This window comes from Lepeophtheirus salmonis, chromosome 11 (genome assembly GCF_016086655.4).
Source record: "Lepeophtheirus salmonis chromosome 11, UVic_Lsal_1.4, whole genome shotgun sequence".
Taxonomy (NCBI): domain Eukaryota; kingdom Metazoa; phylum Arthropoda; class Copepoda; order Siphonostomatoida; family Caligidae; genus Lepeophtheirus; species Lepeophtheirus salmonis.
In genome coordinates this window covers 1617605-1761783 of record NC_052141.2, presented here as the reverse complement: position 1 = coordinate 1761783, position 144179 = coordinate 1617605, and the positions used below count along the sequence as shown (strand labels likewise).

The window sequence follows — 144179 nt, the reverse complement described above, 5'->3', positions numbered from 1 at the left end:
CAAGTAAACTTCAAGTAGTTTGAGGGTTAGAGGTAGTGGGGGTCTTTGATAATAAAAATAAAAATATTAAGCGGTGAAAAAACAACAAAATGTTTTTAAATTGTTTTTTTTTCTGTGTTTTTATCCATATCAGGTGATTGTTGAGGTAAACAAATATTTCTGGGTCATGGTGTTTTAAGTTAAGGGCAATGAAGTTGTAGATATCATATTAAGGCCCATAACAGACTTGGAGCACGATAATATAGATACATCGTTATAATTAATCTTAGGATTTGTGAGCAATCACTCAATCACTCAAAAAATTGCTCACTTAGACTTTTTTTTGGTAAAATCAGCTCACTTCTCTAAACTGCAATGAAATAAATAGACAAAATTTAGGTTGTAGTTAGATTAAACAACAGCTTTTGATGATCCTTTAAGGATATTTTTCAAAGGGGAAACCTCCATTATAAAGCTCTCTTTTTGGAGGTAAAAATATGAAGTTTATGATTACATGATCAATATGTGATTGAGCCTGATTGGGACAAAAGCTAATTATAGGGAGGAAAAATTTGGCGCAAAATTAAATATTGTGAATAATCCCCTTGAATCTTGCGCCAAATTGCGAAATCCTGATCTTCCATTTATGCAAAAGGTAGAGGGTATAGTAATCAGTGACAGTAATTGTTTGATGCCTATATCTAACTCCTGAAGATATCATGAACTTCAAATTTACTCTTATACAAATGTTGAAGGAAAGTATTTTAATATCTTTAAAACTACAAATACTAATAGAAGGCTAAAATTAGGGCAAGAAAATTTTTCTTAAATTTTGATTGGTAATATAATATGGCAAAATTTAAGAATAAATTATGATAAGTATAAGATAATACTAATTACTTTAAATGATCCCTATAAAACTATATTTTTCTTTAATTATAAATTGCTCAATTTATATATTTTTCAAAATATTACCACTCTTTTTGTTCAAAAAGAGGGTTCCAAAATCCTCCGCCTATTTATGATTTTCTTTAAAAAAGTAAAATGTGATTAATCCTAAATTTAAATATATATTTGTCATGATGAATTGTCCTGATTTCGGACCCTTCAACAGAAAAACAAGCTAGAATGATCTTTTCTCAAATTAAGTTATATTTGATTTCTTCGACAAAGTATCTTCAATTTCTATCAATAAATTTTTCTTATTAACCTTTTGGGTGCACTGCAAAATGGAATTTGAGAGGCCAGAAATTGATCGTCACTATAACAGAGTGTGAAATTGATATATTTTATAGGCAAGGGGCCATATTGGCCCAATATAAGTATTTTCAATCATATCAATGCTTTGAACTATAGATAAACCTCAAGGGTAAATCAATACAACCCACAAGTTTGAATACAAGACCTATGATTGACTCAATTATATCTATCAAATTTTGGGTTGTATGTACAGATTGGTGAGCCAAAGCTTTAAGTAACATGATGTAATTACGAAAAAGGGGATTTTTATGGAATCAAGAAATTACAGCTCAAAAAAAATTATGATATGTTTAAATACTATGAATCAATATATTTTTTTAAATATTTCCTTCCTTCACAAGCAATAGCTGTTTTGAAACGCGGGTAAACAGATTAGCAGCTCTTGACGATGAGAGCAGTGTACATAGCGGTCAAACCAGTGCTTACATGGGGGGTCGCACTTGACAAATTCCATAATTTATCCAAATTATCGAGAATTGGCCTTTCATTGTACACCTTGGACATCCAAATTACTGGAATGGAATCGACGAAGCCTCGAGATTGGTTGTTACAGTATCAAATTTTACTGGCTTGAGTTTTACCCATATTCGATGAAAAACTGTAAAATAAGTTGTATTTTCTCTTTGCGTGTTTTCCATTTTTGACACACGCACGCTCAAGCAATGACAAAACAGTCTAATAAGTTTTTTTATTGCAAAATCTGATCTTTTTGACGCCATCCTGCAAAAAATTGATCCCATTTATAGAACGTGAGATACACATCACTAAAGCCATAGAGTTATCTTTACTATCCTTATTTGGCTTACTACCAACTGATTTTAGGTCTTTTATTTTTTTTATTTTTGGGGAAAAGGATACGTGACATTATATAGTTAACGAACGTGGAAAATACAATGTTAATTTCAGTTTACAAATAATAAATATATTAAATAATGTAATCATTCAGAGCGTTGTATTATTTCACCGCAAGAGGGTACCACTCTTGATCGTTTTGTAAATAACCTAATATAATGCAACAGTGTTCAAGCCCCATTGTATTGAATGACATTTTTCACATATATAATTATTTAAACGTCAATTTTCTACTTTGTCTCCTCGGATTTCCCAAGGAAAAATATCACGGAAATGTGTAAGGGTGAAAAAACTTGAAAATCCCCCAAAGGGAGATGATCTATATTCACCTACTTGAAGATATAAATAGATGCATGGCATATTTATAATATAAATGTATATAAGATCACTTACATTCAAGCCATATAGTCGCCACACATGTTATATTTATTTAACCGCAGGGGGAAATTGAAAAGTTATGTCTAATAGAAAAAAAAAACTCTATAGAACAATTGGGAAAATATTCATTATGAGTTCATTCAGTGGATCCTATGTACTCATATATTATACATTTCAAACACCCTTCTGCAAGTAACAGATGTGATCATAACGCATCTAAACAACAACAGGTGTAGTTCATTAACGTATTTCATTATTTGCTTCTTATTTAAATTGACAAGTTTGATTTTCTCTTTATCCTTATTTGGAGGGAGGGAATCATTTTTTGGAAAGGAGTCAAAGCAATTTGTAAAATGGCTTAGGAAATAACAGATGTAATTGAATATATCTATATTTGCTACTAAAAAAACTGCCCTCCTGAAAATTGCATGTGGAAGATTCCCTTGGATACAATTGCCCATATTTTGTTCAAACTGCTTAATGAAAAATAACACATTATAAATTCGCTTATTATTACTTATGACAAATATCTATGGATATTTGTTTGTTCCATACCCCAAGGATGTACTTTCAAATGTGAGTAATAGTATTGCAATACAATTTCCATTTTAAATTCAATCCAATCTTTTAAGAAATTGATCGCAAGGATTGGGAAGGAGGTGTGGGCGAATAAATAGCTTAGGGCCACCTAAAATATGGTTGAAGGAACCCCTCTATCACCAAAAAATAGTTTAAGCCTACGGTATGCAAATTGGGAACTGCATTTTCTGTCTTTTTACGCCATTGAACTATTTTTCTTATGGATACTAGGTTACATACAAAATACATAAATTGTGTTTCAATAGTCATATGAATAATTGTTTTTTCTTTAATTTTACTCAATTTCAAACTACTTTTTGTTATTTGAAAGGTTAGAGTATCTAATTTTTCTGTTCGAAATCATTTATCTAATCCTGTAAGTAAATGGTAAATAAAATAAAATTTTAAATTCCTACATAAAATAATGTAATAAATTTCTTAAAATAATTTTTAAATACCTAAAATAGATGCAAATTATATGAGAAATCTTTTAGAAATATGTAAATAATATTAAGGAAATTTATCATTTGAACAAAATACGGGGAATTTTCCTCACTGGCAATTTTCTTCCATGGCTATATTCCAAGGACAATTTTCTCCAAGGCAGTTTTCTACGCAAGTTATATTTTTATGACAATGTGACGTTTGACCCATTTACATACATAAGTCACAATGAGATATACAAACTATAGGCATTTCGCAGCCTTACCTTCAACCTTTTAATAAATTAAGTCTGAAATTAATATGTAAATGTTGGTCAATAGGACATGAGAAAAATAAAAAAAACAAATATTATCTGGAAAATTGTGATACAATATTTATTCAGTTGTAAAAAAAAAACTGGGGCATACCTGGAAGACTTTTCTCTGCCACTTATATGTGAGTAACATCCACCTATATTTTATCGAGTGGAAACTTGAAACTTACACACTTTTATTATATTGACTTGATAGGTTTTATATGAGGAAATTAGAACTGTCATTGCAGCGAGCTTCAATACTTAGGACATCTACTCTTCCTCTTAAGGGTCAAAACCCTAACAGAGGTGGTCAAGCTGAAAGGAATGGCTCGTAAGACCATCTACAATGTAAAGAAGAGGTTTGACCACAACAAAGTCATACAGAAGAAGGAGAGCTCCGGCAAAATCCGATCATTAACACATATGCTTCTAGGACGCCCTTGATCTGGTTTTCGGGGATTACCAGGCTCAAAGTAGCCATGCACATTGTAAATCATATCAATTTTTTTATTCTTCTTAAATCGATTTATAAAAATGGACAAAGTTGAGTTTATAGCCAGAGGGCTAGTTTATGAATAGCCTTTTTAAGGACAACCTGCTCCCCTGGGTCCAGACAAATATCCCGACGTCTTTCAGTAGATAGGGTATTTTACATATAGAAAAACTACTGCTAAACTACTCTATTGTTTTTTATTCTTTGAACCCATTAGAAAAATTATTATGATTTATATAAAATATACAAGTTTAAAAAATAATAAAATACATTAAGAGGGATTCTGATAAAAATAATTATAAATAAACATTTTAGTATAAAATTAAACATTACAATTAATGCTTAATACTTTAATAATTAATGCTATGCTTTACAATCTATATTTTTCATTACAAACTCATATTCAAAATATTTAAGGACCACATATTAAAAGATCAAATGCCCATAACTTGCAATAGCGTGACTAAATTACGAAAAACGGGATTTTTATGGATTCTAGAAAAGACAACTAAAAACCGATTTGGGATATGTCTAAATACTATATTATTTATTCAATATCTCATCCTACACATGTAATAACAGACTGTAAAATCCTATACTCAGATTGGCACCTCTTGACGATGAATTCTGTATCTATAGCAAACGACACTGTCATGACAGGAACTTGGAGCGAATCCAAATTTTGGATGAAAAGTGCAGTATGAATTCATTTCCAAGACACTTCAAACTGCAAAGCTCAGGGGTTTGAGGTCAGGGCTAAAGGAGGGCTACATGGAGGCAGGCCAAATTTCAGCCATAGTGTTGTTACAGAAGTTATTGTTCTTCTAGATTGTATGACTGCCGTACCTCGCTATCACAAAAATAGCCCATGGAATTAGATGTCAGCTATCGATTCCCTCGTTTTGATACTTTATGGCTATTTTATAGTTTATTATGTTTGAAAAATGATCAATTAAATAAGATATTCTATACTTTTGCTCCGTTTCCAAAAGGACAGGAATACAATTTCTTGTTAACCCATTGTCGTATATAATATATATATATATCCTGGAACAAATTTTGGCTATTATACACAAATATATAAAGCAACGCTTTTAATAAAATATTACTAAGCAATATTGTAATACAGTATCGAATAAAATACTATTCGATTTGAAAATTATCAGGTGGATATATGTAATTAATTTTAAAAGTTGAGGAGAAATAATATGATTTTCGCGCCCTTTTCCGGTTTCTTTTGTGGCCCTACTCTACAAAGATTGTCTTTTGCCCACATTAAATAACTCGGAACTAACTCCAGCTAGTTTTTCAATAAAGGGAAAAACATTCAGAAGCGTGGGTCACCATGAATCATTAATTAAAGTCATAAATATTTTGCAGAGGGAAGTTTTGTTATCAAAGGAATAAAGTGGTAGGGTGGGATGAGTATAAGTATAACATTTAGTTTTAAGGGCCACCCTAATATCCATACGTAAAAGCTATTGTTAAGTAAGATTTTGACACTATGTCCTATAATTGGCTTATTTGTATACTTGTAAACTTACATATATTATATGTAAAAGGGTGAAATTTATCTATATATGTAATCCATTTTCTAAAACAATTGTATTATGGGATTATAACAAGAAAGGTGGGGGGAGGGGGAGTGAAAAATAGAAGAAGGTAGAAAAAATAACAAAATGCTAATTGACAGGTGTAAAAAGTTTTTTGTTATGTAGCTGTTAGAAAAAATAAATCAGAGCAGTGGTTAAAGATCCATCAATCTAACGAGGATTTGCAGCTGACATAAGTCGTGCAACCCTAGGGTCAAACGCTAATGGTGAAAAAAATCAATTAGGGATTTAGTTAACCCCTGTGTTGTGTCATAGGTAGGCATGTAAATCCTAAGCATTTTTGTTATATAAGAAAAAAAACCTCTGTAAATTCATTTCAAGGCTACAAATCCGTGACTGATAAGTTTCCCTCGAGCATTTTCGCCGCTGGAAATTTTGTCTCGAGGAGATTTTGTTGCGTGACATATTTGCCGCCTATTTATATTACCAGTTCAAACTTTACTGTTGTGTCTCGATCAGATTAAATATAACGGCATTAGCTGGCTAACACAAAAAATAAACTATTTATTTTGTTGTCTGCTGACGACTCACACATTTTACTTCATACGTCATGTCTATTTCATAGTTAGTTCCTTTAAAGAAATAAACAAAGAAATAAGTTATGCAATACTTATGCTTCGTTTCCAAAAGGAGAGGAATAAAATTTTTGTGTTGATCCATCGTCGTATATGTATACATATATATATATTAGCCCTTGATATAATTGGTCTGAATATAGAAATACAAATGTTTAGCTACGTTTTTAGTATAATATTACTGAGTAATAAAAAAATAAAAAGGCAGTGAATGTGTCAAGTAGCAAAATCTGCTCGAAGGAAAATTAATTAAAACCCTATAAAACATTTGGGACATAAGCATTGGCTACTTTGATTAGTTGGCAAACAAAACAACAGAGTGTGGTGCTATCTTGTGCCCAAATATTACAACTAATTATCATGTAAGTTATTTTTACATAGGTTGTCACATAGAGCGCACTGTTCAAATTATTCTGTACTTCCTAGGGTGCTGTGTGCGCCATGAACATTACTGTATATAGTAGTGATGTAAAATTAAAATATTTTTGGTTTTTATTAAAAAAGAAACCGAAAAATCATGCCAAATTTATAAACTAATTGGCGTAACGATGACGACTTGCTTAATTTTAATAAAATTGAGTTGGCTACAGAATTATTTTTGGTAGATAGGGGCTGAGTACAGCAAGAATATTTATCTATAATTATGGTTGTAAATCGTAAGCATTTTTGCTATACAAAAAAACAAAAAAAAAAAAACGAACATTAATGTCATAGCTATTAAGCAATTGGTGAAACGTTGGGCATGTCATCAATTTGATCTATATTAGGTTGGCTATTATGTGATTTTTTTTCTGCGTACGAAAACTGAAATCGAAAATTAATATGGTCATCCTGACAATTTGAAGAATGTTTGATAAGAGATTATCTTTGCTGTTACAATGTTTCATTGATTTAGCTGGAAACAGCTCTGTGATAAAGGAAGTAAACACAAATTTAATTCCGCATTAGGCAAGGACATATGTAGGCAGGAATTACTCCATTTTCATTAATCACTTTTACTTTGAGTCCAACATTGACTAACACATATAACTTCTCACCATTACTCTCTGTCATTCATGAGTACACTCCTTATTACATTTAATATTTATAATTTCGAGAATAAAAAATAAAAATTTTATAACAAAAAAAAACAGATTGCCAACAACCACAACACTCGCACGCTCAAAAATGCTTAGGATATACAACTCTATTTATAGCCAGTTCACCTTGATTCTTTAATAGCTTAAAAATATGCAAACGAAAGGTTGTTTTTCCAACCTTAAAAACAATGCACAAAAAATTCATAGAGACATCACCAGGGATTATTGAATAAATTCACGAAACCTTTTAAAATGTGAAATATAAACACATGTTCTTTGTTTGTGATAATATAACATAAGATATTAGGCGGGCTTTTGATTTTATATATAATTGTACAATGTATATGTATGGGCCAATACACTCAATTTGTACTACTTTTAAATGTATATATATATTTATATATTATATTCTTTCAAATCACATAATTTTAACTTTTTCTTTTTTGCAATCAAATTCCACATTACGTGATAGGAATTATCTGTTTTTGTTCTTGTTTTAAATTAAGGATTATTTTTATTATTATTGAGTCAAGGACATAATTAGTCGTCCCCATGGGACACTGTACCCTTATTTTTGCATTATGGTGGCTCATCAAAGGTCTCATTTTGATCAGAAATAGCTCTTTTTTAAACCAGGTCATCCGATATTATTCACCCATTTTATTCCACAAAGTATTGAAGTCCATGAAAGGGCCCTGGGTGAATTAAAAAATATATTTATTAACTATCAACTATTAATTGAAACCCAAAGAACATGTATTAGTCCATGTTTCCGCCCTCATAATTGATGGTGAGCTCCAGGCCGTAGGGTAAGCTTCAGCAGAACCTCTGGATGTACTCAGCGCTCATAGAGGTCAGGACTTGTTGACAGACCGGTAAGGTTTCTTGCCTGCTCCTGGAGAGTATTTGAGGTCTTCCCCAACCTTTAATCGCATGGATAAATAGTAAATCGTCTTCCTCAATTGCCCAGTCTGCTCCCAGATGGCCTTCTTGGACAATCCCGCACGGAGGAGTGGTGAAATCTCAATCCTCTTATCATGATTCATGATGGCAACTGGGACGATGTTTTCCTTAGAAATCGACAGCTAATTATGTGTTCTACACCGGTGTTCATCGGAACATAGTCAAAAAATACTCTTAACCTCGGAAAATTTGCATAAAATAGATTTGCAAATAATAAGTTTGGCCCAGTATATATATACGACAGACTATATAACTACTTTTAACTCTTAACTGTTCCCTTAGATTTAGTTTTAACAGAAGTTTAAAATATTGGACGTTAACAGAAAAACTCTAAAAATAATAAAAATAAAAGGTCAATTTTGCTGGAATAACAGGTAAATCCGTATTGAGCCTTCGGCACACTGTATCACTGTCCTTAAGTAAGACAAGTAGTACAGCTATGTAGTCTAAAAGTAGGAAAAAGCTTGAAATCAAGGATAGAAGAAGTTTAATGGGCTATGGGAAGCAGTTCTAATTCTTCAAATGATTTCAAAGTTGAAGGGATTTTCATCAAAATTGAAGAAAATAATTTACTCTACCAGATTATGATTCCAATACTTATAAAGAAAAGTTGTAAACTATCTGAATCTGATGACTCCTAGCAGAGTAAATCCCTTTTTATCCTTCGATATCGGCTCTTCCTATCATTGCCAAGCATGATTCGTCAAGTGTGGGACGGTCAAATTGGCAAATTTTAGCAGAAATTGAAAATAAATTGCTTGTTAGATATTAATGACTACTCTTGGAATATTTATTTATTATCAATTTAAAAATATCAAGTTTATTATATTAAGTTTTCACATGTTTTTTTCAAATTCATATTTTTTTGTTAAAAAAACATTTTTGTGTTCCCATAAAAGATGGGGTGTAACCCTGAGGATTTGTTGCGGAGTTTTAATTGTAAGTCCTTGTTGGACTCCAAGTAGAATGGAGTATCGACATTGGAGTAATTCTTGCCAATGCCCTTGTATATTTCGTTCTCCCCTTCCCTCTCGTCACAACTCCTGATTGTAGTTGATCTAATAAAACGTCATGACAGCTTGACTGCTCTCCTCAAAAATATTCTTCAAATTGTCAGGGTTACCATAATGATTTTTTCAAATTTTAATTGCTCAAATGAAGTTGCAATGAATCCGGATCAGTAAACATTATAGTATTACAATGACTCTATTTGACCTAGGAATCTTCTTTGAAGTCCATATACACAATGTATATTTCCTTATCTAGGAACAACCGTGGCGCGAACCTACGCAGATTGAGTTCAGGAATTATTTCTCCCGAGCGTGTTATTCATTGAGCTAAGGTCTTCCATAACTTGTTGGACTATGATTAATTATTATTTGAGTAATTATTGTCTATGACGTGTTTATTTAATTCTTCTGTTTCTCCCTTGTCACAGCTGCTTGTAGCTGATGTAATGAAACGTCGAGACAGCTAAGCTACTCTCCTCAAAAACATTGTTGAAATTGTAAGGGTGACGATGATGACTTTGGGGTTTTTCCTATGTGTTATTTTGAGAGTGCCCATGCAATAAAGAAAAAAAAACTATCTTCCAATTACAAACACCACTTGCTAATATCATAACAATCTATTTGGCCTTTAGGGGTTTTAAAATGACTATTATGAGGAATGACATTCATGTTTCTGATATTTAATTGACCTTCTATAATATGGGGTTCAAAAGGGTATTCGGCAAAGTAGCATCCGTCCATAAAGTATTCGTCAAAGCGTCCTAGATCCCTTATATCCAGTCCAATTCATCGAGGCCAAGTAGAGTTGTGAATTGTAGCTTCAAGTCAAGTCTTAAAAATATAGAATCCAGAACAAGTCCCCACCTAAATAGTCTATATATATATATATACATAAAATATTAAAGAATGATGGATATACTTATGATAAGTCATCTGTTAATGTCCAGTAAAGTGTAGTATATATTTTCAAATTGATCCATAGACAAAATGTTTAAAGTAAAATATATCTAGTAACAAATTGAGGACATTTTGTTGAGTATGTAGATGAAGATAATTTATAATTATGATGAATTTCACACCATCACTTCACTCCATCATTTTTTGCAATGCAAAAATATACATACCTACTTTAGTATTTACATAATACATATTTGCATTAATATTATGAGGGAGAAAAAAACAACATTGAAAAATTATTATATTATAATTTTGTTCATACATACAGTTATAAAAGTTGGAATTCAATGATTAATTTGTTCAATAAAAGAATAACAATTATTTATATATTTTGTAAAAAAAATATAATTTTTTTTTTCATAAACTTACACATCTCATTAATATATACAAACAAAATTCATATAAATGTTTTTGATTGTTAAACAATCATCAATGGTTAAAAATAATGGTAACAACAAGAAAATATTTGTTTATTGAAAAGCATTAATTATAGCTAATGTACAAACCATATTTGTGGTGTGTGAACATGGAAACAGTCTTGAAAAGAAAAGGGGGAAAATCCGCCATTTTTTTTCGATTTTAAATATAGCATGCAACCATTGTTTAACAACAAATATTGAGTGCATGTACAGATAGGAAGTTGTTGGTTGTTTTGACGACTAGGCAGGATTGTTGGGCGACAATAAATAAAAAGGGTATCAATGAACAAAGTATTTATTCCACAATCGCGGACTTTGTTGCAATCTGCACCGGACGAGAGAATATTCAGAGTGCAAACTTCTTCTTAAACCTGGGCTCGTCCTTTAACTGGCAAAAAAAAACCCTGCTCCATACCGCACTGTAAAAAAGAAAAAAATCATAGCCACCGTTGTCATAATTTTTTTGACTTTGTTTGACTCAGACTTTAGTCTCCAAACTCACGGGACTTCAACTCCATGGACATATTTGTGAGAGGAACAGCTGAGCAATACATTGATATATCTTCTTGCATCATACAATCTGTGCTGATGTCAAGAACCCGGGAGGAATTCCGGAATCTATCACAGAAGACTGTCATCAAGACTTACTCCCATTTTTAAGGTCGAATCGAGGCCGATATAGACGCCAAAGGAGATTATATGGAGTAATAGTTTCATATTATGTCTCTCACGTGTAAAAAACCTGCCATTTAAATTAGCAATGGTGTTTTACATTGTCTGTGGGTCAAATTACAAAATCGGTGAGGATGAAATGCTTATTCTCTCCACTGTACACATACAATGCAATATTTCATAGACAATCAAAGGCTATTTATTCAAATTTGTGGGTTGAGCTGAGATACCAAATAGCCTTAGACATAGTTGAAATACAATCATTATTTAATTTAAGAGACTTATATTCGACCCAATATGGCCCTTCCATATAAAACATTTCCACACCGCATTCTTTTATTGTGACAATTAAATTTGGCTACAATTTGCAACGCGTCTAAAGGGTTAATAACAAATTCGTTGATTTAATTTGATGATAATTATTCGTACATGAATATATTTGTAATCCACCCACAATTTTGAGTAAAATCATTCTGGCTTGCTTTTGAGCTGACGGCGACATTTGTACAAGTTATATGTACAGATTGTTTAGCAAACACAAAAAGTTGAAACAAACATGAATATGTAAAATCTTATATCTTAGAAAAAGTTGCAAAATTGTAAACATATTCTTTTTAAGAAATTGTAATATTTTTTTGTTAATATTCGGAGCGGATTTTATAAATAATAGATGGATTTTAATAAAAGTTGGGAATGCATATATAAATTCTTTAATATATTCTTTATGAAAATGTATTAGATATATTTTTTCAAAAATATCTTCCGGGAAGAAGGATTTTATTATTATCGAATAATTATAATTTGTTTAAAAGGTTTTTTTTTTTTTGCAGGATGTAAAGGGGGAATTTCACAAGAGGTAACACAACTCATGGGATTCTACTATGTGCATCATAGCGGACAAAATTAACAAAATCATCAAGAACTGAAACGTGATGAAGGCGAAATAAGTTAACCAATGAAAAAAAACCCATCTTCCTTCCTTTAAATTCAACATGTCCACCCTTGAATTCTATTGTAGCCTCTACAAGAGGTCAGAAAGCCCCACACACTCTGATGACCTTTTTTTAAACATGGGCATCCCCTCCCGCTCAATGAAGGCCTTTACCTCAATAGCATTAACGTAGGCGGCAGCACAGGGCTTGGCTTCAATGGCACCCCAAATTCCAAAGTCAATTTGGTTAAGATCTGGTGAGTAAGGAAGTGCACATGCCCAGAAATTCGCCTTTCATCCTATTTATAAAGTTTTTTGACCGTGGTACAAATAGTAGGCCTTACCATTGCCATTATGAACTGTCGTTTTTGAGTGGTCGTAGCTCTTGATGCCCTTGTCTTTTACGGCATTCCTGATCCTCCCTTCAATAGTGTTGATTGTGATTTTTTTTTGTTTTTTTTTTGCAACCTTGCACATCAAGTTTGAGGATTTGTCTCCATACTATCTCCCATAAAATTCATGAACTCATCCAATCACTTTATGTTGTGACCTTCAATCCCAGGCTTCTGTTCATAGCTGCCAACAACCTTAGATGGCTTCACTTCTACAAGCCTGACCGCCTCACAAATAGGAACTCCTGCGTTGAGCAAATCAAGCACTCTACGTTTCTTCGACGACATCACGAAACTAACATTGGTTACAAAAATATGTATATATATATATATATATGTATATGACGTAAAAAGAAAGGTCTTAAGACTGTTCTTTTAAATAATCCATATTTCATCAATCTAACTTAAATTGTTTGGAATTTATTGAAGTTTTAATACATGATCCAATTTTGCTTACTCGCAATGTAAATACCTAGACTGAAGACAACATTTTGTTTTCTTTGAATAATTAAAGATGAGCCGATACGCACATTTGATCCGAGTCAGATACCATCTTTAAGAACAATTACGATTCTTTATAAATATTAAGCAACAAGGAATTCAATACACAATTAACAAAATGATTTACTTATTATTAATTAGGGATTGACAAGAAAAGACAATAATTAAATAACTTAAAAATTTCGTTCCTCTCTGTACTTAGGAGTCAATTTATTCCTGGTTGGCTCATATATATTGTTTGCACTACCGAATAGACTTTCATTTACAATGGATGGACCTGAATTTTATTATGTAGGTCTATTAGTATTGCACTTATTATTTGAAAAAATAAAAATTAAAGAGAAAATAGTTTATACCGGGTCTCTACGGGGGAGAGCTCCTAGTTTTAAACATTTGTTAGTCTATACTTTGATCCTTACTCTTTTTTATTGGTTGACCATTTGAAATAATGAAATCATAATTTTTTTTTGCTTAATAATGTATATAAATAAGTAAACAGAGGTATTGGTGGAATCGGTATTATTGAGCAGTTTCCGATAACAGATTCCAAAAAAGTTGATTCTAGGGGATTCTGATGCATTGGTACACCCCTACCAATAATATATCACAGTAAAATAAGGTCTAATTATATTGTTGACCTAAAATTTTAAATGTCAAACTACAAATTTCAACAATGATTCGTCCTTTTCACATTTTTGTTAACATATATTTTAATCTAACAATTATTTTTGACAAAAATATTTGACTTTTTACTACTTAAAATTGTAAATAAACTCATTACTTGGCCCGAATATAGGCGTATTTCTGATATAGCTCTGGATGTTCCTAATTTCCCCTTTCCTAATCAGTGTTCTGCACATTTATTGGTTTAATTAGAATAAGCTATTATGACGTAGTGAGCAATTCCTACCAATGATTGAATAATATTATTGGAGAATTGGGAATAAAGAAACTCTATTGAAAGTGGCGGGAAATATATGATTAGAAAATAATTATCAACTTCAATTCTGATAGGTTTAAAATTGCCTATTGTGAAATGTTCATCTTTTAAATAATTTAATTGTAAGGAATGGGATATTTGTAAGGAAACGTAGCAGTTTATTTCCCCTCACTCTCTCAACAAGTACAATCTTTACTCATTTTTTGATCGAGGGTGTGTAAAAGGAGTAAATATAATTTAAAATCATGCTTTTTTACATCATTATTTAACATTAGATTTAACTGGGTTGAACTGATTTAGAACTATTTTGTGGGTTCTTTCTTGAGAAAAAGTTGTGAAATACAATAAATGTAACGACCAGTAACACGGATTGACATCGTAGTATTTCTTCCTAATCTCCTTGTTTATTTCCGTCACCGCCCTTCCCTTTCCTCTCATCAAAACTACTTGATATAATGCAACGTCATTGCAGCTAAAATAATCTACCCCAATATGTTCTTAAAATTATCCGGGTTACCATCTAAATATGCAGTTTCTTTTTTTAACACCCCCAAAATGCTACCAAATAGGATCACTGTTTATATGTTCTCTCTTGAATAATGACAATAAATTCGCACGCTAAAAATACTAAAGATTTACAACCCTATCTCTAAGCTTTTTCAAAAAATGTAGCTTAATGTCACGTTTGGGAATTCATTTAACTATAAAGATGAATCCTTTTATGTCAATTGACGTCCTTTCTCCTCGAAACACGTAGGAAAATATGTTAATTTATACACCTAAAAAAAATTAGGAATTATTTCGTTTTGCTTTTTATAAATACAAAAAGCTGTATTATTATTATGACGTATTCTGCTTTAATAAAAAAAGTTCTCACGCTCAAAAAAGGTATTTTTTATTTTATTTATTTCTTTGAACTATACTTTGTCTTATTTTTTTCACTATGAAAAAAAAGACAATCTTGTATTTGTAGAAGGGAAAGAGAAAATTAATTAATTAAATTTTAAAACAATTTAAAAATCTTCAGTTGGAATTGAATATGCATTGTACCCTTATACAGTCTTTCTTCCATAAAAGAGCAAGTAACAACCCCAATTTATAACGTGGTATTCAGCCAATGACGTCACACAATCCAATTGTTGATTTATACATTTATTTAAGTTGAAAAGAGTAGTTCTTTGAAACACTTTCAATTTTCTCTGGCCTCATCTCATTTCCCAACAAACCGGTTCTTATACAAATACACACTAATGGAGAGTTAATCCGGTACGAATGTCACTCTACTACGTCAGTTGCCCGTTATGCTTCATCACAAAAAAGATTTTTTCGTCTGTTTTTAATCAGGAAAAAAACGATGTGCATTTTTATGACTGATCCATACCATTTTTTTCTTCGGACTAAAACGGTGTTACATTGCTAACACAAAAATATAAAGTGTATTTTCTCGTCAACTGTCAATGTTTCAGCATCTTTTTTCATAGCCAGTGTTTTGAACGTTGATTGCGTAAATTGGAATTATATCCTTTTAAGCTGATAACAAGTATCAACAACTTTTGAAAAATAATTCCATAAATTGGAAGAATTAGTTAACTACTAGTGTTGGTTTCGGTCTGAAAATCCTAGACCGGTCTGCTACCGTTATATTTTTTGATGGACCAACAAAAAAGCTCAGTTTGGACCAGTTTCATATATAAATTCGGTCTAATTTGGTACAAAAGAAAATTTTCATCTAGATCGGTCCATAGAAATAGTTCGGTCCAGTTTAGTCCCAAAAAAAATCAGTAATGACCTATTTTATAGATAAATTGTTTATACATGACGTCATATGTTTTTTTTCAATTACAATGACGTTATATGAAGTTTAAACAGAAATAGCTCGCATTAATTTTGATCCCTTCGGCTCTTTTATGTATTTTCTTTAGAACTTATCGTGTATTTTTGAGATTTTTTGAAAAAAAAAAAAAAATGAATGACAGTCGATCTAGAAATAAATAATTTATCTCTCATTATATTTATGGACCGAAAAAATCGGTCCATAAGTAGAGATGGGAAAAAAATCGGTCCATAAAGTGAGACCAAATCAAAATTTTGGGCCTTTTTTAAGTTTCTTTTTGAAGGAAAGGTTGTGTGATACAATAAAGGTAACGACGTTGTCTAGAACAAATTTTTGTATCAGACCGGTCCAGGATTTTCTGACTGAATCACAATACTTGTAATACTAACTACAGCGTAACTTATTCAAAGGACCGAATAGAGCATGAGTCTGATTTATTATCATTATTTTATTTACCTACCAGAGGATAGCAGTGCCATTTTGAAGATATTCATGCTTTTTTTTTTAGTTTAAAGTATTTTCATTTTCCCTTACAAATAAATCATTTCTGATTCTATAGGATTTCTATGACCACGCTATAGAATAGGCTGGTTTGATTGTCAACTTTATTTGAATTTTTGATTACGGGTTAGTGTGGGAAATTTGTTATAGGATATGAAATCTATTATGTCATCTTTAGGTCAATGATTAAAAAAGGAGGAAACTCTTTAATTAATGAATATAGATACTAAGAAAATATTATTAATCATTATTTTGTAGTAAATAGTTTTGATGGACCTTTTTATAACCTATAAAAAGTATTTTATTAGTTTTTTTCCCCCAAATGGTGTTATGGAGCCAAAAAAATAGAAAAAGTGGTGCGCATTTTTTTCCTTTTTCTCTTTTTTACATTTTCGGCATTAATGCTATTCAAGAAATGAATAACTTTTGTCTCCTTTCTAACTTTCAGCAAGATGTGCTACTTGACGATGACATCGTAGGAAAATGAAACTTTGCATTGGTTATTTCCTCACCAAAACCCAACTTTTCCAAAACACCCATAATCGAAATTCGAAATAAGTTGAAAAAAGAACCGGTCTACTCTATAAGTCTATCACATCATTGCAAACCTCTTTTTCTTTAATTACTACCTGAAAAATAACTTAATTAAAGGACTTAAAGGTGCAGTTGTTTACTTTATATTAGTTTGTTTACATAGCCGAGGATAGTAGCACCATCTTGCAGAACAATTTTTTATTTATAGTTTTTTCTAGGTTCATTTTCCCTAAAAAGTAAATCATTTCTGATTCTTTAACATGTCTATGAATACCCCATATAAGTATGTATATAACATCATTTCAAACCCTTTTTTGGAACAAGAGTGATAGAATCACCTAGGAAGGGGGTGAGGGGAAGGGGGGTTGGAAGTGTTAGAATAGTTTCAAACCTATAGCATAATGAGAAGCTAGCTTCAAGACACACGTTTCCAAGACGTTTTTTTCTTTTTCTTTCTAACTTTTCTCACATAACACAATGACAGAAGAAGACGACAACAAAAAATGTCTTGACATAAAATTCATCATACACCCTGCTGAGGTATAGAAAGAAAGAGAGAGATAAAATAAAATACAATAATAGAACCTTATAATGATAATGGTGGTCGACTGTCTCAAGGAGGAGGTCATTGATGTTGGGGGAGAATTGGGTATATATGTATAGTCAAGTCCATTGCACATAATCAGCCCATAAAAGAGTAGAGCTATTCGTTATTTTCTAATTCTAAATTCGATTCTTTTTCGACCATCAAGGTCCAATATAAACTTTTCCTTAATAAATTATTAAACCAAGGATACCCAACCTTTTAATGTAATGGGTTGCATTGCCCCTTGAAGTATTTTAATGGGCCATAGCCCCTATTGAATAAAATTTCATAAAAAGGTTTCATAAAACAAAACTATGAAATGCATATTTATTTCATAGTTAGGACAAATATTACAAAAAGTGCCAATCTGGCAACCCTGTACTGGGGTTTCCGCATGATTATATTTTTGGGTGGCTTGGTTATTTTGAACTCTTTTTTAAATAAAAATTCTTTCTCCAATGCATAATTTGATCGAATGACCCTTTTTTTAGCAAATAAATCCTTCAAAAAAAATTTGTTTTTGTCTGTTTTCTCATTAAAAATGTATCTCCTAAAAGGATAATATTTCAAAAAAAAGGTGATACATTTTTCAATATTTGTACGTATTATGGACTTTCTACTCGTTTTGATGATCTTGTGACAATTTTATTAACAAAAATAGAGCTTTTAGTGAGAATTAGGAGTGGGGTGTTCTTAAACATTAAGCAAGCTGTTCTGCGGCAGATGGATTACTGTTTGGAAATCCTGCCCTAAGGTCTCCTTAGGGTTACTCTTTGTCTTTCATACTCTTGTGATTATTCTAAATATATATACTCTCTGCTCAAGAATAAAATAATAATGAAAACACTATTTAGGTGCCAATTACTACAAGTATCACACTTGTCCAATGTCAAATTTTTACACTAAAGTATTACAATGTGAGGGTATATTTATGAATAAGGCAGAGTAGTGCTGAGCATTTGTTGGGGAGTGCTTTAGTTGAAAAAAATATGACCTATGGTATGTTAACAAAAGAAACCTAAAATTTAGGTGGTAAACCTAACAATTTCAAAAAGGTTTGGGGTAGGAGCAGCATAGCTACCATGACGTTTATATAACATCAGCTGCAAACATAAATGAGAGGAAGGAAATAAAAAAAAATCCTACATAATATTTCATTCGATACTTGTTTAGTAATATTTTAGTATATAGCGTGGCTCTACATTAGTATAATATAGAGAAAGCTGTAACAAATAATATGAACTTTTTTCATTCTAAAGAATGGATTTCTTTGAAATATCTTCATAAAGTTTTAATTTTCAAGTTTTCTATCTTACTAGTTAGCTCATTTAATAATTTCTTCCAACTGATTAAAGTTAGAAGTTTAAAATCAAATACTTCCTTAATTATTTGTATATATTAATAATTTCTCTAGTCTTACCCAAAAAAAGTGTATATCCAAGAAACGTATTTTTTAAAACTTTGATTGCAATTTGTGTATTATAGAATTCCCATATAATATATATATTTTTTTTTTTTTGACTTAAAAAAAATCTTAGCACGGGGTTTCATTTTTAAATTGTTTCTTTTTGTAGATAATTAATAGGAAATGGCATATTTTGTAAGGTAGTGCCCTTATCGTCTATCGGTTCAAGTGGCTCAGGTTCTTGAACTGTAAGAACCACTACCGACAATATATTGCTTATTATTCTCGGTTCTTGTGCTCTTGCTCATATTTAGAATATATAATGAAAATATAATATAGTGAATAAATAGACTTGAATAAATATGTCAATTTTCGGATTTTTTTTTTTTCCCTTAAGGACACACTTTGAGAACCATAGTCTTAAGTAACCTTAGCTTTCGGATCCATTTCTGGAACTTGGTGGACTACGTATAAGGTAACTGTGGCCCGAATTTTCTAGTGACGTCCCTTGTTTTAAATGCCTGTTACCAAACTGAGCCTGTATATAAAAGAACAGAGACCGAAGACCGGATTATAGACCCATAAAGCTGAACCAATACCGAAATCGTTGAAATGAAAGAATCGAAACCAGGACCGATAGAACCGCTGAACCTGAATCGGGACACCCCTGATTATTTTTTATATATACTTATGTAACTTTTACAAACCTAACGTTACTTATTGTATTAGGCAACCTTTCCTATCAAAAAGAAACAGAAAAAATACATGAAAACATCTGGTAGCCAGACAAATAAGTCAATCATACCAACTACCCTCTTAAGTACTCCTATACTGTCATTGTCATAATATTTCTCAATCACTTTTAAAATGAATTACATATACATAAATGTATATATTTCATAATATTAAAATCTTAGATTGTATTTTATTCGATATTGTATTATAATATTATTTAGTAATATTTTATTAAAAGTGTAATTATACATTTGAATTTATATATGATAGTCAAAATGTCTTCACTGAAATAATAAAATGGTCAATATATATACTTGCAAGAAAAAGTTCGGAAAAAAATAAATACTTGGTCGTCATTTTCATCAATATTTATGAGTTTATCAATATTTTTTTACTTTAACCATATCAAAATTATTATGAAAAATATTTTTTAACTATTTGTCTGTCAAAATCCAGCTGTTTTGGATGTGAAAATGTGACGATTTGGGGTAGTATTGGGAATTGAAGAGTTGGAAACTTATTTCAATTCCAAGGAATACTAAACCAGAATGGTTATCAGTCTATCCTCAAGACGCAAACCATTCCTTCTGGACAGAGATTAATTCGAAGGAAGTTTGTTTTTCAAAGAGACAACGACCCAAAACATACTTCCAAGCACTACAAAAACTTCTTGTAAAATAAATAAGCCTCTCACATATTATTTATTATGCAAATGGCCACCTCAATCTCATAATTTGAACCCAATAGAGCTTTTTTTGGGAACACCTAGACAGAAAAGCTTGGGGAAAAAGTTCCACAAGTGAGTGAACCATTTTGAAGAATGCTTGGAATTATATCATACTTACCTATCCTGAAAAACTAACAGCAAGAATGGCAAAAGTCTGTAATGCAATATTAGCGGGAAAGGGAGGATTTTTTGATGAAGCTAAAATTTAAACAAAAATACTTTGATTTTTTACAAATAAATGTCTATACCCATATTGAACCTTAATGTATTTACATTTTAATAGCCTAATTACTGAAATTCCATTTTTTCCCAAACTTTTCATGTAATTAGTATCCATTATGTGTATTATACCACGAGGGATCAACAATAAATTGTATTCCTGTACTTTTGAAAACAGAGCAAAAGTAAAGAATAACTCTTTTATAAAAAATAATAAATTTTGAAATAGTCATAACATATTTACCTAAGGTATTTTTGCGTAATCGAGACAACAGCCTACTTCTTCTTTGACGAAATTCAATTTCTCCTCCCTTCAAAAGTATAAAAAAATAGCTAATATTAAGAAAGGTCTTAATTCAGGGGTACCATAAGTCTAGCTTCCGCCTTCTCATTGCGCTCTTATCAAAAACTCATCTCTACATAAGGCATACCAATTAATAAGATAAATACTGCAGGGGTGTGCCTATAGGGTATATGCCCACGCCTGCAATATTTCATAAATACGACTACATTGTCCTTTCTTAGATAAAAATAAGTTCATAAGATACGTAATGGAACATTAAATACAGTCAGGACGTCTGCAGGGAGTAGGCTGGAGGGCTGTAGCCAACCCCAAATATCCAAAAAAATAACTTTTTGTGAATAGTTATTGGTTTTTGAATTTTTATTATTAACTTACTTTTTTCAAAATGAATTTTTTTTTCAAAAAAATTTTATATCAAAATTTCATTTTAAAAATTTTTTTCCAACAAATTTTATTTTGTGTGAATAACTATAGATTTTTGAAAATCATTTAAAAAAAAATATAATACTTAATTTTTATTTTTCAAAAATATGATATTTTGAAAAATTTAATTTTGTCTACATAAGTATAGATTAATTTTTGTTTTTTAAATGTAATTTTTGAAATTAAATAAAGAATGTTTTTTTACAAAAAAACCTCCAAAAAACAAGCCCCTCAACGCCCTTGACACTGGGCCTTGTGGCTTGTCGTCCCATATACAGACATTCATACAAAGAAACATGGCCTTATTAATATAGATATTTAAAATCAGGAAATTTTTCCAAACCTTTGTCAAAACTGTACTTTATGTACATAGTATACCAAATGTACCTTCCATTTTTATGACGTTACATGGATATGATATATTTCAAATACCCACATATTTCATAACAACTCATACCTTCTCCAAAATCTTATCTCTACTCCATATTTTATGATATAGGCAGGTACAAAGACTTTCGTATATTTGAACACACTTTTATATCCGTATGTAAATAACTTTAAGTTATGAACAAAATGATAAAATATTCAAATAAATTACGAGGAAAAGTTTTTTAAACGACTTGCAAAAGTCTTTCTCCAACCCATCCCCCCTCTCTCCCTTTCTTTCTCAGAGTAAGTTACACTTACTCTAATGTGCTGTATATCATTTAAAAATAAGGCGATCACTTTTTGACAATTTTCTTTTAACTTTTTTCCCTTTCAAAATAAATATGTATAGTACGTTATATATAAAATTTAATATACATATTGCCTACAAATTCATGTACAAGTTGTAATTTGTACAAGGCAATTGTACAAGTTGCAATTTATACGTATATTTATGTAATGACGACTCCCGTCATTTTAATGATCAACATTACATTTGGTCGACGCATTTATTTAGGATTTTTAAGTAATATAATTGTGTGCTTTTGAGCAAAGGTTTTTCTCTTGAAATTCCGTTTTCCAGGAATTTCCCAGGGGGTTTTGGATCTATGGGAAATTTTCAAGAAGTTTTGCTTTTAATTATTTCATACTATAAGTTTCAAAAAAGTGACCACGAATCTAACCTAGGCACTTATAGTTCCAGAGAATGACTTCTTCCAAGAGTTTTTTGTCTAGTGAGATATGCCACTCCATGGGATTTATCTGGGTATTACAGCTACGGAAAATTAAGGCCGTAATTATTTCATTATATAGCGAATGGTTCATTAAAATCATAGCAATTTGAGTTTTGAATTTGGACAAGATATCCTTTATTAATTAACAATAGAATATCAACATAAGACATACTATAAAAACATAGGTATCCGAGCTCTTTTAATCATTAATGCAGCCGCCATTAGCGGCAATGATGGATTCTAGGTGGTGGAAGAATGCCTGGCATCTGTTACTGATTTAATACATGTCATGGTGTCCCTGTGCTGACTAACTGTGGCTTTGTGCATATATTAAGTAACTAATGCAACACACAACAAAAAAACAAAGGATTTAGGCTAAAGACAAATTTGACCGAACACTCAAATATTGACCAATGCTACTAATAAACAAAACGTTCTCTGTGAATGCAAATTCGTCACTCAGTAAAATATACTTGAACAAAAGAAATGAATACTTACGCACAATGTAATATAATTTGTTGAATGTACTAGGAATTCACGTTTTTGCAGTACTATAGAAAGGGCCATTTGATTCTGAAGATGATTTATAATTTGGGGGAACTGCAACACTCTAAAAATGGTTATTTTCTATGTATGTTTGAATATAAAAACAATATTTAAATTATAAATTTATATTTTTAATATATCAAAATCATATTTTGTTTATAAAAATATTATTTTTTTTTTAAATAACGTACAAAAAAAAAAGTTTCTCTTAACACTGGCTTTGAAATTTCAATTGTGGAAGGGGTAAATGTTAAGCAAATTTGCTAAAATATTGTATGTGTGTTCAAATTACCTAGCTACAGTACCAAAATTAGTATCTGCTCATTCTGGAGAGGATTCTTAGTTTCTGATCAACAGCATCAACCTAATTTAAATCATCCATGTAATATTCAATTATTGCATTCTCCCCGTCCCAAGTTCTGTAAATCTCTCATTTAAAAATATTCATCCCATATTTTGGTTGCAACTTGTACAAAACGCCACTAGTATAATCATATTGTACATGTTGCAATTTATTCTTCTTACAATGTATGATTTAATTACAACATTCGGCATTCTAATAACCAAACATCATCAGTACTCATCAAAAATGTAATCTTAATCCTGATTTTATTTTATTAATCTGAACTTTGGATAAAATACTTATTAAATTCGAGATAAGTATCTGTCTAATTTTTTATTGTCAGATCTGGATACCAAAAATTTGGGTTCCCTGAATTTTATTGAGTATTTAGATCTTAAGATCCCAACCGATCCGGATTCGAGAAAATGTGTATCTCTCCTTTCATTCTTTCCAAGTACTGTTATTTCTTAAAATAAAATGATTCATCTCATTTTTTTAATCTCAACCTGTACAATTTTCTTGTACAAGTTACAACTTGCATATAAAAGGAACTTTTACAGTATATATATATTTTTTTTAAATATATACAATCCGTGTTTCCATCTTAATACGAACGGATATTTGCTATTGGAATATTTCTATGAATGGATCTGGATGGGCTTATTATATTAGTTGCTTGTTTGCAGATAAATTGAATTATCAAGGGCTCTATATAAGTATATACACCTTCTTAGGTGTTAAAACAACATTCTATTATTCTGCACAGTAAGTAAAAACCATGACTGGAATGTTCACACGGCCCATGGAAAAGAAAAACAATTAAAATCTCAAGGTCGAAATTCTTTTGAAAAAAAAAAAAAATAAATAAACGTCTCTATCCTTTTTTCTTTTAAACACAGGTTAAAAAATACAAAAACCTTAATTGCTATTATTTGTATGGGTAGGTACGGATTTGACAATTTCATTAATAGATTTGGTATTTAAAAAAATACAACGTTTATGAAAGAAATACATAGAATGTACGCATTTCAAATAATTTACGGGTATAGTATTTGGCTATTTTAGTTAATAAATATTACCCTAAATAAATAAAAATAATGCCTGGATACATAAAAAAATTTTCGGAGAAAAAAGAAAAAAATCGACCGTGACAGGACTCGAACCTGCAATCCTCAGATTCGAAGTCTGATGCCTTATCCATTAGGCCACACGGCCGGTTATATGGAAATTAGAAATTAACATTATTATATTCAACAAATCATGAAAAACTATTTGTTTCGTTGATTATAAAGTATTTCTCTATTGTTCTTTGTATATACAAAGTTTAAAAAGTTGCTTTAAATAGCTTTAAATAATAAAAGGAAATGCCTGATACTTTGTATCGCTTACTAAGTTTAATGTTTTTTCCCTTCATTTAAACTTCCTCCTTTGATGAGTATATTCATAATTTCATTTGCATAACTGATTGCAAACCTTAAATAAGATGTTAATGAGACCTGATGAAAGAAGATTGGGAGGGGGGAAATGCCGACAAAAAAGAAGAAGACATCCTATAATTATAATTAGTTATTATTCGTATATGATAAAGTCATAAAACATCTGGCTTATAAGTCAAAATGTGTAACCTAATCATATTCAAACCGTTAAAAAACTGATAATCATGTGTACCTTGTACTATAGTGATGTGTCGGTACTTACTTGTTCGGTCCAGTTCAGTCATAGGAGGGGTCCTATCTGTCCTTGGGATCGTCAATCCTTAGGACTGTCAGTATTTGAAATGATTAAAAATAGAAGAAATAACAGTGAGTGGCGTCATCAAAGATAAACATTATAAGTTTGTATAACTCGAATGGACCGGACCAAGGCACATTTCGACCGGAATAGAGATAGGACAGTCTGTGGATCAGGATTTGAAGTACCCTAGTACGATATTAGTAAACTTGTATAATCAGATAAGGTCAATGATCTTAGACCCGAACTACTCGAACTTTTTTCTGATGTTAAAAGACTTAATTCTCATTAACATACATTAACAAGCAGTATATAATGACAGCATGGAATTGAGTTTTGAATGCGTTAATGATACAAATCTACTTCATCCTAATTTCAATGGTCAACACAAAGTCTGCTCCTAATTAATTTCAAGTCATTTCAAAGGTATAAATAAATCATGGATTGACGTTGTAGGTATAAGGTAAATATTCCTGGTTTTCTTTTCTTTTTTTCAAAATAATTGTATATTACTCCTCTAAAAAATAACCTTCAAACCTGAAAATATAGAGGGGAGTCTGCAGGGGGTGAGCTGGAGGTACTGTAGCCCCCCAAAAAAAAAAAAAATTATGAATATTGCTTGTTAAAAGAAAATTTATAATTTGATTTTTTTATTTTCTAAAAATTTAAAAATTTAGAATTTTTTTCTAAAAATTTAATATTTGAATTTTTTTTCTACAAATTTAATATTTTTTTTTCTAATTTAATTTTAAATTTTACAAATTTTTTTTTCCAAAAAATTAAATAAATTTTTTTTTAAAAATTTAATATTTTTTGAAATATTTTTCTAAAAATTTAATATTTGAAAATTTTTTTCAATAAAAAATATTAATTTTATTTTTGAAATGTTTTTTAAATAACTGTGAATTTTTGAAATTTTTTCAAAAGTGTTGTTTTTTAGAATAAATATTGATTAAAAAATTTTTTTTCTAAAAATTTAATATTTTATAAAAATTTAACATTTTAAATTTAATTATATTTTTCAATTTTTTTTTAAATTTAATTTTCTGTGACCCAAAATGATTTTTTGAAATATTTCTCTAAAAAATTTAATATTTGAAAATTATCAAATTTTCAATAAAATAATATATATGGAATTTTAGTTTTGAAATGTTTTTGTAAATAACTGTGAATTTTTGAAATTTTTTTCCTAAAAGTTTATGTTTTTGAGAATAATCCTTGATTTAAAAACAAATTAAAAAAAAGATATTTGAAATTTTTTAAACTTTTAGATTTAAAAAAAAACAAAAAAAACCCTAAACATTTAATTTTTCAATTTTTTTTTATCTAAACTTTTAGATTAAAAAAAACAATGAATAGTTGGTAATTATAAAGACAAATGTTTTATTTAAATAATGAATTTTAAGACACAGAATTTGAATATGTACAATTTGATTATACTAGTTGCAACTTTTACACGACATATATTTATTGGTCATCTTATTATTTTTATCAAGCAATTTTTGGCTATCATGCACACATCTTAATTCTTTGAAGACTCAGAGAAAAATTGAAGATCGACGTTGCAGTAATTATTGCCAATGGTCTTGTTTACTTCCTTTCCCCCTCGTCTTAGCTGATGTAACGAAACGGCACGACAGCTAAACTGCTCTCCTACAAAACATTCTCAAAACTTTTAAATGCCCAAAATAGATCAATTACCAATAACCAGTTCTACAAACCGACTTTCGGTCCTACGGTCCACTGATTTTGTATACTTTCTTTACTCTTACATAGGCTTGAAGAATATAAAAAGGAAGAAAAGAAAAAATGCTTATATAAATCATATCGCTCAAATAATCTGTCTAGTTACGCCTCAATGTTTTACTTTTGAGCCCATAAAAGTAGATCAGGGCATGCCCTACGCAAACATACCCTCTTTATTTTGTTGTCAACTGTTAATTCTCTTGTCTCACATGATACGTCCCGGCTAAATCATAATTTATTTCTTTTTGATAAATAAACAAAGTAATAAGTTATAAATAATATACTTATACTCTGTTTCTAAGAGGGCAAGCAATTAATGTCATGCGGATCCCTTGTCATATATATTGGCCATTTTATTATTTCTATAAAGAAATGTTGGCTATCATACACAAATACAAAGCTCTGCTTTAATAAAGTAGCAAATAGAATACAGTTTATTCTTATCAAATTCATTTTAAAAGTTGTGCTGAAATAATATGACCAGATGATTTTGTACCTTTATGATGTTTCTTTTTGGATGAAAGGTTTATGTGATACAATGAGGGTAATGATGTGCTCAACTGGACCACCACGTCTTCACCCTTTCGAATGTCCTTGAATTGGTGGCCATTGGCCACAATAATTCCTAAACGTTCACATATTATTTTCAACTCTGCTTTCAACTTACAGCACCTCCATAGTTTGATTTTTCATTCATTCAAACCCCAGATAGTGAAGAAGAAGAAGAAAACTCTTTTTAGTAGTGACCTTGGTATCAAAGCCATTATAATTCAGGGCTTTTTTTTAATCTTCCATTTCTGTACTTACCTACATATCTATATATGTGTGGATATAAGTAGATTCTCTAATCAAATTAACTACCTGTAATAAAAAAAAATGAACAAATTGTCTGATTTTTTCCCCTTCTTTTTTTTTTCACTTCTTCTATGTATAAAAAAAATTTCCCAATTTTTTATTTGAATTAAATTACCTACAACTACATAATAACATATTATTAAAATAATGAGAAATTGATCGTTTGGGAATAAGGAAGAAGGAGAGAAGAATAAAGAAAACGCATAATAGTACAAAATACGGACAACCCCTAATTTACGAACTATGCTTTAAAATATACTTTAGTTATATATGTGAAAACACTAATCGTAAAGACTCTGTCCGCACCGAGTTATTTCCCCGGTTCGATGTTGAGTGGTATTTTGTAAACCAATCACGATCAGATTGTATGCCGTAATTAAATCATACAGAGATCGATTTTCTGACCATACCATCTTAATTTATGAGTTCTACAAATATAATTTATGTATCATATTTAACATTATACTATGTATAGGTCCATAGTCACCATTTTGAAACACAACTGAGGTCATAGATAGAATCGGTCTTAGGAACAGGTATAAACTGAGTTTTTCTTTGAGACGGGAGATTTCAGACTGTAGACGGAAATTAAATCGTTTCCAAATCATAGTCCTATTTTTTCGGTGTCAATCTATGGACCAATTTTCTCTACACTCCGGATTTATGAGTTGTACAAATATAATGTATGCAATACATTCAACTTCATATGACGTTAATGTACAATTTTCATAGATATATGACGTCATCAATAATTTATAGGAACCGTGCAGAGTAAATTTTAAATGAAACCAATTCCTTTCGTTCGGATCGATCTAGACCAATTATTTTTCTTTGATACATGTAGAAAACGAAGTTCTTCAATGAACCAAATTAGTTTGGTCCTCTTAAAATAATAAAGGTCTTAGACTAGTGATGCTAATCACTAAAAAAAACCTAAATCAACACGGTAATCTTGACGATTTTAGTAATGTTTTGGAGGAGAGACGCTTAGCTGTCATGGTGTTTCATTAGATCAACTGTATACCCCATTGTTGACGGAGGAGAAGAGAGAAGGAAATAAACAAGGACTTCGGTAAATAAAATTCATTCTTCAGATTACCAATTCCCCCCAAAAAAAACAGGTCTGCTAAAAAAACCCGTACAATTTACATCGCTAAACATCAGAGAAAAAGAGGTTAACAAGAAAAAACAAAAACAAAAAAAAAATTGCTGAAATTTTTTGGGAAAAAATAGATGAATAGTGAAATTGTTGTTGTTGTTGTTGTTGTACCTACCTGAGAAGATTGAAGGGGGGGGGGCTAATTATAGGGTGAGACAACACATACACACTTTTAAAATTATACATATGTATTATACAAATAATTAAAGGTTTTGAGTTGTGCAAAAAACAAAAAAAAAGTATGTAGGAATTTTCTCACACAGGGAAACCTTCTATTTAGTTATTTCTATACACTCAAGTCAGCTTAAGACTAGAGCAACACGTTCAGGAAAAAGATTGCTCTAAAATATAACAAATTGTGATTTTTTTGATACAAAAAAAGATCTTAGGATCTTATCTGTTAAAATGAACTGGTTTTTCCAACAAACTAATTATACAGTCATGAGATTGTTTCAAATTTGATATATAATATGGTCTGTAAACACAAAAACCAGCTGGAATACTGTTTCTCAAAATTGAAAGTGTATTACATTTGTATTCTACGACGCATCATTGTAATTTTCTATTAGCTAAATGTTCTCCTTTACCCAATGAATGCCCTTCAAATTCTGGCTAAAGTAGCTAAAATTAATCCTCGCAATGATACAATGAATAATTATTGATAGATTTTATTTAAAAGGTGCCATATTGTGGCCAATATTAGCCTTTTATATCAAATAATGGCTCTAAACTATAGCTAAAATTATTGGCTATCTTAAATCATCCCAGAAGTTTGAATGCAAAGCCTATAATTGACTCAAATATGGCTACGAAATATTGGGCTGTTTGTATATATGAAGTAGAAAAATAAATTGGATTTTCCTCCTTTTCTTGATTTTTTTTCCCCAAGATTTATTTATGTTGACGCACCTCATATAAGCTATTATTGTCATAAAAAATGATATAAAGGTTATCCATACGTCGTTGGGACATTGCATATAACCTGTGGCACATAAATATTTATTTAAGAAGTTCAAAATGTAATTTAGTTTAGTTTTTGAAATAAATCATTTTTCTTTATTTTTGGTAATTAAGTTTAGTGTAATATTTTGAGTACTGAAGATACATTTAAGATCTCTAAACCATGGAAGGACCCCAATTCACATGAATCCCCACATCCAGTACCATTATGGTCATTTTTATAATTTAAATGTCAATTATTTTAATTATACTTATTCTACTTCGAAATTAACGAAATCTAAAATATTTTCATGATAAAAGGTTGAAAATCTATATGGTAATATGTATATACACGTATATACATATTACCAAGTCGAGGGTTGTAAGTAAATTGGTTATAACTACATAATTACATAATTTATGGTAAAACAGATTTAAAAAAGATGAATAATATGTATTTATTCTGGGACTTAACGAATTTGGGGTTAAAATGTGTCCCAGTAAATATTTTAGCATACAATATAACTGATCTTGTCAAATTGTTATAGAATATTGGCAATATATTTATATATCTTTTTGAAATTATAATCATTTTTCTCTCAACCCTTTAAGCCATCCCAATTTTTAAGAGTCTATTGTGAATTGATTGTAAATGCTAGACTTAAAAATCCTCTAAAACTTGTATTTGCAGAAAATATCAGAAAACTACTGCACGAATTGGAAAAGTGGAATCCGGAGAGAAAAAGGAATCCATGGCATTGATAATATATTACGACCACATTCTATTCCGTCTCAAGTTGGAGTTTAAAGTATGAATATATGTTAAGAATTTCTAGAATATTTGCATGGATTAGGCTACGAATTACTTTTCCATCCACCATTCCAGATCTAGCCCACGTGATTTGTTCTAGTTTGGAGACCTTAAGAGAATGCTCGCGGTGAAAAAATTCAGAGGTAATTTTCCAAACTGAGGCCTATCTTTAGACTAAAGAGTAATTGTACTATAAAAAGAGCATCGGAAAATTGTATGACCGCTATGATTTTTGCATTAGGCAAATTAGTTAACTGCATTGAATGAATAAATCGAATTCTGCAAATAAATGTGTTTGACTATATTAGCCTATAAAATTTTCAGCCAACCTGTATATACCACTACTAACATTTGTGACAAAAAAAATGAATAAAACTTAAGACAATTCAACTGAATGACGTCATAATTACACACCAAATTGCTGATATTGTTTTCTTAACTACTATATTTAATTATAAAATTTGCAAGCACTTTTAAACTCATGAAAAAAATTCATATATCAATAGGTAGATAATTTGATAAAGAATACAATTATTAATGCAAATCCATTTTTGAAGTTTTTCATTTATGACTGATTTCACGTTGAATCCTCACATAAAAATAATTACACATTACTTCGCAGAGAGATTGTATTTCTCTCTAGCAAATCCTTATTTAAATATATATGATAATTAGCTCACACTAATAACTTCTTGCTCTAATTAATATTCAGCGCCTTGACCATAGCAAAATATCACATTGTATTTGAATAAAACTAACGAGAAGTAATTAGAATAATTTACGAGGATGAATATGTAAATATTGAAGAAGTGAGTTTAGCCCTAAATAAATATGCAATTTTGTATTGAACATACATATACCCATAGACACATATTGAATGTAAAAATGGGTGTGGAAATATGGATCGGCAGGTAGGTATTTTAGTAGACATGAGAGGAAACGTGAGATGGGATTTAAAGTGATGCATGTATGTACTTCATTTTATGATAATATCTTATATATAATAAAATAAAAGACAACTATGAAATTATATGTCATTAAAATTAAAAAAAGTAAACATTTCTTTATGTCAACGAGAGAAAAAATAATTAAAGTTCACGATGATTTCACTCAAAAAATAACCTCTAAAAAGCCTTTTTCTAATTCCTTTAATTACCTTACACAAACGGGAGAAAGGTCTGGGGCTGTGTTTAACCTTTTTTTAGAAACAAGAAGACAATTCATACCCAAATTTGTAATATGATTTAATACTTTAATATTCATTCTTGATATGTCAAATACGTTCCTTTGATATCTTTAGAGTTTAAGCTATGTGAATCAACTTCACTTTATTTTGTGTACTTTTTGGATTTTTTCGTTGGTAATTGCCTTTTTCGGACGTCCACTGTTTGCATCGTTTTCGACATTCATTTTGCCTCGTTTAAATTTAGTAGACTACATATTATTTAACAGTGAATTTCACTGATGCAGAGTCAGAATAATGTTTATGAAGAAAAACCTGAGCTTCAACAGTATTTTGTGACCTAAAACTAATGCTTCATTAAGAAACGAAAAAAAAATATTTATTCTTTTTTTTTCAATAGCAAAAATTGTATATTCACAATGATTTATTTGATGAACCAATTGCCCCATAGCTAACAAACTTGTACACGAATCGTTTGAAGGTTGATACTAACTGACAATCATTTGATATAATTCCAGTGAGGTCCTTTGTCCATCAGCCTACAAAATTTTCAGCTGACTTAATATAGTGTGTTTTCACTAACGTCACAAATCCCTTTTTAAAATGAAAGCTACAATCCAAGTGGGGAAATGCAGCTCTTAGTTTGTGAATATTTCCTTGGCTACACTAAAAAAATCATCACCAGATGTAACTTTTGAGATATCACAGACTGTATCATTTTGCTTCCTCACGTATGCAATTTTTTCTTTCCTTTTTCACTATTTACCTTGTTAATTCTATTAAAAGTGTGAATGTTCTTTTCCTAAGCTCTTGTCATTATAATTTAACTCCTGGGTATTGAACATCCTTTCCTACTACATTCAATTATATTCAAAACCTGATTGAACATTCACGTGTGCTCATAAAAACCCGAGAATAACCTAGATGATTTGTTGAGGAGTCATAAAAGTAGGGGCGGGCATCCTTTATATTTGCACCTATATATTTGATTCTTACTAGAAAATTTAATATTTTAAATTTAATTAAATTTTTCTAATACTTTTCCAAAAAAAAAGTTAGCTGTTTGTGAATAGCTATGGATTTTTGATCCTAATTTTTTCAAAAATAAATATTTTGAAATATAATTTTAGAATTTTTTTTCTACAAAAAAATCCAGTTTTTCTGACCAGTTTTTCTACAAAAAATTTAATAATTGAAATGTCCAGCCCTCTCCCCCAAAGGATATATTTGATTCTTACTAGAAAATTTAATATACAAAAATTAAGTCAAATTTTTCTAATACTTATCCAAAAAAAAAAAAAAAAAAAAAATTAACTGTTTGTGAATTGTAATAAATTTTTTATCCTAATTTAATCAAAAATAATTATTTTGAAATATAATTTTAGATTTTTTTTTCAAAAAAATCCAGTTTTTCTGACCAGTTCCGAAACTTTTTTACGAAAAATTTAACAATTGAAATGTCTTTCCAAAAAATAATATATTTGAAATTTAATTTCTGATTTTTTTTTTTTGCAAAAAGAGTATAGCTACGGGATTTAGAATTTTTTTTTCCAAAAAATTTAATTTTTTGATTTTTTTTTTCCAAAAACAAGCCCTCCCCCCTCCTCAAAAAAAAAATATATATATATAATCCTGCGGACAGCCCTGAATAGTAAGTCCTTGTTGGACTCAGAGTAGAATTGAGGATTGACATCGGGTTAATTTTAGTAAATGTTCTTTTTTTATTCCTTTCTTGTTGTAGCTGATTGTAGCTGATCTAATGGAAAGTCATGACAGCTAAGCTGATCTTCTCCAGAACATTCTTCCAATTGTCGGGGTTGCCATGTTGATTATTATTATTATTATTTTGACATGCTCAAAATATACAAGATTTTCATCACTATTCATAAAATATTACAATTAGCTGAAATATGGACTTGTAGTAAAAAAAAATCAAACTAAAAATCTACATATATTGCTACCCCCAAAAGTTATTAAGTTTATTCGTATATTTTTTGCCAATTTGTATGTTTTGCACTGGGTAGACAAAACATATTCAAAACTCAATTATTCAATCATCATTTCAGATTGTTTTTCTGTTAACAGGACACCTATTATCTTTCGGATAACCAAATACAGGATCTTTATCAGGAGTATTTATTTTATAAATATTTGTTTTACACATTGATTTTGACATTTGTGTTTTTAACACATTTTAAATAGTTAAACTATATAAATTTATATTCATATCAAATTTAGACCATTTTTTATCTATTCCATTCATTTTGCACTCGTAAATATGGGTTTATAAATATAATAAATTTTAAAATAATCTTTAAAACATGGGTTTGGTGTTTCAACACAATATAATTTATTACTAAAATTTGTAAAAATATTATATGGATACTTTGTCATAAAATATTTACTTTATGTGAACTTTAAGGAATCAAATTAATAGCCCTCAGTTTTTGAAGAAGTACTATATAATGTGAAATGATGGCTTCAATATGATAATTTCGTAACTACTGTTATACGCCTCATAATTAAAATAAATACAAGACATGAAAGGAAAACAAAAGAACGACTTATCATTAAAATGGAGTCGTTTTTAATGAAAAAAATATCCTGGGAATAAGAAAAGGAAAAATAGTTGTTACTTTTGCTATTATCTTCTATTTTGTTCAATTTTTAATAAATCGATCGTCGTTACTCACCAAAGTTTCAGGCATGTTTTTGTTAAAATGGTATCAAGTGGTCATTAAATATTTGTTGTCCAAAAGGTGTAAAACTTTGGTAAGTAACTGTTGACATATGCTAGATATATGAGGCTATCTTTTATTTACAAGTGCTTCCATCTTCACGTTTAGGTCGGAAACCTTTCAGACCCCCTCGTACCTCTAAATCCACTTTTTGATGAATTGATTTCTTCAATACAATTTTGAAGTAATATCAATCATAATTTAATTTACTTAGGTAAACAGCTATAAAAGTGGGGAAAAAGCAAGTTCTATGCGCTTTTTGTAACTTTTGGGTCTAATATTAAATTAAAGTCGCTGTTTTACATATTTCGTCAAATAATAAAATCCCCTTATTTCGTTCCAATAAGCTTCTTAAAGAAGAAAAAAACAAACAAACAAAAAGGTTGTAAATTGCATGCAAAGTGCAAAAATAAATAAATATATTGAATATTGTTGTATGAAATGCAAATCCCATTAATGCAGATGTTGCTCAAATAATGGCACTCATAAATATGTAATTACATTTACAAAAATTCACTTCAACATACATAACGTTATAATAATAGAAATAATACAATTAAAAACTTGTTAAATGACTCTACCATTGAAAAATATCCATTAGTTTTTTCGTTTATTTTCATAGGAATTAATTTCATATTATATGAGTAATTTGTAGTTATATTCACATTGTACATGCATAGCTTTTAGCTTATAGGATTAAACGATTATGTTTTGTTCTTGGTAAAATTGAGAAAGATAGAAACTGCCTTAAATTAAATACATTATAGCTTTACCAATATACATATATTCACATATAGTTATGTTATTGTCAAATTGAAGTATAATCCTTATTAATGATTGTGTTGAAAATAGGGATCGACACATTTTGATTTCATTATTAGTAACGCTATTAAAAGGGATTTTAATAAACATTTATATAACTTATTTTAATTGATTGACTCATCTGCCAACTTTTAAATTCTATAAAATTTAGAGCTCATTTAATAAATATCATGTATTTAGATGTACATTTTTAAGAGGTATTTTACTAATAATATATGTAGTGCATCAACATAAAATCAATCTGTAACAAAAATCATGAAAAGGAGAATATCTCTAATTGTTTATTTAGTTCAGATACCGACTATGGTGTAATTAAGTATACCCTTGGTCATAGAGTTGAAATATCGCCAATGATGAACTCAAGAATAATATTAGGGGGAAATTTATTTCGTATAATTTGCAAAAACATAAAAAGTTATAAATTTATTCAATATGACCATTTTGTGCGTTCATCACAGCCTCAACCTTTCTTATGAAATCCTTACGAGTCCTTTCGATCTAGTACTTATCCAATTTTTCCAATGCAGCCTTGATATTGACCTATAAAGATGTTGTTGATAAAGGAGATTTGTTCCAGGATTTTTTTTCAACTTTTGCTTAGATGTAGACGTCCCACAGGTTCAAGTTGGAAGATCTAGGGGCCACATTTCTTAAGTGTAAAACGAATTTATGTTTTTCTTTAAAGATCCTTTTAGTTTTTTTTCTTCCCCTGGGGTAGGAGGGATCCCCATCTTGATAGAAAACATACTGATACTTTTTCTTAATCCATCTAATATATTATATTAGAATATTTTATCTCATATGGGACATCTATAAGGCTCAACTTAGAAATAAAGCTATCACGACGGCTTTTGGAAATACGATTAAACCGAAAAAGCTTACCATTGAAGTAAAGGATAATGATCCTTTTTTGTGCTTGTTGAAAAGAAAGAGGACCCTTATATGTCTTTTCTTCTTAATATTCTTGTAAATGAAGTTATTTTTGCATCTGGCCCTACACTTAACCCCCAGATCCTGCTTTACTCCCCTTCTGATGGCTGTTTTAATCATAATCATTTCTGGATTTTGGTTATAATGGCTTTGGCCGTAGTCCTTGTTGTCTTCTTCGGGCTCTGCTGACAGGCTTTTTTAAATGTCCAACAAGATTCAAACTGGTTTATTTATCATAAACAGCCTTTCTGGAGATGCCCCTGGAAATCTCCTTTAGAGTTTAACCACAAGAGGACATTTCAACTATCAACTTTCTTCCATGTCTTCAATCTACAATTTTTTTTTAAATTATCTTGTTTTTCCCAAAGTTTTATAGCTTAAATATACACTCAACCTGATTTCCGTTGAAATGTGTTTACTAAATCAACAATTAAAAGAAACTTCATAGCTTATTTGAGTTAATTACGTGCATCGTATTTAAATTTGTGGGATTAGTTAAGATAACCAATAATTTTAGCTGTACTTTATAACTTTTATTATATTTAAGATACTTATATTGGTCCCAATATGGGCCCTTTCAAATAAAATACATCATTTTTTGATTGTGACGATCAGCTTCACAATATTTTATTTGGGGATACATTTTGGCTACTTTATGTGCAACTTGTGGCAAAGGATTAATAAATTTGTTTATAGAAATTGTCCATCATTATTCGTCGAAGAATACAAATGTAGTCCACATTTTTGTCCTGACGGGCCATATATTTACCTATTTGATATGTTACAAAAGTGATAAAGGGCCATAAACACTGTTTACTTATTAGTTGGTAAAAAAAAGCGACAGAGTGGCCCATCTTGCCCCAAAATAATATCAATAGCTAAACGATGATATTATTTTATTTAAAATATAGGTGTATGTTATTCAAAAAGATGAGTACTTTGAAAATCATTCTCAGAATGGGTAACTTTTTTAAACAACAAGCTTTAGACTGTCACACCACCTGGTGATTATATTTTATAGTATTTTTTGACCTGAAAATTTAGTTAATAGTTAAAGAAGCTAATTTATAGAATCTATGATAATTTTTTTTGCTATTTCTGTATAGGGAAGATTCAAATCCGGAAGCCAGTCCATAAATGTATATTAGTATGGTGTTAAAAACCAGATCGATTTGATAGGAAGTTCCAATACTTTTAAAGACATCGTCTTAATTATACATTCCGTCAAAATTAGCTTACATATGTATTGAATTCTGTTGTTCAGTATACCGGTACTGTTGAAGGCTTCAAATGCACTTTTAAAAATCTGACCAAGTCCGCGTATTTCCACTAATAACTTCAACTTTTCTTGTATTTAAAAACTCAACTCTACATTAGGATATTAAAGTAATTGTATCAGAAGACGAATACTTTAGTGAGAAATTAATGATATCATTGAAATTCTTTATAAAGGAAGGACATTAGGACTTTGTTTTTTTGTTAAATATTATAGATTAAAACTATACTTTTCAAATCTTATTTAAAAGTGAGATAAGAATATTTAATTTCAACATATTTTAAACGAGTTATTCTTAAGCTGTGTTATGCATAGGTATGTTATTGTTGGAGAGCTCAAAGATAAAGTTGGATCAAGACTTATGGATTATTGAATTAAGACCTTAGTCAACATAAGCTGCCTGTTATATGATTATATTACTTCTATTATTGAAGGGGGGGGGGTGATTTACTGTTTCTACATTAAAAATAGCAATAATGCAGAAAAAAAATAGCATTTAATTACGAAGTCTTATTATGTATTCAAACGATAGAATAAACAAAAATTATAAATTAGTGATGAGACGATTAAAAAAAATCATGATGCCGATTCCGATGTGATTCTAGTAAAAATGGGCATTGCCATTCCGATTTCAATTGTAATTCTTTATAGTTAAAATAAGACCATTTTGCTACTAGGGGCGTCCACCAAATTATATTATTCTAAGGGGGGGGGGATTTTTTGTGAGAAAAAATCCAAAAATTATTTTTAAAAAAATATCAAAAACTTTTCTGCACCGGTTTCAATGCTGAAAAGGATCCAGAGACCGTTGGGATCTCCATCCGGACTGCCTCTAACATCAAGAAGTCCATTACAGTCCCATACGGCGAAAAAGAACAAAAACTTATGCAACAACAATATGACTGACTTGTGGCCTGCCTGCGATGACCTTTCTCCAGCCCATAACTTTACCCCCATGTACTTTAACAATTAGGGGTGTTTTGAAGAAGAACATATGCCTACTTCTCTTCCAAATTTGGATTCGCCGTGAGCTTCCGTCATGACAGCGTGGATTACCATGGGCACGACCTTCAAGAGCTGCTAACCTGTTCGCCGGTGTGTCAAGTTTGTTATTGCTTGTCAAGGAGGACATATTGAATACAAAGTATATTTAAATAGGGTTTTTAATCATTTCACAAATTGGTTTTGAGTTGTTTTTTCTTTATTCCAAAAAAATCCCGTTTTTGTAAATTAGTTATGCTAACACAAATTTTGGGTTACTACCCTGTATATGTCAATCACTAGTGAAACTCAAACTTCCTTATGGGGTACACTTAGACGTAAACAGGAAGGGGGTTGGGGGATATTATAGCCAAAATTATCTTATTATATAAATGAGGACATGTATGAAAAAATATGATCTAAAAGTTATCTTTAATAAAAAATATTCATATAACAATCCGTCAAAAATTGTCAAAGTTTAAAACTTTCAAAAAAAGATTTCTTGATATTTTCTCAAATGATACCCAATGTAAAAAATCTGGTTTCAATCATTAAAAAATATTGATAATATGTTTTAAAATTTATGCACATAAATATATTTCTTGCAAATATCATGCGTTTTATTAACCTAATATATTTGAATAGACAAATTTAAGTTTCCCCCTTTCTCAAAAAAATCATATAAAATTGACAGAAAAGTAAATGAATTAATTCAATCGTAGTTTTCTCAATCTGTTTTGACGACTCATTTTTCAAAAGATCTTATTAATACCCCTTGAGAAAAAATACCCAGTTTTTCTACACCCAAAATGTACATTAAACATATGAATTTATGATGTTTTTTACAGTAGTTAAACACCTGTCTTTTGATTAAGAATGATTTGAATAAGAGTTGGTTTAAAGGAACAAACAAGGACATTCATGATTAATGAAATTCCTTAATGATCCAATACATTTATTCCAAGTTATCTCAATATCAACGCCACCACCCAATATCTCAATAAGTTACAAGGGGCGTATACATCTTCATATACATACATTTCAATTCATTTGTTAATATTATATCTGTCAAAAATCATAAAATATGTACGGAAAAACTATCTTTTTTTTTGTAGAAAAATATTACTTTAATTTGACCCAAAAATAACATATTTTTTAACAAATTATGTCCTTAAAAGAAATATTTTTTGTTCATAATAAGATACAAACGCTTCTAGTTACAAGCCAGGATATTATTCTGCCTATTTATATAGGGGCGGTTAGCACCGAAGGCCAAATTATGCCTCTTTATGTGTTCCCCCAAGTCGTCAGGGTCAACATTGATGCCTACTTGAACGTTCTAGAGACCAAAGTGAAGCCTTAGATCGACAGGGTGGTCAATCTAGCAGTAGGAATTGGCTCCATGCCACAACTCGAAAAAGAGTCCCAGTTGGCTTCAACATAATTTTGACAACTTTATCTCGCCGGAATTTTAGCCTCCAAACTCGTTAGAACTGAATCCAATGTGTTCTTTTGTGGGGCATAATCGTAAGAAACCAACCGAACCCCCTGCAACACCACCGACGAACTTATAAGTCAGATCAAGAAATAATTCCAGGATTTGCCAAGGGACCTAGTGGCGAAGGCCTTATCACGCGTTTGGCCTCGTATAGAGACTTTGATGGAGGTGATTTTAGTAAAAAAAAAAAATTTAGCGGATTTAAGAATCTTGTTTTATTTGTTTAATCTGATTGGAGAAAATTGCGTTTGAAATAAAATACTATTTTCGGTACAGATAGCTTGTGGACCATGTTAATACAGGCTCGTAAAGAGAGAATCACAATGTCATTTTCCACGAAATATTTGACATAAGTAAACAGGAACCAGGTGACTCGCAGTATATGCTGTAATAAGGATGTTACCCAAACTGTTATTCTATAGCATGTCCCAGCAAATCATGAATGACACTTAGGAAAGGTTTCATCAACTTACAAAATAAATGACTGTTTCTTACTCGTTATGTCAATTAGTAGGGCAATAAAAACAAACAGCTTTTTTAAAACAAATTTCTTTATCAGCCCAAATACCGCTTCCTGATGCAGGAATGAATTATGACTAGATTTCCCGCCTCGTCCCCTGCTCCAAGGGTCTCATTACCTAGATATAAAAAGGTATAGGACGATAACTAGAGCTTTGAAAAGAAGCATAAAAGGGATGAGATTGTTGCAGTGTGTACGTGTACCTGGAGATCATGGAGATAGTGGTATTTCCCTCGTTGAGTTCCAAGGCGCAATTATGTTTTCCAGCTAGACAAGTGGTTCCTAAACAACTCGGAGAGACTACAACCCTTCTGAATATGGGATCTGAGGCGCCATCAAGAAGAATATGTGCGCCACCTCCTATGTAAAGGCTACGATGGAAAAGGAGTGGATGACATGGTGGAAGAATACGTGAAGAAGACCTTCAGGGCTAGGATGGAGGCCATGAACGAGGCCAGGTGTGGACACATTGAAATATAATTTTTTATATTGAGTAAAATAAATCTATAAAATCTAATTTTCTTCTAGCTTCTATTTTTTGACAACTTTGATAAAGTTGAGCGTAGTAAAAATTCGTTCTGGATTCGCAGGAGCTCACTGTATTCATAGTTACACAAACCCCTGATTGGTTGGGACATGATTGATTAAATTTTATGACCTTTTAGTAATAAAAACCAACATTTATATAAAATAACATAAAGTATAAGTTCCTACCATTGAGGTTTGAGTCTTATATTGAGCAAAGTCAAACAGGCCCATATATTAACGGAACAAGATTTTTATCAGTTCCTAAAATCGGTCCTATCATGTCCTTGGGACCGTCAGTCCTTAGTACTGTCAGTACTAGAGCGGATAAAAAAAGAATAAATAAATTTGTGTGACGTCATCAACGATCAAAATTTATAAGTTTTCTGGACTAATCTACAGGACTCAACTAAACGGAACGTCAATCTTCTGCCTCATATAACACTACACTAAACCCATTAAACAGACTGTTCCGAGGTTATATTAACGAGAATACTCTTTTAACGAGCCTTTTTCAAGAAAATATTTATAATACACATCAGAATATGTATTCCCCAATAGCTGTTTAGGGCTCAAAGCTTTTACGTCATATTCCTTTACAACGGTTAGTTAGAGGTGGCAAAAAAAAGTTCTTTGTCTATGATGAAACATACGTCAAACAACAACCATTTTGTGAAACAAAAACAAAAAGGGAATGTTGACCGCCTACATCCGTTCAAATATTTGCATGATACTCCTTATTTAAATGAGATTACTCATCAAAACAGTCAACAGAGGAAAGATGGAGAAAAAAAGTAACATGAGGTTTCGTGATGTTATTTTAACAAATTATGTATATATTTTTTTTTGTATTGAAATTACGTTTTAAAAGAGTTTGAAATTATTATAGTATAATTTTTGTATATGAATACCTTTTCAAGTCATTATTTTAATCAGTCTGGTTGATGAAAAAAAAAAAAAAAATGCGGGGCGTTCCCGTCTATAAATCCTCTTTTGCTAATCATAATGAAAAAAACTTATTCCGATGGTTATCTACCTATTATTTTTGAACTTTTTACTCACAAAAAAAAGTGGTGCTACTTTATAAATACTAGTAGATTTAGGTCAATTTTATTGTTTCTATTACATATTTATATTGTATAAGTCTGTAAATTATTACCAAAAGCAGGTAATTTTGAAATAATGAGAGTCTATTTCTAGTCGCTCATGTATAGATACATATATTTATGTATAAAGTTAAAGTCTTTACATATTTAAAATAGTTATTGTAACTGCAGAAACACCCAAGGTTTAGTGATTAGAGAGTGGAGGCAAAAACTTGCAGAAGAATGACTAAATTATGAAATAGGTGATTTGTATGGAATCACAAAAGGAAAACTCAAAACCAATTTGTAAACTGTATAAATACTATATTTAGATACATTTTTTATTGAATACCGAGAGTTCCAATAAAATCTGAAGACTTTGAACTTTAAAATTCAATTAGATATAATTTATTAATTAACAGTAAAATTTCAACAAAAATAATAGTATAAATAGATATACGTAAGACCTCTCATAATTATTAATATAGCCGTCCTTAGAATCAAAGATGTCCGCCAGGCAGTAGCGGTCGACTTGGCACCCACTACGGATGTATTCCTCCATCATGGCGTTCCAGTGACGACTGAAAGTGGCTTTGAGGTCCCCGGTGTTTGGATGATGGATACTACAGGCCTTCAACTCAACATGCACCTAAATGGTTTAGTTGATGAGGTTGGCATCAGGGCCAAAAGTGTCTCCCAATGCTGTCAAAGGACTCTTTCCGCCTTCTTTTTTTAAAGTTCTCGGGGCAGTCTTGTGTGAAAACCTGAGTGTTTGCAATTAGAAGCATAGAAGGATCCTTATATATTTATATATGTTGTTTGAATTTCCAAAACAGGGAGGGGACGATGCCTCTCTCTCTTGCTAGAACGCCCGTCTATGTACTGTGATAACAATGGTAGTAGATCAAAGATAGACTTTCAAAAAATACCCAAGGTTGCGTGAGTAGCATTAAAAACTTACATTAATTTTGACATCAAGAATTAAAGAAAAACCTATTTATTTATTAACTAGCGGTTGTACCCGATATTTCTCGAAGTTATTTGGCGTCGACGAACGGATAAACTTCTCTTCAATCATATAGAATATAATTCCCTTAGAAATCCTCAGTGTTACTCTCACACGTAGTTACTCAATACGTTAATGTTCTCTTCTCAAAAATGAAACAATAATGATTACAGCATGCCAAAATAAACAAAAACAGTCACACGCTCAAAAATGCTTAGGATTTACACCTCTAAATACATGTAGTCTCCTTCTTTTTTTTATATGAAGTACTGAGTAGGGAACACTAAAATGAATATGTTTTCTGTGAGAGCTTAAGTTACACACTTTTGTTGCTTTAATCCTTTTCAAAAATTCAGAGAGACAGACAATTTTTTTATATTAATGAACGTACCGATACTAAATTTTCAGCCGATTCCAATTCTGAAACTATCTTTATGACGATTTCAATTCCATATTATGTATAAAGGAATTTCATAAACATGTAACAAAATTCTTTACTTTTTTTAATGTATAACTTTTTATTAATTACAAATCGGGGAAAAAATACATAAATTTATCAATCATAATTAGTCGTTGCTAAATTTCAAATTTAAAGAGTTAATTACTTTCCGTACTCAGGGGTCTATTAATTTCAAGGTGGCTCATACTAGGGATGTTCTTTGTTACATATTTAAAGTCAACCTCCTCCCCCTCGGTCCCTCATCTAATTTCAACAGCCTCACTAATAGAAAATAAATACTTGCAAGACTGACAAAAGACTATTTGCTTTTATTTTACTGGTTCGGTCCTCATGAGATCAAATGGTATTGAACTGTCTCCAGTTCCTAAGTTAGTTTTATATGCTGCTCTAGGAATTGAAATATTTATAACCCACTACTCGAGTTCGTTCTTCGGAAGTCTTTTTTAATGGATCCAGGACGGATACCAATGACTCGAACTTGACTCAGAAAATATGTATCCGACTTCAGTACTGTTGTAAAAAATACAAAATAGAAATATTTAGTGAAAAATTTACTTAATAAACCGCTCAAACCAACTCATACCCAGATGGACTGTTTGAACAAATTCAAATGCAGTATGGAGTACTAAAAAATGGGTTTTTTCTAAATTGTTACTTTTAAATAAATTTCTTAAAAATCCTTTCTATGCACTTTACTCCTCTTTGTTTTTTTTTTTTTTGAATTTGTCTGAACGACGTCGTTTAGCCAAGTTATTTTATTGATTTTTAATCTTAATTTTGTCTCATAAAATGAGCTCAAATAAGTTATATTATCCATATAAATAATCATACATAGGTATAGGTGGAATTATGGTATATAGTATTGAGGCGATTCTGATACTTTAAAACAGGCCTTTTAATGCCCATATATATAAAATTTAATGACACTGTCGCCACTTTTCAAAGAGTTTTCTATATAATTTACAATAATAAAAAAGTGTTCAAAGTCCTTAAAAATAAATATGTTCAGAAGCTGCGTATCTATTTTTTCCTCAATAAATTACTTATTCATATAATAGTCATTATGAAGTAATCTCCATTAAATATTCTATATTTTTATGTTCCTTATAAAGAACTTTTAACCATTAATTTGTGTTCCAGAATGACCTTGAGGTCAATTCCTTCAGTCAAAAAAGTACATACGTATGTACGTGTATTTAAAATTAAATATTTTTTTTGGATATACTAATGATTTTAGATGGAACTTCATTAACTAAGAAATTAACTTGTTCGTATATTGCATTGGTATACAGTGAAATTTGGATATTATAAAAAATTACTTATAGTTGTATCAGATACTTTTTTTAATGTATATAAATACTTGGCGTAGGAGAAATAAGAAGCCAAAACCACTTATAAGAAATTGGGTTCTAAGAATATTATGCGTTTTCTTCAAAATGAAAAATAAGGAATATATTTTTATATATCATCTGAGAAAATAATGTTTAATGAAACATTTGAAAATCAGCAACATAACCTTAAAATTGACTCTTCTTAATCACTTTACAAATAGAGAATCTTGTTAAAAAAAGTCATTTTCTAATATTTATAGACGTCAAAAAATGCAGATTGAAGACTAAAATTTTAGAAATATAAATTTTTCGTTATAATAAGACAGAATATCGAATTAACAGATCACCCAAAAAATTGGAGCCCCTTGTACGTACATTAGAATAAAATTTTAAGGGAATTGGACCTTTTTTGTGACCTTTGACCTTTTTATGACCTTAAATATGTACTTTAAAAACTTAAAATGTTATATAACTATTGCTTTAAGTATAAAAATACTTTAATGTATAAAAAAAGAGATTTAAAAATACTTCATAAAAAGTAATTTCGAGGGAGGGGGGGTAGAGTACAAAAATGAAAAGTTTGGCAAATAAAATACCTTCCATATAAAAATAAAATACCTTCCATATCAGAAACATGAAGTTGAAAATCCTCCCAAAGTCTAATTTTTCTTCCCTTTTTTTGTATAATCTTCATAATTATTCAAGAGAATGAGGGATGAGGATTTGTTTTTTTAATTGGTTCAAACAGTAGGCTGGCGCAAAAACTTATGTTTTGTATGTTTCTTTTTAAATTCAAATCACATTGCTTTTTAATGTACCGACAGGTCCATTAAAATCTGAGTACTTTGAATTCAAGCTTCAACAAGATATAATTTATTAGTTAACGATATAATTTCAACAAAATTAATAGTATAAATACAGGGTGTCCACGATAAATTAGAACTACTTTAAACTTCATCCAGATCCATAATGTGGATTTTCGGGGTTAAATCATACTAATATAAAAGGTTGCGTGAACAATACACTATAACTTCCACCATCATTGTTTTGACAACAAACAATAGTCATCATGGAACAAGCAAGGAGAGACGCCATCCTCGAATTGGCTCGCGCGGGACACAAGCCCTCTGCTCTCTACAAGCTTCTTAACTACCCCAAGACCATGGTATACCGGGTCTTCCATGCCTGGGAGGTTGAGAGGAAGGACTACCGCAAGTCCCGCAGCATGAGAAGTGACCGAATCCGCACTCCCTGCTTCCTTGAAGGCCTCCAGAAGTCAATCAAGGCTTCGCCGGGGACTTCCTTGTCCAGGTTGGCCAAGAACCGTGGAGTGAGCAAGCAGCTGGTCTCCAAGGCTGTGAATAAGGATCTTGGGTACAGGTAATACCAAATGGCCAAACAACACATCCTCACGGCATCCATGAAGGCCACCGGGCTCACCAACGGTAAGCGTCTCCTCAATGACCTGAAGAGCCATGGAGGAAGAATCATCTTCTTCTCCGACGAGAAGAACTGGACTGTCGACAGAAGCTACAACGTCCAGAATGACAGGTCCCTTGCCAAGGAGAGAGAAGAGGTCTCTTCGGTCTTCACCACAAAGTTCCCAGCCTCCGTGATGACCCTGGGGTCATCTGCAGCACCGGTGAGGTGATGCCTCCTTTCTTCTTCAACCCCAAGGAAAGGGTTAACGCGATAAGGTACTGTGAAGTCATGGAGGAGTTCGTCATCCCCTGGATGAAGGATACAGCCACTGGGAGGGATTTCATATTCCAACAAGACTCAGCGCCCGCACACATCGCCATGAGGACCACTAACCTCTTCAACTCCCACGACATCCCTTTCTGGGATCGCAACACCTGGCCCTCCAACTCACCCGACCTCAATCCGTGTGATTACTACTGGTAGGGAAGTTGGAGAGGGAGGTGTGAAAGGTCAGCCACTAGAGCATAGCGGCCTGGAAGGGCTCCATTATGAGGGAGTGGAATGCTGCCCATTCCGCGAAGTCATCATGGGATGCAAATCCTTTAGGGGCAGGATGGAGAAGATGGTGGCTGCTGAGGGAGGAAATGTTGAATAAATTTATTGTTAAATATCATGTCTAACTTTTTCATTTTAACAAATACACTCCAAATTCCATTTTTATCAAGCAGGTTGAATTTTAAGATAATTTATCGTGGATACCCTGTAGATGTATGTCTGATCTCTCTTACCATTAATATAGCGTCCTCAAGTGGCAACGATTGCTTCCAGGTGGCGGTGCAAATCCTGGCAAACGCTGAAGATGTAGTTCTCTGTCATGGGGTCTCATTGCTGGCTGACAGTGTCTTTGAGAGCCTTGGTAATTGTATGACGGACACTGCAGGTGTTCCCCTCGACATGATTCCAAAAGTTGTAGTCATAACAGGGCTATAAGAAGCCCAAAATTGGGAAGAAAGAGTCCAAAGAATATTACAAAGAAAGAGATGGGGTTCTTTCAACGCTAGAGTCAAAAGTGGCCTCTCCGCCCTCACAAGGCTCCCATACATTTTTGATAGCGTTCTGGATAGTCTGGTGAGTGTCCAGCAATGGTATGAATAGTGGCCTCTGTAACCTCTTTCCGCCTACTTTATATATCTGTAAATAATTCTTATTAATCGGAAGCAAAACAAATTGTACTTAAATTAGTATAAATTGATCGTTGCAATAAAATAATGTACAATTGATTGATTTTACCTTTAATAAGGTCAAATGGCGCCCAACATATGTAAGTCCTTAGATTATATAAATTTTCTTAAATATGGATAACATTCTTGGGCATCGTAATTCATCCCATTAATTTGAATAGAAAGCCTATAATTTTAGGCAAGTGTGCTGATAAACTATTAAGCTATATTTATATATATCGTACAAAAATAAATTTAGATGTTCACCTTTTCATAATTTTTGTAGAAGGTTGTCTTTATATTGACGTACCACATACATTATATTTTTGAACAATGCAAAGGGAAGTAGGCGGGAGATAGTCACACGTCATTGACAAACTCATATTTTGATGATATAATGTCACTCCAAGTGTCAATTCTAATACCAATTAGAATTACCGTTTTAAACACGTCATACCCTCGGCATCAGCAGTTACCGAACAGCCATGTTATATAATAAATAATAATAATTTGCTTATTTAAAAATATTCCAGTGATAATTTGGTTTGCTTGATATTTATTTAGCTAGTGCTTTGTTGAATGGAAGTGTTGGATTCAATTTGCAGGACAAGGAATGGAATTGATTGTGTACAAAATTCTTTGATATAATGACACTTCCAAGTTTATCAATTTAATTATATAGTCTATAATATTGATGCAAGAGCCAATTAGCGTCCGGTGACTACACACGTTCATAGCAATTACCATGTGATAATTATACACTTACTTCTAGGAAGGAAACCCTGAACTCGATTACAATCACTTATCTTACGCGGAGATTAACTTAGTGTATAAACATTCATACCTTAAACTTCACAACAATCCCCTTGCAAATGTTTTGTACAATTTGTTTCTATTTTTAATTTGGAAATGAAAAATGCCCCTATTGGGTTCCTCTTATTTAATAAAACCTTAACCCTTCAAAACCTTTTAGATAATTACATTTGTTCCTGGATGTGGAGGATAACTTTTTTAAATTTCGAAGGTTATTCAACAAAAATCTGCCTAATATGTTTTAGGAAGTATTCATAATTGAATATTCTTAGAGTAAAAAGTAGTAAATGTAACTTGACCTATAACAAAAATGAAGAAACATTATAAAAGTTATCAAGTTGGACAGGACCGGTGCTACAAATTTTCCGTGGAGGGGGAAGGGGGAATATATATTACAGATCTATTTACTGACATTTCATTTTTTCAGACTTGAAGTTACTTCCCTTTTTTGGTCAAGCCAGAAGAGTCCCCTTTTTGATACTGGGTTGATTTTAATGAAGTTTCTAAATGATCCATTTTATAGAAATAAGTGTATTTTATTTTTTCCAAAGGTCTTTTTAAATTTAAAAAAACAAAAACAAAACACAACTTGAATAATACTAAAAAGCACATCTATAGATCTAAATATTCGAGTAAATTTCGGGTACCAAACTTTTAAATAGGGATTTGAAGCCAAACGGATATTTGTTTCGAATTTCATGAGCATTTTATGCGAAGTTCAGACCTATATAAATTAGAATCCGGATTAAAATTATATTTTAATGATAACTAATCATAAAACAAAGAATAATCCAAGGTTATTATAATAATCATTGTAATAATATCATTCGACACGATGCGTCCTGACTTTTATTGTATATCGCAACCTATCTTAAAAAACAACAACAGAAAAAAAGCCACAAATTCATTTGGTGTCTATTATTGATGAGACTCGGTCCAGCACCGATTTTTTTTTCGATTCGGTCTTAAGTAATTTTTTCTAGACTGTCTTACTTTATGGACCAGACCGTGTTTGGTCTCAATTTATGGACCAACTTTTTTCGATCTCATATATATATATATATATGAGAGACCAAATTTATTTTGTTCTAGATCAACAGTCATTGATTTATTCATTATATTTAACAAGAATAAATATCTGGATAACCTTGAAAATCTCAAAAGTATATGATATGTTCTAGAACAAATACTGTATACAAAAGACATAAATTTATTCATGCTAGCTATCTCTGTTGATACTTCGTATGACGTCATTGTATTTGAAAATACATATGATATTATTATGTTATAAATAATTTATCTGTAAAATCAGTCTAGACCTATTTTTTTTGGGGGGGACTCAACTAGATTGAATTTTTCCTCTGGACCGATCTAGACCAAACTTTTCCTTGGACCGATCCAGACTGAACTTTTCTATGAGACCGGTCCATATCGAGATTTTTTGTATAATGGTCTCTGACCGGTCTAGGATTTTCAAACCGAAGCCCAACACTAGTGTTTATTAATTCTTCCAAGTATGGAATTATTATAGCTTAATAAGAACTAATCCGTATCCTACCAATCAATGTTAAAAACACTGATTAGAGGAAATAAAGGATAAACATCCCCAGTTGACCATCAAATATGGTGTACATTTTTGTGTTTGTGAGCTAGTTAACGCCTCGTGGAATAATCAGGCAATACAGCTGTTTATATAGATGTCACGGCAAACACTAAACGAGATAAATAAACATTCGATATATATAATACATATATATATTTTTTAACTAAGATTAACTATTAAGTAATATGCTAAGCTTTTTAAGATCCGGAAAATCCCTCAGATCTTTTTTATGATCTGTAAAAGTTCACAAACCAGAAACCGGTTTGGGTCTAGGATCATATTTTTGGTAATACAATTGTATTTAAAGACTTCAAATTCTAGTCCAAGACCGTGCTATTTCTACCCTAGAGTTTGCCAGAATGTCCATTACTAGGACTACAGTAGTTAGATCCACACACAACCTAACCAAGTACAATTCAGATTTTGTATGTATTTCCATTCGCAACAAGTATTTTCTTTATCAATTTGTGATTACGAGTACTTTTTGAATACAAATTTTACTCATGACCTTTTTTGAATACATTTTCCTAAACTCTGTCGATTTTTAATTTAATGACGCATTGTTTAGCAATTAATATTTTTATTTATTTCATTCTTCAAAAAGCCTTGTTAATTTTCTTTAAATCACTACAAATACATCCTAAAAAATTGAATTCCTTCCATTTTTCCCGAATTGGTCATAGTGTCAACTTCCAAGAGTCCAATGATTAAACCAAGACAACCATATAAGACAAATTTAGCTGTTTGTTACGTAAATCATTGCCATAGAGTTATATACAGAGTCGTGCACTACAATTCGAACAAAATTTGAGCTCAGTGAAATGCTAACAAATATATTGTGACGAATTGTTTACTTACTTTCTTTGCAAAATTTAGAATTAATATTTTCCCAAAAATATAGATGTGTTTATTTTTCTGCAATTTGTACTCATAATCCAAGTTTGTTTTAAAAATAATCTTTTTTTGATTTTTTTAAAGACTTGGTGGAGTACTCGACGTTGCTTGGGATTACTTAGCCGTCAAAAAACTTTTATTTTTCTATATATTATCATTAATATGCATTCATATGAATAAGCATCTCTACACTAAAAAAATATTTGTTGCAAGTTATAATCAGACTTTAGTAAAACATTGGTTTATTGACTATATAAACTCTTGAATTACGCTTATGACCAGAATTCAAATAAGTTAAATTAATTGTTAGACTAATCTGTGGAATATAAATTACATAAAAAAATTTGTGTGGTCATCAGCAACTTATAATTAAATGTATTATAGTCCTTCTAGTAAATTGGTATTATTGTTTTTATAAAATCTTTTTACATATGCATATACAATAAATTCGATTACAAATACAGAGTTCTCTAGAGAACTAGACAAATTTTTAAATAACAAATTAAATAATTAATTAAAAAATATCATTTTTTTGACTGACGAGTTTTTAGGGAGCTTAAAGTGTTAGGACGAGTAGCAAGTATTCAGGCAAGTAACAAGTATTCAAACTAGTAACGAGCATTTAGGTAAGTAACGAGTACAGGAAGCGGGGATCAAATTGTCGCCAAAATATTTTTCTTCAAAAAACAACACAAAATATACATTTTTTAACTTTTTTATTTAAAATCAAAACTATGACGAGCATATAGGTATAGAGTAACCATTCATTCGATATAATCACCGTTGGCATCAATAACGGCCTCAATACGGCTTCTGAACCGGCCGCAGGCTCTTCTGACCATCTCATTGTCCATGTTGCCAAATATCTCCATGATGGAGTCCATCAGGCTGGCCTTGGTGCTATGCACATATTTCGACATAGCCCCAGACAAAATAGTCCAAGGGATTAAGGTCGGGAGAGTTAGTAGGCCACAAATCCTTGGTTACGACGTCATAACAGTTCTCGGTTAACCACAGCATGGAGATTTTGGACACATGGCAGGGTGCTGAGTCCTGTTGCCACACCCAGGGCCTGTTTCCGGCCACCCCTTGGATCCAGGGCAGAACTACCTTCTCCATAACATCCAGGTAGACCTCTGTATTGACCTTTAGACCCATTTCAAACATGTGGGGAGGCATAACATGACCTTCACTGCTGACCACCCCGAACACCATGACCATTGCAGGGAACTTGGTCTTCATTACCTTCCTCACATGGCTGGGGCAGGTGGCTATCCACCTGTTGGTCTGCTTGTTGGCCTTCTGATCTTGACAGAAATTCTTTTTATCAGAGAAAAACCACAGCATCCCGGGCTGCCTTGGGTGCTTGAGCTTGTTGAGCAATTTTGTTGACTTCATCAGCCTGTTGTCCTTTGCCTTCTGGGTCAAGATCTGGCCCACCTGCATCTTGTAGCTCCTGCACCTTAAATCCTCAGATACACAGTCCCTTATTGTTTTCATGGCAGCCCAGATCCCTCGCCATGACCTTCATGGACCTGGTAGGGTCATCCTCAACCATCTTCTTCACCTTGTCGACAAAGTCGGTGTCCCTGACCTTCCTGTCGGAGCCCTCCTCCTTGGGTGCCCTCTTTATGGTGGCATCAACATCCCAGGTGTACTCTAGCTTCTTACGGATACGCTGAACAGTCCGTAAATTCACTCCTAAGGTTGAAGCAATCGTTGAATTGGAGATTTCACCTCCATTATTAACCAATGCCATGACTACGGCGGACCTCGAAAGCTCCTCGTTCCACTTATAGCTCTTTATCTCCTCATATGATGACGGCATGATGCTAACTGAACTACGTATCGTCAGCTGACAAGAATAGCTTTCCTATTTGGTAACCGATTTTTTTATTTGATAATGTCGCCTTCAAGTTATCAAGGTTTAAAGTAGGTGACAATTTGATCCCCGCTCCCTGTATTTAAACGAGTAAAGCTCGTAATTCCTCGAGTATTTTTTTTAGAAACTGGAAAATACTCATTTAGTAAAATTCAGCTCACGGTACATCACTATATATTAATTTTCAATATGACCTCCAAAATTCTCTCACCGAGTAATTTTTTTGCAATGTAAATAAAAATTCAACGATTCCGGAGTTGATAACATTGATTTTGGAGTCAAATTATGATTTTAATATTAGTAAATCTTTTAAATATACAGTGTGCATTTTCTGCCCAGGCTTTACATTTTTCTCTGTGTTGTACTTTTTAAAGGACTATATGCGTAGTGAAGGAATTTCATAATTACAAAACTGTATTAGGCCGTGTGGTACCATTTGAAAGCGTTGGTATTTCTGATATTTTATCCTATACATATCAATATTTGCATTTATATGAATTTATGAACAAAAATGATCGTAGTCCTTTTTCTTCAAAAAAAAAAAAAAAAAAGAAATTAGTCTTTGATAAACTCTCGCGAAGTTGATTCCAATTACATGATATAGACCAGGGTTTCCAAACGTATCGTCTAACTCTTTACCAGTATAATCTATAACTACGTACACTTAAAATATTAAACCTAAAAAAACCATTTAATTTTTATTTGTTCTTTGGAATTTGTGTTTAGTCCTCCAAATTAATTAGATATTTTTAAAATAAAATAAAATGAAGAATAATGTAAAATCAATCTAGATGACATATATTTAAATTATTGTATTGAGATCCATGACATGACTTAGTTTTTGATTTGCAAGTTTATCCATTCGAGGATGAGACTGCACATCGAACATCATTGTTATAGGATTTGACCTGTACTTGTTTTTGATTCCTAACAGCATTGAAAAGCTAAATTCAAATCCAAGTTGGTGAGAAAGAAGAACTACTCGCACAACAGGTCCTGCAATTATACTGTACGATTACAACATTTTAACACAAAATTTATATAATTTTTCTACAGAATAAACATAACGAGCAGTTAACCATACTGAAGTTATATCAGATCATTTTTCTTCTAATATGTGAGATATAGAAGTTCGTCATCACCAAGAGTAGGGAAATCACTTTGCAGTTCGTTGTATAATTTTTCAGTTGGTAAATTATAAAGGTGTGATAGTCTCTATCTCTAGATTTTTATCCTCAAATTCAACAAATTATGTCACTTTACTGAACTTAACAAATGTGGCATTCTAAGTATTTATTTTCCAAAGACGATTTTTTGGCCAAGAAAATATTAAAATTTTGACCCAAAGTCACAGATTGTTGCATCTGCTCTTTGACACTTTTGAAAGCAACATTTAAAAAAATGTAGAGCTTCACATATATTTAATTAGATGATCAAGTTTCAAGAGGAATTTCTTATCTTCCGATAAAGAATGTTACGCTTGAAGATGGTAAAGCGAAATGAAGAATAATGCAAGTCCATACCAAACTAGATTATGTGCAATCCTCATTTGATCAACTCTTTACCATGAGTTCTATCATGACTGATCATTAGGTGTTAAACATTATATGTACAAAATATGACTTTTGAAATTAATATTTAACAAAATTTATATTGATATGTATATTACTTTGAAAAAATAAAGATTATAAACTAAATTTGTTTTATTTTACTAAAACCTTAAATGTAGCCCCAGGTTGGGAAACCGTGATCTAGACCATCTGCACTGATAGGGATCCGATGGGGACAGTTACAACAATATTTAGCAAAATTAGCTCTAAAGTTATTTGTGTTCAAAGAGTTCTGAAAATTTTTAATTAGCAAAACGCTAATTGATGAGTAATCGTGTTTCTCCATCTCGACAACTGAATACAAATGAAAACAAACGGGAAATTTATTAGATTAGTCACCTAATCTCCTATGTGAGCTGGAAAAAACCAGCTGTTATGTACTCATACTGGATCTAGATGAGTTTAAAGTTGTTTTAATTGTAATGCAAAACATGATATATTTATTCGCATATAATTATTTTACATATAATTTGTGATTACGAGGAATTCCTTGTTAGATCTGTTACTCGTAATTCCGAGTATTACTGTATCTATAAAGACATTTTAATGGATTTTTTTTCGCTATTTCCAATTATAGAATATATTTATGTATATACAATATTTTTTTCTCCTCTCTCTCAGTACAATTTATACCATTTAGAAACTTCTCGTAAAAATATTTTAATTATACAGGGTTCTATTTATCTATGTTCAACCATCTTTCTCAATAAAATAACAAGAAAAATACATGTATTTATTATTTTTTATTATTAGAGAACCAGATATAATCACTATCCATCTACTGGAATCTTATTTTTTGAAATTAAAAGATAATTAATTATTACATATGTCTCTGAAAAAACTAAAGTATATATGAATGTAATATCTTATTTATTTATAAATGTTCGTAAATTTATATTTATAAATCAAAAATATATATTTTTCAAGGGTAAATAAGACGTTTCATTATTAGGGTACCCTTGGGAGTCCCTTTGTGTGTGGGGAGTGGTGCTCTGTAGAGAAAATATCATATATATATATTAATTTATTGTTTATTCATTAGAAGAAGAATTTAATGAAATATCATTAATTTATTTGCCAATTATATATTTCCAATTTTTATTATACACTATGCGTTTAAACCATTAGTGTTTACATTTTATGGACATTTAATGCTGCTTAAATCGTTTATATTGATGCATCTTTAATAAATTGGGTAAATAGTTATTTGTTTGTTGGAAAAAGTTGAATGAGTGGTACAATGGCTTATTAAATAATAAATATATTATCACTGACTTTATAAATTAACATGATCAGACTTACCCAAATGGCTTTAAGAATAAAAAAAGACAAAACACTGTATTGAATACTACTTGATGTCAATGATAAATAGTCATATTTGACTATAATCAAACTAATATGTACTGAAAATACCTATGCAATATCTAAATTTGTCCAGTTTTTATTTCGATCGATTATGGAAATGAAAAATAGGACAATTAGATTAAAACGTCGGATCCTTTCCATTGTAACTGTTAATTTTTATCTACACTATGTAAAATTACACAATAACATATTCTTAATACATTTTTGTTGTAAATATACATATATTAAAACTAGCCATTAGAGGAATAGATTTTTGATAGAGATAAAGTTTAAGACCTTTGATTGGGTTGTCCTATTTTGACATCTATTCACTATGTTTCTTATTACAATAAAACTTAGTTTTTATGCATTTTCCAATATGGCCGACCACAAATGAAAACGTTTTATAGCTCAGATTTAAACAGTCAAAAATATCACTGGAACCAATCAATCAGGGACACAGCTAGGAATAATATAGAGGGGCCATTCATTTTTTTGTACTAGATAAAACTTATATAATCTGGAGGGAAAGATGTTGAGGCTTTTTACATAAAATATGATGGGGAAACTCCGGAACCAATTTGGACCTCAATATCTTGGCAACCCTAAGAACTATATTTATCAAAGTGCACTTCTCAGATTCAGCTGAAAAAAATGTAAAAGAAAGAGTACCCAATCTTTGAATTGCCCTTCGAACACGAACGCTATGTAGTCATTATTGTGTGCCTCCGTGTTGGACACAAGCCCAATGATGTAAATAACTCCATAGATAAATATACTAGAGAGTTTAAATTGATGTTATCAGGTCTGGTGTCATCCTATAAGTTCAAATTAGTATGATATGTCCAAATCGGAGAATTGGAGCTTCACAAAAAGACAACACTTTAAGAGCTTTTTGTTTTGGGCAAAGGAAATGTGGCCTCCTGGCTACCAGGATCTGAACCCCATGGACTTTTATATGTGGGGCATCATAGAAAGAGTCAAATAACCGTGGACGTAACACTATTAACTCCTTACAGTCTTCCATTCTAGAGGCAGAGACCAACATGGACAGGGATTTTCTCATCAAGACCTGTTGCCTGGTTTAGGGCCAGGTTGGAGGCTGTGGTTGGCGCTGGGATTGGTTGGTTTGAGTAATTGACTTTGCTTTTGGCCTCTACATGTATGAGCAAAAGATTTGTGAATAACTAAATTAATTTGTACTATACATTTTCTGGATTTACAATCCCTGACCTGTACATTAGATTCCAATAGACAAACTGTGAAGAACCACATTATATCAGTAGATTGTTAAAACCCTAAGATCTATTAATAACGTACAACCTGGATATTCGTTATACTCAATGCATTAAGCATCTTTATGATGACTATTTCACTTTATTGTGTCAAAACTGAAGAATCAATAAAAACTTAACATCATAAAAAAACTACTTTTTTAACTTAAATAACTTTAAATACTTTTTACAACACTAAAATGCATCAATAACAGAAAGCCTAGCTATTCGGTATACTCAATGCATTAAGCGTTTTTATGAATGTTTTCCCTGCCATGGAAGATAATTAAAAAAATTAATTAAGGCGTATTGTACAAAGTTTTATAGACCCCCATCCCTTGCTACATGGTGTTATTAACCATATCTAGTTCAAGTATCTCCAAGAAAGCCAAATTTTTGGTTCCCCGGCCGACGATTGGCTGCGTAAACCATCGGAAGATGAACTGAAAAACTAAAAAAAAAATATTTTGCAACCCTTTCATGGACTCAAAAGAAAAGTGGTTCCGCTACAGGATGGCAACTTCAACCCTTTTTACAAATAAATCGAGAGTCGAAGATACAGAAAGAGACTGCACACTCTGTAAGTCCAGTTTAGAGACTTCAAGACATCTGTTCTGGGATTGCCAAAAAGTGTTTAACATTGTGTACATGACTACTGAACATTTGAGGAAAAACTACAATTCAGAAATAAAGATGGGGGATTTGCTTATAATGCCTAAACATAGCCTCCTCTTAAAAGATCCCACGAATTGTTGGAGAGGCTCAATATGAATGGAAATGAAATTTTTAGTAGATTTTCTTTAAGATGTTATTATCTTTTTTCATTTACCATGCTTATTTTTTTCTTTGAAGAATGCATAACAAATGATTGTCACTATGTAATATCAATTTATTGATATTATTTTGTGATGAAGCTGCTATGTGTTTTTGGAATGTACGTATATGAAATTAATGCACAGAGAATAAAGTCATTATTAATTTAAAAAGGTCGCTTAGGTCCTGAAAATGGCCGACATCCACAATCCTGACGTCATATAAGAAACATTTATATATTTGTAAGACCAACTAAAGGTATTTTTTTTTTTCCTTTTTCTATTAGTAGAATAGTTTTAGAATTAAAATAACATTTTTATGAATTATTGATATGATGACAGAAAATAAATTTTCTTTCTTAAGAATTTTATTCAAATGTTTTTTTTTTTTAAATTCAGTTCCCCCTTTCAACTATTCATAACTATTTTTATATTGTTTAATGACTTTATTTTTACATAAAGTCATTTACGTTGTTGCCACTTTCCATCTCCAAATACATAAGAAAACAATATATGTATCTATATATTTAAGATAGTCATTATAACAGCAGAAACACACAAGGTTTCGTGATGAGAGAGTCTGTACCTCAAACTTACCGAGGCATGACTAAACTACGAAAAATGTGATTTTTATAGAATATAAAAAAAAAGATTGCTGAAAACCAATTTATGTTATTTTAAATACTTTTTTTAGCTAATTTTTTTATTCAATTTGAACTCCTTCACAAGTAATACAATTCTCAAAACGCCGGTGAAAAAATCGGCAGATCTTGACGATGAAGACTGTGTCCATGACGTAGCACGCTCCCACAGCTCGGAGAAAATATGAATTTGAATGAGAGGTTCGACAGACATTTTTCTCTATTACACATTCAACTGCAAAAGAGGCATTGGTAGGGACTGGAGGCAGGCCAGAAGCCAACTATATTGTTGCTTCAGAGCTTCAGAAGTTTTGGCCCTTCCTGGCAGTATGGGGATTTAATAGATTTCTCGATGTAGAGAGAAGTCCGAATGGTGATGCCAATCTTCTCTCCATCCTTCTCAGCACTGATACCGTCGTGGAGGAGATCGCACATACATTGCCTTTTCTATTCTTTATCCTACCTTTTTACACATAGAATCATGTTTCTTTTTGTTTCAGCTGTGGTTTTGCCATTTTGGTTGTATAATGAAACATAGTATTTCAAAAATAACGGGGGGAAAATGCTATTGCAAGTTTTGGATCCTCATTCTGAAAATTAACACCATGATATCTATACAAGTTTTACTTAGAGCTTCCAGTCGGTCAAATCATTTTTAAATACCGACAAAAATATTTTTTTTATATAAAACTGTCGTAAATTATACTAGTTACAACATCTCGACAATAATTGAAATCAATAAATTATTACATGACTACATTTTAAGAAAATTTAAACTTAATTTATATATAAATAAAATTGGTACGATCGGACCATAAAGTGTTATAAATTGTCTATGACATGTTGATAATCGACTTACATGAAGCTGTTTTGTCATCTGTCAATTTATTTTCTTTTTTAATTAGGTATAATGTACAATTTTTGGCCTCCACAAAATTAAAGACAGTTTCAGTGGAATGTTGAAATTCAGTGATCGCATCCATTTAATAACAAAGTAAAATTTCTAAGAGTGAGAGACGAATTTGTAAGTTACGACTCCCGTACAAGGTATTCTGGAATTAATTAGAATCTCTTCGCTCGACTCCGAGTCTCCCTCCTCAACTAAAGGGTCTAATAGAGAAATCCGGAAAAATATAATATCGTATTGTATTGCATATAATATTGTAGGTAAAATTGGAAAAAATTTCAAATGATATGAAATTCGAGCATATGAATATCTTTCTACGCTCTCCAGACAATAAATGATAATTATTGAAGAAAAAGTAAATGATGTTAGAAATTAAGCAAATGTACTTTCATATTGCACAGTTATAAAATTTGAAGGTGCTAATGCCGGATAAAAGTTATGTACTTTGCATAAACAAATTTAATAAAGACTTTACAAGATACTAGATAGTCAAATGTTGCACTATCCATTATATCCTTTATTTGAACCATTGTACTTTATTTGTGATTTTGAAGGCTATCTTGAGAGATGACTTATTTTCCATTAAATGGTTCAGCCGTCACCACGCCCTCGATCCTGTACATGTAGCTGCAACGGGCGTATCTGATATTAGCAGTATCCAGCTTGGCCTAACGTAGAATAGTAACCGTTTAAGACCTTCTTCACAAGGGGAGGGGGGTAACTGATATAAGTCGTCCTCTAACTCAACTTGGGCGTAAAAGTCCAAGGGGTTCATGTCAGTGGAAGTAGGGAACCCTGGTCTTTAGGTCCAAGAAAGCTAATGCGCTAATACAAAGTCCTGATACAACAAATACGTTCACCCTGTTGCTGTGGGCGTCGGCGGTGAAAACTTTATTGTCTGTAGAAATCTCAGAGAAAGAATTTGGCCAATCTTCAACTCCATCATGATCGTAGTGCACCGTTCCAGGGGCTTGGCTATAGGGGTCGAGAGGAAGTGAGACTTGTTCTAGAAATAGAAATAAGGGCAAAGTTTTGGATAAAAGGTTGCGTGTTAAAATAAAGATTACACTGTATAAAAAATAATATATCACTCAAGAGATTTAGAAAATGTGAGCAGAACTGTTCCTACATTATTGATAATGAAAATGGTAATTTCCTTATTCACTATTTTTGACGGATTTAATTAGAAATTAACATTTCTATTATTATTATCTGATCAGTGTCTCTATTTTCTATATTTCTTGCTGGATTATAATTTTTATTGATAAACATCTTTTAATTTGATTTTATTTTTCTAACCATTTCACTATTTTTTACACTTTTTTTTTTGTATAAAACATTTTCCCTAAATAATATTTGTAATATTATTTTGCAGTGAAGGAAGGAATATTTACACTCTATACCAATATTATATACTCGTATCTACGTAGGTATTTGTGATTTAAATAAACAATTAATAGATACAAATCTTGATTTTTTTGTTGTTTTTCGATATGAGGGAGGATGTCAAAACTTTTTTAGGTATGTTATTTTTGATAGGAAAGTGGGCTTAAACAAAAACACATAGAATTATCATTTCTTCGTTATCCGCGTTTATGGAAATATTGAAAGAAATATACACTATTTAAAATGGTCTAAATCTTCTTGAGTGTATCAAAATGCTCACAACTTTGATGGTCGACATATCTGCTAGCAAAAATCAATATAACGACCGCAGTTTTTGCAAAGTTATTGAATGAAATATATATCAAATGGGCTGAGAAGTTCCAAGCTTCACACAAAGATGACTTTAGTGATTTAATAATGAACATATATTCGTAGAATGGCAGAAGAATAAAACTGTAATATTTATCTACAAAAATCCTAGCCTTAACAATGACAAGATTCTAAAGATTTTCAATGTGCAAAAAGACAAGTTTAAACATATAAGCAGAGTTGCAAATTTTAAGCATTTTAAGCGTGGGATTTTTGTAATTGGCAAACTGAAAAGTGTTTTGATTTTTTAATAAAAATCTTGTAATTATCATATTCCTGGGAAGATACCATATAACTGACGCTCACATACCAGGTACGCTGAAAAAATCTTACACTTTCAATTTATAACTTTTTCAAAATGTATTTCAGCAACCAGTCCTAATGAGGTATGTCAATAAAATAAAAATAACTAATATGATGTCTTTGTTACTCTAATCATCGATGTAGCCCCCTCGGCAGCAATGATGGGCCTTAGTGGCCAGGGAAGGTCTTGTTCCCATTGCAGGTGTAATCCTCAGACATTGCATCGCAGTGGCGGTTGACGGTGTCCTTGAGGTTGTTATTTGTGTGATTAACGGTGCAGGCCTTGGACTCAACATGCACCCAAAAGTGAAGTCCAATTGGTTGGAATCTAGTGAGTAGGGAGCCACATTTTATTTAGACAGAAAGTTGTCCTCCAACCACTTCTAGACCTTTTTGGACGTGTGTGTAGGCGCACCATCCGGCTGGAACACCCCGTTTATGTCCGGTAGTTGGTAATAACTTCTCCTCCAAGGCTTACACGTAGTTTATTTTTAATATTTGATCGGAACAATTTTACCCGTGGTTACAGGGTAAGAATATCTCTGACAATTTGAAAAATGTTCAAGAGCGTATGCAAGATTATATTATTGTTGAGGGGGGGGAGCTTGGTGTTTGGAATATTTTTTTTTTAATTTGAGAAAGTAAATTTTCTGTAAAAAAATTTCAAAAATCAATAGAAAATTTCAAATACTGAATTGTATAAGAAAAAAAAATTCAAAGTCAATAGTTAATTTTAAATGTAAAATTCAAAAATTAACAGGTACTGACAAAAGTTAAATTTTTTAGAAATAAAATTCTAGGAATTAAATTTTTGGCAAAAAAATGAATTTATAACATTAAATTTTTTAGAAAAAAAATTCTAGGAATTAAATTTTTGGAAAAAAAATTAAATTATAACATTAAATTTTATAGTTATCAACAATTTTTTTTTTTTTTTTTTTTTTTTTTTTTTTGAGGGGGTGTTAAAGCCCCTCCAGTCCACCCCTGCGGACGCCCCTGGTGCTTCAGAAGAGATCAGCCTATCTGTTTTGGGGTTTTATTAGATTAGTTAGACGAAGAAGCTATTAATGGAAATTAAAAAACACAAACCCCACTTTGTATCAGGCATGGAATAGGCATGAATAATTATTCCACTTTTGATCCTCAATCCTACTCCGGGACCGTCCAGGATTTACACTTATAACTCCCAACATATCTTCAGTCATATATGATCACGAGCATTTTATACTTAAATGTTCCCTCTTCAAAAATGAAATAATATTAAGCAGGTTTGAAAAATTAAAAAACACTTTTTTTATTACAATATTATTCATTCTAAGCACCACCTATTAACTCATACAATCATTTCGTTTTGACCTAATAAGATTACATGGTTATTATGTCTTAAAGTGTAATATAACTGTAGGCATATGGAATGCTCCATTATTGCATTGTCCTCTGATCAAAAGTACTGTAAATCCTTCTTGTACAATGAGTCATCTTATTTTTGGTTTGCAACTGCATTTGATTATAATAGTTACAATTTGTACACAACATATATAAAGGTTATAAAAAATGTATACTTAACAAAAAAAAAAGTTACCAAAGAATATGTCAAAATTTTTTTGTATGAAAGTATATCAAGAATTGTCAAATTTAAAATGTTTTAAATACTCTTTATATTTTTTTTGGTTGCACACAATGTAAAAGGTTTGAAAATTAGTTATAAATATATTTCCCTTATTCATGTGCACACATTCATGTGGTTACATTTGATACTTATATGTTCTCTCCTTAAGAACGAAAAAATAAATATATCAGGATAAGGGAATAAAAAACACTGTTTAGGTTACAAACAACAAAAACTAGCACGTGTTAATGTCATATTTTATACAACTCTATACGAAGGGGATCTAAAAAGTATGCAACCTCAATAAGAAGTTGGCAGCACACATAAATAAAAGCTAGTCACATTTATTTAGGATCTGTTCACAGTTAGTCATTAAAGTTGCAGCATATTTGACTTGCAGTTGTTTGAGTCAGTGTGAGTGTTTTGTTAAAAAGATACAAAATCAAGTATCGAGCTGTAATTTAAAATATATATATTTCTTTTTTTTTCTAAGTGTAACTTTTGAATAGGTTCAACCCATACCAAACATATAAAGGTTTCTTGTGCTTAAATCCACATCAGAGTAATGTAGCCAAAAATAAAAAGTGTTTTGTGAACAATTATTTTGCATAGAAAAATGCCAAGTACTCCTTGGACAGGTGACAGAGATGAGAGCATAGCTGGGACAAGTTTGGTGAGTTACATGTAAACTATGTTGGAAATATAAAAAGATAAATAAATTCTTATATCTTTGTTAGTTGGGGCACTTTTCAGACAACCCTCGTATATAAAACTGAGATTATCTCTAACAAAGATCAAAGACGCTTCAGTGATTTGTATTCTTTCGTTTTTGTTTTGCTAAACAAATTTGTCAAAAATAGTATGAACCAACTTAACACACAGCTATTTTTTGGCTTTCAACACTATTATCTAGGAAAATACATCACGGATTAGCTCTGAAATTTAAAAAAAATGAATTGTTTTTTCATAAAAAAAAAAGGCTTGGATTTACAACTATAAATATTGACTTCAAAGTCAATTCCTAGATCAGATTAAGTAATTACTATAATATTTACTTATACTTTTCAAAAAATTCATCGTTTATTGTTAACATGGACATTTAATGTGACTTCCAATTTTACATGCACAGCAAATACATGTACAGGGTATACCAAAACTATTTCCCCAACACTTTAAATGTTGATTTCTATAGGTTGCGTGGACTAATTTAATCAAAAAATACCCCATGTATTTAGTTATCAACTGTCGATTCGCTTGTCTCTCTTATTTAATTTTTTTTTTTTCATAAATAAACAATTTAATAAGATATTCTATACTTTTGCTCCGTTTCCAAAAGGACAGGAATACAATTTCCTGTGTAACCCTTGTAGCTAATATAGTATATATATTTGCCATTTATTATTTATATGAAGACTTTTTGGCTATAAAACAGAAGTACAAATGTATAACAACGCTTTTAATAAAATATTATTAAGCAATATTATAATACAGTATCAAATAAAAAAGAATCTAAGATTTTAATAGTATGAAATATTTATATATATGTAATTAATTTTAGAGCTTGTGAATAAATAATATGACAATGCTAGTCTGGGAAGTAATACACATAAAAGATAAATAGAAGTTGGTATGATTGACTTATTTGGTTAACTACCATATGATTTCCGGCCAATTTTCTGAGAAAAGGTTGCGTGATAAATTAAAGGTAACGACGTCTTGATCTTCCTAGTTTTATTCTTTCACAATTATGGAGCATCTGTGATCAAAATTACATCAAATCCCTTCAAAATACTCTTCCCTGGATACAAACTCAAAGCAGGCAACTACATCAGGTTAATATTTAGGGCAATATAGATAGGTTGGAGGCCATCATTAAGGCTAATGAAGGTCGTAATGAGCTGTTATAAAGAAAAATGTATATAAAAAAGTACCGAAATAATAAAATAAAACCTGCCTGTATGTATTGTACTCGTGGAGTTCATAGTTCTTGATTAAGTCCGGGGTTTCCGATACTGGAAATACTTTTGATATACCCTGTAATAAGTTATTATAGGTACACAGGTGCATTTTTTTTTCTATTTGAATTCTTTATAACATATTGATGTATACCGTTTGTTAATTTATCAATCTGTGGAGGTAAAGAAAAATCGTTTTTGAGTGCGATAAGAGATCAGATTTTGAGGACCAATACGCATTTAATGTTTACATCAGTTAAAAGACATTTTTTTACGTACATAAATATGTAGATATACACAGAGTAATGATTTAAAAGAACCCCTGGGATCCGGGTGAATGTGACCACCCAAAATACTGCAAGATGTTTTTATTTTTGTTTTTTTGTAATATTTTATTTAGAACATAACTTTTTGTTTATTTCATGGGGATTGAAAAAATAAATGTACTGACTCATGATGGTGTCCAGTAAAATAATTGAGGACAAAATCATTTCCCGATAAAACAATATTTTGGAAAATAGTTGTTTGGCTATCATGAGTAGATTAGGAGATAGGATTAGTTTTTCTAACATTAAAAATCCCTCCATTTTTTAAACTGTTAACCAACCAATTATAAGACAGAAAAACCAAAGTTTTTAGGTATACACTATAAAGGAAAATATTTTTTTGTGATATCGGTTAGTAAATATATACCTACGTTCATGTCAGATAATCACATCAACAGAAATTGCAACACTACGATCAAAAAGTTCTTATTTTTATGGGTTTATTTCAAATATAAAAAACATTTTGGTTTTTTTATCTGCTTAGCATCAAAAGAAGATCATTTAAAGCATAAAAAACGTATCTATCAATAACAAAAGAGTATATGCCTCTAACGAGTCTTGTTAAAGAGTAATTTGGTTTTGATTGCAACTTTTAGAGACAAATTTTAAGCATAGGCATAAAATTCAATAGCTTACCCGTATATTTATGGTGGTAGAGTCAAAACTCCCTTAATATTAAAACTTAAATTTTTTTCCAAAAAATTTAAATTTGTGAATCGCTGTGGATTTTTGAATTTTATGTGAATACCCTTGGATTTTTGAAATTTTTTCCAATACATTTAATATTTGAATTATGATTTTCGAATGTATTTTTTTATGAATGGATGTGGATTTTTGAATTATTTATCGCACAAATTTCATATATTGTATCTTTGTAGAAAAAAAAATCAAATATTAAATTTATTTGAAAAAAAAAGTTCAACAATTCTGATTTTTTTTTGTGTGTATTGCTAATTGTAATTTAAGTGGCTAAAATTGATTATCACAATTTAAGAATGAGAAATTGATAGATTTTATTTAAAAGGCCATATCAGGGGCGATGTAAGTGTCTTGAATAAAATATAGATTATAAACAACACCTACAAAATTTCGTGTATCCTATCTTATCCTCGAATTTTGAATGCAAAGCCTATAATTGACTCCAAATTGACTATGAAATATTTGGTTATATGTTTATCTGTTTCCAAAAAAGATTTTTTTTTTCAAACTTCATTCTCTCTCCAACCAGTTAGAAGATTAAAAAAAAAAATTTTAGATTCTGAAAGCTTGATGGATTATGATCTATGAGTTCAATAAAATTACTTACAGCCGTCGTCGAAATTGTCTTAAAGACATGTGATCATTTTTTTCTACTTGTGGATGTGTGTCGATTCTTATATAGGCCTCAAATTCCCTTCCAATCTTGAGAACAAACGTCTCACTGAGTCTCAATGTTCGAGCAATTTAATATGTTGTCCCTCCCGGTGCGGATTCCATGTAGGGTCTATGCCTTTTCCAAATATTTAGGACAACGACTTCGTCAATTGATTACATGTTTTTAACCCTTGTAAGTTTGAAAAATCTACCAAAAAAAAACTGCCCAAACTGGTGGAATAAATAGCTTGCGTACTTTGTATATATGAATTAAAAAAAATATATTGAAATGTTCTCCTTTTCTGGATTTTTCTTCAGGATTTTTTTTATGTTGACAGACAATATTTTTACATAAATGTAATAAAACATTGTATATTTTTTCAGAATCATGCCATAAATGAACTTTTATAACTGAAGTGCTACAACAGTGTGTTCAATTTACATAAAAAGTTTAATTTGGATTTCTATACACCCTAAATGGGTCCAAATGAACTCTTAAGTGATGTTTCGAGTCCTTTAATCCTTGAAATAACAACTACCTCCATATGAATAAACACTTAGGTATGTATTTATAAAACCAATAAATAATTGCGGTTATGAACTAAATGTACTGTTTATTATTGTACCAAGGAGAGAGAGAGAGAGACAAAAAAAAGGATTACTCTGAAAGAAAATACTCGAATGAGAAAAAATTGACAAATGAAAAAATATTTTTTTACTGTTCACAACTACTCATCAATCTTTTCACTCACTTGAAGAAGAATAAGTTTTTAGAAATCCTTTAAGATAATATTTGTAGAGAACAGTTTCATGTCCATTACAGAAATACAAAATAAGAAGTAATTCCATAAAATGATAAATAACAGTCCCTCCAACATCCACAAATAATTTCGTTCATAAATATATCAACAACATTTAATGAGCAGTTTGAGTCTAAATTATGAGTGGATTAATTTTAATTAAAGTTTGTCAAAAAATCATCGTTTTCCGGCTGTTTATCCATGTATGTAATTATTTATTAGTAGTGAGCCGGTCCGAGACTGACTTTTTTTAGGTTCGGTCCTAAATAATTTTTTTACTTCCATTTGGACATATAGTTCAATCCAGACTGTAGACCGAAATCAATCGTTTTCAAAATGTAGACGAATTTTCTTCCCTTTTCTAAGTTATGAGTTGTACAAATATGATTTATTACGGTGTTACCTCGCTAACACAAGAATAACCACTGTATTTGATACGACATGACCATTTCAAATTTATATCTTTTGATAAATAAACGAAATAATTCCTTATATTATACATATGCTCCGTGTCCAATTTCTTCTTGATTTCTTGTCTTATATATTAACCACCTTATTATTCCTATAATGACATTTTGTCAATCGTATACACAATAAACAAATTTTTAAGCAGGTTTTTAATAAAAAAATACTTAGCAATATGATTAATGTAATACATAAAATAATAAAATGTAGGATTTCAATATTAGGAATGTTAAAAATTGTGAAGAAATAATTTAATTATTGGTGAGGATTTAAGAGATAAATGTCATGTGTTATGATTGACTTATTCGGCTATCAAGCAACTATTTTGGGACTTTTTCCTGTTTATTTTTTGCAGAAAGATTGTTTGGTACAATAAATGTAACAACGTGTTATGCAAAACAATAAACTTCAAAAAATATTTTACTAAAAAAGGAATTTTTGAAAAATTATCAGTCTCAGGGGAAAAACTTTTATGATTAAAAGGAAAAGAAAAAGTCATTCGATCAAATTATGTAACGGGGCAAGAAACCAAGATCACTCCCCCCCTCCCCCCGAATGGGCTTTAAAAAATTAGATTTGACTTTAATTTGAAATAAAGAAGTATTTCATAGTTTTGTTTTATGACGCCATGTTTCATAAAATTGTATTTGATTGATTCCAGGGGCCTCCGCAGGATTTTATTTCGGTGAGAAGAATTTCGTTTTTAGAATTAAAAAAAACAAAAACAAACATTAATTTTTTTTTAAATTCATAGCTGTTCACAAAAATGAAATTTTTTGAAAAAAATTTGAAAAATCTACAACTATTCACAAAGATTAAATTTTCTTGAAAAATAATTCAAAAATCCATTGTTACACATATAAAATCATATTTTTTTGTAAAAAAATTTCAATAATCCACAGCTGTTCACAAAAAATTTAATTTATTTAAAAATAAAATTAGGAAAAATTCCTTAATTCGGGCATGGGGTCTACAGCTCCATCAGTACACCTAGTTCGGACGCCCCTGGTTCCGTGGTCTATTAAAATATTTCCAGTGGTAATGCAGCCTATTACATGAACAGATCTAGACTGAAACTACTATAAATGACTGAATTAGTTCGGTCTATGATTTTCAGACCAAACCCCAACACTACTATTTATATAAGGTATACTCAACCAACAACGAACCAAGCATCCAGGTAAAGCAATAACCCTCTAATTAAAACATCAAAAATAAAACAAAAAGGTCGAACAAACCTACTGCTCTCTTTATAAGTTTGATTATAACTCAACATTAACGAAATTTTTGTTTTCCCTATCAAAGGAATTTTCAAACGTCTTTTGACGTCATCGAATGAATGCCAAGCAATTACCCACAATGACATGTATACCAAATATGATTTGAATCTATAACTACGTAAAGGCCCAAATATAATATTTTGGGTAGTATATTTTTTAATGATCGATGAGCGATAAAAAATTGAGTGAAAATCAATTGTACATGATTTTTGTCAAATAAATATAGAATGATGTCATTGAATACTTCATCATTTGTTCTATATATAAACTTTCAGCTAAATATTGAAACGATTTTCGGTGGATTTCAAAGACATTTTATATATATGTAGATTAAGGTAGTCAAACTAGCCACACGCAATTTTTTTTTTTTTTTCAACCAATAAGGGAGTCCCCCATATTGAAGAACTGAAAAAGGGTTTTTATGGATTAATGGGAATTTTGGATGATAAGCAGGGGTATCCACAAGAGGTGGTCTGGAGGGGCTGCAGCCCCCCCCCCCAAATTAAGGAATTTTAGCTTTTTACTAGAAAATTGAATATTTGAAATTTAATTTTTGAGATTTCTTTCAAAAAATTTAATTTTTGTAAACAGCTGGAGACTTTTGAATTTTTTTTTTTCCAAGAAATTAAATTTTTCTGACCAGCTGGGGACTTTTGAAATTTGATTTTTTAAGAAATTAAAAAGAAGAATATATTATTGGTGTAGAAAGAAATAGATCTCGACTTTATCGATATATTCGCAAAAATTAGCACTTTTGAGGATCCTGAAAGTAAATTTAAGGTCCCATTATGTGAAGAAGGTTATGAGTTTGTCTCTTAAGAAGTATTCCTATGGGGGAGGGGCATGGAGTCCATCTGTATACTGAGAGATGAGGCCGGAGTAGATCATCTCATTAAGTAAAGTACTACGACTTTTCTTGTATCCACTAAGACCCATTACGGTATATTTAATGTCAGGATGAATCTTAAATATCATAGCGAAAAACTTCTATGTCATCTAATCCATTAACTCCTGAAACGAAAAATTTCTACACACATACATAAATGGAAATATATCCTACAAACTCCAATGATTGTTTAATCCTACGTGGAAACTCATTCGAGCAATTGTGATCGATTAAATCGAGATCCCTCTCCTCCCACTTCTCATAAAAATATAATGATCTAAAGCAATGTTATAATAGCCTAAATGTATCTAGCTATAATAAATTTTTTTAAATACTTAGATCAAAAGATTTATTTTTAATTATACTGCCAAAAAACCATTAAAATATTTAAATATCACAATTATGCCTAAAAAGATTATATCTATTTAAATCTACAACTTTAATCTACTCAAAAGCTACAGCTTATTTTATATTTGGAGCTAAGGATACCATTCCTTATATCGACAGAGTATGGGCACCCAAAACTTGAAGTAGTACTTAATCACAATTTTATTCTCGTTAATTTTCAGTACGATGTTTTATTACACAATCAAACGACAGTTGAAACAAAAATAAACAAGTTTTTTCATATAACAAGGCAAACACAGAAATACCCATTGTATTTTGTTGTCTGCTATCGACTTCCTCTTCTCCCTTGATACGTCATCACTATTTCGTAATTTATTCTTTTTGAGAAATAAACAAAGTAATCATTTATTTCTATAATTATGCTCCGTTTCCAAAAGAATAGGAATACAAATTCTTGTTGATCCCTCGTTGTTTATATATACCGGCCATTTTATTATTTCTCTAATGTAATTTTGACTATTTCTTCACAGAATTAATAAAATAGCTACTCTTAACTACTCTTTTAATAATATATTACTAACCCATATTATAATACATAATATACTACGTAGATTTTAATCATATGTAGTTTATTTTAAAAATGGTGAAGAAATAATATGATCGTGATAGTTTGGAAGTATATAAGAGATACATGGGAGTTAGTACGTTGACTTATTTGGCTAACTACCAGATGATTTCGAGCCTTTTTTCCTTGCTTCTTTTTGAATGAAAGGTTGCGTGCTACAATAAAGGTAAGAAGGTGCTAATATCTCTTAGAGAGAAAATGTTGGAGGAACAACAAAAGAGGCAACGGGTTTGCAATCTTCTCCACGTCGGTGTCAGTGACGAGAAGGCAAAAGAGAACGTTGGCATTTCCATCCGGACTGCCTACAACATCAAGGAGTCTAGTTCCCCTCAACTACAGCCAAGAAGAACCAAACCTTTTGGAGCAATAATATGGGGGACGTCTGGCCTGGATCCAAGTGGCCCTCCTCCAGCCTTGACCTAAAACCCCTAGAATTGGCAGTTTCAGGCTTCAAACTGGTAGAACATTTGCTACATCTCGCATCCATCTTTTGATTCGCTCCGAGCTCCCATAATGACTGCGGGTACGCCATGGGCACGGCCTTCATCGTCAAAAGCTGTCAATCTGTTCTCCGGCTTTTGTAAGCTGTTATTGCTTGTGAAAGAGGTCATATCGACTAATGAAAAAAGTAGCTAAATATAGTATCTAAACGTCACACAAATTGGTTTTGAGTTGTTGTTTCTTGATTCCCTCAAAAGTACATTTTTCGTTGTTTAGTCATGCTACTGGAAGTTTTGATTCCCCCATTCTGTGAAGATGTCAAAATGTTATTTACCACAATTTTGTTTTCAAATACTGATATTTACACTTATTCGGCTCAAAAAGTTGCTTCTACTCCAAGATACATACGATTTTATAAGGGATATCATATATATACAATTTTTCTTATTTGTGATATTATCATTGCTTTTTATCAAAAGATGAGGATTCAATCATGCACCCATGGTAAAAAGATTACAAACATGAAAAAACATTTGTCAATATGTAACATATCTAAGGCTTTAAACATACACATAAAATAGGTGTAGAAATTTGTATTTGTTTGTGAATTACATCTATCTATTTGTGTTTTCTTAGAGGCTCAAAGGAATATATTCAAATTTTTCCCCGTATTATTTTTCCCAAGAAAGGTATGAACCATTCTCCCAAAAGTCATTTCACTTTTTTCCTACATATATATGTGTGTGTAATGCTAGATTAACGACGCATCATAAATTACAATTGTAATTCTAGAATTGAGGTTAATAGTAGTGTTGGGTTTCGGTCTGAAAATCCAATCCAGACCGGTCCGAGACAGTTATTTTATTTTTGGATGGAACTAATTCGGTCCATCAAAAATGCTCAGTCTGGACTGGTCTCATAGAAAAATTCGGTCTGGATGGATTCAAAGGAAACAAATTCGGTCTAGTTCGGTCCAAAAAAAAAATCGGTCTAGACCGATTTTATAGATAAATTGTGTATAACATGACATCATAAGTATTTTCAAGTACAATCACGTCATACAAAGTTTAAATAGAGAATGCTGGGAAGAATTATGATCCTGTTATATCTCGTGGAATACGGAATTCTGAATTCGAGCATCTCTTGAGATGGATGATCATGCGATAATGTCCCTCTATCTTCCTTTGTTCCTAACTAATGTACAAGAAAATCTATTCTTATTGGTTATACGAATTATTACGTATTACTCAACTGATTTGCTTGAATGAATAAATGGATACTATATGTATACAGTATTTGTTCGACAAAATATCGGCTACTTTGGAGATTTTTTATACACAATCAATGACGGTTGTTCAATATAAAAAAAGAAATTTGGTCTCTCATAATATATGAGAGCGAGAAAATCGGTCCATAGGGTAAGACCGAAAAAAAAATCATCCGTTCACAAAGGGAGACTAAAAATATCTGTCTACTCTCTGAGACAGAGGTTTATACTGAAAAATCGGTCTAGAAAAAGTCACTTAAGACTGACCCCCCCCACAAAATCGCAGCTGGGCCGAGTCTCAACACTAATAAATACACATAGTCAAAGTATATATATATTAGAGTCTAGTGTAAGGTTAAAAGTTCGAAATTTGGTAATGTAGGATAATACAGGGGCTCAAAAGTCCTGGGGTTCACACATAGATGGCACTGTTATTTAAATTTAACTAATTTTCATTAAGATTAGCCTTAAAAAGACAGGTGTCAAAATTTCACGACAATATGTGCTTTAGCTTGTGAGTTGCAAAGGTTGAGGCTACTTTTTTTATTTTCACAACAATGGATCAAGACATTGTGTGCTTTTAGTGTTCTTATTTAAAATTGCTTCTTTATGTAAAAAAATATCGTTGAAGCTAAGCCATGGATTGAAAATTGATATGGGCTCCCCTTCATAAAGTGAAAAAAAAAAATTAAAAAACCAATTATAACGAAATTAACGTGATTTCTTCGTTAAGACCTCCATTTTTTAGCCCATGTGTTATTTTGTAAGAATTTAAAAAAGTTTTTGTAATCCAAACTGATAAATAGGGGGTATCATATGGTTTCTTATTTGGGATTAATGAACTCTGGAAGTATATTTGATCATATTATAGTAGGTCTAGTAAAAATAAATCCATCATATTTTAAAGAGCTGGCTTTAGTAATGTGAATATTGAGTTGTGTAAAGACAATGGGCTTAATCTGGATGTCGTTAGAAAAATAAGATTTCACACTAAAAAAACATCAGAACAGTTTCATTATTGTTTGAGAGGTTGTCTACGATGGACACCGGCAAAGAACTAAATTGCATCATTTTAGATTATTTCTTCTAACAAGGCGAAAACGGAAATCAAGTGACTAAAATGTGATTAATGTTTATGGTCCTTATATTGCAACAACCAATCAAGCGCAATTTTGGTTTTGTGGATTCTGTTTTGGTAATTTTGATATCAAAGATACATTTCGCTCTGGAAGGTTAATTGAAGAAAATATGGATCAAATAATGGAAATTGTCGAGTCTGACTGTCATGTTAAAAAAAAAAGAAATACACATTAATTATTTTAACTACAACAACTTTGTTTCAGAAAATATGACTTGAGTTGTCAAAATGAAGAAAAAGATCAAAATAATTGCGCATAGTACAGAGTGCTAAAAGAAAATATTTATTGACTTGCCACATCTTTTAACCTAAAATACTCATATTTGAAAATAAATTAGAGCAATGTTGTAAAAATATTGTTTAAAGATATACTTCTAATCTGCAATGATTTATTTAATACAAATCCTGTATCTATATTTTGTTTCATAGTTTGAAAGTAACAACATAAAAAGTTTATTTTTTATCGATATTTTACAGATTTTTAAATCAAAACAAAGAGTATAAATTTTTTTTTTCTTATTTAAATGCATAAAATGCACAGTAAAAAAATCCTTTAAAAAACAAATAAAAATATATGCGTGTAATACGCAGTATTAAAAGATTATTATTTTTCTTACTTGCGACATCTTTTGGACTAAAATATTAGTAACGTCAGGCAAATTAGAGCAATATTATTAAAATATTATTGAAAGATAAACTTCTAATCCACAATAGTTTAGTTTATAAAAAGACTGTATATATATATTCAACTTGATTATTTTAAAGGAACAACATGAAAAATGTACAGATTTTCAAATGAAAACGTTTTTCTGACAATTTAAGGTTTTTTCTTATTGTAAGTGAATAAAATACAAAAATATTTTGCAATACTTAATTCGGAGCTTTTGTCATTACGGTACAGTCTAATATCCGTATTACAAACAAACATCAGTGTAGTAAAGCCGCCTTGAATGTATCTTTTAATAAAAATTTGTTTGACTCATAAACCAACTCGATACCAGGAAATACTATGTTATTCACTTCACCGATAAACACAAACATCTTTATAAATCAAATCATTATTATTTTCTTTCAAACAATCCCACACAGAAAAAGAAGGAGGAAGTTAGGAAAACTTCCACAAAAGAAATACGCATTAAAAAAATATACAAAGTCATTCTGTGCGTTACCCGCACAGAATCATTCTTTTGAAGTAGGATGCTCGACTTAAGGAACATGTCCTAAAATGTGCAAATATATATTTATACGAGAGTATGTCCCAGTGTTAGCTTCTTCAAGCCTGACGAGACGAAATCATGTTGTCAACGAAACTTTTTTCATGACGAATGATAAACGAAAACGAAAATCTGACAAAAATCACGACGAAGATGAAACTGGAATGAAGACAAAATTCTAAATTAGACGAAATTCTGACGGAGACAAAACTGACAAAGACAAAACTCCAACGAAATAAAAGAAAACTATGACGAAACAATGACGATGTTTAACGAAGATAATATTATGACGATTACGAAAAACTCTGACAAAAACTAATGAATTACGATTACGAAGAAAAAAAATATCAATACTATAAACGATCCTGATGGTTTGTGCAATATGCTCTCATCGTCTTACAACAAACTCATAACACAAAATGTTTCTTAAAGCGTATAACTTTTTAATTAATAATTAAGTGTCTGTGATTGTTTGTTTGAATTTCATCAGCCAACAAGTTATGCGATATGTCAGTATGGCCCGGACTAAGTTCATAACTCACCGCCAAATAAGTGTAATTGCCGAAGGAACCCCTTATTCTAGAATCTATTTACTTTTTCTAACCACAGGTAGTAGTACAATATAACGCCGATTAATTGTTTTTTGATATGACGTCTAGAGTATAACTAAAACTTTTACATAAAGGCAAATAAGGACTAAATACCTGTTCAATGTCTTTCTAAATGTCACTAGTATAAAAGTTGCAGACAATGTGGAGAATCTGACATTGTGCAAAATGTCCGTTAGAGTGGGGAAAATATGCAAAATATCAGGCAATCTGAAAAATGCTCGTCAGATCGGAAAATGTGTAAACTGCCCGTCAGAGCGGGCAATGTGTAAAATGCCGGGGCAATCTATAAAATTTCCAATAGAGTGCTGAATGGTCATTTTAACTTCATTTACATAGTTAGTTGAAATGATTGTGGGTAATTTGTTTTTTAAACAATTCATTGCTAAGTAATTTGATCATTAAGGATTTGATTATGATACAATTTCATTGCAAGACATATGATACTCTATTTTTTTGTTGAGTGAAATTAACATTGTATTCACAAAATCAAACTATTGTATCATGATAAATTATCACAAATGACTTCATTTTACTTTGGAAAATATAGCCCGACCAAGAGGTTGCGTAAGTGGACATCCTATCCCTAAAAGGGATCAAAATCCATCGCCACCACTATCCTGAGTATCAGGGACAAATAATTGAAAAATTAAATTTTGTAGAAAATAAATTCAAAAATTCATAGCTACTCACAAAAAAAAATTGAAAAATTACATATTTTGCAAAAAATAAATCATATATTAATTTTTTTGCTTTGCTGCATAATTTATTTGAGTGACGGAAAAAAAATCTTCAACAAAAACAAAAAAAAACAACAAATTTAATTCAGAGGGACTACAGGCCCTTTGATCCACCCCTTGAGGTCACCCCTGCATAAATACTTGGGTAAATCTTGATCCAATATTAAATTTATACGATTACTTGTCTTAAATTTTATAAGCATTTTACCAAAAGTTCATACTTAAATAAAATGTGATGAGGACTAAGAGGGGTTAGCTGGAGGTGTTCCAGCCCTCCTCCCAAATAAATTACCGGTTTTGAAAAAAATAAATGAAAGAAAGTTTGTTCGATCGAATTACGCAGGTGAGTAGAAATTTTAAATTTTTAAAAGTTTAAGAATATATGTATATATATATACAAGGAAGGGTAGCTAAACGTGGACTCGAGAGGCTGATTTAGAAATCAGCCTATAATTTTATATTTTCAATAATAGGCAAAAGAAAATATTAACAAAATATGTAGAAAAGGTTTTCGAAAAACCTTTTTCACTCAATATGGCCACCTTCATTATCAATCAAATCCTTTACACGTCGCCTGAAGGCCATGCATGAGTTGAAACACCTTTCACAAGTTGTATCATGCCGCCACTGTGTTGGACTTCAGTTTGTACACATTTGGGTGTGAGGTCCTATTGGTTTCCCTCTCCAATGTGTCCCATATAGAAAAGTCAAGTGGTTTCAAATCTGATCAGGAAGGGGGACATGTCGTTTTCTACCAGAATCGAGCCATGTTACCTGCATAGAACATAATAAATCTTTTACCTTCTGTGGACTTATGCAAATATCTTAAAGTGATTGAAATTTGCAAACTGATGGAGTTGGGAATCCTTTTTCTAAAAAGCCAAATTTCTTGTCATACCATTGAAATATTACTCTTGCAAAGATCTAGGATCTCAACACAAATAAATAAATTATTAAATATTTAAATTTATTGCCCTCCTAGCTAATTATAAGTTGTTTTTCTCAAACCAGTAGTAAAAATGTAACAAAAGAATAATACGATTCTTTTAGTATTGATTGTAAAAAATAATAACGCATCAATAATATTCTTCACAATTTGCATTTCCTATTTATGAGTTTCCGTTTTATCTTGTTGATTAATTCGGTTTTATTTTGGACAAGAAAATGCTATTTTGCTATTGTGATTGTTGTCAGGCGAGTAGAAATTTGTAAATCCTTTCTATTATTAGTCGTATAACTATTACTGCTCAATATTACACACTATTGTAAGCAATATGAAATTGAGTATACTTTAAGAAATTGGATTTCTAGAGTATTATTTAAATATTTAGAAAAATATACATATTTTTCTAGAAAGAACAGTAAAAATTCGAGACAAGAAAAAATGGAAAGGGAAAAATGGCAGGAGAAAAAAACCAAAATTGTCTAAGTAAAAAAATGACAAGATTCTTTTCGACTGATATAATAACTATCACCAATATAATAAATATTATATCTAAGAATTCATTGATTATAATATAAGAAAAAATAAACAAACACGACACCGATTCCAATGAAAAAAGTGATAATCACTTGATTCTCCCTTATCAATTATAACATCATTAGACATAATGGATTATTCAAATATTATTTATTACAATTGTAGTTACATATTCAGCTGTCATTGTATCACTAGAAAAACACACATAGAAATTCGTTGTTATGGTTCTCATAACTTGGCTTGGTACATTGAAAGTATGAAATCACAGTCCTAGATAAACAACTCCGCGAATTGAAGTCCTTTAGGTAATTACGTAATGCAACCTGTTTCGTTCTCTTTGGACAAGAAAGAAGGTTTATGAAGAGACGAGGACCATCGTTCTATTGCAATTTCAGATGGCTCCAACTGTACTATGCTTTTCAGTTTTCCTCGCACTCTCCAACGGCTTTACCTTTGACCGAATCCGAATCCTCTCAGTGCATTATGCATCTGCTTGTCCGTCAATCCAAGAGTCTTGTCCGATATGAATAATCCATCATATCTAATGATATTATAATTGAGAACGGAGAATTAAGTGATTATCCCTTTTTTCATTGTAATCGATGTCGTGTTTATTTATTTTTCTTTCGTCATAATAAATATTATATTGGTGATAGGTATTATATCAGTTTAAAAGAATCTGGTCATTTTTTCCTTGACAATTTTACGTTGCTATTTTTCCCTAAAATCGTAAAAATCACAAGGCGACCCAGGCTTATTCAATGCATCATCTTCATTTCTGTTAGCAAGATAATCACAATAACCTCTATATCAACATTAATGACAAATTAAGATTTTTTTTTTTCACATGAACATTTCATGTTTAGTACATAATATCCACTTATTTTTAATATATTATGGATTTCTTCACTATAGTGGTGGTTTTTTATTACAAAACTATAAGATAATGGTGTATATCCCCTATCTAAAGAAAATTAAAAAAATATTCATAAATGATAAGATGTAGTAGTTGAAAGTTACAAGGCAACTATATATTAGTCTACGTATTATATTTATAAACGTAGATACAGGTTCATAGTATGAAAATAAAATGTAATTCCCACTTTTTTTCTAATGGAATCACCATATCTCATGGACAACAGGCTCGGGAGTTATTCTCTTGAACTTGATGTGTGTAAGTTTGCACCCTCGGTGATTCCTAGAGAAAGAAATACCGATATTATATGTATACGGATTTCACGATATGATTCCTAGGTTAGATGGAGTAATTGTAATACTATAATCTTTACTTAAACTTAATCAGTGCAACTCCATCTAACCAGTTAAAGGCACATAAAAAAAACCACATTATGTAGTCCCAGGCCCAGTTTACAATTAGAAAATCTTAGATTTTGAGTTAAGTTCCTCGTAATCTTAAAGTAAAATACAAGTACGGCCAGCATTTTCCATACATTTGTTACGTCATTAAAATGGGCCTGCTAAATTCTGTCAAATTATAAAAGTCGTGAGCGACTCACCTTTATCATCCACCACTTTGATCTTTTGTCTCGTTTTTTTTTCCATCAAAATGTCAAGGAATGCCAAAAATGATGCATATTATAAATCAAATTTGAGACTTTAACATTTCACCAACGTATTTTCAATTTCCCAAACATTTTATTTCATAATTTTGGCCATATTTGCAACAGTGAAACAGTTATCGCAGAAAATTTCTTCGATAACTTTATTTTTCATAACTTTTTGTTTTTGCAATACGAAGAATTTATTGGTACTTTTAAAGTTTTCTTTAAGCCATCAACAAATTCTATTAACTATTTATTTTTTTTGCAAATATTAATATACAATTTTTTTTTTCAACTTTCTTCGCAAATTTCGATTTTGCAATTTTTTGACAAAAATAAAAAATGGACTTCTCATCTAAACTTTTTTTTATGCATATATGTTGGTAAGTTATTTGAAGTTTATAACATAATATATTTTTTTAATTCATAATTATACTACTAAGGTTATTAGAAGCATAATAATAAGATTATTTGCTGTGATGAGATTTTGTGGATTACCTTACTTAAACGGATTTACATGGTATGATTAGTAACAGTAGTATACACTTTATACAATTTCCCACTCCATCGTTATTAATCATCATAGCAAGATGATTAGAATTATCAGGATCTTTCTTTACAACAACGAAACCAACATATTACATTTAATAGTATATGTTGTGTATATAAATATTTTTTGAATACTTTTTCAATTTTTATGACCATCGTCAATGTGATTCCTGCTCCCTCCTAGGCCCGAGCAACGCCGGGTAACCCTTTGCTAGTGTAGTCTATTTCCTAGTAACATATAAATGCTCTTTGAATAAATAAACATGGGTAATTTAAACTGGATATAGCGTCTCAAATTAAAAATAATATATGATAGAATAATTTATCCTTTGTACCCTAAAAATCACATTAGTTTTTAATTCTATAAAATGATAATATCATTAGTATATTCCTCCAAGGACAGTTCATTTTAAATTTCAAACCCTGAATTGCATTGTTTCATTGAAAGCTTTTCTACAAAATAAGACATAACAATGATTTTCTTGGACAAAATAAAATTGTATTAATTTGAGTTCTTTAAAAAGAAGGAACCACTTCAGAGCTCTCCATTATATGTGATTTTACCCATTAAGACCAAACTTTTTCGATTTTTCCTAAAATTGGATCAGGTCTTTCTTTTGAAATAATAATTTTTTTAATAAAAAAATGAGTTGATATGTCTCAAGATTTGCACATATATTCTCTGAATTTTACTTAAGAATTAGGTATTAATATGCAAAAAAGTATGGCAAAAAAAAATTACAGAAGATACTTTTTAGGAAAATTTGATAAGCCTCCCTCATATCGAAATAAGATTTCTAAAATAAAAAATCGATTTCCGTGTCTCAAAATTTGTACATATATCCCCTTGTTATTTTTCTGATATATCAAATAAATAAAGTATGTCTAAAATAAAGTCAAAAATGTCGTTATACAACGTTCAAAATGTGAGGTGCGCCATTTTAGAACTTGTTTCTATGAATATAGCTACAAATCTTTATATTAAAAGTACTTCATATCTAAAAAAATATAATAATAAGGTATTTTTCAATGATCATGAGCGTCCTTTGCAAAAACAAAAGTTCAAATAAATTAAATATTCATGGAGATATTACAAGTTTAAACTTGTATAAATAGCCATGTAAAAAGGTGTCAGGAGAGCTCGCCTACGGAAAATTTGTATAGGGAAAATTTGTTCTGGGATTACTCGCACTAGGAAATTTCGTAAAGGATAAAGCTCGCCCGTAAAAGTATCCTTTATTTAATCATTTCACTTATGTACTAAATGTGTTCGAACCAGAGATAAACGACTAAAGAAAAATAAACTAACAGGACAGTAATTACTAATTCGAGTGTAAGAAGTACTAACCACCAATGAATACTTGAATAAAGTTGTTCAGATATTATTGTAATCACTTAATTATCCGTTATGAATTATCATTAGACTTTAGACATTATGGACTATTCATATTGAAAAAGACTCATGTTGGGACGAACAAGCATAACATCAGATTAGACAAGAGCAGTGATTTACTCTTCGTTATGAGCCAGGACATATCAGTAGAAGAGGTGGTTGGATGTGGTAAGGCAATTCACTGAGAGGATTCGAGGAGGCACTCAAAAGTCGAATACTAGGAGAACACGAGGAAATGAGAGAGTAAGGGAGGAAAAATGTACAGCTCAATACATTTGGAGCAACCTAGAATTGAATAGAGAGATGAGAACGATGTTCTTTGTCTCTTCATTAATCTTCTTTCTTATTTGAAGAGTAGGACGCAGGCTGCACTATGTAGTCACTCAAGGGACTTGAATCAATGGAATTACATATCTAAAACAGGGAATACATACCTCCAATGGATCTCAAGACAAGTTGTGAGACCTTAACAAGTGACTTATACATTCCTTCAACAAATTTTTGAGTGTATTTTCATGATTTGATACAATGATATTTGAATATGTAACTTCATTTGTAGTAGTAAACTTCAATAATATTAATCAAATAATATATTTAATACAACTTTATATATTCATTCATTCCAATTCAGAATGATAATCCACCTCCCATTTTATTAATGTCAATTCCTTTGTCAATGTTTAATTTCATTAATTAATTAGTTTATTTTAATAAATGTAAATATATATTTAAACACTTCAAAGTTATGAGTAAAAAGTATAAAATATTTACTAATTTCGAAATAGAACTCTGAATTTTGTACTATCTAACAGAAAGTATTCATTTCTTTTGAATCTAACCATAAAATAAGATTATATTTTAGCTCAAAATATAAAAAATTATGATACACAACTCATTAAATGGCAAAAACAACTTCTTAAATGGTCACAACAACGTGGGAAGTAGCTTTGGATGGTTCACAACTAGTTTGTCTGACACTAGTTTCTTCACTTAAAGACTTGGGTATGATCATAAGGTTTTCCAGTATTACATAGTCAATAAATATTACTTTTTTATCACTTAAGGATTAGCTATGGTTGATAAGCTCCAAGAAATAGTGTTCAGAAAACTCATAAAAGGCAAAAACAACTGCTTAAATGGTCACAATAACGGGGATAGTTGCATTGGGTGTAGCATTATAAATAGCAATTGTGTGTATTCTTCATGATATGTTGTTATATAAGTATAAATAACGCGGGAAAAATATTTTTTTATGCTCTTAATAAGGAGTAATATCGCCGGACATTACTACATAATTAGCTTTTGCTCTAAATCTTTACGATGGATTTAATTCTAACATTTTTTTAAAAGTATATTAATTGTCTAATTTTATGATTTTGACATTTATTTTATTATTAATAATTATTTAGATCTCATCGGTAGGGATATATCTATCCTGTTCACAATTGTATATAGCAACTTGCACATGAAGAAAAAGGGGTGATAATCTTTTTGATTAAGCTCTACGCCTGGCTTGTGGTTTGTAAAACTAAAGTTATGACATATTTAACTGAATTTCGATGTCAGACCAAGAAAATATTATTTGGATTAATCTATTATTTCAAAATTTTGTATATATAATTTACTGTTATTATTAGTTATACAGGTGTGCGAGTTTAAAACTGAACACTCCTTTAAATTTTACGCCATGCATATATTCGGGATTTTATTGAGTTCAAACCGATTTATACTTGGAGGCAAGGGTCTTGACTAGTTAGTAAACAAAACTTCAGCAAAATCTAAATAGCAAAAGTAAAACAACAGCCAATAATATAGAGAAACGTCGAGTCGCAATTTTGGAACTTTCTGCGCGGGAAAAAACTCCCACTGAAATTGCCAAGGTTCTGAACTGCAGCCGCACAACTGTTTACAGTGTGGTAGCCAAAGAGACTCCTGAGGCGACCACAAGATATATGTCAAGGCCTCGAAGGTCGGACGAAATGGTTGCTGCCGTGAAAAAGTATGTCGAGGACAAGAGAGGCAAGGTCACCGTCAGCTGCCTCTCCAGGGAGGTTAACGTCAGCAGAAGGACCATGGACCGGCTAGTTAAGAAAGATCTTGTCCTTAAGGTCTACAAGAGAACCCCTTGTCAAGCCCTCAAGCCTGTAGACAAGGAAAAACGCCTAAAATTTAAAGGAGTGTTCAGTTTTAGACGCGCACACCTGTATGATTCTAATTGTTTCATTTTGTATATTTAACATAAATGTATGATGGTTTATTTTTTAGTATGTAGATTATATTTAATTTAAGCCTTTTATTTAAACTTGGATCTTCAAATATATTTCAGAATACTCTACTTTGTCATTTCATTAGTTATTATTCTGAGAATATGGTTCATAATGAATTATAATTTCAAAGAGTGTGACGTTTTCAAATCTAATCTAATGGATAAAAAACGTCTAAGTCAATTATTCGTATTATATCTTCATTAAACATTTTGCTAATAAATACTTTCGTTACACCCTCAAAAACCATAATAAAGCAGGCAGCTGATAATCACATCAGTATTTTAAACAATGATACCATAAGTCTTTCTCCCCCCCTTCTCCTTGCACGCGTTTTTCTCTACAATTATCAACTTTACTCATTACATAAGTGAGATTATTATTTACATTAAAGAAAAGAGCAAATTTACAAATTTTCTCAATGCGAGTAATCCCGCTACAAACTTTCCCTCTACAAATTTTCCGTAAGTGAGCTTTCCTTAGATCCATACAAAAAGTTTAAGTTCTTCAGAATGATTCCTGAACGGGTATTGTGTACGGCAATACTCCCACAGATAGTCCTGCTTTGAAAATGACACAACAAATTTGTACTCACACGTGGACCACATTAAAAGCGAAAATGCCAAGATACAAATTGCTAAAATTTGGTAAATAAAATAATCAATAAGAGTAAACATGAAACAATCAACAGATTTCTATGTTACAATCTTCTCAATATGTAGCTGAACCAAGTTTATGGCTAATTCATTTTATTTTTATTTTTTTGTTGATGTTTTTTCTTAATTACAAATGAAAAATTTATTATATTAAACTACGTAAATTAAACCCTGTTCAACCCAATGTCAATAAACTAACCTACTCCTAACTTGCTTAAAGTGAAGATCCCTTAATACATGCACCAACTACAAAACAACTCTAAAATTAATTTACCTCCAAATAAATTAGTATCGGGCGTAGACTCCAATGCCTCAATAGAATGCTAATGGGCCATAGGCACTTCAAACTATTACTCAAGTAATACGTCAAATTGGTTATAACACATACATTATCACTATTTGGCTTTATTGACCAGATTATCTCTTCATTATTATTGAACAGATTGAATTCTCATAAGTTTTCATCCAAGAATAAAAAAAAACTGTTGCTAGGCAGGAAAAAAACTGATGGTTCAAAAATCGATGATAAAGTTTGCTGGTGTATTACATATGACCCTACTTGTATCATGGAGGGCAGTGGTAACTTAAAATGGTACAACATTGTTTTTCAAGCAGAACTGAAGGGTATTGTAAAGTCATTACATTCTCTTCATTGTAAGGAAAAGTTTGTTCGAATGCAAATCAAATTATTCCTTGACAGTGCAGTTGCTATTAGTTTTGTAGCAAAAAATGAAGGCTTCTCAACGGATCAACAAGATAGGATGATAGGATAAATAAAGAAATTGAAAAACAAGGTGACAATAACTTGGATAAAGGGTCGTTGGGATTATACAGGTAATGGATATGCTGATGCACGTTTCAAGAATGGGCCAACCATGCATGAGGAATCTGAACTTCTCAAAAGTGAAGTATTATTTGAGAAGGATAAACACATAAGGAAGACCTTGGAAACAGGAATGTGTCGAAGACACAACATGTCGACAAGCAAAATTCATTAGGGTAAGCCTAGTTCGGAGTGAAGACTTTTTAAAAATGGAAAAGTATGTAAAAGACAAATAGTTGCCCTCAGTACAGGGCATTAGACATATTCAAAAATATACTTTTTTGAATTTTTAAATGTGTCTGATTTTTTTCCATTCTTTAAGATGTAAGAAGCTCAAAAATCATTTTTAAAGGATTTAAAAATATCCTTTACTCTGCCTCATCGTCCTTAAAGTTTTTCCAAATTGCCATTTTTGATGATTTTGGGTAGTTTTTGCACCAAAGGTACAGCTAAAGCACACAATTGAATGCCAAAAAAGACATTAAACTAAAATATGATTATTTTTGAATAATACTTTTTATATATTTTATTATTTAAGTATCAAGATTTTCTAGTACAATGAAGAAAAGAGAAACATGTAGGTGCACGGATGAAAATAGTAAAATTGTATACTTGCAACTATCAATATTATTTTCTTTTAAATTTTCCCATAATTTGTGGAAAATATATTAATATTGTCAATAGATTCTACACTAACTTCAATTTATTATTTCAGAATAATTTTTCTAATACAAATTTGAAAATAAGAATTATATAACTTTATATATTTTATTATACTTCCTAAGTAATAATTTATATTATAAATTCATTTATTGAAGACATTCTTTATTCAAACTTTCAAATCGTTGCCTATTATATTTGACGGCTTGAAGGAGATAGTCTCTCGGCTTGGGATTTTTAATTATTTTGTTCCCATAGTCAGTCATAATTTTGTCCCTCTCTTTGTAATACCCAAATATTATGTTTATAATTTCTTTTTTCGTGTAGTCCTTATTTCCTGACCAGGATGTAACAGGGCCTTGAAGCCAATAGGAGCCTATATTCAGTATGGCTAAAAAAAGATTAAATTATGGAGCAATAACAGTATCTAATTTAGTTTTTTCAAATATAATCTGAGATATAGGTTTTTTCTATAGCTCCCTGGTTTTTAAGTCGAATATAATTTCAATACTATATTCCTCTTTTGATCAACATCTAAAACATTGCTGAATAGAGCGAACGGAACCAACTCGTGTGTCAAATACCACATGGGATTTTGAGCTTTTGCATGGCAATCTCTGCTAAATCATTGTCAATTCTTTTAAACAATAACATTTTATGGCAAAATTCCGAATCATTAACAGGAGCATCCGTTTGCAAATGCTAAAGGAATCCATATTGGCGTATAAAACAAAGTAAGACATTTGTTCTTCGTATCCACCTTTTTGTGTGTAACTTCATCATATTTCATTTCATCACTGAAAAAAAACAATTTTTGGGAGTATATATTTCTGGTCATCCATGTGGTTTCATGAATTGCTCCTGGTTTCTTCCAATGAATACCTCGGGGAGGACTGAAATTACATTGAGATCTGCAATTTTTTTGTTATCACCTTAATGAGGTGTGTCTGATTTCAAAATTATATCCATCTATTTAAAAAAAAAATTGCCCTTCTTTCAGTCATAATCCTTTAATAGAGATGCTTTGTGGATATTCCTCATTCAAGTTAACCCATTTGTCCTTGAAGAGTTTGGACCAGACACTTTTTTGGAGAGTGAACAAAACAACTTAATCCAAACTGTTCTTATTCCAATGTTCAATATTCTAGACCAAATAAATTTTTGTCTAATTTGTTTTTATTTAAACTTATACTTAGCGCCCCCTTCATCAATTCCACCATTTTTTCCCTGGTCTCAAACACCAGAGTAGTAATCCATGTCTCTAATTGATCTATTTACGTATTGGCTTGGAATTCTCCTGATGAGCTGCAAATTTCTACCATAATCAGTTTTCCTTCGGCATATCCTGGTTGGAACCATGAAAATCTCTCAACATTTTTGTATCCCAGTGTAGTGCTGTATATGGAAGAGGAACTCACATAAAATGATGACATGATGTTTTATTAATTTGATGTCTGGAAGTCATCCTGTTAGGACGAACAGTTGATTTAGTTAGAATGAAATGATCTATGTCAGCACCACAAATGGCACAAACAACAGCTGCCAATGTGTGGTCAGATAGTCCTAAAGGATAAGCATTATTGCATATTTTTTCACATTACATAATTTTTTTGGGAAAGTAATTGACAACGTAAATTAAGAGGTACGATCACTTTTACCAAGTCATTAAGAGAATCTTAATTTTAAATAGTAACAAACAAGTTGCTAAACTAGTTTATTAATAATTATTTTTTTTTTTGCAACAAAGTCTAAAAATTGAAATCGTTTGGAAAAAAATTTGTCAAATTAAGTTCTAAATATACGATTTGATATTTAATATTTTTTTAAATCTACAACTATAACTAAAAAATTAAAAAAATTAATTTAAAAAAACAAAAATTAAAAAATTAATTAAAAAAAATAAAAAATCAACAACTACAAACAAAAATTGAATATTTCTTGCATTCGTGCAAAAATTCTGAAGTGTATTTGATACACAATAATAATAATTATGTATCAACTTTTAGTATTAACCTTCCCGTTCCACGGACGAATGGGGAATTAATGGGTGTTTGGTCAAATAAATTACTGTTTTGAGATTAGAAAAGGATAACAGTACTTTTTCTTTAATTCTTTCGCGAATGATTGTTGAGCTAACATCTCCTCTAACAAAGAATTTATTGTTTGCAGAGTACCTTTGAGTTTGTACAATAATACTACTAATATGGGGAAAAAATATTCTCCCTATACCTGGATTGAAATTAATAGAGTTCATGAAATTTGAAGCTACATATCAGAAATGCTCCACTCTTTATACTGTGATGAATATAATTATGGTTATTTGTTATTTTTGAAATCTGTACGAATGATGTCCAAAGAGTCAACAAGATTTTTGTGTTCAATGGTAGGATCATGACCGAATTGCTTGAAGACTTGACTCTTTCAGTTGAAAATTTGGTTAATAGAGTTATAGATCCTACAAATCAGGATAGGGTTGTTCCTTTCACCTGTAATCTGGAAGAATACCTTGTTCTAAATGATACATAATATATGAAGCTAAAAATATCCTCTCTATTATGAACCATCACTTGTCGAAGGATCGAGAAAAGAACCTCAGGGATCAATTTCTCAATTTTTGATAAAGCTTATAAAAGAACTTAGAAATAGGCTTTCCAACAATGTGAAAATATTAAAACTATGTCAATGTTTAGTGTTGGAAACACTTGTCTGTGATCAAAAAGTCCACAGTACCCTCTTATTAAAATAAAAAGATATACCTTGAGAGGACATAAAAACTAAAATTCAATAGTTTAATATAACCCTTTGTCAACTGTTTGAAACAAAATACTGTAAATTTTTTGTTGTCTAATCTAGATTTTTTTGCTAAGCCTAATTATGTTACCTTACCAATCTTGAGTTTGCCTATCAAATGCTGAAGTTCAAAGAGTACTCAGCCAAATGAATTTAATAAAAACAAAGTTAAGGAATGAGCCAAATGAATTTAATAAAAATAAAGTTAAGGAATAAAATCTTCATATTTTAAGATATGTTAATTGATTTAAAAAAAAAAAAAAAAAAAAATTAGCCTATTTTTTAGCTGTTTTTTTGTTGAATCAGCTGATTTTTGGCTAATTTTAGAAATACATCTAGCTGATTTTGCTTAAACCCACCTGGCCACACTAAAACTAACCTACTCCAGTAGTGTGAGGCCAATTAGAGTGGCTTCTGTTACAAGACAGTCTGGCCCCTCCAAACCCGACCTAAACGTCATAGAATACTCCATGTGGTCCAATCTCTCGAGCAGAGCCTGTGGGACTTCCAGCAAGAATTTAAACGCCCTGAAAAGCCAACTGGTGGCCACCCCGTACTCCATGCTCGTGGGCATGGTGCTTGTAGCATGCAAGTCATTTCCTAAGAGACTTTGGGCTGTAGTCAAGGCTAAGGGTGACAATTTCAAATGAAAGTTATGTCTCATGTTTTTGGAACTTGAGTCGACCTATGTCTATAATTATATGGAAATTATGTAATTAGTTATATCATTAGTACTTTAATAATAATTTAACAGAACTTTCCATGGACCCTTTATATAGTGATATTATTTACCAAATATTGCTCTAGAGAATGTATTTTGAGTCCGATTGGTGCTCGTCCAAGTTTGTAGTTAAACAAAGGCTGCACACTGTATATACTTTAAAAACATGAATTCAGCATTTTTCTTTTTGTGTTCACTGTTGACAAATTTTATTATCATTTTTAATTTTTCAATGTTTCCCGTATAAAAATATATTTTTCTATTGAATACTTACATCTTAAGCCTGAGACACCTGTTAACGGATTCAATGAAGCTTCACAGGGAGACTAAGTGATAGAAGATCCTATCTTCCTTTAAGGACACTGAATGATATTTGCTATTCTTCTCAAATGAGAAGGTATTCACTGTTGAGAAGAAGAGAAACAGCCACAATGGCAGATGGATATGTAAAATACTTGCAGAAGTCCCCATGGTTGTCAGGAAAAAGAACCCAGCCGCTGTGACAGTCTGAGGCCTCATTAGTAGTGAGGGTCTCGTCATACAATCTTAGTTCTTCAACCCCAAGCTGAAAGTGAGAAATGACGTCTACTTGTATGATCTCGAGGGCGTGGTTAAGCCCTGAATAGACAAAGTGGCTGGAGGCATAAGACACCTTCCAGCAAAACTCTGACCCCTTCAAATAGACCAAGATTGTTGAAGAATGCTGAAGAACAATGTGCCTCATTTGTGGGACTTCAAGACCTAGCCCTTCAACTTTCCTGATCTTAATCCTTGTGATTTTTATCTGTATGGAAAGTTGGAGGGTGAGGCCTGTATAACCTTTAAACTAGGTCCAAATTTATCAACAAGACCCTGTATATTGATTGATAGTTATACTATATATTTGGCTATCAAACTCAGCATGGATACAAACGTTTACACAATTGGACTGTTATTTAAAATAAGTGGGCTATGCATAGTAAGTAGATTTTTTTTTATTGACATTATGAAGAATATCATTAAACATTAAATAGGATTTATTTTAGTAAATATATCTTCAATAAAACTGAGATACTTCAAAAATAGAAAACTTGGCATGTGTGTGGCATAATTTGTTGATAAGTTAGGCATTAAATTAATTAAATATATTTGTATATATATATATGTTTGTGAAGTTTCAACATAGAAACAATCTTGAGCAAAAAAAAAAAAGTCAATCCTAATTAGTTTATTTTATTTCGTATATCATATTTTGGAAAAAGTCATGCAGCAAAATCTACTTTATAGAAAAATGTACTAGCGGAAGAAATCATTATTAAGAATTAGTCAAATAGTTGATATAATTATGTATAATTTTAAACCATTTTCACACAACCTTACATTGTGTATATTTATATACTACTAGCATAGTACCTGGTATAATCAAAAGTTATTAGACGCCGACGAACAGTCCAATTTTGCTTTAATAATATAAGAGATTATTTTTTTAAAAAATTTTACGATAATTTTGGCAAAAGAACAGATGTGCAACTTAATGCAGTCAAATTCTTTCAACTCACTGAATACTTTAATTATATATTATGGTCACATAATAAAATGTCCTAATTTTGCAAAATGGAATATTCTTTCAGATAGAATGATGCATGAATTGATGCTATTATAAATCCATAGGAGTAAGTAACTTGGTTTTATTAATAAAAGATTCATCAGAAAATTAAAAGTTAAAAAGAAAAATCAATCCAAATTGAGTCTGTAATATAAGGTTTATTCTTTTATTTGTAGCCAAAATAAAACGTAATTGAAAAAAATATACCAAACATATTATCTTCCTAATAAGATCCTTCATTTGACTTTATTTTTGCATGATTATACACATTTTGTAGGAACTGTATTCAAGATAACTTAATAAATAATTTATTTTTGAATGCTGGAATGTTTTTACTAATTCTTATTACCTTTAGTTTTCATCTATATTTCAGCTGAAAACTATTTTTAACCTCACAAAAATGCCAAAAAGACATAATTAGATTTTTATGTTGTACCTGCAAACTCATTTAGAATGCCTGTAATTAATAAAAACTTACAGAATTACAATAAATTTTTCATTTTTGGATAGAAAATTAAGAAAGTATTATTTTTGACCTTTCAAAAGTATTCATACCCCAAGAGCAAAATGACTTAATACTTTGTGACACAGCCTCTGGATTTTCTTCAAATACGGTTGGGATAATTCCTTAAAAATTGAAGCTAACATTAAGATCAATTTTGGGTTACTCTTCTTGATAGAATCTCCAAAGATTATCGAGATTTGTTGGATATCTTTTCCACACAGTTTTTTTCAATGTATTCCATAGATTCTCAATAAGGGTTAAGTTTAGGATTTTGGCCCGGCCAGTCTATGACCCTAGCTTTATTCCTATTGAACAATTCTTGTAATTTTTTGGATGTGTGTTTTGGGTAATATTCTTGCTGAAACCACCAATGTCTTCCAAGCTTTAGCATCTTTGCTGATTGATACAGATGCATTTCAAGAATCTCGATGTAGTCTGTCTTTTTCATGGTACTATCAATTTTGCGAAGTTCTCAAGTTTCATTGGCAGTAAAACAAGCCCAAATCATGATACTTCCACCACTGTGTTTCACTTTTGGAATAGTGTTTTTAAGGTTGCCAAATGTACCGATGCTGGTTGTAGCCAAACAACTCCACCTTTGTCTCATCTGACCATATCACAGTTCGAAAGAAGTTGAGCTCATTATCTTTGTGGTCATTGGGATACTTCAGCATGGTCTTTATGTGCCTACTCTTGAGAGGTGGAGTCTTTCTTGGTATATAACCCCAGAACCCGCTCTTGTATAAAACCCTTTGCACATTTAATCGTCCAACCAAAGTTCCTGTTGCATTCAACCCCTGCTGGATGGAATTGAGGGTTGTTGTTGGATTTTCAGCAACTTCTCGGAGTGCATGTCTCACATGAGTTGAGCTCAGCTCAGACTTCCTCTCATGTCGAGGAAGATTCTTGACATGGCTAGTTATTTTAAATTTGGTGATGATGCATTGGAACGAGGATTTTGGGATGGACAACTTGATGGAAATGTCTTTATAGCTGTCAACTTGACTATGGCAATTGACTACAAGCTGGAAGATGTCCTCAGTGTACTCCTTGGTCTGGGTTATGTTGAGTTTTGAATAAGACTGAAGCAAGAAATTGTTTCATTGCACTTTTATACCTCAGAAGATAGTTCATGGAAATTCTTGATCTCTCGAGTACTTTATAGAAGTCTTTTAACTTTTTCAGACCCTCACAATGATAAAAAAAATGCAGAAAATGTGTTTGTTATTTTAACCTTTTGGGAGGGGTTATGAATACTTTTGAAACAAGCAAAAATTGTTTTAGAGGCATAAGAAATATTTTATATACGATCTTGATATTTTTAGTCAGTTAATAGTAATTTTTATCAAGAACATTAGTTACAAGAAAATTTAAAACAATTTTTAAAGATTTCTGATATATTATATGTTACAGGATTATTGAATTGATTGTTTGTATAGTTTTATTAAACAACGCCCTCTTTTCCATCGTAAAAATATCTCATTTTGTGCCTACATACTATGATGTGTGGACATCATTCAATTTCATTTACCAATTAAAGATAAACATTTTTCATGCACATAAAATGCTTGTGGAAGATTACGGTGGGCACGTTTCTAAGCAGAGCACAGTGCTTCAAGGGGTTAGAAAAATTCCAAAGTGGTGATTCTAACGCGAGAATTGAAGAGCTTGGCCGGCCACCGAATTTTTTTGAAGATGTTGAATTGCATACATTACTCGATGAAGATGATAACCAACCGCTCGAAGAACAATTGAGTGTTGAACGTCGGACCGTTGATAAACCATGCTATACGCCAAAAACGTCCAAAATATGAAGCCAGGCAACACAAAGTAATTTTCCTAGGTGACAACACACCACCGCATCACGTTAAAGCCACCTGCAAGCTTGTTGAGTCGTACAACTGGGAATCTTTTACTCATGGGGCTTACTCACCAGACCTGGTGCATTCCGATTATCACTTGTTTGTATCGATGGGCCACGCACTCAATGATTTACGCTTAGATTCTCACGCTGAAACCAAAAAATGGAACGATGACTGGTTTGCAGCCAGAGACGAACAATTTTTTTGAAAAGGCAGCCATAAATTGCTTGAAAGATGGGGAAAATGTGTGGCTAGCGAAGGTGCATACTTTGAAAATTAAATTTTTAACCAGTTTTTCACAATAAACGTTCAAAATTTCAAAAAAAAAGTCTAATTTCATAGGCGCATACCTGGTATTGCCTCCAATATGACCTCTTGCTAATAAAATCTTTCAATTTCTCATTATTGTATTATAATAATCCATTTTGACTACTTTAAGTGCAATTTACGACTTAAACAAACGATTAATAATTATTTAATCCATACCATATTTTGGTAAATATCATCGTATCTTGCTTTTGTGTTGACCAATCACATATTATCTCATACAAAATTGTCTTTATTCAGTAAAGTTTATTAGACAAATTTTGTAAAAATTGCAAGTAGAAAAATTGTTGATATTACAAATGATCCCATTTTGAAATATTAAAATTATTTACTCATTGTGAATGGGTTACTTTTTTGTTTCAATTCCCAAGGAAGAAGTCCACTCTACTTCCTTATGAGGTTTGATAGTTTTTCTCGGATGAATGATTCTCCCTTCGTCCTTCGTGGAATTGGAATACGAATTCAAACATCTCTTGATATGGATGATAAAGTTAGAAATATCTTCCTTCAATTACATTAATCTTCCTTTTACGAGGCATGACGTCATGAAATTGGCATTGAAATCGGAGAAAATATGATGATAATGTTGACTATTTGCTAGTATTTGCTAGATTTTTTTTTAAATAGAACAATTATTTCTAAAAAAAATAAAGACTACAAATGTTATAGGAGTTGATCAAGTTCCATATTCTGTTATTCGGGTTGATCAGAGTCTTATTCAAAGGAAAAAAATAAGAGAGTGGAATCTCCTTTTCTATGAAATGTTAAAATGACTAATTTACAAATTAGGAATGGATTCATACGGATATTTTTGGTTCGATTATCTAAGAAGAAAACATCAATAACAGATTAATCGGTGAAGTTGTATTTCTTTTTTTTCATATTAACTCTCAAAAATCAAAAGTAAGGGTGCTATTTTTACATGGTAAATCAAAAAATGAAATTTTTAGAACGATTAAAAAACTCTTAGTTACATCAAATTTAGGTTGAAAGGTTATTGAATATTGTTATTTATTTGTATTTTCTAAACTTTTATATTTGCAGTAAATAATATTTAAAAAAATAAAAAAATAACCCGTACCAATACTAATCCATAAAACTCTAAATACCTGGAATAAAAACGAAATTTTTACTTTTCCCAAATAAGTCATTTTTTAATACATACAATCAGAGTAAAATAGGATTCAAATGGATTGTGTTTAACATTATTAAAATGAAAAATGGCAAATTTCAGCAAAGATACATTTTTTTAATACTTAAATATTAACAATTATTTTTTATATAAAGAAGAGCATTAAATAAAATGAATATTTTTAATATGTTTAATAGCAAAGAATTAGCAACGAAAAAATGCAAATTAAGCACTAAGAACTGTAAGTGTAAAAAAAGTATATATCAGAAGAAGGATATATGACTCAAGTGGGAAAACAAAATGACAAGAAATGTGCATCGCCAAGGATTTTTGTTCCAATTTTTTAAATTATCTAAACATCGTGAATGGATCGCTTTATTGTTTTGATGTTTTGTTATTGTATCTAATCCCCAAGGAAGGAGTTTACCCTACTCCCTTATAAAATCTGGAAGTTTTCTTCGTATGAATTCTCCTCCCGTCATCCCTCGTGGAATTTGGAATTCGAACATCTCTCGAAGTTGATGATCAAGGATGAAGTATATCTTCCATCGATTGTCTTGATCTTCCTTTTACGGGAAAAGACGTCATGAAATTAACATTGAAATCGGAAAAATTATAATTATAATGTTGACTACATATTTGCTAGTACACTCCCATAAAAAATGGGATCTCTTAAAAAATACAAAATGTTACAAAATCCTTGGAGATGCATATTTTTGAAATAGATCTTTTTTTAGAAAATAATAATATTTTTCCATTACATAAATGATATATATTCCTCATCACTATGTATGAAGAATAAGTTATAAGGCTCTAAATAGTAATGCCATTTTTCATCATTTTTCCGCCTAAAAATGTAAATAAATCGTGTTTAGAATAAGATACAGAATCAATAAAAACACTTTGACTTACGTTTTATACATCCTACCCATAATTTGGAGATTGTGTTAATGGTAAAAAATGACTCAGAACGATAATAAATTAGCATAATCCCAGATATTTGAGAACTCAGATGACTGAGATCAGTTTTCCATTCTGCTCTCATAGATAAATTTGATTATTGTCTTCAATTCATTTGTACAACATTCCCCCCCCCCTTCCTAATGGTTCCCTTAGAAAATTAGAAAATTGAAGGGCCAAACCTCCATTATTTTGTAAAACAATTTATGGATAAGCTATATTAATATGTCAAAAAATTTAAGTATGTGCTTCGTCAACAAATAAGCAAGCTAGAATGATTTTTCTCAAAATTGTAAGTGAATTTCGTATATTTTCGTTCTTCGACAAATTATCCTAAATTTCTATCAACAAATCATTCTTACTAACCCTTAAATTGTGTCGCAAATTGCACTTTAAGTAGTTATAATTAATTGTCAGGATAACAGAATCAGAAATTAACTGATTTTTTTTATGAAGGAGCATATCGGTCTAATAGATTTGTCTCTCAAATTAAATAAAGGTTTCAAACTATAATAAACATTCATGTATACTTCATATTATTTCTCAAAATTGAATACATTGTTATTCTTCGACGAATTATCGACAACTTGCATCAATACATAATTGTTATTAAATCTTTGACTATATTATCTCCTACTAAAACCGATCCTCGTGATAATATAATTAAATCAAAAACGTTCACTTAAATCACTTGTATAAATCTCAATTTAATCTACATACAATACCCCGACTCGTATGGAAACTTTATAAAAAAATTACGAAAAGATTAGAACGTTAACGTTGTCTGTCAAAACCAAAAAAAAAAAAAAACTTATAATATATTGTATTGTATGTATAATATACTTACATACACAGTATAAATAAACGTACCCCATACCCTTTTTTTACAAGAAACAAAGGCTCCTTTCATCATATTTATTCGTTGCTAGTTCATTTATGGTCAATTTTTATAATTATTATGCGAGGTTAATTGCAAATTTGTTACATATTTGCAAGGAACAAAATGCTACAATAATAATCAAAACAATTTTTATTCAAAAAAAACCTTTTTTTGTTGTTGCTTGTTCTTGCCCCTGTTACACGCGAAAATGCAAAGTTGAGTCTTATATTTCCAAATAAATTTGCTCCTTAGTTACAATGGGTAAAGTAAAAAGGTCTGAGCGTTTTTCCCGCTTTCATTTTGACAATTAAATTAACATAGTTGGGGTTATCCAATTTAGTTGGATCCAAACGGATTTTTGGGTAATCTTCAGTTCTTGGGCAATTGAATAAGGTCTCACATGCGAGTCCAACTCGACGATTTCTAATATTTTAAGTAAATTTTCCACGTGCATATTATCGTTGGAACAGCTGGATTGCTGATGCATTCGGGTCCATATAAGGCACAAAATGTTTTGGCCTTCTGTTTCGCCTTTTCACCTGGGTTGTAGTGATACTGAAGAATGAATCGAAATTTCTCTTTTCCACTTCCATTTTGGAGCCCTGTAACACACAACTGGCTTCACCAAACACAAAACTGTAAAAAACCTTTTTTTAAAGTGTACCTTTAACCTTTATACATACTTTAAGCTTTTTTTTGATGCAATGCATTAATCGTAAGTTATAGGTCCCTAACGACATCCAGTGAAAAATGATCAGACCTTTTTACTTTAGCTAATATATCTATTAGATGGATATTAGGGTTGAGGTTTGGTCTGAAAGTCCTAGACCGGTCTGATGTTAAGTGAACCGATTCAGCGCTTGGTCGAAGCTCGGTCAGAACCGTTCTGAAATAAAATTTCCATCTGGATTGCTTTTACAAAAAATTTGATCTAAATTGGTCTCCTTTAAAATTTGGTCACGATCGATTCTATTATAGAATGGTTGATGACGTCAGTTGGGTTTTAAAATGTTGAACATTGACCTACAATAAAGTCATATGTTAAAGTTACATGTGTTGCAAAAATAATATTTTTATTACTCAAAAATCAGGATAACAAAAATAAAATTGGTACACAGATTGATACTAAAAAAAGAAGTCCTTTATTTTGAACCGAACAAATCGGTTTACAATTTGAAAACGATTAAATTTAGTTCTGGAGTCTGTGATTGCAGTTTAGACTAAATATCAGTTCTTATCTGCTTAGAAAAAATGAATTAAGACCGAATCGAAAAAAAAGAGATTAAACCAAGTCTCAGTACTAATTACAGCCTTTCTCCTAAAAGAAGATGCTTGAAATACGGATGTGTGACGCATTGATTTAATTTCTTAAACCATCAGTAATGTTTTTGAAAATATGAAATAATTCATTAAATAATATGATAAAAGAAAATTATGAAAAGAATGGAATTATAATTCCATTATAATGATAATTATTTTCCATCATAATTGAACGGTAATTGTTGGTCAATGACATGAATCCATTTACGTTTAAATTTTTCAAATCTCAATCACAATTAATGATGTATTTATTTAAAAACGTTTAAATTCTTTCAAATCTTGGGCCTTTTTTATCATATTAATTAATGATGTATTTAATATTTTTTCAATTCAAAAACATTTTTGATAAAAACCGTTTTCTAAACTGAATCACTAAATCAATCGTTTTCAAATCGTACATTTATTCCCAAAGGGGAATTTTCAAGTATCTTTTACTGTGATCCGTTGTACAACTTAGATCCGTTGAAAGGTTGTTTAATATTTGTCACTTTTCTTCTGTACCTTTTTGTTAAAAAGGTAACCAGAACCATTCCTTGAGTTCATGCCTTGACAAAGCTCCGAAAACTTTCAATTGCTATTCTGAAACTTTTGGATCATTTTGACTAAGTAAGTTCTTATTTCAATAAACTTCATAAGTTATGAATGTTTCGCTCAAAAATTAGCCACATCATACAAAAAATGCTGCATGCCACAAACGATCGGTCCTTAGTGACGTAATTTATATTCACCCTCCCTTTTATTAGTGATGTGTTGCGAGTCAAATAGCTCGTGGAGCTACTCTCCGGGTTTTTATGAATAAAAATCATATACTGAAGCTTTAAAAAAGCTTATAAACCATCTATACTTTTTATCATTGGAGGTTACGAAAGATTAACCTAATACAGATAAAAAAAGATTCTATTCGACAGCTATAATGTAATATTTGTAGATTTGATGACAGACTTAATTTCACTTAAATCCGTATTGTATATCCATACCTTTTTTCTGTAGCTGTATATCAGTATCGATACGTTAAATACGGAGGAGCACTTTTGATACAAAACTGCAAGGCATTGTAAACAATGCTCATGCCCCAGAAAGTCAATTTAATCATGTTAGTGAAAGGAGGAAGCATTAGTTGACAATGTTACTCATAGGTAACTTTTATCTACAGTTGTGAGGTAGTAAAGCTTCTTGGAGAGAATTATTAAATGTTATATAAGATACAATCTGATTTACAATTTGATGAGGGCTTAATCTTAATTTATCCGTACTTTATTTCCACAACTTTTTTTTCACATGGTTCCATTTCATATTTTGGTTATGTTTGGATACGGAGATAAAGAGGAGCACTTTTGATACGGAACCGCCCAGCTCTGGAAAACAGTAACCATTTTCGGTTAAAATCATACATCAAAAAATATTTATAGCAGTAGCTACAGAAAAGGATTCTTTCTAAACAAATTTATCAATTGACTGTATCACAACTATTTTGAATTTATTAAAACTTTGTTTTCAATTAAATATAAATAATTTCATAGTTGGAGTGAGTTCCATATCAATTTTATTTCTTGGCCTTACTCAAATCTTTTTTGAGGACGGAATGCATAAAATAGCTCAAATGAACGCTCTACACTAACAAGGCACATTTCATGCCATCCACGGTCTAGTGTTTACGTTAACAGTATATTTGCTTTTATCTGCAGAAAGTTTGGGATGCAGAAAAGGTTTGTAGTGAAGAGCATTCAATGTTTGTCTCAAGTAGGAATGCACAGATGACTTGGATATTGTATGACCCTTTGCAGTTAATCTTGCAGCAAGTTTACTTGTGAATTGCTTTTGTCAGATCAAAGATTTCACAATAACCAGTTTGGCAACTTTGGCTAAAAAAAAATTACTCCCTCGACTACCTTGATTAACAAAACTTTGCCCAACCTGAATTTTTCTCCATCATTTTCTAGTGGTCCTGAGAGGTATCATAAATTATTTGCAACGTCTCTATGGCTATATCCTTACTCTATCATGCTAACAACCCTAGCCCTTAATCGTGTCTGATATTCAATTTCAACTTATAATAATAGTTTTTATTGTTTTTTCTCATTGAAACGTCAGAAATGATTACCTCATGAATTGTTCAACATTTCTAATGTTTGCATCAGACAAAATTCATTTTTTTTACCCGAGGAAAAATAACATTAATATATATTCGAGAGTGATTTTCTAAATACCACCACAATTTTTAGACATATTTAGAACAAATTTCTTTAAAGGAATGAATTAATTAATTTTAATGTCTTGAAACTATTACTATTTGTGATTTAGCGTATAGTGTTATTTTTATAATTAAGGGCTCTGTGAAAAATATTCCCCCTTTTCAAGGACCTCAGAGTGTCAAAATTTGAGAACCCCTGTAAATGGAGGTAATTATTTATATTTCTACTCTTTGAGAGTCCGTTTATCTCTCCCTTCCCATAGACTCCATGCAAACATTATGCCGGAAATTAACTGTCTAAAAAATGAGGTAAGTATTTATACTAAGAGTACCCTCAACAAATTATGAGCTATCTTATGTAAACATATCTATATCAACAACAACAAAAAAAGCCTCATCTTACCGTCATAATATTGTTTGATCTAATCTCTCACTCAACCTATTCAACATGTATTAAATTGTCTCTACTTAATATATAGCATGGGCGTCCACGTGATTATATTGTAGGAAGTATTGGTTCATAAAAAAAATATTTTTTTTGGAAATTTTTGTAGAAAATCCACAGCTTTTCTCAAAAAAACTCAAAAATTTACAGCTATTCACAAAAAATTAAATTTTTCGAAAAAAAATTCAAATGTTCGACTTTATAATAAAAAGGACAAACCTTAATTTTTTTGGAGAGAGGGGTTACAGCCCTTTTAGCCCACTCTCTGCGAACCCCCCTGTATAGGTAATATTAAATTCTGAATTTTTTTTTCCGGGGGGGAAGGGGCTCAATTTTTTTAGAAGAGGATAAATTTTAGAGCTCAACATTTTTAGGATACCCCTGACAAACAACAAAACAAACTGATAAGCGTTTTTTTGGTTCCTCTTGTAAGTTTTTCGACAATGCGATAATTTTTTGGTGGTAACGACCAAAAAATCTGGAAGTCCCTCCCACCCTCCATGTGTACGCCCTTATAAAATCTCATATATGGTCTGTCAACGTAAAAGGAAACAACAAAGATTTTTCTCAAAATTGAGTATGGATTGAATTTGTTTTTTTTCCGATTAATTATCGGCCATTTCTATTGATAAAATAGGTCAATTTTTGATGGAGCAAAGGACAAGTGGAACTATTGCTTATGCCCTATGGACGTTTCCCTATTGTTTCTTTGGTTTTTCGTGTATATTATGGAGCATAATTTTTTAGTGATGGGACGATTAATCGGAATGGGGAATTGGAGAATCGGTTGTTTTTCTGGAATCGGATTCAGGATTGGGAAAATGATGTTTAATTTGCAATTCCGATTATTATGTATTATTATTTATTATCGGTATTGAACTGTTGATTACTTTTCCATGTTATAAAAAACAATAATATTAAATATATCCATATAATTTGTTACTTGAGTCTTATAGTTTTATAAATATAGTTATAAAGTAATTTATGATCAAAAATGCTCGAAAATTGTGAAGAAACAAATTGAAGACAAACTATACGTGAACAACAGTTTTTTAAACACATGCAGTTAGTGCAAATATTGTTATTTTAGGGGAATAAGTTTTCTAAAGGGATCTAGTAAAGTTCCCCTTTGCCAAATTTTCCTATTGAAAATTTGCTTTGGTACTACTCGTCCTGGGAAAATTTGCCTCCGAAAAAGCCCGCCAGGCTTTGCTTAATGTAAATATTATTTCCATTTTTAAGGCGGTTTATATTATCAATTGTAATTTTGTAATTCTTAGAAGTTTATAGGAAAATTGTATTTTTTTAAACTATTATTTTAAATATTAGAGAATCGGCAACGGGATTTTTTTACTAGAATCGCATGGGAATTGTGATGGGGATTTTATTTTTTAATCCTCCCATCACTAATGATTTCATAGTTCTAATTTACCCAATACTCCAACAAAAATTGACCTAAAGAATCAACGGCAAACGATACTGGCAATTGGGAAGGGGCCATATGACAGTGAGTCATACGTCTACTTTGCACAATGCTCCCCCAAAAATCAACCTATAATTTTTATTAACCTTTAAGGCAGTGGTTCCCAACCTTTGAAATATAGCAAGGCACTGTAGAACAAGCAATCAGGAAACGACCTCAATTCTTAAAATATCTTATATATAAATGCCATATATTATGATTACAAATTATAGATACATTACTCGTGTAGTAACTAAACATTCTGTAAAGTCTTCATCGATTGTTATAATGCTTAAAGGTCATTACAAAAGCTCCTACAACGCTGCATAGGGAATTGCTGATAGATTTGAGACAAGAATTTACTCGCCTGAAACCCCTTTGACCTGTCTTGACCACCATTGAAACTGTATTTATATTATTCTAGCCAAAATCTAGAGACTAAATGCCATTCCAGATGTTGCCAAATTTTACTAAATCTTGCCGTAAATGGGCTAATGTACCAATATTGGTGGAACGAGGAACAGTGACAGAAGCCTAACATTTTCAATAATGTCGGAGACGTTTTATTGAGTGACATTTAGTGTCACCGTATAGATAATATGTTTTATACCTTGTCTTATCTTACCTTATTGGGCGTCTCCAGGACCCCCGTCTACGACGTGAGCAAGTCTGAAACGTTGGAGAGAAACAAGGACTCTGTCAAAAAGGCCAAAATGGAATCGGAGGAGTTAAAAAAAAAAACAGCCAAGGCCTCTCAAGTTCATGATGGCCCATGCAAGAGATCTCGATATTTCCCACTAGACTGTCGAGGGAGATATCAAAAAAGTGATACTGGAGAGGCCACTTTTGACATCACCAATGAAATAACCCCATCTTCTCCGTTGCAAGACTCTTTTGAATGAGTCTTTTGAACTCTTTTTTGGCCCCCAATAGCCCTGATGTCCACCTCCTCGACTACACCTTTTAGGTACATGTCGAAGGGAAGGCGTGCAGTGTCCCTCATCCAAACACCCAGTCCCTCAAAGTCACTTGGACGCCATGACAGAGAACTACATCTGCGGAGGGTGCCAGACCTTCCGATGCCTAGAAGCCATCATTGCTATATTAATGATTAAGAGACACACATCTATTTATAGTATTAATTTTGTTGAAATTCGATATTTAATTAATAAATTAAATCTTGTTGAAGTTTAAAATTCAAAGTGCTCAGATTTTAATGGACCACTCGGTATGTCTGAGCTTCATTTAAATCGAAATTTTATTCCAATCCTTAATTCAAACCTGGAGAAGAGCTTTCTTCAAGATAAAATCACCCAAACAATGACAAATTTGATATATAACATAGTATATATGATAAGTAATCACTAGGAATCGGAAAAATAAGTTAAGTTTAATTCTTTTTTAGCAAAATATGGTTTAATGGTTGAAAGGGGTCATTTGGGATCTAATATAGGGGATTTTCAATCAAATAAAGATTGGTGTCTATATCCATAATTATTATATATAATGTAGGTATTTATTTATTTGTATAAGATACTACCTAATTTAGTACAACATCAATTTATTAGCACAAAAACAGGTAAGAGCGTTTTTGTTTTTCTTTTCAAAATTGAGTCTGGAATACATTGTTTTTATACGAATTACCGTCAATTTCTATCAACAAATTACACTTATTAACTCTTTGGATGCGTTGCAAATCGTACCTAAAGTAGCCAAAATGGATCGACACAATAAAAATATTATAAATTGATTATTTGAAAGGGATCATATCGGGACCTATATATGTCTCTTGAATCAAATAAATATTTTAAGTTGTATCATATCATATCATTTCCTTATTGCTAGAAAATTTTATATTTAAATTCTTTTTCTGAGAAACGCTATGGTTTTTGAATTTTTACAAAAAATTTCATTTTAGAAATACTTTCTCAAAAAATGAAATTATTTTAAGAACAACTGATCACTTTTGAAGTTTTTTTTCCAAAAAAAATAATGTTTAATATATAGATGTTAAATTTTTTTCCAAAAATTTAACGTTTAAAATATATTTTTTTAACAAAAAGTTTAAATTTATGTAAATAGCTATGGACTTTTAAAAAAAATTAATGAAAAATTTAATATTAGAAAGTTAATTTTGAAATTTTCTTTCCCGACAAATTTAATTTTTAGAAAATAGTTGTTGATTTTTGAAAAAAAAATCCTAACACTAAGCCCCCCCAGTTGATTTTTGTTCAAGATTATTTTTGTGTTGACACACCACATATGGGGCTATAACATTCGTTTTCTTCATGATGACAAATATCTTTAGGTAAACGTAATACTTTTTTATTTATCTCATCGTTCATCTGTCGTTTAATGGTGGAATATTAAACATTTATTTTTGCAAGCATGAGTTATTGCAAAAAACAACAACAACAAATAACTTTGTCTTCATATATGCAAAATAGTATTCGTGCTGGAATAAGGTAGTAAAATGTCTTAATGATTGTCTCATGAGAGTCCCATCTACATATTAATTGAATAAAATACATTGTTGGGCAACAAAACAGGTATGTACTATTAATTAATGTTAATTTTTCATTTATATTGGTAGGTTTAGTAATATTTTTTTTGACATTCTGCCTAAGGGTATCCTATAAAATCATTACAAACTTTATACGCATTTCGTCATCTCGTCATCATGAGTGAGCCAAAAGCCAGCACATCTCAGGACTCCTAGAAGCTGAAGTTGAGGTGGCAAAGATTATGGACATGGTGAAGTGCTCCAGGAACCTAGTTTTTAAAGTGTCCAATATGAAGGAATATGATGGAAAAAACCTCTCTAGGAAAGCAGGAAATGGAGGGCACAATTTGAAGAGGGATCCCGAGTTCCTGTCCAACTTGGTGAAGAAGATCAAGGACTACCCCACCAAATCGATGAATCGCCTAGCAAACAACTTCTCCGTGGCTGCTAGGACCATCAAGAAGACTGTGAAGGACACGACACCATCTTCTGAAAGATGTCATAAAGACCAGGAGGCTCAAGAAGTAAAAAGGCAAAGAGATTTGGTCCCTTTCAATGCCAGATTGGTACCCGTAGGATTTTTTCTGTGTGTTATGAAATGCAACCAACAGAACTCCACACTCCAATGTGGCCTCACAGAGGGCCACTATAGTGGCTGGCTGGGACAACTTGTCTGAAGTGTTTGTCGTCAACTCCTCAGAGATCTTTCGGCAATGTGTAAATGCTGTGATTGATGCTGAATCTGGGTATATTGAGTTACCAAGTTTGTAAAGGCCTTGTATGAGTATTTTTGTTATTTTTGAGAACAAAAGATTATTGAATTATTTCTTTGTAACCTCTCGAGTAAACGTTTTGCTGCCCAAACCCTTTACTAAAATATTGTACATTTTATTCCATAGATTTTTTTGTAATGGGGGGGAGGGGGAATCCCGTCCATCTTTATATATTTTTCATTGCCATTTCATTAGTCAAAGCAAGTTGTTTGTTAAATTGTTTTCTTCTTCTTTTTTAGAACATAATAATTATGTAATCATATCATTCCTTTGAGGGAGATTTCATGGTTTGTTTGACGTAAGAAAAAAACAACTTTTTACTTCTACATAAATAGTAATAATAAAAAGTTTCCCTTTGATTGCTCAATTAGCAATGTTCTTTTTCGATCAACTTACTTATAAGTATCTATGGTCAAAGTAAGATGTACATAAATGAAATAAAAGACTTGATTAGTATAACTACAAAGTCTTCTACAAATTCAATTATAAATTTGTTAAAATATGTGCTACTTATTCATAAAACCACTATGCACTATAAAGGGCTGTTTGCAGAGCGCAAACCTCCGGCCAATATAATTTGCCCTAAAAATTAACACTCTCTTCTGCTGTATGTTATTAGTCAAAAGTATGCAATGTTGAACGTTTTAATGCCCTTTGTTTGACTTAGAACTTTTGCAGTATAAAAAGTGCCTTTATTGTGTCTACAATCACAAACTGACACAAATTTGAGTTATGCATCTCAATTCAGAAGTTATGCAACGATGTAGCTCATTGGACAACACGCTCAAAAGAAATGATTCTTTTGAACTCAACGTGCGTAGGTTCGTGCCCCAGTCGTTCCTAGAGAAGGAAATATACTTTATGTATATGGACTTGAAAGAAGATTCCTATGTCAGATGGAGTTATTGCAATAATATAATATTTACTTATGCTTAAATCACTGCAATTACATCTAACAAATAACAGGAACAACAAATAAATAAAAGTTATGGTAGATTATCCGTTTTTAACGTTTTGTGTTACTTTCAAAAATGTAATGGCCTTTTATTGTCAACATATATAACCTTCTTAGAAACTTTCATCTATATCAATGCCTTATTTTTTCTGTATTCCTGCCTTAAAAAAAATAAATTGATTGGATTCACATTGACCTTTAATCTTGACCTCTCAACATTTGATTTAATTTGAAGTTAACATATATAATTTTCCTACATCGTTTTACCTAAATCGATCTGTTATCTTGTATAAAAACAACCATATTAATTGACTTTCACTTTGACCTCTAAAAATTCAAAGAGCTTCTTTTGATCCCATATCTAACCTTACTAATAAGCTTAACCAAAATTGATAAGTAATCTTGCTTTAAGAGAAAAAAAAAAAACCTTTACCTCCAAAAATTTAACGAGTTCTTACTGTTCACATATATAATCTTTCTAGAATGTTTTACTTAAATTAATTTCCAACTTTTTTTGTAATCCTGCTTACAAAAAAACAAACAGAGACAAAAATATTGGCGGAGATAATTCTTGTGAAATAATAATCTATTATTTGATGCCATAATTTTAAAAATCTTATGTGTTATCATGACACTACAAAATGGCGTTATGATTTGATATTAGGTATGTGAGTTTCTCGAGAAATTAAGCAGGACAAAGTCTGGTATTGTTTTTGCCCTAAGCCCCAAGGCATCTTTGAGAAATCGTAAAATACATATTTTTTCAACTTTGAAAATTATTATTTGCAACTGTTGGTCTGATAGCATTAGTAAAGAGTGTCTGCTGGATATATTTTTTATTTAATTTTTTTTTTTTTTTTTTTTTGGGGGAGGGCTTGGTTTTTTTCTTCTTTTTTTTGAAAAAATATCCAAAAGTTAAAATTTTTCGACACAAATTTGAAAAAACCTTAAATATATAGTCGACATACATTAACTATTTTTGTATAATGAATTTTTATTTAAAAATTAAATTTTTGCAAAAAATTTCAAATATCTAATTTTTCGAACAAAATTTCGAACTTTTAATAATTTCAAAAATATTTCAAAAATCCATAGCTGATAAAAAAATTCGATTATAAAATTTTTTGAATAAATAAATTCAACTGTCAAATTTTTTGAAAAAAAAATTACACCTATTTTCTCGTAATTTTGTTTCATCCTGAGTAAAACAAAAAAAATTATAGTAACAAGCAAAATTCCTTCATTTGAGGAGGTGGCTAAGCCCATTCGAGCCCACTCCTTGCAGATGCCACTGTTAGTCCAGTGTCTGATATTAAAGCTGCCTAGCTTGTAAAATGTGATCATTAACCTTTGCAGAGTACTTTTTTGGCTTTTGGACAGGGATTTTCAACAAAACAGAACAAAGTTTTACATTACCCAAACACGCCTTAAATTATAAATTGATATTGTTTCTTAAATCGAATAAGAGTTTGGTAAAATTCTTACGTATCTTAAATCCTACCATAAATTCGAATACAAAACTTATAATGTACTCAAATAGATGTATGAAATATTGGGTACTATGAAGGGGTAGTCTGAAAAGTTTCCAGCCTAACAAAGATACGAGGCATTTTTTTTTTCTGATTTTTCTACATTTTTCAACATAGTCTCCCAGACAGTTCTAACAGCGATTCTCCGTATATACTCAGTGCTTTACTCAGAAAAATAATTGTTCACGAAACACTTTTTGTTTTTGGCTCAATTATTCCGCCAAATTTACACACAACAAGGATTTAAATGTCTGCTAGTGTTTGAATCTATTTAAAGGTCACACTTTCAAAAAAAAAAAAAAAATAATAATAATAATGTCAGCTTGATAGTGCTCAGTTCTGCCCATTTTCACAAAAATACTCTCATCAAGGTTCGCAACTTTTCAGAACACCCTCGTATAGGTATATGAAGTAAAAAAAATTGAGATTTTCTCATTTTCTTGATAATTGGTGTTGGGTTATGGTCTGAAAATCCTAGACCGGTCTGAGCCGTAATATTTTTTGTTAGGCCGAACTAATTTGGCCCATCAAAAAAGTTCGGCTTGAACTGGTCCCATATAAAAATTCGGTCTAGTTCCGTCCCGAAAAAATTGGCTTAGACCAATTTTACAGATAAATTGTGTATAACAATGCATCATATGTTTTTTCAAGTACTATGACGCTATACAATGTATAAACAGAGATAGTTCTGATTAATTTTGATCCCACCGTCTCATATATGTATACAGAACTTATTCTAAAACTTATCGTGTACTTTGTAGATTTTTGAAAAAAAAGAATGACAGTTGATATGGAAAAAAAAGGTCCCTCACAAAATTTGAGACCGAAAAAAATCGGTCCATAAATTGAGACCGAAAAAAATCGGGCCATAAAGTGAGTCCAAATCAAAATTGGTCCACCATCTCGGATCGCAGTCTGGACCAAAAAATCAGTTCAAATCGGTATAGAAAAAATAACTGAAGACTGAACCGAAAAAAAAAGTTCGGTGCTGGACCCATTCTCAACACTATTAATTATACTAAAAGATTGTTATTGTATAGTTACAAGACATATGTATATTGTACGTATCTAATGAAGTATTTAAATTATTTATAATTGTTTTCTTCTACGATTAAAATGGCTACAACATTAGCATTTTTTTTTTTCGCATTCGTAAATTCAAGGACTGACAGTTCTTTTACTCGCAAGGTATCTACATATTTAAATGGTAGATAATTATTATCAATTGATCAAAATTAAATGACTTTATCAATGTATATATATATACATTGTCGAATTAATAATCAAAAAGGATTTTGTAAAGATAATAGATTAGTAAATAAACCAGACTAATTTTTATTGCTTTACTCCCTAAAAATGAGATAAATCATTTTAAATTAGAGTGGCTACTCTTGTTACAGCTTGGACACAACAAGTATTGCCCATTTAAATTTTTATATGAAGGCATTTTGGGTATAATATACAAATACAAATATACAGCTACCCTTAAAAAAATGTTACTTAGCAATATTAAATAAAGTATCAAATAAAATAGAATGTAGGTTTTTAATATTTTGAAATTTATACAGTCAAATCCAGATACAAAAAATTTGGATAAGAGAAAAATAAACTTAGCGTCAGTGTTATCTCAGATACCGATTTTTTATTAGATAATACTTAACATAGAAGAATTATGAAGCTAAAAATTCGTATAATTCAAAAATTCAACATGTTTTTCTCATTTTTGAGAATGATTTTGCAATTTGAATCGGTAGAGTTCCTTAGCTGGTGCCAATATTTTGTTGTTAATATTTCTTTTGAAATTAATTTTGCATTGATTTTCAATCAATATTGTAGGGGTGTCCGGGGAAGAAAAAAAAAATACGTTTTACTAAAAAAATTTTGTAAATTTTTTTTTCTTACAGAAAAGTAATATTTAAAGGTTAATTTTTCAATTTTTTAAAAATAACTTTCTATGAATAGCTATGGATTTTGAAATATTTTTCCAAAAAATGTAATAATGGAATTTTTTTTTCCAAAAATTTAGTTTTTGATTTTTCTACAGAAAAATTTGATATTTTTACTGAAAAATTTGATTTTTTTACCGAAAAATTTGATTTTTTTACCGAATAATTTTTCTGATTTTTTTTTTCAAAAGCTGTAGATTTTAGAATTTTTTTGAAAAAAAAATTTAATTTTCTCTGAGTAGCGATGGATTTTCGAAATTTTTCCCAAAAAATTAATATTTTGAAATCCCTCCCCCCAAAAAAATATACATTTAATCTCTCGGACGCCCCTACATGGATACATATCATGAGTGCCATGAAACGTAAGCAAAAAATCCACTATGATCTGTCAAACGCAATATCTAATCAAACACTGGTTCCATTGACATGAGGAGTTTAAAAATTTCTAATATACCAAAGGATCCAAAAAGTATAATTTTGTATATCTTTGTATATGTTTAACAAAAAAAAATGAGTACAGTCAACTTTTTCATCTTAAATATAGAAGATACTTTTTCCAGAAGTGATTGTCTATGTAATTCATTTAAAAAATTGTTGTTAAATAAAACTACAAGTAGTTTAGGAGTACTAAAAGATAAATAGCATTTGTATGATTGACATATTTTGGGTAATTACCAACTTTTACAAGGATAGGTTGCGTGATACAATCAAGCATATTGTCAATTGGAGGATAATATATAAATATATATATTTTAGTTTGACTTTGCCCCGACCTTTTAATGGATTTTACGTGATTTAGTTAATATTTAATAATGTATACTTTCAGCAAAACGTAAACTTGGATTACTCTACTAAAAAGATAATCAGTTTGTATAGATTGAAATAAAAATAGTGAGGCCTTAGAATGTCAAGATGAACAAATTAGATTTGGGAAGGACTACGAATAGAAATAGGACAGGTTTTGACCGTGTTACGGTATAAGTAAGCTTGCATTATTCAAAAAGATACAAAAACCGAACGGGTCTCGGATACCCGAACTTTTATAGGTGATAAAAAATACTCGATGTATTTTTCAGATCTTAAAAAGCTTATACAAGTAATATATGCGTAATACTTAATCCTAGTTATAAAATATTTTTTTTTATCTTTATCCAAGATACACTCTATTTATCTTGATTAGCGATTGAAGCGACCTCTACATAAACAGATGGTTATTCCACACAGCTTTATCTCAAACGTCGTTACCTTTAGTGTATCAGACAACTTTTCCTTCAAAAATAGAAACAGAAAAAAGGGTTAAAAATCAGTTGGAAGTTAGCCAATTTTTCTCAACATTTTTAACATTGATTGGTTGGATACTAATTAGTTCTTATTATGCTGTGAGCGGTTATTTAATATTATTGAACAATAATTCCGTGGTTGGAAGAATTGGACAACTACCAACTGATTTTGGGACTTTTTCTGTTACTTTTTGGAGGAGAGGTTGCGATATAAAATAAGGGTAATGACATGTTTAATATTATTATAAAAATAATTTTGATAATATTTATTAAGTATGTTCTAATAGTATCAACAACTGGTAATTAATTGTTTCGGGTAATCAGTAAAAAAGAACCTTAATCCTGATTCTATTTTATTTAAGTCTAAAATTTGGATAAAATTCTTATAAAATTCAAGATAAGTACACGTTCCATTTTAGTTTCTGATCTGGATCCAAATGTTGGGGTTTCCAAAATTTACTTAAGTATTTAGGTCTAAAGATCCGAACCGACCCGGAATCGAGAAAATGTGGTCCGTACGATGTAATATATATATATGTATTTTTTTTTGGGGGGGGGATGTTTTGAAAAACAATTACAAAAATCTATAGCTTTTCACAAAAAATTTGAAAAATTAAATTTTTGTGAAAAAATAGCGAAAATCTACAGCTTTTCACAAAAAATTACATTTCTGACAAAAAAATTAAAAATTAATATTAAAATATAAAACTTTTTCAGAAAATGTTTCAAAAATCCAGAACTTTTCATAAAAATTAATTTTTTGGGATTAAAAATCTTAAGAACTAATGTTCAAATATAAAATTTTTTGGAAAAAGATTTTTAAAATACTAATTTATTTACAAAAAATTTAATTTCTTAAAAAAATTTCAAAAATTTAATTTAAACTATTATATACTTTGCTCTGCTGCATAATTTTCTGACTTTTTTCAAGAAAATAAATCTTTTTTTAAAAAAATGACATCTATTTTTGTGATTTTTTTTTCATCCTGACCAAAAAAATTCTACCAAATAGTAAATATTCTTTCATTTAGGGAGAGACTACTGCCCATCCAGTCCATCCCTTGTAGACGGAACTAGGAAGTTTAATTACTTCAAATACGATTGATGATCGATGTAAACCCATGCCTGCAAAGGAATTAAAGTAAATGGATTATTGAAACTTCTCCAAGGATCCATACATTCACGGATCCAACATCCATAGTTATTCGAGTTCTCCCTGATTCTTCTCTTGCAGCACCTTGATCATGATTGAGTACTCTTCCCATGTAAAAAAAAAAAAATCAAAAATCGACAGCTGATATTCTGTCTCTCAGGAATGAGAGTTACCATATTTATTTTATAATATCTCAGGTGTGGTTATTTCACAAAGGATAAATTTTATTTCCTCAAGAAATGGACATAGATTAGAAAAATAAATCAATCCTTTAGGTGTTAAATTAAGCTGAAAGATATGCAAAAACTGTTATTTTTATAATTTATTTATACAAGTTACAACTTGCACAGAAATCATAACTTGTGTTTAATTAAGTAATTAGAGTAATTTACTGCTGTTTTTCTATATAACGAAAAATCCTCAAATGTTTCCATGTTTGATAATATAATTCACTTATACCTTTGTGGGGAGGGAGGGTAATCCCTTCATTCTGGGGTGAAATTTGGTAATAACTTTGCTTCACATACATAGATGTATATTTAGAAAGTTCGCCCACGGGTTAAAAGCGAGTAAGTAAATGTAGAACAAACGTTTAGATCTTTCAAAAAGATAGTTACATAAATTAATCAAAGTTCATCTTTGACAGTGGGCTTCCAAAAATTAAGAAAAAGAATAGATGAATGGTTAAGATATGTATCAACGATTTTCTTGAGTTTAGTTCTTATTATTTCATAAGAGCCCATTAATTAATAAAAAATAATAATAATAGAATTAAAGTAAAATTATTGACGTTTTTATCATGTAAGTAAATATATATGTTGCGTCTATATCAAAACAATCTTGTACAAATAACAAGAAAAATAGAAAATTCCAATTTATTGTTATACTTTATATAAGATGTTAAGTACAAAATGTAATTCTGTACAAGTTGTAACTTGGACAAATGAATTATACAAGTTGCAACTAACGAATGAGATGAATAAGTTTAATTAACAGATGTACTGTACTTGGGATGAGGAGCATGGAATGATTGAACATTCTATCATGGATGACCGATACATTAATTGGTTAAGTTTTTAATAATTTGAATGCAAATTACTTAAATATAAGTACTCTGGTACATTGTAAAGTTGAAATGCACAGAGTTATATAACTCATAAATACTTAATAACCAGTTATTTTTAATACATACTTTTAATAAATCAAAAGATAGGCTCAATTAATAGTTGATAGAAAGTATTACCAATTTTGTAATTGAATAATGCATTTTAAGACGAAGAAATTACAACTTGTACAATTTCCTCAAACAAGTTGTAACTTGTACAAAACATAAATATGCATATAGGCCAATAATTCATACACATATTTCAGTCAATTTAGGATATCAGTTATCTTGAGCACCATCATTTTCCGATTGGACAAAAACATTTGATGGATTTTCGGGAACAACTACAGAATTTGGGTGACTAGAGCGTTCAGCATCATCGGTGTCTGTACGGCCACATTTAAACTCAACAAACTAACGTTCCATAGTCGCTTTTGATGGAATAGAGTTTGAATAACACTTATCAATCTAAACTTTTGCCCGAAAGGTGTTTTTTCCTATCAAGATGCAATGATATATCAACACACGAAATTGATTTGAATCGATGTTTTACAAACACCCAAAGTAGCACCACTTCAAGCACTATAACTTGTAAAATAAATAGTCTGATTGTCATAGAAATTTGATAGGTTTCGTATAGATAAATATAGATTTGATAATAGTAGCGGCATCAGCGAAAAAGCGTCCAGACTTATTAAACGACGTAATATTATTGAAATTTGTGGGATGAGTTTAATTATTTCACAATTTTAGATATTACTTTAGACTTTTAGTTTGATGTAAGAGACTTATATTGGGCCAGATATAGCCTTTCAAATAAAATCACTCAATTTCTCATCCCTTTTGTGTGACAATAAAGTTTTGCTACTTTAAGAGGTATTTGTGATTCACCCAAAGGGTCAATCACAAATAAATTATTAGCAGACATTGACAAAAATTTTTTAAGGAAATACAACTCTAATCTACAGTCAATTTATGAAAAACTTGGCCTAGCTTGCTTTTGAGGTGGTGTGCCACATATACTGTCTACAACACGCATGACTTGATATACAAGGTGTGTACAAAAAGTAAGATGAATTTTCAAATTTTTGCAGGCAAGGCACATATGGTATGCTGGATTTTTTTGATTTTTTTATGTTAAAACACTCGCCAAGAACATATATTTATTGTTTCAGCAATATAATATGTTTAGTTTGTTCGTTAGAGGCATAACAGTTCGAATTATTTTGCTTGTTCTGCGGTTTTTTACTATTGAAAAACATGGATTAAAGAATTTGCAACAAATTTTGTGTAAAAATGAAATTAAGTACTCTAAAATACTTGAAATGGTGACAATGGCACACAATGAAACTGTTCTGAGTAAAAAAAATGTAGTAGAAGCTCTTCTAAGATAGTCGGGAAGATGCTCATGACTAGCCTTGCTCTGGGAACACAAGCATGGCCATAAAAAATGAAAACGTTGAAGCAGTGAAGAAAAATGTTTTTGGAAACCATCGAATCACTATCAGAGAAGTTGCTGAGGATATTAACATATTGATTTCATCCTCCTATAATTTTTTTTTCGATTTTTTAGGGCGTGAGACGAGTTTCAGCAAAGTTTGTACTGAAGTTGTTGATTTTGACCATAAAAATCGCCGTATTTTTGACCAAAAATATCACCATATTACCATGTGACTTTTTCTTGTTCCCAAAACTGAAAGAACGGAGATTTACAACGATTGAGAGGAGAAAGACTGCATTGCTGGAAGAGCTGAAGGTTATACCGAAACTTCCTTAAGAGAAGTACTTCGAGGATTGGAAAAAGCGTTGGCACAAATGTATTCTATCTGAAGGGGATTATTTTGAAGTGAACAACATAAATATTGATGAATAAATAAATATTTTCCCCTAAGAAAATACAAAGTTCCCTTACTTTTTGAATAGACATTGTACAGTGCAAGTCAGGTAACTCGAACATAAGAACCCTTTTCTATGTACAATAATATCCCTAATTTTAAACTTTTTCTCATAACTCGAATAAAATAAACTTATTAGTTATCCACTTCTTAACAATGACAACATTCTCTCTTCTGAGACTAATAATCAAACGTAATCAGATTAGCCAGTTACTTTTGAATGGATTGATAGTTGGCTTTACATAAAGGACTCTAGGGATCAGAGTGGTCAAGAAAACACAAAACAATTCAATCAAAAGACCAGGAAGACAATGTTCCTAACATCGACCTGCAATATCGTGTTATTGTTGTGACGTAGTCGCCCTTATTCTTCTCTTTCGACTAACCGGGGAGACAGCCTTTTCCAACTAGCTGTATGTCTGCAGGAACATGTAACAGTTTCTAACTTTCGGCCAATTAGAATTGGGTACTACTGAATCCTACCTTCCTTGCCTTGAGTGTCCACTCTTTGTCTAGAATCCCTTAGTTTTACATATCTGAAGAATCTGGAGAAATGAACATCATATAAATATTTATTCATCTAATATTGACATAGAATACGTAAAAGGAGACAAAAATGGGTAAATGAGTTCAACCTGGATTGATTTTAAACTACCTCTCTTGAACACTACAAACACTTTTTTTTTAATATAATTTTGACTAAATGGTTGTAACCTGGAATAATGTCTTCTTTAAAATATAACAATAATATTTGGCATTTTTCTCTCCAAAATAAGTGTTCACGAAAGGGATTTCTTTTTAACCTTTTGTCCTTCTTTTTTACCAAAAGGTGCGTGTTTTTTTACGCAAATTCCTGTTTTTTTTTTAAATATTCAAATACATCAACTCCCTCAAACAACTTTTACATAACCACTAAATGTCCAAAATGGATCAAACTGCCTTCTTCATGTTGAGGTGTAACATACACTACAGACCATCCGAAGATGTATAAAGGCCTCTTTATTTTGATCTGCTATGTTTGTATAATGACGTCTAATTATCTTCATATACGTTCTTGAAAGCTGTATCTTTGTTTAGAGAGAGATACTTTAGAGATAAGAATCAGAGCCATTAGAGTCTAACGGTTATTACCATTATTGATAATAATAAAATATGTTTCCCCTACCTCTCCCCTTCCCTTTAATAATAATGATTTATAAACTAACAATAACAAAAAGAACATAATAAAAACCCTCTCAAACATGTTAATATCAAAAAAATTGAAATTTCTCATACCATTTTCTTATCGTTTTTCATCATTACTTAAGATCTGTGTGTATATGTGTACTACACAAACAAACAAAAAAATGTATAAGACAATACTTAAGTGGTTCATCATAATGCAGAGACAAAGAACTCCCCCCCCCTTTTAACCCACAAAAAAAATATTAACATACATTTTTAGTATGTACCTAAATAATGCATATTAGATATGAAATAATGATTATTATATTGTACCTATTAATGAACCTATTACTTGTACCTATTGTGTACAAGTTGTAACATGTACGTCAGAGTTGTAAAAAATATGATTTAAATCTATGATTTTTTATAGTTTTTTATCATAAGAGTTCACAGGATTTTATTTTGGGTTTTTGGAATTATCCTTTTTTTTAGGTGGGAGTGGTTTTTGAAACATAATCCAAAAATTATAATTTTTTGAAAAAAAATAGAGAAATCAGTAGTTATTCAGCAAATATTAAATTTTTTTCTAAAAATTTAAAAAAAAAAAAAATTACATTTGTTTAAAAAAAGAATCAAAAACATAAAGATATTCATACAAAATTTAATTTAAAAAGAAACAAATTCGAAAATACACATCTTTTCGTAAAAAATTTAACTTTTTAGAAAAAAATATTAAAAATCCAAAAGCTTTTCACAAAAAATTTCAAAAATTTATAGCCATTGACAAAAAATTATTATTATTATTTTTTTAAATTGAATAATTTTTTTTTTTTTTAATTTTAATATTTGGGGCCCCTCTATCCCACCCTCTGCAGACGCCCTGTAAAAGTGTTTATTAATTACAAAAGCTGTCATCATTAGTATTCTATTCTTGAGGTGAGAACATCTATGTATAGAAAATGGGGACCCAAAACTTTCAGTCACATTTAATTCGAGGTTTTATTACGTAACCAAAGGACAACTGAAACATATATATACAAAGTGTGGAATTATCCCGAGTTTCTATATGATAAAATGTCAGACCAACGACAAAAAATGCAACACGTGTGCAATATCCTCAGTTAGATGGTCAATACCGAGAAGACTCCAGATACTTTTAGAATACCAATCCAGATAACCAAAAAAATGAAGAAGTTCATTAAATGGCGCCTCCTCTTATATAGCCAAGAACAGCCAACACTTCTGCAGCAACATAGCCTGTCACCATGAGGCCCTCCGCCAATTCTCTGGGCCTCGCAGTTTGGAATATCTTGGAGAAGAATATCTGACGCAACTCTATTCCAAATTTGAATTCATCTTGAACTCTACTCATGAGAGTGCGGTACGCTGTGGACACTGAATTCACCGTCAGGAACTGCCACTCCCTGGCTTGTCGAGGCTATTATTATTTTGATGTGAAGGAGGATTTATTGATTAATATATATAGTATTCAAAAATTTGAGTTTAATTTCTTGATTTAATAAAAATCCCGTTGTTTGTAATTTAGTCATTCTACTACAAGTTTTGTGTTTCCCACTCTGTATTAATGTCACAATCAGCTGTCACGTGGGAGGAAGGGCAGAAGAAAAATAACAAGGACATTGGTCAGAACTGCTCTGATGTTAGTCCTCAATTCTATTCAGAGTCCAACAAGGATTTACAATTATAACTCTGCATAAATCCTTAAGGTGTATTAGTGCAAAATAGATGGAAAAGGTAAGAAAATGTTACACAATTTGAATGACGAACTTATCCCAATCGCTCAACTGTTGATCATGTAATTAATACGTTTTATATTTTGTGGTTTCTTATTGACACAATTCACTAACCGCTGTATAATTGTCACTAATGAAGGGTTAAACGAAGTAATTTCTTATAAAAAAATAGACTAAAAAGGTCAATCAATGTGTAAAAACTGTGGTTTCGATATATTTATTTTCTTTCTCAATAGTTTGTATGTATATGAAAGAAATGATGATTATACAGTAATATGAGTACATTATATCGATAAAATGACCCAATCGGTCAAGAAGAAAGTGGTTATTTCCCCAATATCCACAAAAATATATAAAAACATAAACATTTAATAATAAATAAATTATTTATACAGGAAATGTTTACGTATTACATAATACCTATAATTATAAAATTTCATTTCCTTTTAATAACGTTTCATTATATTTAAAAAAATCAAATTTAAAGAAGCGCATTTAAAATTGGATTTGTAATTGACATGAATAGATTATTGCACCTTAGAACATTTTTCAGGACATGGCTTTACTTACATCCCAACATTACTTAACTTAATTCAAAGTGAACACTGTACAGAGTAAAACTTGATGGAGAATTACGATTTTATTGGTCTGTTATTTTTTATTTCGAGGTTTCACTACGCACCCAAACGATTGCTCAAATAAAAATAAACAGTACTTATTTTTATCCCATGTCTTTAAATTAAAACTTTTGGAGGAATAACAAAAAAGGCAACACGTGTGCAATCTCTCCATCGTTGATGTTAGTGCAGAAATAGCTGCTGAGATCCTTGAAATCTCCATCCGGACTGCCTACAACATCAAGAAGTCCATTACAGTCATATATACCAAAGAAGAATATAAAATTATGCAGCGAAATATGGCTGCCTTGTTCCAGCCCTGACCTCAAACCCCTGGACTTTGTATTTTGGGCGTCTTTAGAAGAATATTTGCTCCACGCCTCCAAATTTGGATTCGTTCCGAGCTGCCATCATGAGTGATAGCGTGATACGCCAACAAACCTTTAAAATACAAAAATAACTAAAACTAATATTAAAATTAATAATTTAAAAAACAAAACAATTCTTTGTTAAGCCTAAAACTTTTCAGACCATGTGTTATGTGGTGCATCAACATAAAAACAATCTTGCACAAAAAAAACAATATTTTATATATTTCATATTACTCAAGAATACAAATTTGCCAGAATAAGAAAGTTTGTCTTACCAAAATAAATAAGTAAATAAGCAGAGAAGTGACAAACAAAAAAACGACTGAAAAAAACCAAATAAAGAAACAAAGAGAAACGGAAAACAAACTTCTCTAGTTCAATTTCCTTTGTTTGCAGGGATAGAGATATACAAATGTAGGTATAGAAAAAGAGTTTTTTTCAAATGAAGTTATACAAAAAATACATATATAAAACTATACAAAAGTTATGTAATTTGGGTATCTTTTTTTTCTTTTTCTTTTTTTACTTTGGGAGTTCAATTTCACACACTGATAATTTTTATCTTTTCTTTTTCCCCCCCCTCACTTCTCCTTTGAAAAATAAATGTCCTACAATACAAGAGAACAAAGTATGTATAATGACATCTTTATAAAAAAATTGTTAAATACTTTAGTTGCTGAGTTGAATCGCAAAATGGCATATTTCCATTGATCTACTCCATAAAATATAATGGATTTATAAGCAAAATTATGGGCCTTCGTAGGGTGTGGGCTGAAGGGCTTGTAGCTTCAGCCAAAATTAAGGAATTTTTGCTTTTTACTAACAAATTTAATATTTGATAATTTTTGTTCCAGAAAATTAAATTTTTTATCAATATCTCTAAAATTTGTAATTTTTCTCCAACAAATTTTAGTATTTGAAATTTTTTTTTTTTAACAATTGTGGATTTTGAATTTTTACCCAAAAATAATTTATTTCTTGAGAATTGCTATAGGTTTTTTAAATATTTTGTCAGAATATTTTATTTTTTTGTGAATAACTGTGGTTTTTAATATTTTTAGAAAAAATTTGATTTTGGAATTTTTTTCCAAGAAATGTCATTTTTCATTTGTTTTTTCTAAAAATATAATTTCTTAATTTTTTTCCCCCAAAAAAAAAACAATAAATATATAGATATATATAATACTGCAGAAGCCCATGAAATTTACTTAAAATTTACATAAAGTGTTTGCATTGTTATACATACGTGTATATTGATTAGGTAGGTTTTTTTGGAAAGGGATTGTTATAAACTAAAATGATTCTTTATGCCATTTTACCTTATTCCTTCATCCATTTCTTGTGTTTCTTGTACATATAATTGAAAACTTCAATAAAATACAATCATTGAGTCGGTATATATCATTCAATGTAGCCTCAGTTGTCCTCAATAACGGCCTCGATTAGAGCTAAGAGGCCAAATATCCTTGGGTACCTAGTTGTACCAGTGCTTCTTAATCCAATCCTGAGTCAATCCTGAGGGTTGCTTTACAAAATACTCACAACAGGGCAGCGTGTTCTGCCTCTGAAAATATGTAAGGCTACAAATCTTCTGCTGTTGACTCCATGGCATTGTTTTGACACCTGAGTGAAAAGTTTATATTTATATTTCACAACAATTGCAACAAATAAAAACATTGCTTAATTTCGTCATCGTATATGCTGGAAAAATCCAGAAATCTGAAGGGGCAGATTCCGTTGCTACATCTGTATGTCAATAAGATGTTCAAGGCATACATAAAGTTCAAAGTCGCCTCTGGGTTGTACTTTTGAAAAAAGAAAGAAGTATGTAACGCATGCCTTTTGAAGGAAAACACACTGGGCCATGATTTTAGAGACTGCTGGTAGTTTTGCCAGGCTAGCTTATTTTCGGCTAGATCTAGTGGATTTTTGAGTCGTATTGCCGGAAATAATATTGTTTAGCACATAGCTGGAATGCTTTGCTGATCTTTGCAATAATTTAGCCGATTTTTAGTAATGTCAGAAGTATAAATAAAAATGATAAGTTAAATTTTGCTGGGTAACTGTATTACATTAAGTAGTTCCGAAGAAATTTAAGAAAATGAGGATAAAATTAGAAATGTGGTTTGAAGATTTTATGAAAAATGTTTTTATCATTTTGTTTGTACTGAATTGTTTTTGTATATGTTTAGAAATTATTTTTATAAGTGACATAGTGAATGGGGTTTATAGCCCCCTCCCCAAAAATAAAATCATTATCTTATATTCCTATCGTTTTGTTTCAAAAAAATTTATAAAATAAATTCAAGTTATCTTTTTTTTAACATTACACATTCTTTCAGGAAAAAAAGTATAGGAGCAATTTGATCTTGAGCAGACATCCTCACAAATTTTTCAATATTGTTAAGCAATAAGACATTTATCTCATAGCAACCTCAACTGTCCTGCTAAAACTTTGAAAAAACATATATTAAGAAGCACTAGAAAAATATAACCCTCAAGCTAGAAGGTAATAAATATATTCAGTCCATTTTTTAGCTGTTTTCCTTTTTTCTTCTTCTCGGCTTTATCATGTATAGAGGAAGTAACCTTTATTAAAAAAAAACATATTTACAATACCTCATTTAATATTGATATGCTTCTTTGATCAGTAGTACAACCATTTTTATCAAAGTTTTCCACTCTTTTTTTTCAGTAACACCCTTTTTTCATGAATACAGGGGGTACTTTTCTATTAATTATGTTTGCTATGTTAAGCAAACTATGATCAAATCTGCACTTTTCTTTAATATTAAAGTTGTCCAACCCCATTTGTTGGGTAGTGTCATCCACAATTGATTGCTTTCTGAATCTATTATAGACTTTCCCCCAACATGTTTTTTTTTTCTTCATATGTCTTCATACGTGTTGCTTACAAATAAAACTAGTATTTATAACATTTATCATGATGTAGAGAGGCCAATCACCTCTATTCAGCATTAAAGTGTTCCTCGTATTTGAAGGGTAAGGCTAATCAGTCTTAACTTTTTTGATGGGCTTTATACATTTCTCTTTCCTTGACATAATAGATATCCGGTTTTTCATAAACTGGATAACTTGTTTTAAATCCTGGTTCAATAGAATGATTCTGGAATTCTGACACACTTTAAAATCTAAATTTGAATATATTTGGTTAAATAAAAAGTTCTGAGCGTTTTTCGCTGGATGTATGCTTAAAGGTTAAACATGCCCTTAAAGCTCATTTAAAGTTTTGTGTTTGGTGAAGCCACTTGTTTATTATGGCGTTCCAAAATGGAAGTAAAAAATATTCCTTACATTCTTCATTATTACTACGAACTAGTTGAAAAGACGGCCAATAAAAATTGTTCTGTTTATGGACAAATAACCTACTAATTAAATTATCATCTTATCCATTCAATGTACATTCAAAGGAATAAGTATGTGCATTTAGTTATTGAAAAGTAGAAGATACTGTTATGAAGACTTAAGTAAAGAACACAGAAAAACATTTTATCTTGTTTCTATCCTTCTCTTGTATAATCCATGATCAGTTAGTTGCCTTTATTGTATCTCGAAATATAAATTCCCATTATCAGTTGGTAGATGTTACTTGATTCTTGCCAATTATGGAATTATTGAATAATATTATTATTTAATAATTATTTGGGATTGCTCACAGCTTCACAAGAGTTCATTATAATTCAACCAATCAACATTTACAACACTGTCGACTATACAGCAGAATGTAAATAATGTAAATTGTAACGGGCCGTGCAAAATTATTTACCGATGATGTAAAAATACTTTTTAAGAGGTTTTCTGGCAATCAATCTGATTGTCCCGTATTTTTAATGTTAAAATAAACATAAATCCTTCCTGTGAGAGCGTAACAACTTCCACACGTGAGACCATGTCCAATCAGGAAACAAAGAAGATCGAAATTGCAGCCCTCCTCCGAGCGGGAGTGCCTGATAACAACATTAAAGAACAAGTTGGGGCCTTGTTGAAGACAATTTACAACGTTTCCAAGCGCTTGGAGGCTGGGGGTGATCTCAAGCATTCCTCTGGGGCTGGCAGGAAGCCCACTGTCTCAACAAGGCAAGTAAAGGCAGTGTTCAAGAGGACTCCCAACAGGTCCATTGTCGACATGGCCAGAAAGATGGGGAAGTCGACATCAACTGTTTCAAGGGCATTGAAAAGGGCTGGAGGAAAGTCCCTGAGGCGTACTGTACGCCCTCTGCTAACTGAACGTCAGCGAGAAGTCAGACTTGAGCGTGCCAAGAAAATCTTGAATGATATCAAGAGCTCATCTGGACGCATCATCATTTTTTCAGATGAGAAAACTTTTACGGTCGATCCTGTTTTCAACAGGCAAAATGACCGTGTTGTGAGCTTTGGAGATGTTTGGAGATCCAACGGGAAGGCCATGAAGCCGGTATGGTTCCCCACTGGCTCAGATTAACAGTGGAGGATTATGTGAAGATTCTGGCGTCCAAGGTCTTTCCGTGGATCAAATCCATAGTCGGCAACTCTCCTTGGGGTTTTCAACAAGATGGAGCACCTTCCCATGCTTCCAAGAAAGCTCAGGAGTGGCTCAAGGACAACATGAACTTTTGGCCAAGGACTACTGGCCCCCTCAGAGCCCAGATGTGAACCCACTAGACTTCCCTATCTAGGCGCACGTGGAGACCAAGGCCTGCAAAAAACGACACAAGAACATAAATGCCTTAAAGGCTGATGTCAATCTGATTTTTAGTGGATTAGGAATGCTAAATTTCCATAGGGTTCACCGTTCAAAAAAATTTAGCGTTCCGTTTATTGAACCTGTGTTCCGCTGAACACCGATAAAATTTTGCGTTCCTTTCTCAAACTTGAATAGAGAACTATCCGTTATTATTTGCTCAAATCAACACACAAATTATTGAAGCTCATGGTAGGATCCTGGATGATTTAGAAGTCAAGTGTGACGTCATATAAGTTGTACCTACATACTTGTAAATCTTTTTCCTTTATCTTAAAAACGACAAAATGAACCGTTTTCATACTATTATATCATATGCCATTTGACAATTTATATTTTTATATTCGCATAAAAAGCACATTTTGTCTTAAAATATATTTTTTTTTTGCTTTTTATGTATATTTGAGCATGATTACATATACATACATCGAGTCATGGCCTCTACAAATATCAGTAAGTCAATGACTATTTTATTTTATTTTTTAAAGCCTTTATTTTTATATATATTTTAAATATATGTATGTCTATGTATGAATACAAATACGGGACATGAATACTAAATACATAATACTTACTCCTTTGGAGTGTATAAATGTACATCTATTATATGTATATTTAAAGTTTATTCGCCCTTTTTAAAAGGCTAAGTACTAAAGGACATCATCATTATAATTGGAGAAATGTCGTAATAAATAGTCAAAGGGCTTATCAATACGGGAATAGTCTTTTTTATTGCCATTTTTTCAAATATAAAAGATCAAATATGTAAATTATCAGGGTGTCCGTAGGGGTGGGCTGGAGGGGCTGTATCCCCTACCCCCAAAAATAATTTATGCCTTTTCCTAGGAATTGTTTTGTCATTCGGGGAAATTTTGCAACAGAGTAATAAGTTTAATTGTCAATTTTTTATTTTGCAAAGAATTACATTTTTGTTAATTGTTGTAGACTTTTGAATATTTTTTTGAAAAAATTTTATATTTCAAATTTATTTTCTAAATTTTTTGTAAATTAGAAAAAAAGGGGCTTTAATTATTTGTCATTTGCATTTGCAAAATTTGAAATAGAGTAATAAATGTTATATTTGAAATTTAATTTTTTTTTTTTTCCAAATGATAAAATTTTTGTAAATAGCTGTGGTTTTTTGATTTTTTTATCTTAAAACTTAATATTTAATTTTTCAAATTGTTCTTCAGAATTTGAATTTATTGCGCATACAAAATTTTTAAGATTTTTTTACATAAAAATTTAATTTTTAGTGAAATAGTAATGCATTTATGAAAGGTTTTTTCCAAATATTTTAAATTTCGGAATTTAATTTTTGAAATTTTTTCCAAAAATTTTATTTTCTCCGAATAGTTATGGATTTATGATTTTTTTTTCAAAATTTTTGATTTTTTTGTCAATAACAGCTAATTTTTGAAATTTTTCCAGACAAAATTTCAATTTTCTGAGAGTATATATGGATTTTTTTACCAAAAAATTTAATTTTGATTTTTTTTTTTCAAAACCAAGCTTTTCCCCCTTTAAAAAAATTATATAATAGCCATGTGTCTTTGATTATATACATTTTTGTAATTTTGAGCCCAATATTATAGTAGGTCAATGAACATTAATACCATTCCTCATAAAAGTCATTTTATAATACCCAAAGACCAAATGGATTATAAAGATATTATCAAGAGACGATACTTTTTTAGCTTGGCTCAATGCTCAACCTCAGAGCCCTACATATGATGCTAATTCTGTGTATAAATTTGTGTTGAAAAAATGAGCCGAACAAGAATATGGTAACCCTGAACAATTTGAAGAATGTTTTGAAAGAGAGCAGCTTACCTGTCATGAGTTTTCATTAGATCAGCTAAAAGCAGCTACTACGAATAGAGGCAGGAAGAAACATAAACAAAAATTACTTAGATATCGATTTTCCATTCGACTTTAAGTCTAACAATGGGTCAGTTTTAGTTACTGAGTATTTTGGATACGAACTATTCTCTGACACGGATATTGCCTGTAAACATGATGTATAGATCTTATAAAAGAATAGAATTTATAAAAATATTGTGATGAACAGTGATGTAAATCCGGTGAGTTTTTTAGCTGATCCATTTATTTAGAATTGATTATCTGAAGAATGAATTTTCTTTTCCTTTGCAGTTTTCATTATTATTTAATCACTGAAAAGTGAACAACATCCTTTCCTAAATAGATTCAATTTTATTCAAAATCTGATTAATTATTCGTGTGCGTTCATAAAAGATGGAGCGAACCCCTGAGGATTTGTTGCATAGTTATAAATGTAAGTCCTTGTTGGACTCAAAGGAATTGGGGATTGAAATCGGAGTAAATCTAGCAAATGTCCTTGTTTATATCCTTTTCTCCTTCCTCCCTTGTCACAGATAATTGTAGCTGATGTAATCAAATATCATGAACATTATTCTTTCTCTCCTACAAAAGATTGATTAAAATTGTCCGGGGTTTTTGTTAACATACAAAGGATTTTAAATCACTACTAATGAATTATTAATCATCATTTGAGTTTTAATAAATAAGTATTTCATGTGAGTTCATTCATAGTAAAGTTGTATGAAGAGCTGAGTTTTTTCTTTTCAAAGTATTGTATTTTTAAGAATAGGTATTTATTACTTTATTACATATAAAGGGAGATTCAAAACGAGCGGTTTTTTCCAGTAGGGATTTTTGACAGGCGTGCACGAGTTCTGTCAAATTGATACGTCATTTTTACTCAATATTGTTTTACAATTATTCATGGAAAGATATACGCCACAACAACGTGTACAAATTGTTCAATTGTACTATGAAAATCAGCGTTCTTTGAAAGAAGTTTTTTGCAAATTAAGCCCAAATTATGGTCCACATAATCCACCTTCAGAATCCACAATTCGCAGAATAATCGAAAAATTTGAAGGGGCAGCAACTTGCTGGGATGCCCCGTTGTCTGGTAGGCTACGTACAGCTCGCAGCGTGGGAAATACTGCGGCCGTAGCCGAGAGTGCAGTCGAAGATCGTGAAGAATCAATTCGCCACCGCTCTCAACAACTTAGCTTGTCGTATGCAACAACCTGGCGCATTTTGAAGAAAAATTTGGGGTTAACGGTATACAAAATACAGCTCGTGCAATAATTGAAGCCGCTGGACCTTCATTTGCGTCGTGTGTTCATTGAATGGGCTCTTGAACGTATCCAAGAAAATCTGTTTTTTTCGCACCAAATTTTATCACACCTTGGACTTTTTTCTTTGGGGCTACGTAAAAGCAAAAGTCTATGTGGATAAACCAGCGACGATTGAAGCATTGGAAGAAAATATTGAGCGAATTATTCTTTAGATTCGAACGCGTCATCAAAAATATGCGCGACAGAATGGACCATTTAAAGGCCAGTTGCGGCCAACATATGAAGGGGATTATTTTCTAGAAATAATTGTAAAGGATTGTTTTTTCGGTTCATAATAAAGTTTTGACCATAATATAATATTTTATGTGTTTTATTTCTACAATCCAAAAACCGCTCGTTTTGAATCACCCGTTTTATGGCGATCATGCTTGTTTAATAAAGTTTATATGGTGATAAAAATCATGTGTATAATGGACTTATTTAAATATGTGAAATCAAAAATCAACATGATAATCCTGACAATCAGAATATTTTTTAAATATTCTCAGCTACAATCAGCTGTCACAAGGGAGAAAGGAAATATACAAGGGCATTGGCAAAAACTACTTCGATGTCGATCCTCAGTTCTACTCCGCGTCTAACACGGACTTACAATTATAATTCGCAACAAATCTTCTAGGTTACTCTCCGTCTTTTATGAGCTCACAAGAATGTCCAATAATTGTATAATTGAATGTTGTAGAAAAGAAGTTAACTACTTAAGAGTTAAAAAATTATAACAAGACCATTCATTTCTTAGATTACCAATTCCAAAATAGTACCCGCTAAAAAATAAAAACGATTTACATCACCTTGTATTACATTAGGAGATTGCCAGCGCCGGAATATATTTGTAAGTGTATAGACATTGAAATAATGTTGACAATTCCAGGGGCAGCCGATTTTTTTTTTTTTGAGGGGGTGATATACAATTTTGGCAAAATGTTTTTAAAAAAAATTTGACAAATTTGACAATTTTGGTTTTTTAGAAAAACCCATAAACTTTTTTTTTAAATTCTAGAGTAACATTTTTTGTGATGAGACTAAATTTGACCGAATAACCAGACTTTTGTAGAATTATTTTTTGTACGGGTATAATTAGAACGAATAACATTTTTTTAATAATAAGACAAATTGAATAATCATTTTTTTCCATGGATTTAATTGTCACATGTATAATTTTTTCGACGGAAATTGTATCTTTATTCGGATAACTATATATAATACCCAAAAATGAGAAGAGGAGTCTAGATCCCTATAGTTCCAGTGTGAATGGTGTTAACATATTAAATAAAATATGGGTTCAATTACTTCCATTGCAGTGGATTTTATTTAAAGACTATATAATGAAATATCTTTTTACATTGTGGGGTCATTGACAAAATATAAAAACAATTAATGAATTCACTATTCGAATCGTTCCTAAACAAACCCATTGTTTTTTTGTTTTGTTTTTTTAATAAACAATTGGATACAATTTGTTTCTGTTTGTAGTATGGAACTTTTTGCAAAATGTTGAATAATATTCATACAATATCCCTACTACTTATTACCTGTATTTGATGAATAACTACAAAAAGTAAGTTTGCACGACCCTTGTTTGCAAAACATATTATTCGTTAATATTTATGTACATATACAGGCACCATCATCAATTTGCAAAAAATATTTGTTTGAAACAACATATAAAACAATTTGAATGATGAATTCATTTAAATCAATTAATTTATTATAAGTGAGGAAAATGTTTAAATATAATTACAAATAAATATAACAAGTATGAATTTTGCAAAACAAAAAACAACGCTGAAATTATTATAAAAGTTTTTTTTGCATATATATGTACATATATTTATTGAGTTGTAAAGTTTTTTTTTTTTTTTTGCATCTTGTTTTGAGGACACCACAAATTTTGGGGATTTGTTAATTAAAATATGATTTTTTTCCACAACTTTTTGTTTTTCTATTGAAAAACATAGTAATTTGTATCGTATTGGAATATATTGCCAAAATGTAATTAGTTTTTTAAAATTCGTGAATTGTTTCTTGTTAGATCCTTAATGACTCTTACAAAATCCCTCAAAACTGTGTATAAAATGTCGGAAATATTCAGTTGAGAAAATGGAATATATCGGATTGAAAAATAGTTTATATGTACTATTGGACATTCGTCTGTTGTCTACCGAGTGGTCCCTTAAAATCTGAGTACTTTGAATTTTAAACTTCAACAAGACACAATTTATGAATTAACAATAGAATTTCAACAAAATTAATACTAAAAATAGAAGTGTATCTGAGACTTTTAAATGATTAATTAGCCACCTATAGCGGCAATGATAGCTTCCAGGCGGCGTTGAAGGCCTTTCCCCCGCTACAAATTGGAACAAGGGCTATAGTGGGCAAAAAGTTTCAAAAAAGAGTTCAAAAGTTTCATTCAAAAGAGTCTTCTAACGGAGGAGATGGATTTCTCTCATGGCTGGTGTCAAAAGTGACTTCTCCACCTTCACAAGGCTCTTCCTACCCACTTTTTGGATGAAGTATTCATGTAATTCAACTATGTATGTAAATGTGGCTCCAATTACTGCTCAAGATAAATAGAGATGCTATGTTTGATATAGAAAATATCCATTTTTAACTAGGATTAAGTAATACCCTAGGCTTTTGAAAATCTGGAGAATCCCTCGAATCTTTTTTAAGATCTGTAAAAGTGAGAGTGCACGATGCAGCTTTGGTGCTTGAGTCATTTTGGATAACACAAGTTTACTTATCAAAACCCGTCTTATCTCTATGTTCACTTGTTCTCCGATAAAATATATATTTGTTGGTCTTTCTAGGATTAAAAAAACTAAAAAAAAATCTTTTTTGCCGAAATTTTAAAGCTGTTCGGTAAATCTAAAACTTAACCTGTCAAATTATCAAAAAAAAAAAAAAAAAAATGTTATGAACAATGATGTATTCAGAAAATTAATTTTGTAAACGAGTAAATTTGTAAAAATTTATTATTACTTTAATTTTATGTGATTATGAATTCATTTAAAGAGACAAGAGAGGTTATGAAGTTAATATTACGTTTTGACGTAGATACATATGTAGTTGTAAAAAATATTAGCTGCCGATGGGTAAAAATAAAGGAAATCGAAAATGAACGTGATTACCCTATCAATTTGAAAAAGTTTATGGGAGGAGAGTATGTTAGGTATCACGAGATTTTGTTAGATCTTCTCCAAGTATCCATAAAATGCAGGAAATAGACACAAATTTCACTTATTATTGTAAATCCCATGCGTCATATTTAAGTTTACACTTAAAGAAATAATCATTTTATTTTACAGAGGTGAGATATTGTTATATTCTTATAATCTTTGGATATTGTTTATATTTATAAATATTGGCGGTATTTTCATAGACGACAAAATAGAAGACACAAATTTTTTTTTGCTGAAAATGATCGCGCTCCAGAAGAACCCAACCGATAACGCCATTGACCTCAAGATCAGCCGTACGGCCGTGTAGGGCATTACAAACGATTTGAACCCTAATAACCAGTTGCCAGAAAGTTGGGACGAACAGTAAGAACAAAGGCCATAATTATGCGTGCCAAAATCAACCTTGCTAGAAATCGAGCAATGATGATTCGTGATATGTCCAAGAAGATGAATGTTGGTGAGGTTACGCTCTGAAGGATAATTTAAGATTACTTAGGAGAAAAATCAAGTTCAAGGAGAAATAAACATCTAATTCAACGACCACAAAGGAGGAGAGGTTGTTTAGAGCCAAGGAATGTGTCCAAAAGCATGTGGTTTTCCAAGTCTTTCGATCTTAACCCTATAGATTATTCCATCAAGGCTGCAAGGGCGTACTGGTCAGAAAACTACATCTGTAAGGCTTGTGCAGTCTTCAAAAAGAGCTTAGAGGACGTCATTGGGGCTCAGGGGGCTCAGAGAGGATCAAAGAGTCCATATTGAATAAAAAAATGTCAATTTCAGTTTTTATTCACTGGAAATAAACTTGATTTTTTCTCACTCTCTTCACAAACGAGTTTTTAGTAAAGTTTGAAGAAAAATCTTCAGTATTAACTTAAATATGGCGCATGGTGTATTGGGGTAGGGAGGAATTTCTCTGACGTTGATCCTTAATTATACTCCAACAAGGCCATAGACTAATCGTCAATGATACACTCCTTAATCGCGCTCGTCTAAAGTCATACTTTTTACAACTATATATATTTATATATAAGATTGATCGTCATACGGAACTACCCCCCCCCCCAAAAAAAAAAAAAAAATAGACACACACACACAAAACCATCAAATTACTCATTAAATAAACGTTCAAATATATTCTTGGAGCAACCTTTTGAAGACAAAATGTTATAACATTTAATTTACTCTGTCGAAAAAAAAATAGAATATACCGTACATTAAATATGAATAAGTGAATAATAATTTTCCCGAAAGAAATTTTTAATTATAGAGTTACAATGCCCAAGATTTTTTTCATATTTATATACCTACATAGATAAACTTTAATTCAAGCCATGATTAAGATCTTTACAATTGATCATTAAGGTATGTAGATAGGCGCATTCTCCCCCTCTTATCTCTCATCTTGTGTGGTCCCTCCAAGAAAGAATAAATACAGACAAGGTGATGGAAACAAAGGATGAAAAGCCATTGACAAAAAACAACAAGTGTAATCATTTGAATTGACAAGATACAAGGTCTCTCTAGAGAGCGTTGAATGCTTTCATTTTTTGCATAGTTGAAGATTAACTCAACCATTGTGTCATTTCAAAAGATGAATAAATTTGTCACATAGGAATTTCTTTTCTAATGTAATGATATATTATGTTTAGAATTGGGGAAGGGAGGGGCAGGTTATTTTATAGAATAATGGTTCTATCATGTCCTTACTTTATGGAATATCACAACCTCTTATTTAAAAAAGAAGCAGAAACAAAGAGACCGAAAAGCAATTGGTAATGTTGGTTTTCCATCCAAAAAATCCTCGACCAGTTGGACACCCTTATGATTTTTGTTGGGCCGAACTAATTCAGTCCTTTAGAAAAATTGGTCTAAACCGTTTTCATAGCAAAATACAGTCTAGATTTGTTCAAAGGTGTAACATTCGGTCTGGATCGGTCTACGGGAAAAATTCAGTCTAGATTGGTTGAAAGGTAAAAGAAAAATTCGGTCCTAAACAATCGATCTCATTTAAAATTTTGTCTAGACTGATTTTAAATGTGAAAATATATGACGTCATATGTTTTCCTAATTGTGAACATTGTATAAAGACGTCATATAAGTTTAAACAGAGATTGTTTGGATGAATTTTTATTCTATCGTCCCTCTTGGAATACGGAACATTGAATTCGAGCATCTTTTGAGATGCATTATCAAGTTAAAAGTATATTCTTTTAATTTCCTTTGTTTTATGTCCACTTAATTCCACCTTAGTAAATTAAGATTGGTAATATACCTTAGCAATGGTTCAATTAACAACATATCTGAATTCCAAACTGGTATAAAGTTTTGTATTATGGTTATCATTTCATATCGTAATAGAAATATGAATGGATCGTGCGTAGATGACTGCCCTGGGGAACATTGCCTTTTTAGTTATTTTAGACATATCAAACGCTGACCTTTAAAGATATTTTCATTTTATCTCACAAAATTAATCATTTGATAGACGTATAAACATATGTAAACATAGATGATAAATATCCACATAACCTTGAAAATCTCAAAAGTACAAGATATGTTCTTGAGCAAATATTGTAGACATATACCATTCAGAATCCATCTATTCAGTATAGAAAAACTGCCCTGGGGAAAATTACCCGGGTGAACATTGCCCGTGAAAGATTACCCAAGAGAAAATTGTCAGTAAGGAAAATTGGCCGGGAGAAAATTGTGCGTATTTTGTTCAAACTTGATTATAAATAAAACCAATTACAAATTCGCTTAATATTATTCAAGATAAATATAGAAATATATTTGTTCGTTCCATCCCCCAAGGGAGGACCATCTAGTGGCATTAATATTACTGCAATATATGAGGAGGTAGGGGGAGGTATAAATAGATTAGTGTCTCTTTAAATATGGTTGAATACTGGATGAATATTGGATGAATTGGTGGTTGTTTTTAACGGATCCAGGAGTATCCCCCCTCCCCGACCTCTTTACCAATCCTCTTGATCCATTTCTTAGAAGTTTGGATTGAATTAAAAAAATTGTAAGGAAATTGTATTGCAATAATATTACTCACACTTGGTGATACTGACTTTGGGGATGGAACAAACAAATATGTTTAAATATTTGTCATAAATAATATTAGGCGAATTTATAATGTAATTAATTTTGATAATAGAGGAAGGTTTTGTGTCTTTCTTTTTCTTTTTTTGACATTCTGATTCAACCATTATTTGTGCATTAACAAAACTTAAACTATAAACACCATTTCGTCATTTCGTTGTCGTGAGTGATCAATAAACCAAAAGGTAGTGCATCTCATAAGGTCCAGATGCTGAAGTTAAAGTGGCGAGGATTATGGGGATTGTAAAGTGCTCCAGAAGCCTGGTTTTCAAGCTGATGCAGATAAAAAGACTTCTTCATGAAATCAAGAAGTGAAGGGCACAATTTAAAAAGGAAAGCCGGAGTTCTTGTCCAGCTTGGAGAAGAAGATGAAGGAGGATCCACCAAATCGATGAATCGCCTCGGCAACAACTTCTCTGCGGCTATTAGGACCATCAACAGGGCCGTGTAGGGCGACTTGTGATTATTTTCTTAAACGAGGACCTTACGCATTCTTCTGACAGAGGTTTTCATTGCCAGGAGCCTCAAAATTCCACGTTTTGCTACCCAACTCTGTAGTCTTAGGGGGTTCCAGAAATTACCGGTTATTGTTGTCAAGTAAATTGCCCGCGTTTTTTTAAACATACTTTATCCCTAACTACAATCTTACATATGTAGGATTAAATCCGACTTTTTGCACAATACGTATTACTTATGGACGAAATCCCAAAAATCTTTTTTTCTGCAAAAAAGAAAGGTTTTTGCACTTTTTTTTTTCAAACTTTCTCAGGTTATTTTTTAATGTTATTTATATGAACTTTTATTCATGTTTAATTCTTATACCTTTATAGCAGGTAAAATAAAAACAAGACATAACTTAGAAACGTGATTTGCTGAAATAAATAAATTGCAAATATACCTACAAACAGGCATTACAAAAGAATATATAAAGTTAACCCATTTCTTATATAATAATTTAAAGTATAATATTAGGGAAAAAAGGACCAGAATGAAATGAAGCATAAAAAATATCCAGATGATTCTTAATCTGATTTAGTTTTTTATGAGATGTATAAATCATCATTAGCTTTCTAGGTTTTTGTTGTCTGCTTTAAAGACAAAAACAAGGACAGCAGTGTTTGTTTTATGAGAAGTCAGCTTAGTATATTTATATCTACGCAGAGCTTGACCTGTGGGATGAACCAAACGTTGGGTTAAAGGGCGTGAGTATACGTTCATCAGACACAATCAAGGTGTTGGTTGCTTAAGACAGAAGGATGGAGTGCCATTAATATGGAATTACATCCATGTCGGATAACACAAATCTCAGTAAAGTATTAAATATGTGGCCCGTCAATACAAAAGCAAGCTAGAATGATTTCTCTCAAACTAGAATGATGATTACATTTGTATTTTTTGACCAAAATGCATTAATTTCTATTCATAAATTATTCGTGGGTAGGAAATTACACACTTAAAGTAGCCAAAATGGATCGTCACAATAAAATAATGAGAAATTGAGAGATTTTATGTGAATTGGGCTATATTAGGGCCAACATAAGCCTCTTAGATCAAATGAAGGTTCTAAACTATCGTTAAAATTGTTAAAGATCTTAATTTCTCCCATTAATTTGAACAATGGGGCAAAATTGGCTCAAATATCTTTCAGAAATCTTGAGTTGTATCTATATATGTACTGTCCCTCAACACAAAAGGCAGCTCGAATTATTTAATAAACTATAGATTACATTTGTATTCCGTGACGAATTATCGTTGATTTCTATTGTAAAATTATTCAAATAAACTCTTTGGGTGTAACGTACATTACAATTAAAGTAAGTAAAATTGATCATCACAATAAAATAATGTAAAATTGACATTTTTTTTTTAATGGGGCCATAGCGAGGCCAATATAATCCTTTTAAATCAAAAAAAGGTTCAAAACTATAGCTAAATTTTTTGGGCATCTTTAATCATCCCACAAATTTGCATGGAAAGCCTATAATTGACTCAAATATTTATATGAAATATTGTGTTGTAAGTAGTATACGAAACAAAACAACTAATTGAGCATTTTTTCTTTTTTTCTTTTTTTGATGTTAACAATCAAGATTTATAAGTCCTTCCATAAAAGAGCATTATTTCAAAATAACCACGGTTCAGTTATAATTTATATTATATTTTCATGATAATTCTACTATATCAATCTATTTAGGATTTAGCTGCATTTAATTTGCAGAGAGCAAATGCCCAAATATTACTGCACGATATGTCCAACACGTTCCTTTGTTATCTGAAAAATCTAGCCTATGTCGATCAACTTCACTTTACGTTTATCTAATATGATTTTGATAACTTTTTTGATGTTTCGTCGGGAATTATCTGTTTAGACGTCTCCAGCGTGCATCGTCTTGTATGTAAGATTCTCCTCGTTTAAAATTAGGAAACCATTTTTCAACGAATGATTTTGTTAGAAAAGAGCCAGATAATTGTTTATAATGCAGTAGTCTTAGTTTTGTGCCAAAAACTATGCTTTTTTTACTAATACAATTTGTGTTTTGATCCGTTTTTTGACCAATAACAAAAGTTGTTTCACTCAAAATTCTGTATCTCACAAAACATTTGTCCTACGACCTTCTGAACTTGTAATCATATCGTTTGAAAGTTGGTACTAACTAAAAATCATAAGATTTAATTATAGTAATGTCATTTTTTTGTCAGTCTACAAGCATTCCAGCCGACCTTATGCATATTACAATGATTTAATTCCGATTGCATGAAAAAGGGGAAAGTGATGAGCTGAGAGTCCAATTTTTGTGAGTAGTCTAGATAGTTGCTTGTTATTACGATTACTAGATAATGTAATTAAGAAATTTGGCAAAAAGTATGTTTTTTCATATACACAGTACTCTAAAATATATGAAATGCTTATTAATGTAATTAAAAATTCCATAACTATATACATACAATTATCAAATGGATGATAACAGCAGGCTGTCCTCATTTTTACGTACATATACAGAGATGATAATAAATTAATGCCTCATCAATTTTTTGGCCTATTCGGATCGATACAACATTCAAATTTCTTAATAATAATTACTTTGAAGACCGGATTTCCTCATGGTGTAGAGTGCCCTAGCCTCCATTTAAAAAAAATAACATCTCTTCCATATTTTTGATGGGGTTAAGATCACCCAAAGTACTTTTTTGAACTTCCTGAAGACTATAATACTTCCATGTATCGAGGAGGGGTTTTTCATAACCACAATCCAGCTTCAACAGGATAGAGCAACTGTTTAAACTGGCAAAATTGTCAAGGATGGATGAATGTCCAATTTTGAAGACTCCTTCCTTCCCTAATTACAGACTTCTGGATTTTGTCACTTTGACAAAAATCATTTTATAAAAACTCCTTCGCCGAACGGACACATTGCCGAATGATGACATTGCCTAATAAATAATAAATACCTTTAAAATGTAGTCAACAGATATTCATTATTTTTAATGATTTTTTCCCCCATTATAGATTAATTTCTTTGGAAAATTAAAACAGTGCTTATATGACGGTCGGACTTGACGATCTCCATTATTTTATCCACATTTTCGATAATTTGCCTACCATAGCATGGTCCCTCTACGACAACATAAATTCTCGATAAAAAGCGACGAAAACAGAACACCATATGATTGGCTGTTATAGTATTAGGAACATTTTTCCTTTGCCCAAAACGTTGAGGAAGTCTGGAATACGTTTTTTGCTCTTAGAACTGTGATGAGATTTCATTGCATGTGTTTCTGACACATCAGCAGGGGTGTCCCCAAGATTATATATATATATAATATTTTTTTTTTTTTTTTGGTGGGGGGCTTGGTTTTTGGATAATTGTTGAAAAAAATAATTAAAAAATTAAATTAAAAGAAACAATAATATTTTTTTTTTTCAAATTTTAAATTTTTTTTTTTAAAGTTCACAAAATGTCAAAAATCCACAGCTGATAACAAAAAGTATATAAAAATTAAATTTCTTAGCCCATAAATTTCAAAAGTACATAGCTGTTACCAAAAACTAATTTTTGAAAAAAAAAAAATCAAAAATGAAATTTTAAATATTAAATTTTGTCAAAAAGAATTCAAAAATTATCTTCAATCCTTTCTATTCACAAAAAATTAAATTTTTTGATTTTTTTTTTTTTGCAAAAATCAATAGCTGCTAACAAAATAATAGATTTAAAAAAAAATTAAATTATAAATAGGAAATTTTTTTTCAAAAATCTATAACTAATTACAAAAAACTGGTTATTGTAAAAAAAATGGAAGAATGAAATGTTTTGGGAATTAAATTGGGATATTTGGAGTCGGGAGTAATATCCCCTCCTGCCCACCCCTGCTGACTTTCCTTATCAGACCTCTTGAAAGCATCTTGGCATCGTTGTAGAAACAGTTGATTTGTGCACCTTTGTAAACTCAATAATCTCCTTGGGTCTGTCTGCATCCGCCACCAAAAGACGTTCTTATTATAAAGCATTTCAAGGACAATATATTTTTTCTTATGTGCACTCTTTTATTGTGAAGAATTTTTAGGATTGCCAAAATATTGATCACTAAACTTGTTCCAGATTTTAAATCCCCACCCTGTATGTATACATATTACATACAACGCTACCTATCTTTTTCTTAGTATAATATGAACTTTCCAAACCATTTGTTCAACCCATTGTAAAAAATAAAGATCATTAAAAATTTCTCCAACTTCATTTACATAAATATGACACAAAGAATAGTAGAACGTTTTTATGTTCATATATTTACGACCAATCATTAATTGTAGAAAGAAAAAAATATGGCCAGTAATGCCATAAATACCATACATTAATGAACGGACATTTTGCGTCTGAGTGTGGGTCCATTATGATTTTTTCATAATTTGAGTCCAAAAAACTACGATGTGAAACGATTTTTCTACAAAAAAATAAATTCATTTAAAATAAAAACATTTTGTGGCCTGTCAACACAAAAACTAGCTAAAGCCTTGACTACAAATTAGGGCGTCCCCCTCCCCCCCCCCAAAAAAAAGATGATTTTTTTTTTTTCCCAAAAATTTAATTTACTATGAATAGCTATGATTGTTTGAAATTTTCTTCGAAAAATGTAATCTTTAAAAAAAAAAATTTATATTGAAACTTAAGTTTTGACTTTTTTATTTTGAACTGCTATAAATTTTTTATACTTTTCCCATTTTTGAAATAAAATATTCTTAAATTTTTTGCAAAAAAAAAAAAAATTATAAACAGCAATGGATTTTTGAGTATTTTTTTCAAAAAATTTAATTTTTTTAGAATACCTTTGTATTTTTGATTTTTTTTTTTGCAAACAACTTAATTTTGTGTAAATAGCTAAGGATTTATGAAATTTTTCTATAATAATTTAATATTTGATGGGCAGTGGTTCTCCAACTGCCACAAATACCGAGGGGGCTCTTATTTGTTCACTAACTTCATTCGTCACTGAAAATGCAGCCTCACAATTTTTGCTTGTACTTATTGATATGCTACAAACTGGTCAAAACAGTGTCTGAGATCGACGCCGACCTCACTATCGTTTACCCTGATGCCTCCCTAGTCGTGCAACCATCTTTCGGCGGGCTATTGAGACCCTGGATGGCACTTTTATGCTCGAGAAAAGTGTCTCATCAGGACGTCCTCGGGAGACAAGGACACCCAACAACATCGCCCAAGTCAAGGACATGATAAAGAACAAATCCCGATTGAAAGTTCGAGAGGTATCAGCGGAGTTTTCGCCTACTAACCAAAATTGATAGATAAAAAGGTTTTCTCAAAACAAGGATTGGATAAAATAGGTTTGCTTCGGCAAATTGTTGTCAATTTCCATCAACAAATTATGCTTATTAACAATTTGGGTGTATTGCAAATTGCACTTAAAGTAGCCAAAATTGATGTCACAATAAAAAAATGAAAAATTTAGTCTTACGAATATTATTTAAAATTATTTTTAAATCGGGCCCATTTCATTCTCTTTAATCAAATATGAGTTATAAAACTTCTTACGTATCTTAACTCATCCCAGTAATTTGAATAATAAGCCAATAGTTGTCTATACTATGTTACAGAATGAGAAATTGTCTTTTTTTATTTATATGAAAAGGACCATATCGAGACTAAAATTAGTCTCCTACATCACACATAGTTTTTAAACCATAGTTCGAAGTCTGGGGTATCTTAACAAAACCCAAAAGTATAAATACAAAGTCTATAATTACCTTAAATATCCCTATAAAATATTGTCCTGTATGTATGTATATAACATTCCTATATTAAGAAAATAAATGTATTAATGTTGACACATCACATATGTGGTTGTTCAATGAAGTGACTTGAAGCAAATATTATTTTTGTGCCAAAGATATATTTGCGAATTCATCACATTTTACATATATATATAATTTGAAACATTTGGTGAAAATGAATGCAGATATTTTTTTTTTTTTTTGCAAAAAAAAAAAAAAATAGTTATATATGAAATTCAAACCCTATTATATTTTTTTTGCAGGGATGATCGAATTAAAAAAATACCAAAGAAAAAGAAAAAAAAGAAAGAGTTAATCGATCATTCAACATGATTCCATTGTCTGTATGCAAAACTTGGCACTGGATCTAATTAACTTATCATATTTTTCGTAAAAATATTAAACATAGTAAGTGCCCTATTTTTTGATGTAAGCAATAACAACCATTTCAAAATGTTTTATATTTCTGCCTCTGTACAAGATAATTTCAAACTGAGTTATTTATGAAAAAACTTTCTATAATTGATGGTTAATTAATTGAATGCATATAATAAAACTATTCCGTGTACCTTCATATATGCCGTGAATTAACATAAAAACAATCTTGAACAATAAAAAGTAATACAAATGTTTGAAGGTCTAGGAAGATTGCCGGCAGGAAATTAGGCAGCTGATTTTTTTTGGTAGATAGCTAATTCAAATCTACACGAAATGAAAAAAAAAGAAAAGAAATCAATTGATGAATTTGTTGTCCCATAGATTTGCTTTTTTGATAACCCGATTGATTCTGCTTTATTTTAACTTCAGGCCTCAATTACAGCCTCTATACCTAAGTAAATCCTAGAATTATTTCTGGATCCAACTAATAAGTTTGTAATTGGTGTTGGACAGGCTTCCGTTGGTTTGTCATTCCATCGTGACACACACAAAAAAAAATCCATGGTATTCATTCAGATCGGGAAACTTTTGAAGGCCACAAGTCCAGCGAGATAATGTCGTCAAAATAGTCTTGGAGCCCTTTGATACTTTATTTCGAAAAAGACAGTCCTTCTACAATATGTAATGCCTACTATAGATAACCATGTTGATCCAGTCCTTGGAGGAACACATGATGAGGCATGGCGTGGCCTTCGGAGCTAACCACCCTAACTCTTTAACGTGGGCATTACTGTTGCATCAAACTTACATTTTAGGGCCCTCAAAAGGCCTCGAAGAATGCTCCTCCCCCTTTCCAAATATTTTGTACAACGAATGCGCCAATTGATTCCACTTTTTTCCAACTTGTGAATGTTTAATCAAGCTATCTAACAAAAAAATATCAGCTGCCTAAGTGCCTGCGTTTGCCCAAGAGCGCACACCAAATTGGTGGCATTGATAGCTTGCCCACCCTGTGCATACATACCAAAATTGTGTTGACATATTTTGATCAATTATAGGCCTATTATACAAATTTATGGGACGATTAGAGGTACCCAATTTTCTTCATGATAGTTTCAAACTATAATTTGTTTCAGAAGACTTAATTTGAACCCGATATTGTCTTTCAAATATAATCCATCAATTTATTTCATTGTGACGAAGCACTTTTGTTGCTTTCAATACAATTTAAAACATCTCATATGGATCAATTATAATAGCTTTTGAATATAAATTGTCGATCATTTCTCAAAAGATTGCAATATGGTCCATGGTGCCTGATACTTTTGCCCTAACTATTTTGCTGGGAACATTTTGTATTAAACCATTTTGTGATAAGCATTTTTCCATAAAGACATTTTGCCAGAAGGATATTTTTGCCTTAATCTTTCAATCAATTAGATTCATAGTAGATGAGTGGTGGCGTGTTTTGTCAAAATCTGTTTTTCTTGTCCAGCAGTCGGTACGATGCATTAAATTGAAAATTCTAGCAATAGTGACGTCATAGACTATAAGTGGCTGCATGTTTTATCAAAATCTGCCTGTTTTGCCCAGCAGTTGGTACAATGCATCAAATTGAGAATTATAGCAAGCACGATTACGTGCTGGTCTAACTTTTTATTTCTATTAACATTGGTATACATTGAAATATTGGGTCATAATACCATCATTTTTTCCGACAGAAAACAACCATTTAATGAATCTTCTTATGTGTAGATATTTTGATTTAAAAAATTCTAAAGTAACATCCGACATTTAGTCCTAATATTGAGTTGTTCAGTCTAAATACTTTTAATTTTAAACTTCAACAAGCTTAATTCATTAATTAACAAAATATTTTCATCAAAATTGATGCAATAAATAGATGTGTGTCTGGGCTCTCTCAATGATTAATGTAGCCGTCCTTAGCGGTGTTTAAGGCTTCCAGGCTGCGGGAGAAGGATTGGTACAAACTGTAGAGGTAGTAATCTTTCATAGCGTCCCAGTGCTGGCTGACAGTGGTTTTGAGCACCTAGGTATTTGGATAACAGGCACTGATGTCCTTCCCCTCGACATGCGCCCAAAAGTTGTAGTCAAGTAGGTTAGTATCATGGCTGTAGAGGGACCAAACGTGTCAAAAAAGAGTTCAAAAGAACTCAGAAGACTCATTCAAAAGAGTCTTGCAAAGGAGGACATGGGGTTATTTCAATACTAGTGTCAAAAGTGGGCTTCTCCCCTACCAAATCTGTTTCCATCCACTTTCTTAATATTTATCTTTGAAAATCTTGTTCGAAACCCGGTAATCTCTACCATGGGCCCTCAAGGACTTGAGGGGATGTGCCTGGGATGTTTTCTTTCACTTCTACGGGTCCAGATAGACCTTCTTGACAGAGCCCCTCTTCCTCTCCAACGTTTCGAACATTTTAACGGAGTAGACATTGGTTTTGGAGGTGCACTACTGATTGAAGTGCGGAAATGGAAATTTGTCAAGCACTTTCATTTGTCATTTTCATGACTTGTACGTAAGCTAGAGATCTCAGATTTGCATTGTTTTTAACTATTTTTTTTCTAATTTAATATATCGTAATATGAATTAATTTCAACCACTCAACCTTTATTGATTATTGAATTGGTAAGTGTTCTGATACCAATGTACTGGTATATGTATAAAACATCCTTGAAGCAAAATGACTTTAAGGTGCAATGGTTTTAAGGCAAAATGCCCTGAAGCAAAATAGTTTAAGCGAAAATACTTAACACTGTCATCCATATTTAATTTGTAAAAAAATCATCTTAGCTTGCTTTTATGATGACGGGCCAAACATTATGTAATTTACTAATAATTTATTCAATATATTCATACCCACCCCATATATTCAAGCTATGGGTATATTCCAAAAACTATAAATCAAAATGAACCATAATTATCACTTCTTGGTTATCTGAAGAAGTGATTATCTTTTTTAATTCTCAACATCTTCTGGTTGCGCCCATCTACCCCTTTTTACGTATATCAGACGAAGGGTATTAAAATGTGACATTTTTTTATTTATGAATTATAACTTTGGGAAAAAACCCCATTGAAATATGACTTTAATTAATGGCTTTATTTCCTGCTTTAATTAAAATTATTATACTTTTATTTATAGATTAATGGTTGGTTGACAGAAATTTTATATTTTTAAAATTAAGCCACCTTATATATTCAAACCTATATTCAAGGGTTATTTGCTTGGTTTCAACACCTTGGAGGACAAGAAATATGGGTATTAGACAAGTACTTGCAATCTGGAAATACGAATATTTATATGTAAGTTGTTTATTTAATCTATTTCGCTTATTATTATGGGCTCAAAAACGATCCCTCAAAAGTGACTAATTTAAATTTTAGGACAAAATATTACTTCTTTCAATTTTTTATCCTGATGTATTTTTTTACATTGTAACTTTATGAGTTATTTTATTGAAACTTCCAAGGAATAAAAATGTCGGAATTTACGAGGCTCAAAGTTTTATTTGATAGGTCATAACAAGACCAAGCTTTCAGTTTGATTGGAATACGTATTCCCAGGCCAAACCCAAGCCAATAATAATACATGATCGTTAATCACAAATAATTGAATTCATAAATATAAGAGCTCTTGTAAAAAGTAAAGAAGCGTCATCTACACCAATCAAGAATGTTTTTTCTTATCTCTAAATCTGATTCGTCTAAAGTTCTGTGGATGCGCTTTTTCATCTATTGCGCAGTTCATTGTTATATCACGTCTTTTGACTAAGATTCACCTAATGTAATTTAATAATAGTCAACATTTTGGATTTTTCTTTAGAATAAACCAGAAACATCAACTATTAATTAAAACCAGTGTTCAAAGTA

General features: G+C 31.0%; 1 non-coding gene across 1 annotated transcript; it reads right to left on the bottom strand.

Annotated features, from left to right (window-relative positions):
• Positions 1-24791: 24791 nt before the first annotated feature.
• TRNAR-UCG (transfer RNA arginine (anticodon UCG)) lies at positions 24792-24864 on the bottom strand. Its single transcript has one exon. It is a non-coding gene; the product is annotated as a tRNA-Arg (tRNA).
• Positions 24865-144179: the final 119315 nt, after the last annotated feature.